General features: G+C 42.1%; 5 protein-coding genes across 8 annotated transcripts in view; 3 read left to right on the top strand and 2 right to left on the bottom strand.

The window, feature by feature from the left end:
* Positions 1-1,415, top strand: part of SLC19A2 (solute carrier family 19 member 2) — a gene marked incomplete at both ends in the record, with an annotated part of 12,148 nt that extends 10,733 nt beyond the window's left edge. The window contains 3 exons of the mRNA XM_080613495.1: positions 1-49; positions 926-1,067; positions 1,290-1,415. The exon at positions 1-49 is cut by the window's left edge and continues 144 nt beyond it. Coding sequence (XP_080469621.1) covers positions 1-49; positions 926-1,067; positions 1,290-1,415 — 317 coding nt within the window. The remainder of the gene's footprint in view (positions 50-925; positions 1,068-1,289) is intronic.
* Positions 1,416-14,315: 12,900 nt separating this feature from the next.
* CCDC181 (coiled-coil domain containing 181) lies at positions 14,316-20,029 on the top strand (the record flags this gene model as incomplete). Its single annotated transcript, XM_080613847.1, has 5 exons — positions 14,316-14,471; positions 14,990-15,967; positions 18,356-18,502; positions 19,140-19,294; positions 19,867-20,029. The coding sequence occupies 5 exons, from the start codon at positions 14,316-14,318 to the stop codon at positions 20,027-20,029; spliced, it is 1,599 nt and encodes a 532-aa protein (XP_080469973.1).
* A 1,407-nt stretch (positions 20,030-21,436) lies between these two features.
* BLZF1 (basic leucine zipper nuclear factor 1) lies at positions 21,437-33,434 on the bottom strand. The gene is made up of 7 exons (XM_080612597.1): positions 33,302-33,434; positions 29,073-29,121; positions 27,506-27,945; positions 26,650-26,849; positions 24,448-24,576; positions 23,648-23,867; positions 21,437-22,785 (listed from the first exon to the last, which is right to left on the bottom strand). The coding sequence occupies exons 2-7, from the start codon at positions 29,089-29,091 to the stop codon at positions 22,600-22,602; spliced, it is 1,194 nt and encodes a 397-aa protein (XP_080468723.1). The 5' UTR covers positions 29,092-29,121; positions 33,302-33,434; the 3' UTR covers positions 21,437-22,599.
* Positions 33,435-33,546: 112 nt separating this feature from the next.
* NME7 (NME/NM23 family member 7) lies at positions 33,547-128,121 on the top strand. 4 transcript variants are annotated; one of them, XR_013956389.1, is made up of 13 exons: positions 33,547-33,663; positions 52,120-52,227; positions 55,742-55,908; positions 60,882-60,992; positions 64,738-64,788; positions 67,183-67,390; positions 70,616-70,721; positions 86,377-86,441; positions 87,282-87,350; positions 91,630-91,731; positions 94,801-94,961; positions 95,103-95,299; positions 110,481-110,584. XR_013956389.1 is itself a non-coding variant. In XM_080612596.1 (13 exons), exons 3-13 carry the CDS (start codon positions 52,225-52,227, stop codon positions 124,129-124,131), a joined length of 1,092 nt encoding a protein of 363 aa, XP_080468722.1. In that variant the 5' UTR covers positions 33,551-33,663; positions 33,775-33,926; positions 52,120-52,224; the 3' UTR covers positions 124,132-125,194. The 4 variants fall into 4 exon arrangements, 3 of the variants coding, with proteins under 3 accessions (XP_080468721.1, XP_080468720.1, XP_080468722.1); XM_080612596.1 differs by lacking the exons at positions 94,801-94,961; positions 95,103-95,299 and adding exons at positions 33,775-33,926; positions 124,030-125,194 and having other exon boundaries at positions 33,551-33,663; positions 110,481-110,588; XM_080612595.1 differs by lacking the exons at positions 94,801-94,961; positions 95,103-95,299 and adding an exon at positions 127,136-128,121 and having other exon boundaries at positions 110,481-110,588.
* A 135-nt stretch (positions 128,122-128,256) lies between these two features.
* Positions 128,257-141,933, bottom strand: ATP1B1 (ATPase Na+/K+ transporting subunit beta 1). Its single transcript, XM_080612598.1, has 6 exons — positions 141,618-141,933; positions 138,906-139,034; positions 131,929-132,084; positions 130,989-131,173; positions 129,269-129,349; positions 128,257-128,631 (listed from the first exon to the last, which is right to left on the bottom strand). The coding sequence occupies exons 1-6, from the start codon at positions 141,715-141,717 to the stop codon at positions 128,365-128,367; spliced, it is 918 nt and encodes a 305-aa protein (XP_080468724.1). The 5' UTR covers positions 141,718-141,933; the 3' UTR covers positions 128,257-128,364.
* Between the last annotated feature and the right edge of the window lie 1,055 nt (positions 141,934-142,988).

The following is a 142,988-nucleotide window of genomic DNA, read 5'->3' as shown; positions in this document are numbered from 1 at the left end:
CCTATGTTGTCTTCAGAATTATCTACATGCTGCTAATCACGACAGCAACGTGAGTATCTTTTTAATGCAAATTGCTCTCAAGGTTACAGCTGGTTTGAAAGCTGGCATATTTTCTGTGTAATTAGAGTCTCACCTACCAGGAATTTGGAAAGGGAAATCTGTTGTGATTCAGGTCAGTCTGCCCACGCTTTAAAGTCTTAAGATACTAAAGTGACTACTGCTAAATATGAGATGGTACTGCTTGACATGGAAATGTTTTTCATAAACTTGGCTGGAGTGAAATCTTAACAGATGAGAAGAGAACAATGCTTTGCCTGTGCTGAAGTGTCAACTTTCTCTAACTGTTGAGAAGGCAAACTTCAATGTCACTCTGGGGAGGAAAACACAGTTGTTGACCTACACATGCATAATTGTCACAAGACAGCTCAAGCACAATATGAGGGTTGATGCTGAAACTGGTAACTGCAAAAGGAGTGCTGGTTATAAGGATGTGGGAGGCTATGGACTATACTGCTGTAGGCTAGTGCTTTGAGACTGCCACCAGCTCTCTGGGATCAGAGCACGTTTTTCTTCTCTGCGAGCCAAAACCCTTTAGGAACAAAAGGGCTGCTTCAGTAAGACTGAAACCCACAGAGCTCCCTAAGGGGTATTCTGGTTTTGGGATTAGTTTTGGGGTTTTGGGGTGGTTTTTTAAGCTTTTTTTTCATGTGTCTGTGGGTCTCCTCTAGCTTCTGTGCTAGTGTGTTATGATCCTACTTAGAAAAGTACACTGTCAGTGCAAGGTAATTTAGCTGTGGAAAATACCGGACCAGTTTGTGTGACATTTCAGGTTGCATAGTCCTCTTGTCCAGAGATGTGCCTCCCATTCTTGTATTTCCTTGCTTTTTCCCTGTCCTTATGTTTCCAGTCATCCCTTTCTTTCCAGATTCCAGATCGCTACGAATCTCAGTGTGGAGCGGTATGCCCTGGTATTTGGAGTCAACACTTTCATTGCCTTAGCACTTCAGACTCTGCTCACTTTGATTGTTGTAGATGCCAGTGGGCTTGGGCTGGACATCTTCACCCAGGTATGATGGACTCTTTTAGCTTTACTGGTGGGAGGGAGGGAGGTAAACTAAACTGCAGAGCTTCTTGGCTACCTTTTTTTGGGTCAGGGGTTTGACAGAGAAATAATTACAGATTCCTGGTATTTTAGAAGAGAAAGGGAGCTCATGTATTAACCTTCTTACAAATTTGATAACTGCTTGGTTTAACTGCTTCTTTTTTATTTTCTTTCCTCTTCTCTGCAGTTCATGATTTATGCCTCTTACTTTGCGGCCATCTCACTGGTGTTCTTGGGCAGTGGCATATACAGTATTATAAGAGCTTACAGAAGACAAGAGCAGATGCAGAGCAGATCTCCTGAAAGCCAGTAGAGCACCAGGTGAAGACTCTTGGTGGCTACATATGAAGATACAGATCTGTTTTTTAATCTTTGTGTTTTCTTCCAAGGCAGTCATCTGAATGGTATGTGATCTATATTTACACTATATTAGTAGCACATTTTAGAAGGTAGATGTATCAGCTCTTACATAAGTAAGAACAAATATCTTCTTTCTAAAATGCCTTTTGTTCTTCTGTTGCATCTATGGGATGTGCAGCAAAGAACAGTAAGTTTTCTCAAAGAGTGAAAGCCTTGGGAGGTTTTAATCTAAGGCTGTGCATCTGGAGGCTGCCATTGAAAAAGCAGCTTCATGATTGTCTAGTCAACTGCTGCTCTCTGTCACTGAGGTGCTGCTGTAGGGTAGAAATGGGGGCACACTAACAGACCTCTCTGTGGAGAGCCCCAGCCCTGGGGCAAGAGCCAGCGTTGAGCCTGTACTCTGCAGTGTGGCTCTTGCTGTGGCTGCCCCATGATGCTGGGTGCTCTGTTTTGAGGACTAGTACACTTACGTTTTCGCACATGCACATTCTTCCTTGAGTTGCTTGTATTGTTCCTGTCTGTCACCCCAGCTGCCAGAGCTGATCATGGTGCTTCCCCAAAAACTTAACAGTCCCAGGATAATATGTGACATTGGTGAATTGGCTATCAGGAGCGCTGCTTGTGTCATGAAGGCCTCTGCCCCAGGGACTGTAAAGCTGGAAGGGAAGCTTAAAGGAAGTTTAAGTAGGCAAAAAGCTAATCCAAGGCTCCCTTGACATTTTTGCCTCTGGCCTTTAGAACCACAGATTCTTGTGATTACAGGAGTCACTGCCTCACCACCCTGGAGGCTGAGCTGTTCCAATGGGATGTGGCACTGAGAAGGAAGGTGACTTGCTGGGGTTTAAGCTATTCTTTATGACACTGGAGAGTTGTAACTCTGGTGACTAAATAGACACCTTCAGTTATGATAGTTACCTGGATGACTGCCTGAGGCTTTGAAAAATGCTGATTTCTGGGGTTTATCCCTTATTTTAAAATGCCTTTGTGCTTCTTGTATGTCACTGTCCACTAGTTCTACCTCTTTTTTTCCACCTAAGCAGGACTATGAATGTTTGGAGTGGGCAGTTCCTTTATTTTGTCTAGTCTAAGCAATTTGGAACTTGCCTCATACTTGGTTTTTAAAACTAATTTATTTTTTCCAAATTGCTTTAGCCCTGGGAATGAGTTGCACAGAGTTGTCCTGGGCTTGGGCACCTGAATACTCAGGCACCATGACCAGCACAGCAACAGATATCTCTAGTATACTGTGGAAATGGCCTGCGGAATGTCCCTGTTGCTGTTCAGGACATAGCAAGTTTAAGTGTAAAGGATAACTGGCAAAGGAGAAGATGCAATGCAGTGTGCTTCTCTCCATGCCTTCTCTCTGTGTGCTGCTTAGAGCTTTTTCCAGTCAGAGCCCAAAGAAGCAGCTTTGGTTCATCGGTTGCTTTAAATGCCATGGAGACTTCACAGCATTGGGATTGGGAAGGTGTTTCACCCCTGGCTGGGACAGGTACAGCCTTTCTTCACATTTCTGTGAGCCTCAGCCTTTATCATGCAAGGTGCATGATTAATAAGTTTAGAATGTGCTGCTTGGGGTCTGGGGAGCCCTTTCAGGCCTGCTGCTTAGGGGAACCCTCTCCCCAGAGCTTCCCCATGTTTGCAGCCTGCCTCCTAAAGTGACCCTCTAAAGAGGGGTTTGGCTGTACTGGCATTTACACATGTAAGCATAACTGCCTTATCCTGAAATTGAAACTTGAAGCCACCCATGTATATATTCCTTTCTTTACTATTTTTTGTTTTTAAAATAAAATTTGAAATTCTAGCTGATGAGCTGTCCTGGGAAGGGCAGTATGTGCATATCCTGTCCTTTGAGTTCCTTGGCCTGATGGCAGTTGCAGCAAGGCACAAGGAATGGGTATACAGCACTCGTGTCAAGTGACCAAAAGAAGCAGCTCAATTTTAATCAAGTTTTTCATACAGAGAACAAAACTCTTTAAAGGCAAGTCAAAATTTAACTAATGAATTACAGCAATAACAGTGATTTTTCTACCAAAGTAATGAAACTGGCAACTTCAATAGAGAGGCATGTTGTGCTGCGTATGTCTTCAGGCCTATTAATGTATGGAAGCCACACCTGGATGTTGTTCAGGTTTCTGTGCTGTTGCTGTGGTGATGAGGTGACTATAGAGCCTGATTGGAGCTTTACACAGTTACTGATGCCTACAAAATACTGTAAACATGTTGACATTGTTGGTTTCTAATTGTATAGCTATTTTTATTAAATAAAATTATCCTGACATACCCTGTGTAGCCAGTGTTTGTTTCGTGTTTTGACACCTTGCTGATCCACAGTGCTGCTGCTGCAGGTTGGTCTGAGCACTGTTGTTACAAAGAGTTAAAAATAATACAGGCCAAAACATGCAAAGAAAAGCAAGTTTTCAAGAAGCTGATCATTGCAGGCTGGTTTGTGTAGGTTTCATAGAATCATAGAATAGTTAGGGTTGGAAAGGACCTTAAGATCATCTAGTTCCAACCCCCCGCCATGGGCAGGGACACCCCACACTAAACCATGTCACTGAAGGCCTCATCCAGCCTGGCCTTGAACACCGCCAAGGATGGAGCATTCACAACCTCCCTGGGCAACCCATTCCAGTGCCTCACCACCCTCTCAGTAAAGAATTTCTTCCTTATATCCAATCTAAACTTCCCCTGTTTAAGTTTGAACCCGTTACCCCTTGTCCTATCACTACAGTCCCTAATGAAGAGTCCCTCCCCAGCATCCCTGTAGGCCCCCTTCAGATACTGGAAGGCTGCTATGAGGTCTCCACGCAGCCTTCTCTTCTCCAGGTTGAACAGCCCCAACTTTCTCAGCCTGTCTTCATACAGGAGGTGCTCCAGTCCCCTGATCATCCTCGTGGCCCTCCTCTGGACTTGTTCCAACAGTTCCATGTCCTTTTTATGTTGAGGACACCAGAACTGCACACAATACTCCAAGTGAGGTCTCACGAGAGCAGAGTAGAGGGGCAGGATCACCTCCTTCGACCTGCTGGTCCCGCTCCTCTTGATGCAGCCCAGGATACGGTTGGCTTTCTGGGCTGTGAGCGCACACTGCAGCCGGCTCATGTTCATTTTCTCATTGACCAACACCCCCAAGTCCTTCTCTGCAGGGCTGCTCTGAATCTCTTCTCTGCCCAACCTGTAGCTGTTCCTGGGATTGCTCTGACCCAGGTGTAGGACCTTGCACTTGGCATGGTTAAACTTCATGAGGTTGGCATCAGCCCACCTCACAAGCGTGTCGAGGTCCCTCTGGATGGCATTCCTTCCCTCCGGCGTATCAACCGAACCACACAGCTTGGTGTCATCAGCAAACTTGCTGAGAGCGCACTCAATCCCACTGCCCATGTCACCGACAAAGATGTTGAACAAGACCTTGCAGAAGTCTGTGCAAGTGTCCTGCATTAAGGATCCTTAATTGCTGAGCAGTTCAGAATACTCCATAGTTCTAGTGCAGACTGGTCCGATGAGGGTGAAGATAGCTCACTGATGCAGAGTGACTGTAAGCGAAAGCAGGTGTAGGTTTGCTGTGCAGGAGGACCTTTCTATTTATGTTGACCCAATTACAAAATTGTGGCTTTAAGGAAGAAATGCTGTAAACTCTTGATGCTGGCACACCTGCACTGCCTTGGAAAGCACTCCCTGTCTTGTGCTTCTAGAAGAGATGGCATGTACAGGCTGGGTTGGATGGCAAAGCGGTCTCTGAATTTCTGCTGCCAGTTTGATGTAATTCAGTGTGGGCAGTAGTACAACAAACCCTCTGCACAACACCAAAAACAAAAAAAAAGGGTAGTCTGGGGAGGAAGAGGCACCTTTCTTACATGTGTTTCCTTGAGTGCCTTACTGCTGAGGCAGGAGGGATAGGACTGTCAGCATGTCAGGCTTGCTCTGAATTTCATTCATCTGCCTTCCCTGGGCAAATGCCGGAGTTGACAACTGCACAGTTGACAACTGTGCAGAGGTGAGCTTCTTTGAGAGTGTGGAGAATTAAACTCTCTGCTTGCATACAACAGGAAGGTAACCAGTACTTCATACAGGTATAACATTACCCTTCAAGATGGATTCATGTCTCGTGCTGGTGAAAGATGCTGTGACAAGAATTCTAAGTCTGCTCTTGCCTGAGAACACAGCAGGTCCACGTGAACTAGCAATCTTCCTTGCTCCTCCCATTGCATCCTGCCGCACCGCGTGTACAGCTGAAAGATCTGAAGAGGGACACCTAGCTGCTGTCAAGAGGCTTGATGGAGATGAGGTAAACACTACCCACAGATCTGGGGTGCCTGCATGGGATGCTGTGGCTGTTTCTTTGTTGCAGTTGATGCTGGGGGCTGCTGGAGGTGAGTGTTACCACTGAATCTTGAGTGTCCTGCACCAGGCTTGCTATGAGGCTGTTAAGATGCAATATAGTTCTTGGGCTTTAGAATCATTGTTGGGGCGGAGGCCAGGTGCTGGGTTTGTTCTGTCCAAAAGGTGAGGGTGAGTAAGAGTTGACAGGGGCTGCTGTTTCAGGAGCAGCACTCACTGCTGTCCCTCTGGAATAGCACTGGTTGTGACAGCCCACCAAGGCATGGCAGGGTTACACTGAACCGTGCTGTGGCTGCATGTGTGTGTGAAACAGCCAGCAGTGCTCTTGGGGAAAGGGAAGGGCTCTGCAGAAGTGATTACGTTATCTTCTCTATTGGTGTGATCGTAGCCAACTAACTGGGAAGGAAAAGAGGGACTTTGGTTATGGCAGGGGCAGGAGTCTGGGAGCTCTGGACCCTATTCTCAGTGACTCTTCAGAGTCAACTGTTTCTTATACAACACACAAAAGGTGTTAGGGTGCTTGTTTAACATTGCTCTCGAGGTGTTATGCAGCCTTTCTCTGTCAAACGTACTTGCTGTGCATGAATCGGTGTCCCTTGAACTCAGTGTCTAATGCATTAGTGACACGGAAAAGAGCAAGCAACATGCTGGGACCTGTCCTTGGAGCCCTGTGTTGCTTGGCTTGTCCTTGGAGACCTGCATTGCCTAGCTGTTGTTTCCACTGCATTTTTTCATTACCATGTTCTGTAGCTTGCTCACAGATGGGAACATCTGAAAATCTAAATTTAATGACATATGGGTTAATGAATGCATGCATGAATTTAGACTGACCTTAAAATATCATTAAATTATTATTATCAAGCATCACAGCTTGATCTTCCAACAGTGGGATCTAATCCTGACTTGTAATCAATTGAATAAAGCATCTCTTGTGAATGAAAGGGGTAGCACTGTCTTGTAAGATGAAGGATAGTCTTACAATAAAAGCAGAACAAAAAGCTTTGGTATTGTGCCCAGTTCTCTTTATTTTAGTCTGCTGTGAACTTACCAAAGCCACCCATCTGTGAAAAGTGGAATATCAGAAGTCCAGCATATTGTCTTCTAGAGTGGGATAACTGCATGACCCTGGGTAAGGTCAGTGGTTGAAGTTTTTCCAGGTACAGCAGGAACCATTGCCAAGCAGGTTCCTCAGTGTTATCTCAGGTAGGTATCAGAAGCCCTTCCTGATATCTATTCTATTCCTTTCAGCCCACTGAAAACAATGTTAAAAACAATTTCTATTTCTCACTGTATGGTGTAGGATTAGCAGAAACCACGGGGTCATGGAGTCCAATCTCCCTCTGTGTCATGTGGCTTATGGTGACAGATGTCTTCAGAGACGTCCTGAACCCTGCCCTTGAAGGGGTTTAGATTTTCTACCCTGCGTGACATTGAATGAAAGGGTAACTCTACCCGCACTACTCTGAAAGTTATCAAAGCCCTGGCTAAATTTATTCATGCCTGTTTTCTGCCCAGATTTTCTTTCATTAGCATTAACCCTTCAGTGCAGGGGCTGTGTTGCCCTCTGAGCTGTGTGGCCTTGTGGTGCACTTGCAGACTGTCATCCCTCACTTTGCTGGGGCGGTGTATTCAAACTGGGGGCTGCAGCTGTATGAGGGTCCGGGTGACGGGTGCCATGTTAGTGTTGCCAGCGAGGACAGCCACCTCCCTCCACCCCGGGGGGTAACCCATGGTGGGCCTGTGGTGTGAGGAGGGTCACTGCCCAAAACACAATGCTAGACAGCACTGCGCAACACTGCACGAGCCTTGGTCACCCCATACGGCTGCCGGCAGCGGGGCCACTTCCCCTTGCGAGGAGCTGCCCTCACTGGGCTGAGGGGCCCCTTGCACACTGGGAGGTTTATACCTTGGTCTTGTGCTGGCGCTGCGGGTGGGGATTTGGGTGAGCTGAGAGTTGGAAATGGATTATTTTTTTCTAACAGGCAAGGGTACCTGCTTCCCCTTGAACTACACCCAGGGGGGTCGAACCAGTGGCTCTCTGGTAACTGGTGGCAACACCAACAACCACGTTTATTGGGAGCCTCTCAGAAGAGATCAGTGTGTTTAATCAGCTGTTCAAATACCACTATCATTTCTATGGGGCCGGGCAGCACAGTCCTGCCCCTGCACAGCCCTGACCAGCTGCAACAATGGCAGCTGGGGGCTGGTGCTACCACAGCCAGTGTTTTGCAGAAGGTCCTTGGCCACATGGCAAGCCCTGTGTGGGCTCCAGAGCGAGTAACACAGCTGGTTGTGGGGCCTGTAACCACAGGGGCACAGCACCACAACCTGTGGGGTGTTTGCTCCTCCATAGTGGTGGCTACGATGTGCCACCTTTCCCCACAGCTCTGCTGAGGGGCCTGAGCCATCCAATGGCTTTTGGTGGATTTTTTCCAGAAGGTAATTCATTTGGGGTGCTTTTCCTGGTGTGGGATTTTTTTGTTTGTGTTTTTTTATTATTATTTTTTTTTTAATTTTTTCTTTCTTCTTTTCACATTCAGCGCTCTAGGAGCAATGCTGGATGAATGCAGAGTGGTGTCTCTGTACTTGCGGTACTATCTTTATTAACAAAAGCTCAAAGTTTGACACTGATAGCTTTTGGTTTGATCAGATCGCTGCTCACCAGCCGGAGCATGAATAATACAACACAGAAACTGCCGGCACCCGGGCTGTTCCCAAGTGCTCGGCCACGGAAATGGCAGGGGGGACACACGCATACACATACGCATACAGATACGCGCATATATACATACGCACATATATACATACACACACACACAAAGCGGGGCGCGGCGCGGGGGCACGTCTCCACGGCAACGGGGCGGCGGTGCCGCCTCGCGACCGTGCTCTTGCTCGGCGCCGGCACCTCGCCTCCGGCGGCAGGGCAAAGGTCCGGGCGGGGTTTGGTCCTCGGGGGCCACCATCGGCGGTGGCCGTTGCTGCGGGAAGGTGAGCTGGGCTGGGCTGCTGCCATAGCAACGCCGCCGGGCGCAACGACGGGGCGGGCCGGGCCTTCAGCGGGCGGTGGAGGTGGCTCGTGCCCCGGGCCGGGGTGGGGACAGCGGCGGGACACGGCCAAGCCGCAGTGTCGGGGGAGCAGGTAATGCGGGGGAAGCGAATGGCGGCTGCACCTGCCGGCTGGGCCCGGGGCGGCCCCGCCGTGGGAGGCGCGCACAGCCGGCTGTCATGCGTTACAGCCCGGCGGGGGGTGCTTCGTCTGCTTGCTGGTGTCGGTGGCCGTCACGGTGAGGCACTGCCGAAGGCTGTCGGTCGCACCAGAAGGCACCCACACTGATACGCGGAGCCGGGTGCTTCTGGGCCTTCCCCACCTAAACAGAGTTGGGTTTGGGTTTATGAGTCTGTATAAACGTGTATTTTGGTACAAAGGGGCAAAATAACAAGACACCATCACTGTGGCCTCCTTGTAACTGTGCCTAGCCTGTGGCTGAATATACCCATGTAGAGGTGTTACTGAGCTTTGCAGAACAGTCACACACCCAGTTAGAATTGAAACAGTGAAAATGAAGACTTGAGATTTTCTGCGTACTTTTGGTCCCTATTAAAGCTGAAGTGCTTTAATCCTTACTTCATTAGAATCTAAACAGAACAGGACCTGATTCAGGATTTTCTGAAACAAGGTCATTAACTTGAAATTATCTCTTCAGCTGTGACTACTTTATGTTGCAATAAAAGAGGCTGATTTTTATGCTGTTCCCCTTTATTATGCATATCATAAATATATTGAACAGTTTTCAGTATTTGTGTTGTCACTGGATGAACATGATTTATTAATGGCACAATTCAGCTTTGTAGCTTTTGTGCCTGCCGACCATCATGATGAAATTAAAGAGAAGTGGTTCTTTTGTGCTGAGTATGTACTAGAGCAAGGTAATCTCCATTAAGACCCCAGGTACATGTCCACCCAAGCCAAGGTGAAGGAAGGGGCATTTCCCAGCAAAAATCATGACCTGTTTGAACAAAATTTAAACTCGGAGAAATGTAGTGTGATTAATAGAATGATGGTCGTGGCAAGTAGTGACTGAAAAGAAAGGAATTAGGAGCAAGATTTTCCAGATTCTCTTGGACAAAATGTGGATCAAAAAGAGAAGAGTTTTATAAAGTTTCTATATGAAGTTTGCAACAGAAATGCCTAGCTTAATTGCCATTTTTTTCCCTTTTAAACAAATCTTGGCTAAAGTTTGAGGTCCAAAAGAGCAGCACTTGCCAAGCATGAAAGTTTTAAGAAGCAGAGCTGGTGTTCCTGGGAATAAATGAGAATTTAGGAGATGCTCATCAGAACTTAAAAGCTTGAAGGAATTTAAGCAACATCATCTGGATGGCTGGATTTTTACAAAAAGTATTACAAAATCTGAGGGAGGTTGGGAAGTCCAGGTCTTGTCTGGAAGGGCAGGGTGTTAACACATGTAGAGCTGTCTTGCTGTTTCAATCCAGGATCAGAGCTAACTCAAACATCTTGTATTGTGTTGCAATATGTTAATGCATATAACATGATCTTTTAGTAAGTTGTACGTGACACAGATTTGTCCTACTAGAGACACTTAGAAGTGACACCTTCCAGCCTGCAGCAGAGAGTACAGAGAGAATAGGAAATTTTGAATAATCAAAGTTTCCTTCTTTTGTGTTGTTTTTGTAAACATTAATAAACAAATTAGGAAAGGAATGATGAGTGGCTAAAGCTGTAAAAAGGGCAGAATCATCTCTCTCAGCTGATGTGTGTCTCCACATCAGCTTGTAACCCTTTTGTGCATTAGATGGAGACATATGCTTTCTGTTGAGTGAACCCCTGAGCCCAGGGGTTTCAGGCAGTCAGCCTGAAGTCCTGAATACCAGCATTGAAGCAGTCCTTCAGGAGCTGTTGGTACCTATGTGCTATGCAGTCCAAAGATTGTTTAAAAGATTCAATCCTTATAGTGGGTTGTCTCCAGTTTTGTCATGGTTGTGACTATATCCAGCCTGATTAACTGGCTAGTGAGAATTTTCCATTGTTGTCTTCGTCATAAAGGCTCTTTAGAAAAGACAGGCCTGGCAGGCGGGGAGGGGCAGTTGCTATTTATGTTAGGGATAGGCTGGAGAGTATGGAATTCTGTCTGGGGATGGGTGAGCAGTCGACAGAGAGTGTGTGGGTCAAGGTTAAAGGGAGAACAGCGATGGGGGACATTACTGTGGGGATTTGTTACAGACCGCCTGATCAAGAGGAATCTGTGGATGAAGTGCTCTATAGGCAGATAGGAACAGCCTCACGCTCGCAGGCCCTTGTTCTCATGGGGGACTTCAACTACCCTGACATCTGTTGGAGGGACGGTACAGCCCGGCACAAGCAATCCAGGAGGTTCCTCGATTGTGTGGAAGACAACTTCCTTCTGCAAGTAATAGAGGAGCTGAGAAGGAGAGGTGCCATGCTTGACCTCGTGCTCACCAACGGGGAAGGGCTGGTTGGAAATGTGACGCTCCAGGGCAGCCTTGGTTGCAGCGACCACGAGATGGTCGAATTCGAGATCCTCAGGACAGTGAGAAGAGCGTGCAGCAAGCTCACTGCCCTGGACTTCAAGAGAGCAGACTTTGGCCTCTTCAGGAACCTGCTTAGTAAGGTTCCATGGGATACAGCCCTAGAGGGCAGGGGGGCCCAAGACTCTTGGTTGTTATTCAAGGATCACCTGCTCCAAGCTCAGGAGTGTTGCCTCCCAACCAGAAGGAAGTGCAGCAGGAGGGCCAGGAGACCTCCTTGGATGGATAAGGAGCTGCTCAGGAAAATTCAAAGGAAAAAAGAGTCTTATAGAAGGTGGAAGCAAGGACAGGTGGCCTGGGAAGAATACTGTGAAGCTAGGGACCAGGTTAGGAAAGCTAAGGCCCAGTTAGAATTGAACATGGCTAGGGATGTTAAGGATAACAGGAAGGGATTCTATAGGTATGTAGCGAATAAAAGACAGAGTAGGGACAACGTAGGCCCCCTCTGGAAGATATCGGGAGAACTGGCTACCCAGGATTTGGAGAAGGCTGAGGTTCTTAATGACTTCTTTGCCTCAGTCTTCACTGGCAAAGTCTCTGACCGCACCACCCAAGTCTTGGAAGGCGGATGCAGGGACTGTAAGAATGAAGACCCTAGGCCCACTGTAGGAGAGGATCTGGTTCTAGACCATCTTAAAAGCCTAAACGTACACAAGTCCATGGGACCTGACAAAATCCATCCGTGGGTCCTGAAGGAGCTGGCAGATGACGTTGCTAAGCCACTGGCCATCAGATTTGAAAAATCATGGCAGTCAGGTGAAGTTCCCGACGACTGGAAAAAGGGAAATATAACCCCCATTTTCAAGAAGGGGAAAATGGATGACCCAGTGAACTACAGACCAGTCAGTCTCACCTCTGTGCCTGGCAAAATCTTGGAGCAGATTCTCCTGGAAGGCATGCTAAGGCACATGAAAAACAACAAGGTGCTTGGTGACAGCCAGCATGGCTTCACTAAGGGGAAATCCTGCCTGACCAATTTGGTGGCCTTCTATGATGGGGCCATGGAACTGATGGACAGGGGCAGTTGACAGTTGACATCATCTACCTGGACTTGTGCAAAGCGTTCGACACTGTCCCACAGGAGATCCTTGTCTCTAAATTGGAGAGACATCAACTTGATAGGTGGACCACTTGGTGGATAAAGAACTGGCTGGATGGCCGCATGCAAAGAGTTGTGGTCAATGGCTCGATGTCCGGTTGGAGACCAGTAATGAGTGGTGTCCCTCAGGGATTGGTGTTGGGACCAGTCTTGTTCAACATCTCTGTCGGTGACATGGACAGTGGGATTGAGTGCACCCTCAGCAAGTTTGCCGATGGCACCAAGCTGTGTGGTTCGGTTGACACTCTGGAGGGAAGGAATGCCATCCAGAGGGACCTTGACACGCTTGTGAGGTGGGCTGATGCCAACCTCATGAAGTTTAACCATGCCAAGTGCAAGGTCCTACACCTGGATAGGAGCAATCCCAGGCACAGCTACAGGTTGGGCAGAGAAGAAGTTCAGAGCAGCCCTGCAGAGAAGGACTTGGGGGTGCTGGTCGATGAAAAAATGAACATGAGCCGGCTGCAGTGTGCGCTCGCAGCCCAGGAAGCCAACCATATCCTGGGCTGCATCAAAAGGAGCGTGACCAGCAGGTCGAAGGAGGTGATCCTGCTCCTCTACTCTGCCCTTGTGAGACCTCACTTGGAGTATTGTGTGCAGTTCTGGTGTCCTCAACATAAAAAGGACATGGAACTGTTGGAACAAGTCCAGAGGAGGGTCACGAGGATGATCAGGGGGCTGGAGCACCTCTCATATGAAGATAGGCTGAGAAAGTTGGGGCTGTTCAGCCTGGAGAAGAGAAGGCAGTATCTGAAGGGGGCCTACAAGGATGCTGGGGAGGGACTATTCATCAGGGACTGTAGTGACAGGACAAGGGGTAACGGGTTCAAACTTAAACAGGGGAAGTTTAGATTGGATATAAGGAAGAAATTCTTTACTGAGAGGGTGGTGAGGCACTGGAATGGGCTGCCCAAGGAGGTTGTGAATGTTCCATCCTTGGTGGTGTTCAAGGCCAGGTTGGATGAGGCCTTGGGTGGCATGGTTTAGTGTGAGGTGTCCCTGCCCATGGCAGGCGGGTTGGAACTAGATGGTCTTAAGGTCCTTTCCAACACTAACTATTCTATGATTCTATTCTATAAATTCAAACCAGAACTGAATCCTTTTCCCAGTATTCTCAATTGGTGTCTGTGTAACTTTTCTTTACTCCTAATACTAGTGGAGCTGATAGGTTTGAAAGATAGTTGCTTGTAAGTGTTCAGCCACTCTAGTAGAAGTTTCTGGCAAGAGTGCAATCAATGAATGTCTTCTCATTTTAATATGTCATTATGAGAAGCTTTTTGGTAATTTGATCTACGGTAAGGCATAGCATGGATCTTCTAGAAATTGTGCATCTCACATTTTTGCAATGTGACTTTAAACAAGTTGAGGCTTCTTTAAAGGAAAATGGGCCAGGCAGATATAAAACAACAATGTAAAACATACCTGGGAGCAATGAAAGCTCTTAGTGCTCTTAACTACGTTTGTACTTTTTATGTTTTACCAGACATAAAAGAGCAGTCTCTTTGTCCAAGCACGAGACTGACAGTTAAGAGATCATGAGTTCTAGTTTTACCTCTCAGAGACTTACTGCAAGACATCGAGTCAAGTCACCTTGGTTTGCTTTGGCTCAAATCTTCCCCTAGTAGTTGGAGCTGGAAAGGCCAAAACCAGTCATGTTTATAAACCATTAGCGATCCATAGTCCTGAGGTTCTGTGGCATGGTCTAGCATGGTTCTATTGATACTACTCGCAAGTTTGATGTGAGTGCTGTAAGAGATATTGATGTCCTATATTTGTGTGTCACCAGAGTTTTAAAACAACTCTTTCCCACTCTCCTTTTTCTAGTGTTACTCTTAACACATCACCAGAATGAGTGAAAATGAAGACCAAGGAGATCCAACAAATATGGGTGATTTAACAGGAGGCGTAGAATATGAGGATGATTTTGAAAAAGACCTTGAATGGCTAATTAATGAAGAAGAAGAAGATGATGATGAAGAAGAAGAAAACCTTGATGAAAGAGAGGTATTTGTTAAATTAAATGCTAAATTATATGCTAGTTATTTAGAATACAAAGTTGAGTAATATTTGAAATCGTAAGCACAAAATTGAATACGTTTTGAAATGTGTAGGTACATTCACTGGATTTTGACAGAGAAAGTTATTTGGATTATAGTGAAAACCAGTTCAGTGAACTGGTTAGTTTGGTTATAATCGCTTTAAACCGGAAAATTCAGTATTCCTTGAAACGAACACGCTTATTTCAAAAGTACTTTTGGATTCCTTTTCGTGTTTGTGCAACACACATTCTGTTTTTGTGGTGTCACTGATTACTGTGCAAGCCATGCTTAGTTAAATTTTGTGCATGGAGAAACTGCAAGAGGGTTGTTAATGCCAAAAAAGCTATTAGTTATGACATGCAGTATTTGACAGCCTGTTTTAGGGTTAGGGTCATTAGCAGTGCTCTTCTCTCTCACTATTTCTTTTCTCTTTCTCTGGTACTGTTCTTTGTTGGGAGAATAGTTGTTTGATTTTTGTTTTAGAATCCTGAAACAAATGAAGAGGATACTGAAGCACAAATTGTTAAAGGTGCGGATAGCTTTGAGGAAGACAATGAGGAAATGGAAGAAAATCCAGATCAGCTTTCAGAGGCAGATGTAAATGTGAAAGTGAGACCCTCCAATGAAGAAAGTTTGGAATCCAGATCTGATGTTAAACAGGGGGATTGTGTATCTGATACTGATAGTGAAAGCTCTATCCAGGAATCCAAGCTGGAAAACCAGCAGGAACTGGATGAGGAAGAGGATGAAGAACTAAAGCGTTACATCTTGGAAAAGATTGAACAAGCCAACAAATTGCTGGAGAATCAGGCTCCTGTGGATCAGAACAGAGAACGGAAATTAAAATTTAAGGATAAGTTGGTAGATCTTGAAGTTCCTGCTCTAGAAGATGTTGAAATTTGTAAAACTGACTTTGCAAAAGGAGATGATGTTTCAAATAGGCTGTCTCAGTTGTGTATTTCTAATGAAATGGGACAGGAAAGCACATCACTTTCACCACATTCTGACAAGAACAACGAAAAGAAGGATGGTAAAATCCTAGTGGAAAAAGGTGGGAAGTTTGAACTCTTAAGTTTACGTGATATTGAAAGCCAGGGCATTTTGCCCCCAATAAGTGTTTCTTTTACTGATATTGAAACTCAACACATGTCTCCAAAGTCTTCACCTTCTAGTCCTCCTGGTGCTGCTTCTCAAATGAAGAAAGTACCTCCAGAAGGACCAGGAGCATATGCTCTTTCTCCTGGTGGAGATGACTCTGTGTTTTTCCCAAAGCCTCCATCTAACCTGAAGCATCGTCCAAATTCTGCCATCAGTGCTGCAAGAGGTCTGGGAAAACAGAAGACTCCACAGAGGGTGCAGTCTGCCAACATGCCTATGAGAAGCTCCACTTACTGTCTTTCTCCCAGACAAAAAGAATTGCGGAAACAGTTAGAACAAAGGAAGGAAAAACTGAAGAAAGAGGTAAAGATACAGAGGCAATAAATAGATCACAGTGACTATCCTGTTCCCGTGCTTCACAGAAACCACATATTCAGGGCATTTACTCCATTTTTCCATTGTAGAAGAGGCAACAAGAATAATATTAACAAGATTATTACTGTTATTATTGTTGCTGTTATTATTCTCTGGAGTTTGTAAGGAATGTATCAAAAGTCTTTTCCATAGATGAAAATAAAAACCCCACAGAGTGGCATAGGATCATGTCTTGCTCACAAGAGAAATTAAGTATTTGTTTACTACATCCTTCATAAGTAGGCCTTCTGCTATATTGTACTTACTGTTTTTGCTTATTGACTCTCTTTCTACCTAGGTTCCATTTCAGGCCCACTGTTTACTGTGACATATCCCATGGTATCACATCTCCACAGATTACACTGCAGTGCAGGAAGTTAACATTAACCAAAGTAATGGAGGTGCACATTTGGGTGCTCATGAAGTATGTAATAGGCAATTATCATTTGGGGGAGCATTCAGTCACAAAATGAGATCTTCACAAGAGAATGACCATGAGAACTACAAACAAAGAGCAGTGTGTTTAACATGTATGGAAGATAGAGCTGACTTCAAAAGTGGTATGCCTTATGCCTGCATAAGATGCATGCAGGCGAAGTCGCATTGACTAATAATATAACTGGATACTTTTCTTCCTGTAAAAGTTTTGCATAGGTGAGAGTTGTAGTAAGTTTTCTCAATGAGTTTGTTGCAAATTAGGTTTTTTCCCCTTTCTCTGTTAATTAATACTACTTTTCCTTCTTATTTGGTTTTATCTGGGCACTACAGAGAGGACAAAAAGAAGAAAATATTGCCAGTACTGAGGTTATTCTTCTTGTATCTATAAAGGGCAGTAATTAAAAAAAAATAATTTAGAAAATCAAATCAGTATCTTATGTATTGCTGGGAAAAAAACTCCACCTTTTTAGATCTTTCTCAGCTCCTTATTCAGAAAAACATATTTAATAGAGTCAGCCTTTGACAGCTGTAACAGGAACCTCAGAAATCTTTACCAAGTATTTTAAAATCTTAGATGTTTTTCTTCACTTTGCATTATGATGATACTATTACTAAATAGTAGCTTGCTACGTATGTTGCTCTGTAAAAGAGCATGAAGCAGCTACCGTTTTTCTGTGCCATGATGTTCTAAGTAATCTGGCTCAGTAGCTTCAAAGGTTGCTTTCTGTCATCTGTGGAAATTGGCCTAGCCTGGTTTATTTGAGGCTGAGGCTTAGCTCAGTAACAAGGGGTATGAAATGGCAAGAGTTACTGATGAGTTTGCTTTGTACCACAAGACTGGATCTCTTGACACCATACTTTGCGTATTTAAAGTAAAAGGTAGTGTCGTAGAGGTAGGGAAGGTTATTTCCCTAATAGTGTGTGCTAAATCTCTTCCTCTGCTGGCTGACTTATGAAAAGGTAAGAATATATTACCTTATTTCTTCATTTTTGAATGGAGTTCTTCCATTCAGTGATGGATTTCACTGGCATGAAACATTTCTTGACATTAATGAAATCCATCTGCTACATTTTGGTGGAGTTTCTTTCATTTCAGTAAATTTCAGATTACAAGTTTGAAGGCTAGTGTGAAAGTAGATGGGAGGAATATCATCTATTTGCAAGAAGAACAGGTTTCTATGAGTGTTGACATGAGTGAGGATTGTAGGTTTTTTGTCAGAGTTACAATCTGGTAAAACGTCCTAACCAGCTTTCTGAAGTGCAGTCTGAAAACCTTTCTCCTCTTTGTAGATACTCATAATTGGCTAAAATGTGATTAATAATAATAATTAAAAAAAACTTTTATCAGTTTTGTAAAAATCAGTTCATTTTGTAAACTTGAAAAAAGTGTCAAGCTATTAATACTCTGTAAGTAAATATATTACAATGTCATGTCCAGAAAAAGCCCCATATTTGTAAGGTAGTAGTCTGTAGTCCATAGGTAGTTAAATATCCTTTAGGGTTTAGTGTACCCACCTGTCAAGACTGGGAGCCGCATTCATTTTCAAAATGCATCAGTTGAAATTGATTTTAAGCCAATCAGAGCTGTTGGACAGGCTTAATTTTAAAAGTCTTCACCCATTGCTATTGAGAGATGTCTGTGAGTTGGGATATATCATGGAAATGGAGGTAATCACAAAAAGGGTTAGACAGTATCTGAATGTAACATGAATCACAGAAGTGGTCAAACTCTTTTCTTCCTAGAAGTAGTATCCATTATGATGCAATCTTTGATTATTCCAGCTTCATCAGTACTTTGTGTCTCTCGTATAATTCAGATGGCTTATTTATTGTCTGTGAAGGCCTTTGAAGATTGATTCTCTTAAAAACTAAGTTTATTCACTCTTCATTCCATTTAAGGAAGAAGAAAAGAAAAGGGAACAAGAAGAACAGAAGAGAAGAGATAACGAGATGGTTTTTAAAGCTTGGTTACAGAAGAAGAAAGAACAAGTGCAAGAAGAAAAGCGGATTCGTCGTGCAAAGGAGCTAGAAGACTTGAACAGCAGAGTAAGATCTCCCTAAAATAGAACTGGGAGCTGTAGTGTTCTTGTTAAATAGGAAAACCAGATTCTAAGCCTTAGAATCTGTTCTTAGCTAAGCATATGCAAATATACAGTCATACGAAATGTTTTTATTACATTGACTTTGGTGAAGAGCTAGATTGACTTGGATGTTTAGGATTGTTCTGCTTGGCAGAGTGGCTTGCATCATAGAAGCTGCATATATGAATTCCATAGCTATAAAATCACAGGAGACGGATGCTCCTTTTTATTGGAAGAATGACTTGATTGAACCTTACAGTGAACAACCAGCCAGAAAACCCTTTGAAGTGCATTCCTTACCTTGTTGGCAAGCAGTTAATGCATGACCTGACCAAAACCTGAAGATGCTGTGTTCTAAAGTTCCTCTGCCTTGCAGCAATGGGCTTGAAAAGCTAAATTCAGTATTTTTTTAAAACATACAGCTTTGAATGCTTGCTCATGTGTATGTTCCATGCCAGATTAGGATATGATTTAGTCTGGTTCTAAAGTATGTTTTGTGGATGGGAGATACCAGCGAAGTTCAAAAAATTGTTATAATGTGATTATAAGTCATTTAATGATAAGCCTTGTGTGTCTATGTCTTTTTCTTTTTTTTAAAATAGGAGAAGGACAGGAATCCAGAAGAAGCCTTCAAGTTATGGCTTAAAAAAAAGCACCAAGAGCACATGAAAGAAAAACAGTTAGAAATGTTGAGGCGCCAAGCTGAGGGAATTGCCTTTTTTCCAAGAACAGAGGAATGCAACAGAGCCTTTAAAGAGTGAGTAGGGTCATTCCTAGGGAATTGTAAGTTTTGTAGTCTTATCAACTTAAAAGCATAGTTATTTTATTGTACATCTTTATTGCTGAAGTCCTCATTGTTTTGGTTTGGGGCTTTTTTTATGGATATGCCCTCATAAACTTAAACCCCAGCAAAAATACATCAATTTCTTGATGTTGTTTGTTCAGTGTTGTGAAATTACTTGTCAGAGCCTGAGTTGAAATAGTGAATTACTTCTGCTGAAAAAGGGAGATACTTCTCCCCTGCCTGTCAGGCTCAGGTTGATTCAGCTCATTAAACAAGCAAAAAGATAATCCAGTAGAGCGTTTTTTTGCTCCCTCGAGTCTGTGAGTTGAATTAGCTCAACAACAGGGGGGAGGCAAAGGTGGGTGCAGAAGCTGGAGAATGGGATGGAGAAATAGTACTTTTAGACTGGCTTAGCCATGACACCTGCGTTTATCCTCCAGGGCAAGGTGACTCTAGTTAAGTGGGGGCAAGTCTCCTTCGAATGGATGACATAAAACTTTGAATTGCAACTGTCAGTATTTCTAGACCTCTTTCTCTCTCCCCAGATGGCTAAAAAGAAAGAGAGAAGAAAAACGAGCAGAAGAACTAGCTGCTAAAGAGAGAGTGAGGCAGCTTAGACTAGAAGCCAGAAGAGCAAAACAGCTGCAGAACATCCACTGTATTAATTCAGAGCCAAAATCCTTTCGCTTCACAAATCATTACAGTTGAAAGTTTGATGTAAGCACAGAGTTCTTGGTGGCAATTTTTTAATTTTTATGGCTCGAGTTTTTGCTCTTTACAGCTACTTTTTGTGGTGTGTTTAAAGCTTCAAACAAGTTTAAAAATTACCTTCACTAACAACAATTTTACTACCTATTTATTTGTAATTTTGTTGAAAAAGCCTGCTTTTATATATAACTCACTCAGGGATTTTATTGGTTTGACCAAGTCTTAACAAGTACAAGATCTACATACGAGGGTGGTAAATACACATTCCTGTCATTAAAAGGCACTTTATACTCAATTCCACCATGAATTCCTGGATGCAGGCTATTATGTAAAATGTTGACTTTTTGCTGGATTAATATTGCTGTTTGCTGCTGCTTGTGATGAAGACTGTACAAGGTGTTATGTTGTTGGAAAATGCTGATTCTTGTACCACTTTCTCTTGAGCTGTTGACCAGTTAATTCTGGATAGCCCGGAGGACTATTTTATTTTAGTTTAGGGAAAGTGGCCATTGAAGGCTAACATGTGTGACTGTGCAACAGTCTTTGAAACTTATTTCTGAGTCATAGTTAGTAATCTTCTATCCCATTAAATTAAGTGGTTGTGTGAATTATGACCTTTACCAGTATCAATGTAGCTGGATTATTTGTATACGTGTCCATGTTTGCTAGATTAATTATAATAAATTATACCACCTTACCCAGCTCAATTGTGAACTCTTCTCAGAGTGCTGAGGTCAATCATGAAATCATGAAGTTAGTGGAAGATGAGGAGCAACTGTCCAACACATTTCATGATCTGTCATTGTTCTTCCACTTTTGCACATTTAAAGTTTTTTCTGGAAGTTCTGTAACAAGAAGTAGTGTAGTAGATGGCAAAGCAAATTTGCCATGAGTATTTTTCTCTTACCATTCTGGAGATAGTTGCAGGCATATTGAGAAAGTACTGACGTTTGACCAGATGGCACTGTGGTGCAGCTTTTGCTAGCACAGGTAAAGGACATGGTTGTGAAATGAAAATTTGACGTGCTGCTGTGAAAGGCAAGTAACAGGTGCCTTCCTCCTTCCTGTACCTCCCCCTTGCTTTACCTTCCCCTGACACCAAGGACAAGAAGTGCTTCTTGTGTCTGGCAAATGTAGAGGTGAAGTCTGCAAAGGTTCACGGTATCTCTCTAATTGTAAGAAGCTACAAAAGAAGTGTTTGTTGGTTCACTACCTCAGACCAGTAGAATTAAGGGTTTTACAGTTCAACATCATGTAGTTCTTTTTATGCTGCAGAGAAAACAAGGTCAGAAATACAGCTATATTAAATCCAAGATTGCAACTTGAAAGCAAAGAAAGTTTATTGTAGTTGTCTTCATGCAAATCAAAGCATGGCCAGCAACAGCAAGAACTTAACTTACAGATTCTGGTAACAGTTTGAGATTCAAAGAAAAACTGGGTGAAAGCTACCATTTCAGAAGCCCTTTCCCTAAACTAGATGGCTACATGAGATAGATTTGGGAATGAAACTAAGAAATTAAAATGCGTACTTCCATCCTCCTACCTTTCCTCTTTACATCTGCAGCTTAAAGAGGCTTCTTTAGGTTTAGCAGATCATCTGCTGAAACTTCTCTTCAAACCTACATCAAGATTATAAAACCATATATGTAAAAAAAATACATTTTTTTTACCAGTGCCTGTGCAAACTTCGTGCTTATCTTCAACTCCCCAGAAAGCCCATGAAGACATTGGGCAAGAACTGAGTTCTAATACTAGGTCAGGTTTCAACACTGTGTACTAAAGGAGGTATATCAGTCTGTCTTTGCTGAGCATCAGCTATGCAACAGCTTCATTCTAGAAGCTGAGACACATGGAAAACCATTATTTTAGCCTTATGGAAACACACGAATAACCTCACCCCAAACAGGTTTCCAGAATCCATTCAAAACCAGTTACTGTTTATATATTAACAGCTAGAGTTCATTCAAGTTCTTTCCCTTCTTGCCAGGGCTGCAACACTGCATATGCTCTTACTTTCAGAACTTAGAGCTATGAAGATTCATTGCACATATTCCTTTTGATTTCTGAAAAGGCTGAACATAGACTTGGTGACAGTTCATCACCTTGGCTAAGATTTTTAAGAAAAAAAAAAAAAAAAAAAGGGCATGGAGCTGACAATTTTCCATTGCACCTTCCCCCCCTCCCCTTAGCATAATGTCAGCACTTCATTTACTTTGGTACAGTTAGGCTTTTGTCTCCCTCTAAACAGAAATTCATTGAGATTTGCTAGTAACACTGTAAACCTTAAATGCTCAAGGGCATCTCTATGCTCTACAAATGGGACCAGCGTAACATTTTTGGTCTTGCCTTTGTAGAAGAAAATAAGTAGCTTTCCAGACTGAAAAGTAGTGGCAGTATCCCAGAGGCTAAGGAAACACTGTCAGTACCTAGCTTCAAGTAGTAAGAACCTGCATCATTTCCAATGTTAAACCCACCCATTATGGAAAGAAATAGGAAAAAGGGAAGTCTGCTGAACATCAACTAGTGTAATTCTTCAGAAGAGTGCATGTGCAGTTGCATTGGCTATGTTTTTAAAGGACTATCAGCTCTCCTTGACAGTGATTGCAACAATTGAAAGTTACATCTTCATATCTTGTGTATGGGTGAAACCTTCCAATATTCTTCTTTGTAGAAAGGAAGGAGGATGGAGAAGTCTCAGAAAAAGAAACTTCTGTTGATGTTTCTGCACGTGCAGCTGGATCCAGTACCCGTAGCACCTAAGGATGGAAAAATTGAGACTGACAATCTATCTGTTAAGTTTAATGGGTTTTATCCTTCTCTACCAGCTAGGAAAGATTTCTGCCCAAAAGCAATTTTTCAATTTTTTCCAAGTGGAAAACTGAATATCCATCTTTCCAGACCCTCAATATCAAGACATTAGGTAGTGTTTATAAATCAGTAATGTTCATCAGAAATCCAAGCTATGATTTTAAAGAGAATAAAAAAAAAAAACCAAATCTGATTTGTTTTAGCAGAGTTGAGCAAAGCCAGGCAAGAGCAACACAGATCATTAGGCACTGTGAGCCTCCTGCTGCTCAACCATTACTCAATTGCTTCCAGGCTAAACTCTTAGTCGTTTTCTATTTAAACATCAAGCTTCCTGAACTGGAACCTTATCTTGAAAGATAATTACATAGCTTCTTTCTGTGTTCCCACCCACTCTCAACAGAACTGATCTGTAGGGCAACAAACTATTGCTGAAGTGTTATGACTTATTCCTACCTGAATTTCTTCTCCCACCCAGTTTTTAAACTCAGGTAAGTATTTTTGATTGGCTTCCTCCTGACACACTGACTCTAATTCTGACCCAATCATTTTTAGTGCTAGGAAGAGAGAAGGAAACAGTATGTATCATTATATTATTTATGTTGTTCTGCTTATTGTTCCAGGTTTGGTTGGTTGGTTTTGGGGTGTGTCTTTATTTTTTTGGGGCAGGGGGAAACATCTCTATTCAGTACGTTTCCCCTGCATATAGTTTTTAAAAAAGATAAGATACTAAGTATTTAACACAAGGCAAGATGTTTCTTTCTGGAAAGAAGACTCTGTGTTGACAGACTGAGATGTATGAAGAGTTCTTACCATTTCAGCCATTTTCTCAGCAGGGGTACTGCAGAACTCCACAGATGTTGAAGTCTTTTTTGGACTGTTAGTGCCAACATTTCCAAGAAGATGCGAGCTTACAGCTTTGGCTAGCTTACAATTCACAGCTGCTAGCTCTGTTGTAGTGTAAGGTTGGGCACTCGGATAGTATGTCTGTTGTCTCCCCCACTGAAGAGAAACCGTCAGTTCCTCCAGCAACCTGTGCAGAAAAGAAGACAGCACTATTAGTGGGTTTTGTACTCTGTATTACCAGCAACTTCACTGGAATCATCCCTTTCCAAGACTTACTGCACAAGCTAAATGTTAAGTGAAACATGGAAAAAATAAAAAAAAAAAAGTATTTAAAAACCAGGCTATTCTCCAAGGCAAGGCCTCACCATCACAGTATTTTAATACAGGTAAAACTTTACAACCATCAGAATAAGCACAAAAGAAGTCCACATGGGTAGAAGAGTCTGTATGTTTTAGAAGGAGACAGAGAAGACTTGAAGGCAAGATATTTAAGTGATTAACTACAGAAATGCTGAGGATATAAGGGATGTCAGCTCTAGAGTATGTTACCCCTAAGACCTCCCATCTCCAGGCAACAAAGAAAAAATTAATGCTACTTTGGCTCTTTCAGCTGTGATGCTGAAAAGTGACATTACTCTCTATCAGCATAATTAATTTTTGTTGACTATCACTGGAACAGGGGAAAACTATTTGATTCTTCTCTGGTCTATACGGAACAGACAGAAATGAAGTTTGCACAGAGGCAGTCTGGATTAGAAAAATCATACTTCTGTGTATCAATCATCTCTTGACGGAACTGATCGCGTTCATTCAGCAAGTCCTGGATTGCACTTTGTGCATCCCTGGTTTGACGCTGAAGAATTGCTCTGGTATTGGTTAGCTCATCAGCCATAACCCTGCAAAACAAATCTCCAATCAGTAGTGTAAGTGAGCAGTTTGAAATTCACCTTTATTCTACTGCAGACTGCAATTTGTCAGCTCAAGTTAAGGATTAAGCTGCTGTTCTCACTCTCCCATACAGAGCCCATATCAACCTAATCGCAAAGGACACATATTAAGAATAACTTACGTTCAACCACAGTCAACACAAGTGCAAGATTATATTTTGATTTGCTGAGTTTAAACACTTGTATGTCACTTAATACAAACCTAGCAACAGACATTTCAAAATACCTCAGATAACAGAACATTTACATGTAAAAATGTAAATACATTCTGTTTTACTAACACAGTCTCACAAGTATGCTGTAATCTCATCTTTCCATACTCCTCTTTCCATAATCCTCTCTGAAGATGATACCTATGGCTAAAGACTGCATTCAATCACCTCTTTGCCTTTCTCAGGGGCAATAACTAAACATTACATGTGCCAGATACAAGCATTTGAGAGCTACAAATGAGACAACTGTTGACCCATTTTGCTATGCCATGAAGCTCAGCACTGACCCCTCAAACAGTATTTCAAATGCCTACGTATACTGCAAATGCAAAAAACAATCACATTTAAACCACAGCCAGTTAGAAATCTGAGATCTCAACAAACCGTAATGTTACGATGTTGAAGGGTGTTACTCCAAGCACATCACCAGGGAATTTACATTCCTGATCTCAGAACTCCTATTAATGCTAAAGAAACAACTTAAATTAGGATAGTAACTCTTGCCTAGCCAGGACAATCACAAGTCCTTACCATTCACTCAATATGCTGAAACTTCTTAAGACCAGCAAATTAAAGGGAAGAGACTGTATTGTATTATCATTTCCTTCAAGCAGTAAGGTCTTTTGTAATATGCATTAAGCATCACGATTAAAATTTAGTCAGTTATAGATGAGTACAGTAGATTAAAAATCCTAGAACACTATTTACAGATCTGGTAAGACAACTATACCAGGCAAGTTGAAAGTCTAATCCTTTATCAAATGAAATTTTTACATTCAGACTAGCTTTTATGGTTAGAGAAGCAACAGCAGGGTTCTTAGCAGTATCACAACCAGTGTTTAACAAAGAGATGCCCTACCCTGGGTTCAGCTGTAACAGTTACTTTTCTCCTCCTTAGTAGCTGGTGCAGTGCTGACTTTTCAGCTTTAGTCTGAGAACAAAGCTGGTAACACACTGATGGTTTTAGTTGTTGCTAAGCAATGCTTACCCCAATAAAAGACTTTTCAGTCTCATGCTCTGCCAGTGAGGAGGGCCGCAAGAAGCAGAGACAGGACACCTGACTCAAAATAGCCAAAGGGGTATTCTATACCACAGCACATCATGCCCAGTATATAAACTGAGGGGGGGCTGTCAGGAAGAGACTGATCGCTGCTCAGGTCAGGCTGGGTACCAGTTGGCGGGTGCTGAGCAATTGTATTGTGCATCACTTGTGTTTACCATTTTGGTTTTTTTTTTCCCCTTTCCCTTCTTAGTTTTATATCCCCTCCCCTTGTTATTTACCTCATCATTATTATTAGTAGTATTATACCGTATTTATCTCAACCCATGGGGTTTACATTCTTTTGATTCTCTTCACCATACCACCCGATAGGGAAATGGGGGGTGAGAGCGAGTGGCTGCATGAGAGCAAGTTACCAGCTGGGTCTAAACCACAACAGGGGTGGGGATGAGAATCAAGCTAACTACCTTTAAGACAAGTCAAGACAGGTGTCCTAGAAAAAAATTTTAAACCCTAAACTACATATAGTCTATCAGAATTAAGAACTTCTCTTGATACGTAAAGAAGAACTGTAGTTTATAGGAGGTATAGGATCCCCTGTACCACCTTTGTAAATCTGAGAAGTTCTGTTTTTCAAGGAGCTTACTTTCTTTATACCTTTTCAGTAAACTCAAGTTGCATAGTAGGTGTTAGTATAGCTGCCGTGGCTGTCATCTACGTATGTAAGCACATTACCAGGCATTGCAATGGGCATACACAATAATAAGACTGAAGGAGAATACATTAGAACAGCTCTGTAAGAAGGAATACCTGCTTGCTAGGAATTTGCTTCTCCACACATCACATTGGATAGACATGCGTTCTAATTGTTCAGACAACTGAGACATATTCCGGCCCAGGACTTCATTTTCTAGGATTAGCTGATTTTTCTCACGAGCCATCCGTTCAAAGTGGTACTGCAGGTCATCCCCAACAGAAGCAACAAGTAATTTCTTCAGCTCCCGATTCACCTAGAATTAGACCAGACTGCCTTGTAATTATCAATATATAATGAAACACCTCCTGCCTCCAGAATGCAAAGCAAGTTACTGCAAATTGCTTTTCCCTTTCCTGAATAGAATGTATCCAATGCAGGGTATATTAAGGCTCAGAATGCACTCTAGTGAACATAAATATCTGAGACTAATGCATGTTTAGCACACTCTTATTTAAATACTAACAGTGGCCAGAGAGGAAGAATGAAAGCCTGCTACAAGAAACAAAAAGTTTCAGTAGTAGTCCAGTCCTGAATCAATCAGATAACAAAGGATTAGACAAGACATCAACAAATGGATATTGTTTAGAAAATTATAGTCACTCCTCCTACGGCATCACATTTTTCATTTAGCAGTTGAATTCAGAAGCAAAATCTTTCCCTGTGGAAGATCCATTTCCCTGCAGCCCTCTAACGCATTTCTCACAGCTTCAAAACTCTTTCATTGGTTGTCAGAGAAGCAGCACTGGATTACTTAGATGTACTTCTACTCTGTATCTTAGCTTGCAGTTCAAGGGGGAGACTATTTGTCTGAAGTCTAGTGTCATACCAGCTCTTTGGTCACATTCACAAACTGTTTATATAAACCAAAGCAGCTCAGCTGTGTAAGAGGAAACACCTTTCATTTCTTACCTCTGTCTGTATACGCAGCTGATTAGAGAGCCCTTCTTTATCCTGTAACAGCCGCTTTTCTGAATTCTTTAGCTTTTCAATTGCATTTTTCAGCTCTTGCTGCTCTTTCTTGGGATCTGCAGCTCCATCTGACTGATGGAACGTGTCTCCTTTATGTCCCTCTGATTTAGCCACCTTAGCATTTTTAGTTGGAACAACATGGGTGATAGCTGCTTTGGGGACTAATATACGAATAGCTTCAATCTCCACTGATTTATCAACAGGCACTTTCCCCAGCTGCAGAACTCCAGGACTCAGAGAAGAGATTATCTTCTTATGTGGACTGTGGTGGCTGTGGTGGTTCATAGTGCTGGCTCCAGTGATTACTTCCACCGATCCAGCTGCCTGTTCAGTTTCCATGCCATCTCCAGGTCCTCGGATGGGTGACGAGGCATCATAAACTGAAATTTAGAAATATCAGAGGCAAAGTTTACCACCTTTCACTTTCTTAGTCTCACTGAAACTGTTCACTTAACTTCTGTACTTCAAAGTTAGAGACTTTAATTGCACACTGTGTGTAAAAGATTCCTTTGCAGCAGCAATTATGAAGCACAAATCAGAAAGATCCTAACTCAAGTGTGTATTGCTCATTAATACCAACAGGACGACATAAACATAGATCTGAATTGTGCCAATTGTAATTTCTTGCTGCCATACAAGATGAAATGCAAACATGAAAGAGAGATAGTATGGAGGAAATTTTTGACAATATCACTCATAGGCTGAAAGCAAAATCAGTTTTTCAGAAGTGACAGAATCAGAGCAGTCTCCTTCTAAAAGTAAGAAATGAAAAGCAGCCGTTAGCTACAGAGCTACTAACACCTTAATAAATCTAGCAGATTGTTAAGGTATCATGTGTTTTAGTTGTCCAATTGAAGATTTAAGAAAAGCCAACAAACCAGTTCTGCTTCATTTCTAATCAACAGACCCCAGTATTTCCAGCAATGCTGCTTTCTGTTCTGAATTCCCCAATATGCACGATAGCATTTACTGCAATTCATTTTATTTAAGTTCACTAAATTTTCAGCTGACTAAAGTATTGCTGCACAATTCCCTCACAGTGGGAGAAAGCAAGAAAGTTTTGGAGCACACTCTTAGCTACACATGCTGCTTTTTTCCTCATACTGCAGGCAGTAATGTGAGCCTGCGTCTTCTATCCGAATATAATGAATTTCGAAAATCCAGTAGTAACACATTATACTGCCCAACTTTCAACTTGGCTGAATCAGTACCAACAAGTTCTGAATACTAGAGGACTGACAGAGAAGTGTACTTACAGATAACAGACCAGTGATAAACTTGTTTTTCAATACAAAGCTGGATTAGAAAACTACATTAAATTCACTGTTACATCCAGGCAACACTGATTTTCACTGCAATAACATAATCACATAACTACTTCCTAATAGCTACATAAAAGACTAAGTTTAAATGAATGGAGCCTGGCATACAGTCTAACTCTGGTCTTAAGAATTCACGTTAAAGTACTTCTAATCCAGTCTGCTCAGATATCATGCAAACCACCTACCTTTTTCTAGAGATGCCATTTTCTCTTTAGTAGTCAGCTCTTCTTAAGTCTGAGGAGGAAATGAGGAGTGGGGGGAAAAAAAGAAAATCTTCAGCAAGGTAACACTGACAGTTAATCCTGGATTACTTTATTTTCTTGTACAACCTCTGAACTCCAGTTCAGTTGCATAGTTAAAAAGATCACACCAAAACAAAGGAAAAAAACCCAAACCAAACCCACAAAAAACAAAGTTATAAAACCCACACAAAGTCTCAAAGGACTGTGAGACTTCTGGCACTTGTTTCATTGTGGGTTTTTTTTTCACTAAGAGCTGGACTTCAACTCCTATCATCTTGTGCTTCTCATCCAGTTCCAGCTTCCATTCCTCAAATTTCTCTTTCTGAGCTCCATCATCTTACCCTTTAAAGCTCTGTCACACTCCCAGAGCATAACTGCATGACTACACAGAAAACCAAAGATCATCACAGAACCATGAGAAAGGGAAATCCTACGCTGTACTTAAAGCAGACCAAGAGGTGAGGAAGAAATGATGGCAGCTGCACAATTGCTTTAGTCCCGCTTGCTAATACAACTTTTTTGGTAGAGCCAGTTCCCAGCCAGAGCAGAAGTCAGTGCCCTGAGTGGCTGCACATGCTTAATTTAATCTAACAGTAAAACTTTACCCACAGTTTGGCGCAAACTGCCATCCTGGCCATTTTCTCCCTTATCCACCATTGCCTCCTTCATCCACATGCCCATCCACTCTCAATTCTCCAGGTCACTCATCTTCCTTTCTCAGGGTCCCTCACTAACTACATTAGTTTGAGATCAATATTTCCCCCTTTTTTTTCCTTCTTCTTTCAGTTCTCCTGTTACTCAAGGGAGCTCTCCCAAAGCCCTTGCTTTCTTTTGTTATTGCACTAACTGAAAACGCTTAACTAGAACTTTTTTTGACTTCCACTGCTACAGCTCTGCCCTGCAAAGATAATGATAGTGGTGTACACTCCTTCCAGCTCTCTGGATTCATGATCTGTTTTGTGGATGACAGGTTTATCTTTGTGATGACCAAAGACAAAAGAAACACCTTAAGCTTTTTCAAACGATAGATATGGGAACATCTTCACTGTGAGGGTGCTGAGGCACTGGCACAGGTTGCCCAGAGAAGCTGTGGTTGCCCCGTCCCTGGCAGTGTTCAAGGCCAGGATGGACGGGGCTTTGAGCAACCTGGTCTAGCGGAAGGTGTCCCTGCCCGTGGCAGGGAGTTGGAACTATATGAACTATAAGGTTCCTTCCAACCCAACTGTCCTGGGTTCAGCAGTAGCAGCAGTCAGTTTTTCTCCTTCTTAGTAGCTTTTGCAGCACTGTGTTTTTGACTTTCGGCCTGGGAATGGAGCTGATAACACCGATGTTTAGACTGACCAAGGACTTTGTGAGTCTCACGCTCTGCCAGGGAGGAGGAGAAGCCGGGAGGAAGCAGAGACAGGGCACCTGACCCAAACTAGCCAAAGAGGTATTCCATACCACAGCACGTCATGCCCAGGAGGTAGAACGGAGAGTTCCCGGAAGGGCTGGATCATGGCAGGGTGGGGGTGAGGTACCGGTTGGTGAGCGGTTGTATTCTCTTGCTTGTTATTTCCTTTATCATTATTACTATTAGTGGTAGCAGTAGTGATTTGTGTTATACCTTAGTTATTAAACTGTTCTTATCTCAACCCGTAGGAGCTGCATTCTTTTGATTCTCCTCCCCGTCCCTCCAGAAGCAGAGGGAAGAAAGGTGGGGGGGGAAGTGGACTTCGTGGTTCTGATTTACGGCCTGGGCTTAAACCAGGACAGTTCTTTTTGGCGCCCAACGTGGGGCTCGAAGGGTTGAGATAACGACAGAACTGACCGAGGCACAATGCTGATTTATTGGCTCTCAAAGTTGTTTCTCTTGATCTCACAGTTTCAGTATGCTGTAGCTTACTCAGAGCTGGTACTTGCTGTGTTAGTGTTTATCAAGTGTGGGCCTTGGGCTAAGGTTCTTGTTTCACTGTACTTTATGGTAATGGCTTGTAATACGGGCGGGCTCCATCAGCAGGGCGGGATGGACGTGGCCATGGACTTGTACCTGCCCGTCCCGCTGCTCTTCACCGTCCTGGCCCTCGTCCTTGCCTCCGTGTTCGTGAGGCTGTGGGGAGCTGAGGGGGAGCGGCCCCGGGAGCCGGCGGTGGCCGAAACGGCCCGGGAGAGCGGCCCCGGGGACCAAGCGGCGGCGGGAGCGGGGCCGGAGGCCGGGAAGGAGGCGGCTGCCGAGCAGCGGGAGGAGGCGGCGGAGCCGAGCCCCACAGCCGAGCCCAGCCCCGCGGTGGCCGAGAGCATCCCCCAGCAGCCGTCCGCCGAGCCCTGTGAGCCTGAGCCCCAGGAGGATGCAGGAGACCCCGCAGCACTTTCCAGCAAGGCAGAGGAGGAAGATCTGGACTCAGAAAAACAGAAGCTGGTGGTGAGAGAGCCAGCAAGCATAGCAGCATCATTTGAGAGTTCTGAAGGTTTTGAATGGCCTTTGGGTACCCTTGGGACCTGCCTGCTGATTGTGATGGGGATCACCATGTTGGCACATACACAGAGTGTGTTCTACCCACGACCATTTTGTCTGATCCCGAGAGTTAAGCAGAGTCAGGTTTGGGTCTTGTCTGGGTTTAGACAATACAGGGGGACCGAGAGGTTTTCCCCAAGGCTGGACAGCCATGAGTGTCACGGTGTGTGGGACAGTATGGGCGAGTATCTAATCCACTGGGCCCCTCCAGTGCTTTGGAAGCGTCGGAGATGGAAGGCAGCTGTGTGGAGTCCCCAACAAGTTGCAGAGACTGCTGCAGGGGAGGGTGAATTATTTTAAGCCTGATGGGCTCATCCATCAGGGCGGAGATGCAACATAGAGATGGACTCATGATCGAGGGGTGGACTTTGCAATGGGCCTCTCCTGCTCTGAAAGACTGTTACAACAGATGGAGCCCACCATCATGGACCGAATGGACTCAGCAGCTTTATAGGGATTAGTCCATGCACTAAGATAAGAGCGCACTGAGATGAAAGTGATGGTATATTGAAAATGTGGGATCAGAGCATGACGTGAATGGTATGGAATAAGGGGTGGATACTGTCCTGGGTTCAGCAGCAGCAGTCAGTTTTTCTCCTTCTTAGTAGCTTTTGCAGCACTGTGTTTTTGACTTTCGGCCTGGGAATGGAGCTGATAACACCGATGTTTAGACTGACCAAGGACTTTGTGAGTCTCACGCTCTGTCAGGGAGGAGGAGAAGCCGGGAGGAAGCAGAGACAGGGCACCTGACCCAAACTAGCCAAAGAGGTATTCCATACCACAGCACGTCATGCCCAGGAGGTAGAACGGAGAGTTCCCGGAAGGGCTGGATCATGGCAGGGTGGGGGTGAGGTACCGGTTGGTGAGCGGTTGTATTCTCTTGCTTGTTATTTCCTTTATCATTATTACTATTAGTGGTAGCAGTAGTGATTTGTGTTATACCTTAGTTATTAAACTGTTCTTATCTCAACCCGTAGGAGCTGCATTCTTTTGATTCTCCTCCCCGTCCCTCCAGAAGCAGAGGGAAGAAAGGTGGGGGGGGAAGTGGACTGCGTGGTTCTGATTTACGGCCTGGGCTTAAACCAGGACACCAACCCATTCTGTGATTCCATGATTTTGTTATCTGTTGCTTCTACAGCTGGCATTACGTTTTTGCTCATTTAATACCACTCATCACTACTGTTTGTTCATTTTTGATTGAGGATCTCTACTCATTTGAAGAGAACAAGCAGGATGAAAGCCCAGAAAAGCGCAAGAATACTCAATAAGGACTGATTATACGCATTTAGTCCTGTCTACTTCATCTGAGACCACCTGCTGACTATCCTGCTCCTTTAATGTTCATGCTATAATACTGTTCTTACTGTCCTTCTGCATGTACAAGCCTCAGCGTAAGCTTCCACAAAAATCCCCTTTTATTACATTCCTATAAGCAAAGCTCCTTCACCGAGTGAATCGTTAACTGCCGCACTTCTCAACTAACATCCTGCCCTACAGAACCGCCACAACAGGCAACGCAAGGAAATCCCGCATTAACACGACTGAGCCATGACACACCACGACCTCAGAAAAACACCATGACCCAGCCCCGGCTGCCACGGGCGAGGAGTGCCTCCCTCACCCTAGCTTCAACCGAAACCCGCAGCCTGCCGGTAACCGACAGCTGGACGTTACCCACCGCTCTTTAAAAGACGCTTCTCTGTCCACGACGGGACTGGCCAACACGCACCCAGGACTCCTCGGGCCCAGCCCCGGCCGCTTTCGAGCTCCGGCCCTGCTGCCACCAGGCCGGACGCAACCCCAGCCGCCCCAGCACCCCGGGCCCCGAGGACAGCACTGCCACGGACACCCATCAGCTACCGCCACCTCCTGCGACTTCCGCTTCCTGCGGCGAGCCGAGCGCTCCCAGGTGACGTAGGCCCCCTCTGCCAATCGCTGGGCCGCGAACGGCGGCGGGGCTTCGGTTGCCAAGGGTCCGTCACGTAGCGCTCGCCGCAGCAGGGTGAAGCGGCTCTTCCTGCAGCTGCCGCCATCGCCATGGTGAGCACCGCCGCGGGGCTGGGTCGGGATGGGACGAGCGGGACCAGGGCCGCGGAGGGTGAGGGTCAGTGGCAGCAGCTCCGCGCCGTCATGCCGGCCTCTTTCTTCTAGGCGGCTGCAGAGGCGGGCTGCGGGATGAAGCTCAGCCCCGGGCCAGGTGGTGCGGAGTGCAGCTGAGAATAACGGCCGCGGCGCGGGCCCAGGGCTCCTCTCAGGGCTCTCCTCAGGGGCTGATCTCGTCGGTGTGAGCGGGGTGGCTTAAGGTATGCCCTGGCCCGTTCTCTCGCTCCTTTCTGAGGGCTCTTGTGAGGCGCAGTCAGTAGGTAGTGCTAGTCTGCCGTTAGGTCTCGTTGGGACCCAACCAGGAAGATGTTTGCATGTTCGAGCCCCCCCTCAATTAGGGACCGGCTAGTTCGGGAAACTGGACTGCATCAACATGAGGTCGAGGGAGGTGATCCTGCTCCTTTGCTCTTATGAGACCCCACCTGCAGTACTGCGTCCAGCTCTGGAGCTCCCAACACAAGAGGGATGTGGACTCTGTTGGAGTGAGTCCAGAGGAGGCCACGGAGATGATCCAGGAGCTGGAGCACCTCTCCTGTGACGACAGGCTGAAAGAGTTCAGCCTGGAGAAGAGAAGGCTCTGGGGAGATCTTAGTAGCTTCCAGTGCCTAAAGGGGGCCTATGAGAAATCTGGAGAGGGACTTTTTACAAGAGCATGTAGTGACAGGACAAGGGAGAATGGCTTTAACCTACCAGAGGGGAGTTTTGGGTTAGATATAAGGGAGAAATTCTTCACTGTGAGGGTGCTGAGGCACTGGCACAGGTTGCCCAGAGAAGCTGTGGCTGCCCCATCCCTGGCAGTGTTCAAGGCCAGGTTGGATGGGCCTTTGAGCAACCTGGTCTAGCGGAAGGTGTCCCTGCCCATGGCAGGGGGTTGAGACTAGGCTATCTTTAAGGTTCCTTCCAACCCAAACCATTCTATGGTTCTATGACCCAGTGGGAAGGCAGCTGGTGAATTTTAAGAATAGAATACATTCTAGGTGCAGCAGTCTTTGTCCTTGCCTGGATCTTCTTTTTGGTAATGCAGGAATGTTGAGGCAGGGGCTCTAATGAAAAACCAGTTTGCACTGATAACTGATTGAGTCCCCTTTGCTGAAGGTGATACGCAAAAATCAGTGTTGCAAAGCTGATTAAAACCCAGCAATTTTGAATTGAATTTTGTACTTGAACACATATGCAAGATACATATGAAAGCCTGGCTGATGCACCTGCTAAGTGTGTTCAGCTTTAAATACCTGCCTCAATAGCTCAGGTTTGCTCCGTCTCCTCCAGCCTGTGTAGCAGCTTTGTTTCCACTTTGCTTTCAGAACACAAACTCAGGATCAGCATCTGCCACTAAAGTAGGAATGCCAGTGTTTGTTTTCAAATATAAGGGTTGCAAGTCTGGTTTAATCCAGGCAAAATTGTAATTTTCAGTTCCATGTTGAATTTATTCATGTCATCGGAAGTCCTGCTTTGTGACTTTGCACAGATGTCACTTAAGTGGAATGTTTGCTTTGTTGTAGTTGATTATCACTATGAATGTGATATATTTCTAACCTCCCTTTATTTCTGAGGTGGCACCAAGTTAACTGATAAAAGCAATGTTAAACCTTAGAAAATGTTTAATGATGAAGTTGTTGAATTTGTTTTGAAAAGATTTCAGTGACAGGAACTGCATGATCTGTTGTCATAATTCCATTGCATGATGATTTTTCTAGTTTACCCTGGTCTTTCAAGTGTTACAGCCCTGCTTCTTGCTTTTATGCTTACAAAGCCACCCATTTTCCCACTTATGTGTGCTTCCTACTGTCAGTTTCCTAAAATACAGTAAGAATAATTTGGTAGCTGAAAGACAATGGGAAAATAGGTGTTTTGGGAATGCATGCTGCCCAGTTAGGTATGGACACATGGACACAGCATCCTGGGAAAGGGGTAAGTTATGTGACTGTTAGACACTATGACTTTACATGCCTGATCCATCTCAAACATCTTCAAAACATCTTTTCTCAGGATCAGTGAATCAAACAATTGACTCAATTGACTCATCAAAAGACTCCTTCTGGTGGATTCAAATATTGATCTACAAGCTGGATTTTAGCCTCATGAACCTAATTATGTTCTGGAAGTAATGAACCGTTCATACTGTATTGCTTCCAGACAGTAGTATAAGTTGCATAATTTTAAATGTATATTTCTACTCAGAAAGAAACCTGTTATAAGTCATATCATAGCCACAGAAAGAAAAATGCAATAACTTTTTAGTGGAATCAGTTTGGAGTGTATTTGTGTTAGACCCTGTACTTCAGTCATAGGGAAACAGTACAGTGGAAACAGTTGTGTATCTTGTAAAACTGGGCACATAACTGTGGTGGAAGCTAAGATAAGGGGAGAAATGGCCTGAAATATCCTGCAGTTATATGTCTTTCTGTGACTGCAGTTTGGCTTAAAGGTCTGCTAATCATTGAAAACAGTTTTCATTGTCATCAGATCCCAGACAGTATTTCAAATCAGTTCCAAGGCATTCTGGTGTCTTGATTGCTGCTGTGGATGATGAGCAGTAAATTCCCAAAGGGAAACTTGCTTATCTCCATCTGAGATGTGCTGTCTCTCTTGACTGCTGGAATTCATTATTCTTTAATGATGCCTTTCATATAATCAAATGCAGGAATATATTGAAGTTAATGTTAGTGTCTTTTTATTAATGACTCTGGTGCACTCTGACACTTCAAAATGTTACAGATACAGAAATAGAGCATTTGCCAGAAAATAATGGCCTCTGTACGCAAGCAATGTGTCACACAGATACAGAGCATTATTGCATTTGGAGAGGCTGTACACAGGTGTAGTTGGATTATTTCCTTTCTCTCCACTCTTTAAAACAACTATTCTTACCCCTGCACACTTGCCAACTGTAGCATACATTACAAAGACTCTTTGAACAACAGCATAGACAAACATTTCTGCCTTGACCATAAAGAAATCGAGGCACATAAAAGCCGGGTGACTTGTCTAATATGATGCCATCTGACTTTGATTTTGTGGATGTAGAAGCGAATGGTCAGTGGAATTTTAGTGTCCAACTACCTTAGTTCTTTTTGCAAAGTTGAGAAAATAGATATGAAGTCTCCTGGGGTAGGTTGCCAGAGCTTGCAGTCTTGTAATTTGACTGCAGTCTTGTAATTTTGACCAGTCTGGAATATATCTGGAGATTAGCAGTTCAGCTCACTCCAACAGAAGATTTTACAAATTGTATGTTACGTGTTTGTTGTTATTACCATCAGTTCATTGGTAAAACCCCAGTCTTAGAGAACATAAACATGGAAATTCTCAATTTAGACAGGGAATAAAAATTAATAATTTCTTAAACCACTTTGATTCATCAGTGGAAAGACTTATTTCATGATTTCGAAAATGGAAGTCAGAAAATAGGAAGTGAATCAGCTGTTTCTAGAACTTGACAAAAGTTGAGTCCTGGGTTATCCAGCATATCATGGTGCAATCAGATTTTCAGCTGAAGACTTTATAAAAACAATGCAGCTCATGGGGCAGCTGTGCAACATACCTTGGTTTACAGGAGTTTAATTTGGGAACCAGTAATATCACCATACTGGATTAACTTGTAAAATGGGGTAACTTTGGTGAAGAGCTGTCATTCAGAGCTGAACATATAAAGAGACAAAACTCCTTCCTGTTAATAGACTTTCCTAAAAAGTGCATGTTTATAAGATAACTTTTAACAATTTCCGAATTATATACTTTCTGTTGCAAAATAGTTGCCATTAAAAAAACCAAAACAACAAAACACTACTACCACCACCAACCAATCAAAAAAACAAACCATTTTTAGTTCTTCCAGGAAAAGATGCAAAATCTCCTCCAAAGACAATTTCCTGATGCTTAAGATTTGCTTCTTTGGTCTTAAAACAAGACTCAATTTCGCTGTGGTGCCAGCTGGTGATTAAATTGACTTTTTTCAGCTGCATCATGGCCTGACCCTTTCAGGTGTAAGATTGCATGACAAAACCAGCTGCAAAGACCGTTTTCCTTCCTTAATGGCTAACTGTCATTTGCAACATTCATCACAGGGAAAGACAAAGTATGGTATGCAACATGAGGAAAAAATAAGCAAAATGCTATCAGGTAGCCTTTAAATGCTTATTGTATGGTGAGTCTTTGTATGAGCATCAAAAGTATGATGTGGTTTCTTCTTGAGCTAGTGTTTCCAAATACTGTTAATTTACTTCTTGAGCAGATAGGCTGTGTATATTGCAGAAAATGTAGCCAATAAAATTGCAGTCTTTGCACTCTGTCAGCCAAATGAAGCTGGGTATGATGCTGCCATCTTTATGACATTATGCGCTATATAAAATACCACCCTATAAGTTTAAAGTTGACAGGTTCAGAATCCATGAGATAAATTACCTCCTACTCTAGCCAAATCTTGGCTTTGGCTTGCAGAAATTGCCACCTCTAAAAGTAATTTTAGATCCATTGATGGCTCTTCTGATGGAGTGGCTCAAAGAGTTTACATTATAATAGTCAAAATTATCTAGGATTGCCTAATGATAAATTCTGTACTCATCTCCATTTATCACCCAGATAAAACCAGGTCTCTCTGGATCCTTTGGATTGTAGGTGCAGTTCTTAAAAACTTTGACACGTCTGTTCTCATTGTATTTTGGGTTTCTTTTTTACATTGTCAGAAGCTGAAGAAACTCAGGAATTACTCAGTGAACTGTCGCTGGGAATAAAGGAAAGTTACAAACTTTCAAATGGAAATTAAAAATAATAGAATTTGGTGACATAGCTGGTGGTTATTCAGGGAATTGTTACAGGCAGATTTGATAGGGATAAAATTTATACTTAAGAACGTCCTGCCAGAGGTCTTAAATTTTGAAAGCACATCTAGATCATTGTTAATGTATGCACACAACAGATCTCTGTAGGCTCTGGGGAAGCTTGAAAGGATGGTAATTACCTTTGGTCAAGAAGCTGCCAAGCTATAATAAGAATCATAGATTGATTATTCAGGTTGGAAGGGACCTCCAACCTGCTCAAAACAGGTCTAACCGGACAAGGCTTCTCCAGGCTGTGTACAGGCATGTTCTGAACATCTCTGAAGATGGAGGTTGCGTCCACCTCTGGGCAGCCTGTGCCAGCGTTTGACCACTCTTGAGCTAAAGTTTCTTCCTAACGTGTAACTGGAATGTCCCATGTTTCAACTTGTGTCCTTTTTGCTATTGCTGTGCACCTTTGGGAAGGGTCTAGACCTGTCTTTGGTGTCCTACAGTTGGGTAGTTGTAGAAAATAGCAAAGTCAGCCTCAGCATTCTCTGAGCTGAGCAGGCTCTGTTTCCAGCCTCATATCGCATCTTGTATTCTTTAGACCCTGGTGGCCAGTGGCTAAACACAAAAACCTGAATGTTTTATCTTTTCTGTTCAATAGCGTTCAAACAGAATAGTGTGCCTCTGAAAAGCATTTTTGACTGTTCAATTGAGCATTTTAGTGCCAGTTTCTAAAACATTGTGGTAATCTAGTATATCCAGCTAGTATACCCTGCCAATCATTAACTGGCTGGTGAGAAACTGTGATAGTAGGGAACACCTGTTTTTGTGAGTCTGAAGAGGGCTGTTTCCATGAATTGTTGCTACTGGAAATAATCACCAAAAGTACTGTTTCCTGGAAGTAAGCACTGTGCTTGGCCTAATCCTCGCAAAATATGTTGTGTTTACTTGTCTCCTTAGACAGATGGAAACAAGAGGCACTGGTGCATAAGCAACACACCAAGGTCACTCAGTTGTGTTTTGTGGGTGGAACATGGTAGTTCTCTACCAGCCAACAAAATGGAAAGAAAGAGGAAAAGCAGTGTAAGGTTTGATAAAGGGAATAAAATCTGTATAGCTGGGCTCTGGGACACGCTGCTGCAGCTTAGTAATAAGAATGACAGCTTAGCAATTTTTTGCATGTGTAACAAGAATATCATAGAAACAGAATGGTTTTGGTTGGAGGGGACCTTAAAGGTGACCTAGTTCCAGCTCCCTTGCCACTGGAAGGTGTCCTTCCACTAGACAAGGTTGCTCAAAGCATCAATCCAGCCTGGTCTTGAGCACTGTCAGGGATGGGGCAGCCACAGCTTCTCTGGGCAACCTGTGCCAGTGCTTCACCACCCTCACAGGGAAGAATTTCTTCCTTATATTTAATCTAAATCTCCCCACTTTCAGTTTAAAGCCATTCCCCTTGACTTTACATGCCCTTGTAAAAATTTCCAGCTTTCTTTTAGCCCCCCCTTTAAGTACTGGAACACTGTGATAAGGTCTCCCTGGAGACCTTGTATCAGGATATTCCCTAATCAGATAAGCACATACGAAAGGTAGAAATTCTTTGTTTTTCACACTAATGCCTAATAAAGAAGTATGTTCTCAGTATCATAGAAACTCTGTGAGGTGGCCCTTGCAAGTTGTCTTGGAGTGCTTAGCTCTGATACTCATTTAAAACATGTGGTGTTGACATTTTTGGAGGCCAGATATTGAAGAAGGCCACGTGCTTGTGTGTTAGCAGTTTTCCTGTGTGAAAGGACTTTATCACAAAGACTGTGGCGATCTGTCTTATATAATTTAGTAGTTTCTAAATCCTTTTATAAGGTTATTAATTTTGAGGCATGATGCACTAGGAAGAGACAGCAAACAGATGGCTTTTTGCAGATCATTTTGTGTGTTGATTCTTGAGGTTTAAATAAGGTGCTCAACCTGTGTTTGAGCACCAGAGGGTGCTCCTGTATTTGCAAAGAAGTGGCTCTCTCCAGAGATGGGTTCCAGAGAGCCTGTTTTACCCTCTGTATTTGCATGGAATTCTTCAGTAATTTTAACGACCTTAATTATGTTTTTAAAAATCACAGCTTTTATCACGGAAACTTCTGTTCACATGTAGCTTGTCATTAGCCTGACTTCAGAATGAAGGATATATGACCACGACATCTGTACTAGCTGAAATCTGGATTTAGTCCAACTACTTTAGAATTAATATTTGATGCAATCTGAGAAAAAACAGTATTTTAGTGTCAACATCTAGTTAAACAGCAGTGCAGACAAAATGCTTGTGTTAAATGCCCACGGCAGTGAATAAGAAATGTGTCAGGATATTGTCTACTTCACAGGATTGTAAATTGTTACTTGACTGTTATAAGCTCTGACTGATCAAGGTAGATGCAGGATATGTGGTCTTTAGAGCATTCACACAACCTCCTGAGTGCTCATGCATGTGGTATCAGCTGGCTGAAGGACCCTTCCTCCCTTAGCTGTGGTTCCAAGGCAACCAGCTGATTCTTGTAAAAAATGCTTTTCAAAAGATTATTATGAACTGAGATAATCTGAAGATGCTGTAGGCATTATGCTAATTTGAAATGCTGCTGATAGCTTTGGTTCAGGATTTGTAGGTGTTCCCTTTCAAACCTCTGCTTCCAACTGCTCATAACTTTCTGAAATTTTAACTATTCGGCTTGAAATTTTCCAGACAGTTTCTACTGGAGGTTGAAAGTATAATGGAAGACTTGAATAAGAAGGGGAGGGGAGGGGAAGGAAGAAAAATTGAAAACATTTCAGAATCCTAATAAGAAAAAAAGTAAGTTCAGTGTTCCTCTGAAGAACTTTAGTTGCAAAAAGACTGGAAATTGAAAGCTGAATGTTTGCCAGAGGAATGGTCTCTATGAAAGATGACTACCTTTGAGTATTGCCATCAGTTTTAATTTGGGGCCAAGTTTTGAGCCTTTCAAAAATGTTTTTTCCTGTAAATACAGGATAGATTGGATCTTGTAATGGGATGTGCACAGGTAGCTCAATGTATTTGGATCACATACAGACACTAACCTCATAGTTCAAAGTCAGAGACGCAGCATTCAGCAGCTGACCATGGTAATGTTAGTTTCTCCTACTACTGACTGGTGAAAAGTACCTAAACTTTGTGCTCAGATGTAATTAGGTGAGATGACATGTTATAAATGCTGTTATAAGTCAGGGAGCAGCTCTGCTTTTTGCTGATATCATTGTCAGACTCTTCTTGAGTTAGTGGAGGCAGATGAGCATGCTGAGCACTACTGACTGTACTTAGAGGAATTGCATGTGATCATGTAATTACGAGTACAATAATATAATTTATGATCTGCAGCTTTATAACCATGCATTAAATGGGGACACATTCCCCTGAAGACAAGGTGTACCTGGCCTTCTAAAGCTAAACCTGTCTTCACAGAGCAGTCAACAGCAGTATAGCATCCTTTGTGAGCTTTAGAGAAATTATATTCCATAATTAGAAGAATAACATGAATCCTGTAACTAAATACTTAACTATAACGTATAATTGCAGAGGATTAGAGTTAATGGTTGAAGATTTGAATTCTTGATTCTCTTTTATGAGAGACTGGGGAAAAAAGAATAGGTTACACTAATCATGCCTACACACTTTGTAGGAAGCTTACAGAATTTACATAATCTAGTAGTAAAAGAACAGTTCTTGTTTAGTGAATTGTCAGAACAGCAAGATAATTTCACAGATGAGAGGTGGGATTGCAGATTCCTAAATCTAGTAAGAAAATTTGAGGCCTTCAGCCTTCTAGAGCTGTGTTCATCACAACCCTTGAGCATATATGCGGATGATTACTGAACTGAGATCCCAGTCGAAGAGCAAGATTCACTTGGTTAGTGCTACAGAGGCAGAAGTATCCCCATGTTAGTTGGCAACAGATGGTCCAGCCAGCAATAGCCATAACAGTCCAAAAGGCACCTGAGAAGCCCGGGTACCAGGAATATTTGGAGTCAGATAACTGTGAATGTAAAGGATGTAGCACCTGTTTGCAGGAAGGTGAATGTAAATGCGGTTAAGTGTTTGATTGACTCATTTAATAGATTTCCAAAGATTATTAAGAATTTTAATAATTTTAAGCAATGTTTAATTAATTTGAAAAAAGTCACCTTGAATTTGTGTGAAATTTTCAATAGGTACAATTTGTTCTCTACTGGGGGAGGATAAAAAGAGATAAGCTTACAAAATTCATGAGTGCACTTCTGAATGTGAGGTTTAGATTGAGAATCATCAGCAGTCAAGACACTGCCATGGAAATTGCAGTTGCCAGATGTTTCTCCATTTGAAAAGTGATCTTCTGATTTTACTTTTTGACCAAAGAAAAGCCTGTCGAGAAAGCAGTGGCAGGTCCAACAGCAGTGAGGGGGCTACAGAATTGGAGTTCTAAAAATTATACCAGCTCATGTGTCAGAAACATGAATAGAAGAGGAGGAGGAAAATGAGTTTTAAGAGACAGAGCTAATTGAGTGCTCTATCTACACAGTATTGTAGATTTAAGTTTTGCCTGGAAAATAGCCTGTATTACAGGAACTGTGAAGGTAGAAGATGGGTTGAATAACACAATTTAATAAGTGTGCACTGCTGAGGATTCATGTGGGTATTTAAGGTACATTACAATGTTGAAAAAAAAGAGCACTTTTCTGCCACTCAATGTCATTTGTGAAATACCACCAGTATGTCTGAAGTTTCTTATTTCTGCCTTGCAGAATTGTCACTAACATTTAGTGGCTGCACTTTTTTTGCCTTTCTATTTTCTTTCACAAATGCCTTTTTTTTTAAAAAAAAACCCCGAATTATTTATGATGGAGAATTACTTGTAGTGTGTAAATAGATGTTTTTCATGCATCTGCTTTCAGCCTGTTTGCCACAGAAAACCAAAGTTTGTGATCACAGTCTGTTGGTGTGTATCTGACCACTAATTTTTTCCCCTGGGAAGTTTGAAATTTAATGGTAGATTCAGTCAGATTTAGCAGACGGATAATGATGTTCCTCCAGGTTTTACAAGACTGGGGAGAGGTGGGGAAAACCCCCGAAAGAATCTTTACAGGAAAAACTTCAGTGTGAACTCAGCCCTACTTAGGCTTCAGAGAGTCCAGGTGGGTATGAGCCCTTATTAAATGCCTGAACTGAAGAGAGGCTGAATTCAAAACAGCCAAGAAACATAAGCATGGAGAACCAGGCCTCATTATTTGTCGTGTTTGCAGAAGTACTTGTCATTCAGTAATGACAAGTAGTCCTGAGGAAAGCTGAAAGTAGTGGTTTGGGAGTTTATTTGCTTAAGATTGTTGCCTGTTGTAGTTAAACATACTGTCCTTGTTCAGCCTGACTCAAGAGCATGCAGTATCTGGAAACTATGAAGATACAGACGTCTGATGAAGAAGCAAGTGGTTTGCCTTGTGATGAAGAGACAGCATACATTTAGCTAACCATTCCTTTGCCCTCTGAAATGCATCTCTCTGTAGCAGTCCAGGCATAGACTGTATAAAAAGAAGTTAAGTTGCCTGATTTGTATAAGCTAGAATTGCTTTACAGCTTTTATAATACAAGTATCCCTTTTATTTACTAATGCCCAGAGTGGCAAGCCCTCCCAGAATAAGGATTTTGTTATAGCTGGAGAAAAGGATGCACAAAAGATGAAGTTGACTTGCCTGAGATTGCACAGAAGTCCATGAAAAGATTCACATTGAATCATAGCGTGGTTTGGGTTGGAAGGGACCTTAAAGATCACCCAGTTCCAAACCCCTGCCATGGGCAGGGACACATTCCACTAGACCAGTTGCTCAAAGCCCCATCCAACCTGGTCTTGAACACTGCCAGGAATGGAGCAGCCACAGCTTCTCTGGGCAACCTCTTCCAGTGCCTTACCAACCTCACAGTAAAATTTTTTTTTCTTTGTATCTAACCTAAATCTCCACTGTTTTAAGTTCATGCTTAAGATATGTCCCATTTGATGTCTTGACTTTTTATGTAACTTTTTTTAGAGATTCCAATGTTTCAAATGTTTTTTATTTTATTTTTTTCAGCTTTATAGATTTATTTGCAGGGGCCTGTCAGATTTAAGATGTCCTTACATGAAAGAGGAGCACTCCTAACCCACTGGCTGAGACCATCTTTGAGGCTAATTGAAGTTCCATTTTTTTGTGTGAAGTTCTGAATTCATAAGCACTCAGTGCTACTTGGAAAGCTGGGCATCCTGCGAGGCCTGCAGTTCTCTGGATAGATGCATCTGAAAGCATTCAGCTGAAACTAAAGCAAAGCTAGGGGGATGTTAGAATGGGAGAACAGGACAGCTAATAAGCGAACCATTTAGAGCAATCAAAATGCAAAGTGTTTCTGGGGCTCTTAAGAAAGCGGGTGGTATTGTGACAGTGCTTTTATCTTTGGCATGCTGGGGGAGTATAAGACTGTGCCTTTGAGGAAGGTGGAGATAGATCTGGTTGAAATTCATGACCTGCTCCTCCGACAAGGAGTTTATCAGTGACTTTCTTTTCCTTTGTGCTGGAGTCCTATGCAGAACCAGAAAGCAGAGTGAAATCTGCAGTGATGAGTGGTCTGGAAGATGAGCAATTGGTGACTTAATGAATTTTGAGGGACTGTTTCAAATAATTCATAGCAGGACTGTCATGGTTTAAGCCCAGGCTGTAAATTAGAACCACGCAGTCTACTTCCCCCCCCACCTTTCTTCCTCCCGCTCCTGGAGGGACGGGGAGGAGAATCAAAAGAATGCAGCTCCCACGGGTTGAGATAAGAACAGTTTAATAACTAAGGTATAACACAAATCACTACTGCTACCAACAATAACAATGATAAAGGAAATAACAAGGGAAGAGAATACAACTGCTCACCGACCGGTACCTCACCCCCACCCCGCAGCGATCCAGCCCTTCCAGGGACTCTCAGTTCTACATCCTGGGCATGATGTGCTGTGGTATGGAATACCTCTTTGGCTAGTTTGGGTCAGGTGTCCTGTCTGTGCTTCCTGCCAGCTTCTCCTCCTCCCTGGCAGAGCATGAGACTCACAAAGTCCTTGGTCAGGCTAAACATTCTGACCAGCAACTGAAAACGTTGGCTTTATCAGTATTATTCCCAGGCCGAAAGTCAAAACCACAGCTCTGCACTAGCTACTAAGAAGGAGAAAAACTGACTGCTGCTGCTGAACCCAGGACAAGGACTTAAATGCCTTCTGTTAGAGGTTTATGTACATCTACAACAGTAACTTCTGGACCCAATTCTGAGAATAATATTCTTGATAAAGGCTGGTCAGGTCCCCACTTCAGCCTGCGGTCTGAAGAGCATGAGGCCAACATGTGGCTAAGGAATGCCAAAATGTACAGCAATAGTAAATTTTTTGTAAAACCTACAAAGAGGAAAGACAAGGAGAAAGATGCCTGTTAACTGGCCTTTTCAACAAATGCTATTTTTTTTTTTTTTTGCCAAAGAGAGTGGCTGGCAAACTCATATACAATTGTGATTTTTTTTTTTTTTCCTTTTTTTTCCCTAAAAGCGTAAAGTAAGCAAATGTTCATGCATAAGCAGACTACCTGATGTTGGGGTCAGTCAGCTTCTTGATATCTTCACCAGAAAGGTTTTAAAATAATTTATATCCTTGTCTTTTGATACCATCCTAATTTTTATAAAAATATTCTTGCTCTTCCAAAGTATTTTTGAGAGTGCCACCAGTCTGCTTTGGGGGGGCAGGTTGTAAAAGAAATGTTTTTCTTAAAACTATTGCCAGAATTTTAGAAAGTTTCAAGGGAGTTTTTCCAGAAAGTTTGGGGGTTTTTGTGTAATAGGAGAAACACCCGTTCAATGTTCCTGTCTGCTGCTCCATCCTGTTCCTAGTTATTTTCATAGAAACAGCTTAATTCTTAGATCAGTGCTTGACTGCAGGTTTTCCCTGTGATAGCAGTTTTACAAAATACAGAGTACAGATATCAAGATGGATCCTTTTGGCTATGATTCAGCTTTTACTGAGGTTCCTGCAGTCTTTTTATTGCTTTGTTGGGGATTTATTCAGCTCACTTGATTCTTTTTCTCTCTGGTCTGATTTCAATGTCATTGAGTCGCTGAAAAGATCAAAGGAGCAGCAGACAGGAAGCAGCCTGCTTACAATGTAGCAATACTCTTCATGACTTCCAAACTTCCAAATATGTGGGCAACAGGCCATGAGCCTGTGTTGATGTGTCTTGCATGTTGAAGTTCCTGATAACATGTATAAGCCTTATAGAGACCAGATTGCTAATAGCATGTGAAGATCCATTTTCTAGATACCTCGGGGGTTTTATAATTTTAAGAAGTATTTTGATGCTGTTTTATGTGAAGTTGTCTTGAGTATTAAGTTAAAGGGATTATAATAAGCTGCAGGCTGATAACTAGTTTAAGCACAGATATTTGTTCCAGTCAATTACAGATCACAGAGATTACAGCTCAAAAGCATAAAGTGACAAACTCTCAGAAAAATACTAACTTTAAGCTTATAGATGGGACAGAATTATCTTTCTAATGGAAAAAAAAGAAACTCATGTGAAAGGCAGGATCTTAGTAAAAACATGTCGCCCGTATAATAGGAAGGGGAATCATTTCACTATTCCTTAGGCTGTGATTAAGCTGAGTGTGCACATAACCAGCAGTGGTTATGTGGTTCCTGATTCCCTGTGATCTCCATTGTAAGAGAAACTCTAGGCTGAAATTTGTAGTCACAACTAGAGGAAGAGGACAAAAGTACACACCCCAGAACAGACAAATAGTATGGCAGTCAGGAGGCATCTTGAAGCTGGAAAAACGAAATCCAGAGATATGTTCTTCATGGTTCAGATGAGAGGGATAAAATTGTTTCTCCACCTTCCCATGCAGGAGTAACTCCCTGAACTGCTGTTCTACCACAGTTGCTTCTCATGAAAACCTTTGGAAGATTTGCTTTTGTTTTACTGCAGAACAGAAGCCCTGTGGTAGTCTAAAAGGTTTACAGGACAGCTGTCCAGCTTGCTAAGCATTCTGCTACCTGGTTACGAGCTTCCTTGGCAGCTATAGAATCATAGAATAGTTAGGGTTGGAAAAGACCTTAAGATCAACAAGTTCCAACCCCCCTGCCATGGGCGGGGACACCTCCCACTAAACCATGTCACCTAAGCCTCTGTCCAAAGATGTTCTCCATGTTCCAGAGAAAACATTTCCTTCTGCAGCAGAGTTTTTTGTGAGCACAGTTCTTTCATAAGTGCTTGGGTTTAGCTGAGAATGACTGCTTCCCCCATCACTTTGAGAACTCAGTATCAGATTTATTTTGGTTTTTTTAATTCAGCTGTACTTCAGTAGATGTTTCTCATGTGCACAAAGCCATCCTACTGCATATTCACACATACCAATATAAACAAAAAAGCGTAAGCTAGCAAAACCTACACATGCATCCAAATGTTTTTCTGTACAGTTTGTTAAAAGAGGAAGGAAGAAAAAGATTATTCTTTCTGTATTCACAGGGGTGAACTCTTGACATCACTGATTTCAGTGGCTTTAGATTTTACCATGGAAAGGGGCTGTAAAAGTTGAGCTCAAGACAGCTACTCTAAAACTATCAGTATGTAACTATAAAGCGCACAGTCACTGCTGGGATTTTTAATGCTGGTAGTTTTTCCACTGATGTGAAAAGTTATGAAAAATTGTGTCTCCCCCATTAGGTATTGCTCGGTTAATTGCTTAGTCGTGAGAGCGGAGGCTATGTGTGATTTTAATGAGGGTATGGTACAGAAATTAAAGGAAAATAATGTTTTAAAGCAAGAATTTTTTTACTTATAATGTATTTATAGAGTCACTTGATTTATTATTACTCAAGCTGTTCACAGTGATGTGACTTCACTGGTGACTAATGTGTTTGAGCCATTTCCTGGGGGCGTGAGATGCTAGGGCTCTCTGGTCAAGGGCTGTGAAATCTTCCCATTTCAGGATTCAGTATTGGTCTGGAGCTGTGAGGTGCATTGAACATGATACCACCATCAGTGCTCTCTAATCACTCTGCTTTGGACAATATTTTCTCTTTGAGTTTCCTTTGTTAGGAGGATGAACAAGGATGAAACTTTGCATGTCTCCCATATTACTGTCTCATCTATGAGCCTCCTTCCCACGTTGCAGTCTAGGGCACATTAGTGAAAGGTTGTGCAAGAAAGTTGTTTGCCATACCAGTTTTGTTGATAGAGCAGTAAATTGATTGAAAGTAAGTGTTCAGAAAAGATGATTTCAGGGCTGTGAAGACTTAAATTTTTATTGCAATCCTTCCAGTATGTGATGGGAAGGGGACAGGTTTTTGTGTTTGTTTTTTGCCTTCAAAAATCCTACTCCTGCTCTAAATAAGTTATTGAAAGTCTTTGTTCTTATTTAAAAAGATGTATTATGAGCTTAGGATGTACTTGTTTTTTTTAAACTCAGGATTTTAAATTGGTTGTTGACTTGAATTTTAAATTTTTGATGACTTGGAGTGGCAGTTTTACAGTGATGCCTGAAAAGGGCTCACCAGACCATGTTCACATTACTCCATGTCTTGATTGTCTTCAGGATTGTCTTATACTGTTCTAAGACTATACGCATGAATCTGCAATAGCAAAATTGCAGTCTGTGTTTCACAGTATGCTTGTCTGGAAGGGTCTTCAGTTTGCTTTTAATGTTGAATTTCTTCGCTTTGCAGTGTGTGCCTCTGAAACCATCTACCTGTTCAAAGTCTGTTCCATATTATTTTTACAGTGTTTCCTGTAAGCACTTAAGTTTTCTTCTGATAGTGTTTTTTACATTTAGAGGTATATATTGTGATAATTTTATGTCTGTAAGGCAGGAGAAATTCTAGTTGTGGCCCAGGAGAAACTTTATAGACCTTGTTTTGGTTGTTTTAGAAAACTGTTAGCTCTCCACATTTTCCAGATACAGAATAAGAACTGATTCAAATTTTCCTGCTTGCTGATAACATTACTGGGTGTTGAGGGATTAGGTCTGCAGTGTTTTTCAAGTCTAAGTTACTTTGCCTTTGCTTGCAATGCTAAAAGAAGATAATACAGAATGTTCATTTTTGCCATTCAGCTGGGTAAGAAGCACTGGCCGGCAGAGCTTGCTGAATAAAAATATTAATATCTCAGACATTCATTATGATCTTATAAAATGAATTTCAAATGAATCTTCAAACCAAGGTTGCTTTCAAAGAAAAAAAGCAGACCAGTTCCTCACCAGACATGTAGTTTCTGGTGAGAAACTGTGCCACACAATGTATTTTCTCACTGTAAACATGAAGATGCCATTGACTGATACTAGTGACTAAGTGAAAAATCTAATGGTGTTTTCTTTGCTTATTCACAGAAACACATTACTTCTCCAAGACAAGTAAGCATTTAGAGGCTTTGGAAGTTTTGCTTAAATGAAAATTAGTAGTTGCTCTGGCAACTGCTACCTAGAAAATATATTTTAAAGTGATGCTATAGTATGAAATAAGTAGCATGATGTAATGCAGTTATAGATGACTTCATGTTGTGAGGAGGCCTTGATTAAGAATGGTGCATCTTTATTTATTTCATGGATCACTCACTACTCAGCTTCTTAAACAGTACTCCAGAAATAGGGCCATTTTTCTTTTTAGACAACCTCTTTGGTAGAGAACTGGTTTTTTGTAACATCCATTCTTGACAAGATGATGGTCAAATTAATCAATCAGATGTCTTCCAGCAGTGTGTGTGTATTTAAGATCAAGGTTGAAATCAGTAATTTATTGTTGTCTGTCAGCCATTATTATTGCTTATTGTCAATATAGAAAAATTAAGGTATGAATTTTGACATAAGAAAGAGTTTGTTCTGGTTTATATATCTCCAGAAGAACAGCAGCAGCAACAATTAAGACACAAGCATGTCTAGCTTAAGTCAGGGCCAGGAACCAGGGTAAGCCCTAGGGAGGTTTTGTTCTGGATACTGCACCTAAAACATGAGTTTTAAGTATTGTCAAAGGCTGCAGTGTGTAGAGTAGAGATAACACAGAAGTTAAAGTAGCTCATGTAAATAAGGCTTTCGGTGCTGCACAGAATTCTACAGGTAGAAGTGAAAGCTGCATCTTCACAGGGCAGTGTGTTGCCCCCATTGCATAGGTCTTTCTTTGATAATAATCATATCTTTGTTTTGCAGTGTAAGGGTACCATAAAGGCTGACAAGAGGGTGGGGCACTTGCCATGATGCTATTAACTAAGCAGGCACAAGTATTCATCACATTGTAGAATTCTGAAATTGTTCTTCGTTATCTCATGCTTTCCTGGTGCTGTTTGTGTTAGAACTTCAACCTGCAGAAGCACTTAGTCATGAGTCAGTTTTAAGCTGAAGTTGCTGAAAGAAAAAATGCGCTGACAAGATCACTCTCGCTGTTTTGTTTTGTTTGTTTTGGGTTGGGTTATTTTTTTGGGGGGGTTTGTTTGTTTTGTTTTGTTTTTAATGTCTATATCTCTGTAGGCTTGTACTCACTAGGAAAATGATTATTCTTTTCCTGCTGATGTTCCAGAATAGTCATGGAAGCCTGTGGGAATTCTTTCTGTCCTGTTGCTTACTGAGCAGTCTTTGAAACAGCTGAAATGCTGCTGTTCTCTAAAATCTGAAGAACTAAAAAGACCTACATTGCTTTAACTTGAACTCCAAGTTGTATCTAAATATTTAAGATATATAAAAGAGCACAGATATGTCTAAGAAGTGGAAGCCTGTGGCAAGACTGTGCTTACCTTCAGGACTAGAATGAGATTTAGGGGAGGTGTAGAAAATAAAAATTTAGAGTTCCATCTAACAGCTGTAAAATAACTGATGTTGCAGTATTGATAGCTAACAAACATATGCCACTAAGAGGTGTTAGAACTGCAGGTCCACATGCATTGCATCGCCTTTGTGCTTACATTTCTGCAAAGGGTTATCCTCTGAAGGATGAGCTGTGTGTGTAGCTACAGTTTTAGGATTACTGAAGTCTACCTTTCTTGTCACACTCCTTAGGGGCAGAAACTGAGTTGTAAATGAGATTGGGCTATTTATGCTGTATATGAAGTAGTCAATCAAACTAATGTCCTTAACTTTAATATATTTATCTCATCATTAACAGCAGCTCAGATATAACTGCTCAGGAAGAGGAAAGTGTTTTATTGTAGGATGAATAGAAAATATCTTAAGATTCTGTATTTCATTTGTGAGCAAACACATTATTTCTATGAAATGAAAGTAGATCAAATACTTCACAAAGTGAAGAAGTCTGACAACAACGTCTACAACAGTCCACCTTTCGTGTCTGATAAAATCAGAGTAAGTTTTGAGATTGCCTGGCAAACTGCCATGCTGTTCCATCATACTTAAAAGATAGCTAAAAGTGAAAAGATGTCACCAGATGTGGTAAGCAGAAAATGATACGCGGAGTGTGCAAATGCATTTACTAGTGTTTGTTGGGGTTTTTTTTTCCCTTTTTTTTTTACTTTTCTGATAACAAATGCAAGGAAGTTTTCTGTTGGTGTGTTTTTACATATAAAACATGTATGCTTTCTGTAATAGCCTTTTTCTCCCCTTTTCTGTTCCCAGAGTCAAGATGACAGATTTGCTTTCACTGCTGAATGGTATGACCCAAATGCTTCACTCTTTCGGCGTTATGAACTTCTGTATTATCCAAAAGATGGATCGGTTGAAATGGTGAGACTAAAAGGAAAAAAAAAAAATCTATTGTCGTAATGGTAATATCCAGTTAAGCAGTTTACAAAATGGGAAGCTGCTGCCTATGCCTATTGATGGAAAATGTAAAGGAAAATGTAACATAAGGAAAAAATGGTAAAAAAATGTTATTTATCATGTGTCTTGCTCTATTTCTAAAACAAAAAGAAAAGCAAAAATACAAGTTCACAGCATGTGAAGCATGTGGAATAGCTTTCATGTTTATAATCTTTTTTTCTTAAAGCTTGCTTTGACTTGGAGAGATTCATCTTCACAAATCTTTTCTTATTCAATCTCTGCTTGGGTTTCAGAATTGAAGCTCAGCAACACTGACCTGCTGCTTGAGAAGCGTAATTTGAAGCTGATTCCGAACAGGGGCATAAGCTTCAGCAGAAATTCCAGAATTCTCTGAAGAGTAAAACATAGAAGTATTTTCGAAGTAGAGAAATTGATAAATTGCTCTTAATTCGGTTTTAATGAAAGGAAGCATGTTTCAGACAGTGGCATCTAAATTTTTCCATCAGTGGTGCTTGCACGGATCTTTCTGACTTGTGGTTCATACAACTAATCCCCACTGTTTATTGATATCATGTTAAAACAAGCATTTTGCAGCAACAGGCATATATAAAAATATACATATATTACATTTATATATATATATTTAAATGTAATATGTACTGTAAAGATAATCCTAGTAAACCAACCAATGCTTTGTGCTTCCTTTTAGGAATGAATGGTTTGGACTATCTTTTCCAATTTCTAATGAAGATCTAGGGGTCTGAGAATAGCCTAGACTTGGATATTCGCACTTAGTAATTTTATAATAAAATTTTTAATTTGCCTGTATAAATATCAAATGCAGAAATAAGAAACCTAGTGGAATCTGCCTTTTCTTACCCAAACTACTGCTCACTGAAACCATGATACCCACCTGTGTGGAGGTGATGCTCTTTGCACTTTTTACTGATAGTCTCTTTAAAGAAACTCTGTCATGATGTTGTCCCTTTTAAGTTAGTTCTTTGTATGATATCTGTATGTGCACAGTTGTCAAAATGTGAGGATTTTTAGATTTATTTCCCAGAGACAGTTCAGTTAATCTGTCAGGAGCCATAATCATCTTCCTACACAACCATGTGTAGGCTGGCAAAATTGTTGTTCATTTCACCTAGACGTCTCAAACCCAAGAGCTTTCAAGGTGTTCTTAAGCTTCTTAATGCATTCAGCATCAAATACCTGTGGCTCAGCAGACTTTTGCATTTTTCTAGTGTGCTCTTAAGGTAGTATGGTGTGTACATATGAGTAGTATGTGGTACGAGTGTATATGGACTGCATGTGATCAGGATGTGAGTTAGAAAAGCAAAAATGCATATAACACCTCTATAGAAAGAGTGTCTCAAAATCACTTTTGCCATGAATTTGTGGACAGAGATTATATTAAGAATTCTTTCTGGACATTTTATTTTTTAATTTCCGCAGAATTTATCGATTCTCTGTTACTGCCTAATTCTTCTGCATCTTTTGGTATCTTGCTGAGGAGATGACAGCCCACTCTTACCTCTAATGTATCTGAGGATAAGGGAGGTGATGGATATGAGCCAGCTTTTCCCTGCTTACGAGAAAGATGTTTCATCCCCTTCCCCACCTCCTGGACAATAGTTCTCCTTTATCACACACCTCAGCTGAGGGTGGAGCAGAGCTATTTAAGGCTTGTGTTGTGTGAAGTCCTCAGCTTTCTTTTTCTTTCTTAATCCTTCATGTCTTGGTTCCTGTGAAGAAAAATGACAGTGGGAATAATGAAGCAAGTTTCTAGCTTGCTTTGCAGCTGAAGACAATATAGGTTTTTGCACATGACAGCAAGCAGCTCTTATGATCAAACAGGATCTCATGACAAAGAGACGCCCCATTTTCTGAAGTTTCCATGATTAATAACTCTCACGGGGAATTTTTACGGCCTGGACAGGTTTTATTTCTGAAGGAGATTTCCTAAAAAGAGAGCAGAAATTTTTAGAAAGGACAGATTATTAGTAGAGAAATTTTTTTGTTTTGCATTATTTACTTCTACAAGTACATGGGCAGGAGGGAAACAGTCCAAACAGTCTTACATTACTTCTGCTGTGGTTTATCATTTGCTTTATAAAAAGGTCTTTAAAGCAAATCCGAAATTCCACTCTAAAGAACAATTTTTTAACTCAGGAAGATGCCTCCCCCCACCTTAATCTTTTGCTTGAGAAGAAAGAAGAAGCTCAAGGTGCTTTTCTAGCAACTGTTAGTGATATAACCAAGGAAATGTCCAGCTATTTAGTCAAGACAGTTAATACGCTTCTAGGCAAAGTCCAGGAAAAAACAAGTGCTGAATTCAAGTGATACTTTATTTTTGGTTTTAGCATGTTGTCATTTCATTGCCTACCACTCTTGAATAGGGGACACTTAGGAGCATGTATGAGGAGCTAAAGACGTTTCATCAGGGAAAGATTCTTCCTTATAATCCTGCTGCAGCAGAAGGAAGTATCAAAATAATTTATATTGTCTGATCTGCAAAGTTTTGGCTATTCTGAAAAAAACCTACAATTCTTTTAGCCTTCTAACAGGAAAGAAATGTATTCACATGTTTCAAAAGATGGAGGAGTATGTAATTTTACTCTTAATTTTTACTCCAAAATTTGTGGGAATGGTAGTCTTTCTTTTAATGCTATTCTAGTCTGTATACCATTACAGTGGAGCACAGTACAGGTGTGTAATTCAAGACAGAGAAGGGTAAGTCTGGCCTGAGGAGGATGAAACTCTTCCTTTCGTAAGATTCTGCTTCCTCAGGAGACAGAAGGCATCTGTAATATCCACATGCAGTGAAGAAACTGTTCAGCAGGTTGCCTTTTGTGCTTTGCCAGCCCACCCAGAAAACTACACATTAATATCTTGGTTCTTGCTTGGAATGATGACATATAGCTAAATTGACTTGACAGGCTTTTGAGCTTGCAGCTTTAGGCAATGAGAATGTCTCAACGTAATGTTGCAGTCACCCATCCGTCCCTAATTCTGAGTCTTGTGCAGTCAAATAAAGCATGGTATCATTGGAATGATGCCCGGGAGACCTGCCACAGTGCAAATCTTCATCGATCCTGGTGTGAGCCATTGGTCTGTGAAACAGCAGAGATCTGCTAGGGGGAACTCTCAGTGAGACTGGGCAGAGGTATCCACTAGGCACCTGAACCATTTATCACAGCTTGAATTAGCACAAAGAAATGATGAAATGAAAAATGCAAAGATAGCTGTCAGCCTGAGAGTATTTAAATGGAATAAATTTGTGATTGTGGTTTAGTCTTCTAAGCTTTCCTGGTGCACTTCTAAGTCCAAAGGGTCAGGAATTAAATCAATTTAGTGATCAGAGTCAATCCCACAGTACTGTGGAAATTTTTGAAGGTAGAGTGAAAATTATGTTGAGTTTGCCCACAGCTTAGATCTCTTGATATGGTAGATTTTAATGTTCTTTTCTCTGCAGTATGATGTGAAGAATCATCGCACCTTCTTGAAGCGCACCAAGTATGAGAGCCTACACCTTGAGGATTTATTTGTGGGCAACAAAATCACTGTTTTTTCCCGTCATCTAACCTTAGTGGACTATGGGGATCAATATACAGCCCGCAAACTGGGGAGCCGTAAAGAGAAGTAAGAATGCATGCTTTTTGAAATGGTGCTTTGTAGTTTGGCTTTCAAAGTAGTTTTCTTTGATGGAAATGAGGCAAGTATTCTGTACTATGGGGAGAGAAGGAGATAGCTACAAGTTTGCATGCAGTTTGAAATGATCTGGCATACTGATAGCTGGAGTGAAGCAAACTGGCCTGTGCTTGTGGGCAAACCCATGACTACCATTGTTAGCTGATAAATCTTCAAGGCCAGCTTCTCCATGGTGCCAACTGCTGCCTCCTCAAGGTCTTTTGGGAGAGAAGAGGAGGAGGAAAACAGGGGGTCCTCTGCTTTTTTACTTCCCGGGGCCAGCAGCAGTAGTATTCTCGTGATTTGGGGATTCTTTTGGGGTAGAATTTGGTAGTCCTGATTGCTGGCCTTGAAAGGGCTGGATCTTGCGGACTAGCACCTGTCCCTCTGGGATCTGTGCAGAAGCCTAGTGCCTTACCAGTCCATTCTACTCCGTGTCAGTAGTAGTAAGTGAAAAAAGTAGTAACAGAAGAGAGGCCCATTCCCATTCTCCATTGCTTTTTCCCACTACAGAGAATTTTTTCTGAGAATTTTTTCAGCATCTCCTAGACTCCATGTGAATGATTTACAAGGAATTTAAATGTGGTTTGACTGCAATGCAAGTAATAGCTGAATTTGCAAATTAATAAATTACGATAATTTGCTCTAGCTTTTTTTTTAAAAAGAGCACAGAGTATTTTCTTAGGTATCACGTTCCAGTGAGCTCTGCTCGCCTACTTTCTTGCTCCCTCCCACTAATTGGTCTTATTTTGAACACTTTCTGGAGAGTTGTACATAACCAGAAATATAGGAAGAGTTGCAAGTTTCAACACACATATTTGCTTAACCTGACAAAAAACATTGCCATGGAAATGACTGCCATAATATCTTTTCAGAAAGGGTTCTCCTGGTACTTTTTCTCCAAGCTGGGGTTGGGCATGGTGAAAGAGTCGTAAAGGAAGAGGAGAACTCCAGAGGGTGTCTTCTGTAAATGTGGCTACTCTCTCTGTTCCTCAGTGAAGCCTGTCTTATGATTTTTATATCAATGTCACTTTTTATAGTTGTGTATTTCCTGCTCTGCCTAAACTAGCATAAGCCCTGGTGCTGATGCAGTTATACCAAGAAAAGGCAGCTTGTAATAAAATGACATTTTCTTCTTCTTGTAAGGGAAGTTGGTGTATATACAGCAACACTATAGTTGTGTCAATGAAGTGGTCCTGGGAGGGAGTGGATTTTTGTACTGCTCTACAAAAGGAAGGGAGAGAATTTATGACATGTCTGCTGTTTGGAAAAAATTTTAGGAATGTCAGCTGGAAGATAACATAGATATGCAAGTGGTGTTACATATTCTGAGTAGCCCAAAGGAACATAGTGAAAGGTGTCTTAAACAGGCAAGGGATTCTCAAAATCCAGTTTCTTCACAGAAGCTTTCACTGGGTAAACAGGGTCATATTAAAAGAGTCCTTGGGCAAGAGTTGCATATGAGGTATTTGCCCTTTTGATCTGTTCCCAGCAGGTTTTACAACAATTATTAGTTAAATAGATATAATAAAATTTCTGCAATACTTGATAATTCCTAAAATAACCTGTAGTTGGAATTCTATTAATAATTTTAAGGATGTTGTACAAGGCAGAATGTTTCCCTGTCTTTTTCTTGCCTTTGTGCTGTACATGACTATCAGCAGTTTAGTCTGGGTTTGGAAATTCTTTCTTTAGTTGCTGAATTTATATGCAGGCAGGCTCAGCAAAGGCTTTGAGGGAAACTGAGGAGTATATATAAAAAATCTTGAATGGTTTGAATTAGGGACCTCTGGTTTTGTAAACAAAGTAAGCAAATGTGACTCTAGGTACATGAGGTACAAAAGAGATATGTAAAAAGAGGCTAGATTTGCACAGGCCCTTTCTAGAATTAGGCTAAGATTATTAAGACAGTTCTATCAAGTTCCAATTTCTACACCTACTTTTCTTAAGTCTTTCCAATTTTTAAATACAGCCATATTTGATCGTTTGCCTTCCATGCTTCCCTCCCTGTGTATCATAAGGAAACTGTCACAAACAGTGACTAAAACAGTTAAGTAAGCCTGTGCTTATTTACAGCATATCACATAAGGAATCACTGGCATGGGACAGGAATTTCTGTTTCTGTGGTCTTTCTTTGTGATCCTGGGTGGTTGTAAGCTGAGGTAAACATTTGTCTGACTAGTGTGTCCTGTCTAAGTGGACTGAAGTCATTAATATCACTGGTTTTGAAAATGGTGTTAGAAAACTTATGTATCAACCAAAACTATTTGAATTTTTTTGATTGGGATATGTTATTCTTAGGCTTCTTGTCATTGACATAATCAGCGTTTCTTCCCCTGCAAGACATAAGCTACTGTATATGTAACAGTCCTATTGTTAGGAATAAGTAGATCTCAAAAGCATAGCCACAGCATGTTTTATGGATTGTTCCTTTGATCTTCTGTTGTATCGGTACTCATTGCAGTACAGTCATACAGTCCCTCTGAAAATCTAAGTAAATGAGCTTAATTTTCATTCTTTGTCCTTTGTTCCTAAACATAAAATTGTTTCAAAATGTACTTTGCAGACAGCATCATATTAAACCACAAGAAACATATCCTCATTTAAACTAAAAATAGGGCACATTAATCAAAATCCAATCTCAGAAACAGTCTTTAGCATCCTGAATTATACTTTTTTTTACCTTGCATACCTCTGAGAAGCTCACACTGAAATGTTAAAGTTTATATATCAGTGTTAGAGAAAAGGTGTTACAGGAGTTGCTCGTTGCAGTTTGCCTTAATGACTTGTAGGTAAATTGCTTCATAATACAATATTTTATTACGTATTGGTAGGAATTAGTTTTACTAGAAAGCTTGGAATAAAAAAGTAAGGGACAATTTATTTCTAGCATTAGCAGTCTGTCTCAAATAGCCTGTGTAATAACGCAGATTCAGAAAAGTATTCCTCAAGGAAATGTGAATGGCAGTAGACATCTTCAGTCATTTACTCCTTACTGTTCATGGTAAACAACAGAGTTGAGACTTACTGTTCAGGGTAAACAGCAGAGTTGAGAACCTCTTATGCCAGGATGCAGGTCATGCATCATGTGAACAGGTGTCATCAGTCAAGTTCACAGCTGCTCCCCCTCGTGTGCCTTCATGCATGCGGTACAACCTATTGTATGATAAATACCACAAAGTGAAGTGGAGCTGTGAAATCCTTGGGAAAGAGAAGAAGAGGCTTTTGGCCATAGGCTGCATGAAGTATGCTGGCAAACTGTTAAATGTTGGCCAGAGGTCAGACTTCCCTGATCTGAAGATGCGGCTAAACTGACTTTCGTTTGCTCTGCGATGGACTGAAGCATAGCCTTGGTTGACTACTGTCATGCAGTTTATTCTTAGTCCATCAGTCTTTTGGTGTCGTATTTCCCAGTGGATCTGGGCCCAAGCTGGTCCGTGTATATAAGTTTCCTGGTGCTTGAGGAAATCTCTGTTTCTGAGCTCTGAAGGTCATCTATGTATCCCCCTTAGTTTCACATGAAATGTTGCATATGTTCAAATCTTCCTCATTACATTCCCTAGTCCTAACACCTCCCTTATTTTAGATTTATCTGTTCCCAAAGCATCTGTCAATCTGGGGTCACAGTTCAAGGTAAATGTTGTGGAAGTTTGTCTATTTCCTGCAACGTAAGCATAAATGGACTGGCTAGAATATATTACTGTTAACCTAAAGGCAGCTTTCCATTTCTATGCTGGTATATAAAATGAGAAATTTGCAGTTTATTTTGCCTCTCATCTAGGGAAATGCTGCGGTGAAAAATTCCATCTTGAGCAGCCTTCATTATTTGTAACAGTGTAAAAGATGGACAGAGCTCTTTAGGATTTTTGGAGACATAGAGTTTCTGAGATACAGGATCGAATTAAATCTATTGATTTGTAAGCTGAGCACATTTGAAGCTGACTCACCACAATATGAATGCAAATAGAAGATGCCATTTAACAGACCTTCTTTTTGTGCTTGTTATTTTTGATTAATAATATGTTTAATGCTGATGATGTACTTGGTGCTGTGCAAAGTGCTCTAATAAAATAGTCCTGGCCTTGGGGATGCATAGTATAAAAAGATAATTATCGAGAAGACAGGATGTACTTGGAAACAAAGATGTGGGGGAGAGTGTACAAATTTTTTGATTGGTCTCCTGTAGAATATAGCTGTCAGTCAGCATAAGAGACGTAATACCTCCTCTGCCAACCTTTTATTGTGTCTATTAACAGTGTCAGCTATTTGGCATTCAAATTATATACCATTAGGTGTTTGTAATGTACGAGGAACAATAATACCTTCTTTTCACGGAGGCCTCCAAATATTTTAAAAGTAGTAATAAAACAATCGTTTCACTTTGATTTTTTTTTCTTTTTTTTTTTTTTTTTTTTTTGAAGGAGATGCAGGTTTAAGTAGCATTTTTAAATATGGAATTTTAACAGCTTCATTTTTATGTAGATAATGATTAAAATTAGGGGAAAAGGGAACTGAGCAAGTATAGGGAGACATTAACAAAACAGTTGTGTTCTAACCCAGAGCCATGGTTGAGGAGCTGCAGGGATATACACTAGCTAAAGAAGAAGTGGTCAGATTGTATGCTCTGAGAGGGAAGGGAGAAGTCAGTAAATGAAGACTCTGGAACTCTGTGGGCTGACTTGGGTTAGAAAGCTGAGGAAATTCTAATGTGCAAAGTTCGTTCTTATCAGAATAATGTCTTGTGCAGGCATTCAAGGACAGCGTGGAAGTTGATGAGACACTGGGACTGGATGTTTGACTGTGGCTGATGTCTGTCTTTGATGTGATGTTTTTTTTGTCTGAATACAAACTCAACATGCACACCAAATGCTCTAAGGAAAGTAACGTTGGCTGTGTCGCTCTACTTTCTTTTTTTTTTCTCCCAGAACGCTGGCTTTGATTAAACCTGATGCAATGCCCAAGATTGGAGAATTAATTGATATCATTATTAATGCAGGATTTACAATAACTAAAGCCAAAATGATGGTGCTTTCAAGGTAAGGATTTTTTTAAGGTTAGCTGTATTGTATCTAAATGGGTTTTTTTTTGCAGATAAGAATATTCTTTGAAGCTATCCTCTGTTGTTCTGCACATCAAATCCATTCCAGTGGATAACAGAGGGGGGACTTACTGGTTTCATAATCATGTAGGTTTCTGAAGGCATGTAGAGAATTAAGCTAAGAGTTAAAAAGTTCTGTGCAAATGAGCCTGGTGTCATTAAATGTGTAATGTCTCTGTATGAATCCAAGGTGACTACCATAGTTCTAGCAATTCAGCAATGTTTACTGACATGTCTGTATGTTCTTACCTCATGGCTTCCTGATACTAACCATACTGCTGATTATAATTGGGTTGACTTTAAAATAGCATTGGTTTGTTTGCTCTCAGTTTATCTGTTAACTTAATTTGTGTTCTCAGACCCACACTTACTTGTTTAGTATTTTTTTTATCACTGGAAGTCTAAGGCAAAGAAAGTGATCTTCTGATGTTTCTGCAGGGGTAGACAGATTTTGCATTTTCCTAATCCCCCCTAACCTTCACTGTTCTTCCTTTATCAAATTGAGCCACAAGATTTCAAAAAAAGGCATGCTGCAGAGGAAAGAAAACATATTTAATTTACCCTAACCAACTTCCCTAAAGTTACTGCATCATTTCTTCATTGCTGGTTTGCCAAACATGTTCGTATGCAACTTGTCTGTGAAAAGAAAAGCTATCTGTTCTACATAATACCATGGTCATGTCTTCTTACAATTTGTGTGAGGTCAGGAACAATTTTCTCCTACCTCAAAACCTTTTTGGCTTTCAGAAATGCTGATAAAACAACTGTGACTTTCATCTCTTGTCTCTGCATTCATCTGCTGCAGTGCTTGATGATACTGGTCCCAGATCCTCCCTCAAATAACTGCAGTTCTTGAGGTCAATCAGATTTCTAATGCTGATTTACAATTGATAATGTCTTTCAAGCCAGCGTTTTTTGCTTGCTGTCCTGCAGTCTGAGAGATTTGATCCTGCAGTGTTGTGTTGGGTGGTTCTGTATTTCAGCATCTGTCTGAGAACTTGAAGAACTGTTGAGCCAAGTCATGTGCTTTAGAGTTGACTCATTGAAGAGACAACTTTGAGATTTGAACTTGTATTGCCTTATTGCTATATAAAAATTTCTGCTTCTCTTATATAATTGAAAGCAATTATTAAAAAGCACAAGATTGGGTTGTGCTGAATATACTTAAAAAAAAATAGTCTTGAGTATTTGTGGTTTCTCTGCTTGCTGTGTATTCTGTTTCTTGGGACTGTGTCATTTTAAAATGATAGAACTATGGCTTTGCCAAAATCTTCAACCTTTAGGTCTCTCTGCAGGCATGCTTGTTTGAACCAGTGTCATCATCTACTGCTTTCTTTAAATGGATTATTACTGACATTTGTTTTGCAATCACTGTTAAGTAGATTCATGCCTTCTGTCAAAATTGTAGCCAGGATATGAAAGTGAGGGCAGGCACCTACTTTGATAGGTCAGCTTTCTAGTCTCTTCATGTAATCATACGTTAGTTCAGTCTATTATTCCCAGATGAATGCTGTTTTCCGTTCTTTAACAGCAGAGAACTTACGAGACAGATAAAATTAAAAAGGAACTAAGTTATACAGCACAACTGCAATTTTATATTTATTGTAATAGGAATTCTTAACTGAGTAGTAGAGCTCAATTTGTTTCAGAAATGGATCCCTCAAATATTTCTTCACATTCAGAAATGATGATACATAATCTGTGTGCATACCTTTTTCATATTTGCTATCCAAAATTATTTGGTGGATTAGTTTCAGAAGCGAGTTTTCTGATGAAATAGTGAATTGTAAGCAAAAACTTCAGGCTATTTGCAGAGTATAGGTTTGAAGCTTGAGATCGCAGGAGTTTCTGTGACTAGCATAATTTTTAAATCATGTTTCTGCCTTAGTTATGAAATGAAAGGAAAGCATATTAGCTGTATGGCCAGTGAAAATCTTCTGAATTTTGAATGGCTCATACTTACACTGATCTGAAAGCAACAAACCAGGAGTTATTAATTTCCAGTGAGCAGGTGGTCATTTTGATAAAAAAAGCTGGAGAAAACGGTGACTGTTCAAATATTTGTCAAGGTTAGGAAAATTAAATTCTCCTTAAGTTTTTCTTAAGGTTATTTCTTTCCTCTGGCAATATTTGGCTTAAGTCTGGACTGCAAATGGGAGAGATATGTGAAAAGTTCCATTGCAGCTGACAGAACTGTGCCTTTGTTCATACCTGGAATCTGTTATCTGAAAAACCTTCAGGTAATTTCTTTCAGCCAAGACAGCTGCTGAAAGTCAGCAAAATCAGGGAGACAAAAAACCAAAAAATCACAAGATTGTTTCTGCAGGTGAAAACAGTTTTCCAAGTGGGAATCTTTTACTCTCCCTGCAGCATTGCTTTGATTATGAACTTTATATCCAGAGTAGGGGTGAATAGTTCTGCTTCCTTTCACCTGTCAATCGTCCTGAAGAGCTTGTCGTTCTCCACAAAGTCCAGGTTCAGAAAGTGGTACACACCAGGTTTTGGAGCTAGCCAAGAGCAAGCCTGTGCTTCTGACCTGGAATTTTGAAGCTGCGAAATAGCAGCTTTAGACTTGAAAATGTCCACAGATTTTTCAAGCGGTTACCATGCAGAAAAAGCAGTGCCGTAAACAAGGGTTAAGTATGAGAGGCAGCTGGAGAAGAAGCAGGGAAGAGAGTAGGTTGGCTAGCTGCAGGGGTGGTGGGGTGAAATGGTGTGCCCACCTGTGGATGAATCTTGGGTGTGTACCGTGGTCCCTGAAACTTGTGTAGTTGGGTAGCTGAGACCAGTTCTGCTAGCAGCATGGCTGTGGCAATGCAGGGCCACTACCCTGTCTGAAAAGGTATCTTTTTGCTTCCACTACCTGAGTAAAGGTTAAGTAACAGCTGTGGTACAGACCTATGCCTGATGGCCTTTATTTGCCTGGCAGTGTAAGGAGTCCCCTCATTACAGAAGCCCTACTGCTTTGGGAGAAAGCTCTGTGTAGTAACTGCTGTGTTCTCTGAGGGAAAATGCAAGACAAAATTGAGTTTTCAAGTGGAAAAATGTGGGAGAAAACAAGTTCTAATCTGAAGCGCATTGTGCTGCTGATGTGACTTGTAACATTAGAGGATTTTGAATAGAAACCAGGTTATGCAATATTTTATTATGCACCAGAATAATCAAACACTAGCCTTGATGAGGAAATAAGTTCCAATGAAGCAGTTAAATTCTTTATTTATGCTTTAAAATCAAACTTCATTAACCAACGTATACACTCAAACTGAGATGAAAGATGAAAATGACGTAACAGTGAATGGCTTGGCAAGGGGACTCTACCACATTTATTTATCAAACTGAGAATGTGGGGACCATCATGGACCTTGAAAGTCCATGCTATGGGCTTCAGTAATTACTTCCTTCCCAGAGCAGGAGCATAAGGAGGAGTCAGCTACAAGCTATACCTGTAGCCACACAAAATATGACAGAAAATTAAATGTAGTTTCTGTTATTGAGCATGAACATCCCAGAAGCTGTCCAGCTTGGGAAGACATTTCCCGTGGAAACATGTTGATGAATGATAGTTTGTGGTTTTCAGGGAGGTTTTTATATATATATATATATATATATATATATACGCATATATATAGGTATATGTGTGTGTGTGGGTATATATATCTCTATATGTCTTTTTATTCTTTCAGAAAAGAAGCAGCTGATTTCTACGTAGATCATCAATCAAAACCTTTTTATAAGTAGGTATATCAGTTTCAGCTTGACATGCAGTAAGCTTGTTTAATGAATGCACAAGCTTCATTTATCATATTTGGTACTGCAGGACCATGGGAAAATCAGAACTTGTCTTAGTCTAATGGAGCCCTTTGCAGAGCATGCACCCTGTTTGTCTTCCTTCAGAAGCAGATCCTTACTTCAGCTATTCTGGGTTTTAACTCTCACTCTTTACAGCCTGATAGTATCAGGGCAGTGTCTTTGTTCTCTTGGAAGTGAAAATGCTTCTACCAGAGTAAAACTTCAAAGCCAAGGGAAGGAGCACCTTCAGGATCAGGGTGGAGCTTGCAGGTAATGATAATTAGGGGGAACACTTAGCTGTGAGAATTGATTTGGTAACAAGTACCCCAAATTGTAAGTAACTGAAAGGATAGTGCATGGGGTAGTTGTTTACAGTACTGCTACCGTCGAACAAAACGTCAAACTTCCATGGTGCTAGACTGCTCCACCTAACATGAAAAACCTAGTCTTGTCATAACTGACCAGACTGATACCAGAGATTGTGTCATTTCTACTTTGCCTGGAGGTGCCAACAAACAGCTTTCCTTTCCTCCCTCTGGATTTGGCTGTCTGCCTCTTCTAGGGAAAGACTACAGCTCTGCCTTGTGTTTTTCAGCCATGCTGGAACCTGGGTTTGCACTCAGCTGGTCAAAAGACCTGGTTTCAGTACTGTCATGAGGTTTCTGAGTATTAGGATCTGCTAGCTGCTCTCCTGCAACAGCAACTGATTATTGTGGGTCCAAACTCAAGCTCTTCACGGAGACATGGCCCCAGGCTACATCTGGCCATGCTGGAGATCAGAGGAGGATTTAGAATTGCCTTTTCTTTGCTGAATAAACCTGCTTGAATATGTTGGTAAATAAGCAAGAATTTTACCTGTAGTGTTATTTCATAGATGTCTATCTATGCTAATGGTAATTACCTGAGAAACTGTAGCCTTGTCCACTGTGATGTGCTGGTCTCCCATGCTACAGTCCTGTTGGCTACGCCTTCTGTGTAGGATTTTTCTCTAAATTAGAAACAAATAGTTATAAAGCATTACAAATCAAACAAGGCAAGAATCTTCAAGGCAGTGAAATGTAAAATCTCTGACTCAATTATATTTAGCATTGTATTACTTGTCTTTAAATTCAGATTTAGTTTGCAAGTTCGCTAGTCAATGTTAGTCTAGTGAATTCTACTTGTTTGGAAAATAATGTCATATTAAAGAATTAAATTTTTAAAAATTATTTAATATTTGGGATCAGTCTGAACAGTAAGCAGTGTTGCAGATATTGTTTTTTTTCTTGGGTGTATGTATGTGTAAGCCATTTAACCATATCCTAAACAAGCAGTCTCTGATCAATAGAACCTGAGTCCCAATAGCTTACCCTGTGTAGTTTCTTTATTTTTATATAACTTCTCATAGTTTTAATATTGTTCCTCTAGCAAAAAACTAATAGGATTTCTCTTTTCTTCTTGGCTATGGATCATTGCATAAATGATCATTAGGAAGAAGATGAAGAAGCATACACATCCACAATTATAATTGTGTGAAGCTCTTTTTATGAGGAAGTAGTACAAAAAGCATTGAGCCAACTTTCTTTTTTGTTGGTTCTGTCCAGACACAGTGAAAAGGCAGGCTTGTTGTTATGCGTGTTTTGTAAAGATACAGAATTATAGTTATGGTGGGGCTTTTTCAATAGAATGTTTGGGTTTCCAGTTTTGCACGGCTGTTTTCCATGTCAGATAGTCAGGATGGAAGACTGGCTGCTCCTGACAATCTCTTCTCCTTACTCAGATTCATCCCATTAAAGTCAGTTGACTTCTGCTTATGCCAGGATGTGATAACTGCAGTTAAGACCCCTCTTCCCCACAAACTTTCCTAATCTTGTTTCTGCTTTCTCTCCCACTTTGGATTTTGGCTGAGCAAAATCTACGGGAGAGATCCCTGGGGCGGTGAGCACTTCATCCTGGCAGCAGTGCTGAAGTTGTGTGAGTGGGGAACACACAGGTCGTGTAAGAATCCTGATATCCTCCTGTGCAGAAGAGACGTGCTTAGGAATTGCTCCTGCCAAGCAAATGGTTAGCAGGGTCTCTTTCTAGTACCAGTCTTTTAAAAATTCTTTTGAAATCTAACATGCCATGCAGTAGCTTGAGTGAGTTTGTATTATCTGATTCTTTTTCTACAACCATAATAAGAAGGTAGTGTCTTCACATCACATAGTCCAATTTTTTTCTCAAAGCAGAGCCAACTTTGAAGTTAGATCAAGTTGCTCAAGGCCTTGCTGAGTTGAATTCTGAGCATCTCCGCTGGATCATATGTTTTTGTTGGTTTTAGTTTGTAGCATGGATCACCATGTACTGTTTCCATTTTACAGTGAGCTTCTCCAGTTCATAACGAGTGGTCCCATTGTTGCTATGGAAATCTTAGGAGATGATGCAGTTTGTAAATGGAAAACATTACTGGGGCCAGCAAACTCCGCAGCAGCACAGACTGATGCACCAGAGAGCATTAGAGGGAACTTTGGACATACTGGCCTAAGAAATGCAGCTCATGGCCCAGATTCAGTTGCTTCAGCTGCTCAAGTAAGTTTTTGACTGTTTGTTGACTGAGGTTTACTTTTACTTTATCTGGTAACAGCTGGGGCAGGAATTCCTCTTTGTTTTTCCCCACTTGAGTTCAGAACTAGTTTAGATATTCTTCATGGATCCTTTTTAGCATGGAAAAATAAACTGTCTCAAAAGAAAAAATCTTGTTTATCTCTTTCACAAAGGGGAACCTTGGGCACTTTGATCAGGAGAGCATGCCTGGTAATTTTTAATGTCTTCTGTACATCACAGATGTTGAGCTAATTACATAGTCTGTGTTATCTACCTATAGCCTACCAATGTTGATCACAAAAAGAAAGGGATTAAACAAAGTTGTTTGTGCCATCCTGTGTTGCGCTTATCTGTTCTCCTCCATAGTCTTCAGTAGACCTCTGCAGCTTACTTTCCTCTGCTGTTATTATTCAGAGTGAATAATTATGAAAACAGGCCACTTCATAGTGCTTTGTGTTTTGAAAGATAGTACAGTGGGCTTGGCTTTGAGGAGATCAGTTCTATTTTGCTTTGTTTTCAAGTGGATGTTTCCTTAGTGGCAAGAAAAAGCCCTGGGACTGGGTGATAGATACTATGCGCATTTCTACAGAATTGAGGTGACTATCCATGTGCCTTGTTGTGGGGTAGATATGCTGGTAAATGTTGGCAAGAATAAAGTTTGCCTCATGATTGATATTGCGCTGTGGTATCTTAGCTCTAGACCGGTGGTGAAAAGATGTCAGTTGTTGCTTCCTTGATCCCAGTCTTCTATTAAAATTGGAGAAGCTGCAGTAGCGTAACTGGAAAGAGACCTGCCGTGGAATACCTAATAAGCTGCCAGTTACTATATACTAGAAAGTATACATACAGTTTATATCCCGGTGGTGAGAGAAGAGTTGGTTAGCTTCTGTGTGCCATAGCAAAGCATGGGCTATTTTCTGCTGGTCAAGCACTCATCTTGTGTATCTGCACCGTGCTTGGGCTGCTGAATCCTCTCGGTGTGCCTCTAGTTTTGACAAGAAATCATATGCTGCACCTGAAATAACCTTTTTAGCTGGCAGACTTGATGAAGATGGTACAGAGTTAGAAGGAGTTCGGATGAAATTGATCCTTTCCGATGAAGGAAAATTATAGTCAGAAAAGTCTTTGTAGTTCTGGTTAAATAACTAGATGTCTTCATATATAAGCGTGAAAGTTTTTCCTTGTTCCTGTGTACCGTTGTGACAACTCTGCCAGCTTTTGAACTGACAATGTATCAAATTTTGATTAGAAGCATAAATGCTTTGGCTTAAGTTTGTTGTTTTTGCATTTCATCATTTTTGAAATGCTGTTTGAAGGCCCCCTTCATGTGCAGTGATTTATGACTCTGGGATTATTTTGCCAAACTTTTGCAGGTGTGTGCATCTTTGTGGTGTTACTGATACCAGCCTTCAATAAGTCAACCAAAATTGTGCCCTTTGTGCCTATTTTAATTTAGTAGGCCCAGTATTCTATGGATGTATAGCAGTTGCCATGGAAACTAGTTGGCTGCACCTTGGCAAAGCTTTGCTGAAAGAAATATAAGATACAGGGACCTAAACAAACTCTTCTGAAGGAAAATTGGTATCAGCCACACCTAATGAATGTGTTGTAAATTGAACAGTTAGAGTGGAAGCCTGCATTGTTCTTTTTGTGGCTAAATGACATGTGAAAGCGTGCCTTTGGTATACTGTAAGCTGATGAATCTCAGCAGGCCAAATTTTGGAGTTTTTTACATAAAGAGTAAAGGGAAAGGAAAAGAATTTTCTTTTTAAGGCTCCACTTGCTTATAGTTTGTAATTTCATCATCTTAGTGCTTCAGCATTGTTTAGTTATTTTCCTTTGATTATCCATTTAATGGATAAAACAAAGCTTTAAATATTGTGAATATTTTGCTGCCTTTTCCTTGGTCCTTCTTTTAAAATAAACATTAGTTAACAGAGTGGGACAAAGTCTTTGAAGCATGCAGCATTTTATCAGCAGAAGAATGTAGGAAATGAACCCTTTTGTCTCAGATGTGCCCAATTAAAATGTGGATTATTTGCTACGAGAAAAACAAAAATTTTTTTGCCTTCTATTGAAAGATGAATTCGTTTGAATTATATAATTGTTTTCAAGTAAGGATTACAGGAATTTTCAGAGTGTCATGAGCTAAAGACTGGCAGATAGCTAAGTCTATTCCATCTGATCTGAGTTAGTAAATTAAATGAGACTGTTTCAGGAAATGGCCTTTAACACTGCTACTGTTACACAGGAAAAAAAATCAAATAGATTTGGTAATAGCATTTCCAGGATATTATTATTTCCCTTAAATAGAAATCTATCAATCAACTCTTACTGAATTTGACCAATAGGTGTGAAATGGAATCTGCATTCTGAGCATTTGACTAATCTTAATTGGCAGATTGTGTAACATATGTGAATAAATGGTATGTGAAAAAGGGTGAAGCTGGCAATAAACAGTGAAAAAATATCACTGAGGAAAGAAACCTGGCTGTCAAGCTCACCCCAGTATGGTCTAAGACCCAAATGGTGTGATATCTGAATAGTAATGGTGGGGAGTAAGGAAGTCATTGGAGGCAAAGAGGTTCATCCCAAAATCAGAGCAATTGAGTTCATCAGCTCAAATTCAGTGAGATAAAAAAAAAAAAAAGGGTCACTAAGGCATGAGGCAACAATTTTAGTGTTTAAGACAAAATGAAAGAATATAAATAAATGGGATAGAGGTCAGCTTTGTATATGGAAAGAAAACATACTGAACAATGGATGGTAGTTGCATACTTGCTCTTCTAATGGAAAAGATGATGTGAAAAGAGGGGAGATAAAATATGCATATGTGGGAGTGGATTTGGAAAAGATACTGAGGAAGGAGAGAGAGAATTTAGAAAACTGGGAACACCTTTCCCAAATGATTGTGGCTGTGGCAGCAGTGCTTTGGATGTTCTGAATGGAAATGGATGGTGTTACAGGAGGGGAAAGAAAGACATTGCAAGAAAAATTCTAATCATGTTTTTAGGACTGTAGCTGTGGTGCCAGAGAGGGAAAGATATGTTTGAGAGAATATTATAGGGAAAAAGTATTTGTAGCACAAAAAATCTATAATTATGGTTTATCTTCTGTGACTGTGGATACTTCAGATGTTGTTACTTATGATAAAGGCTGATATATGCAGCTAGATCAATCTAAAATGTATTCAATTACAATTATTTTCAGGAGCTGGAGTTGTTCTTTCCCTCCAGAGGAGGTCGTGGACCAGTCAACAGTGCAAAATTCACAAACTGTACTTGTTGCATTATTAAGCCTCATGCAGTTAGTGAAGGTAAGCAATGAAGATAGAGGAGGGGAAAACAATCTGTGCTTCATTGTATCCATGATAATTCCTGCACCCTTTTTTGGGGGAATGAGACTGCAAAAGCACAGGGTATATTTCATAATACATACAAAAGCATGCGGTTATATACCTTTAGTATTTCTGCAGTTCAGTTCCATGAAGAGTGGGTCACATGCTTTCCATGTGGGTACTTGTTAATTTTAGAATAAGAAGGGTGAGGTGATTAAAAAGGGGGATAAAAGTATACATGAGATTTGATGAACCTTAATGTGACAGCTTACCATGTCCTTGCGCCTTTCTACCCAACACACTTCTCTGCTGGAGCTTAACATCCTCAAGGCAGTCTGAAAGCAAAACACCTGGCCATATTGCACGGCCTTCCACTCAGGCAGTAACACATTACATTGAAACTACTTACAAAGGGAGATTTTTACTGATACAATCTCGTTCTGCTGAAAGTAGTGAGGATGGAAAGTAGAAAAGGCTTGTTTATTCTATAAAACTGAGTCAGAGACATAAAGCATTTGTTGGCCTCCACGATGCTTTATGTGCTGGCAAATGCTCCGTGAGCTCACCATAGGAGTATTGGAAATGTTTAGTGCCTGGCTGTTACCACACAAAAACAATCACACTTTGTGTCCCGTACTCAGGTACAGCAGCATGTGTAGGAGCAGTGAGTACAGTAAAATATTTTGGCTTTGGTACTGCAATAACATTTTTGAGTGTAGAATAAATGTTGCCATGTGAGAATATTGAGATTTTTCTTAGTAAGATACAGAGCACACTGCAACATTTTAATCACTTCTCTGTGGATAGCTAACATGGAAACAGCAGAAGTGGCCATAGCAGTTTCCAGGCCTTTCACACCTCAAGTGGGATGTCTGGAGAGCTTGCTGAAAAAAACCTGCTTTCATGAGAAAGAGTCTCACACTCACTGCTGATAATATGCCTGTTATCTGTTTGAGGCCTTGCATGGTATCTGCTGCTGGTAAGTCTTCCATGCAGCAAAGAGGGAGTGATGTTGCTTTTACAGAAATATGGACAGCAGCTAGGACTATGATTTCACCTGTGTTTGCAGAGGACAAACCTTTCATTGACAGAATTGTTACGATCCTTAATTTAACTGTGAAAGTAACAAAGTGGATGGCTTGGGCTCTCCTTTCTGAAGATATAATTTCTATTGCATATCAGGGCTCAGACTCATATCTTATTGAGCTTAGGTTGTCTCTTCCCGCTTTTAATCTTCTTTATTTATGTAGTTTTCATAGTAGCCTGTTTCTTTCTTTCTTTTTTCTTGAACTTCTCAGAATTTTTCTATATCACCAGAGAGCAAACCCTGGTCCCATTTGTATGCCTCTCTGGGAGTGTGAGTGTCTGGAAGAAAGGGGGGGTGGGGGGGGTAAGAGAGAAAGAGGTGCAGGTACAGAAAACCAGAAAATATAAGTGTACACCCAACTCTGCAATGTGAGTGCACAGAGGGCTGGAAAGGCAGACCCAAGCTGCCAAACAGCAACTAAAATTTGAAAGGTGAAGTGTACCTTGTATGAGCATTCTCCATCCATACAACTTTTACCTTGTATGAGCGTTCTCCATTCATACAGCTCTTACCTTGTGAGAGCTTTTTCCATCCATACGGCTTTGATTACTACCTTCAACAGAATGAAAAAATAAGACCTGAATATTCTAAATCAGCAAAGTGTCTTATCAATTTGCTGTGGTTTAACCCCAGCTGGCAACTAGGCACCACACAGCTGCTCACTCACTCCCACACTGATGGGATGGGGGAGGGAATCAGAAGGGTAAAAGTGAGAAAACTCATGGGTTGAGATAGAGACATTTTAATAGGTAAAACAAAAGCTGCATGTATGAGCAAAGCAAAACAAGGAATTAATTCACCACTTCCTATGTCAGGTTGGTGTTGAGCCATTTCCAGAAAAGCAGAGCTGCATCGCATGTAATGGTGACTTGGGAAGACAGACACCATCACTCTGAACATCCCTGTATTCCTTCTTCTTCCCCCAGCTTTACATGCTGAGCATGATGCCATATGGTCTGGAATACCTCTGTGGTCAGTTGGGATCACCTGTCCTGGCTGTGTTCCCTCCCAACTCCTTGTGCACCACCAGCCACTTGCTGGTGCGCTGAGAGGCAGAAAAAGCCTTGGCTCTGTGTTAAGTACTGCTCAGCAGTAACTAAAACATGTCTGAATGATCAACACTATTTTCAGCACAAATCCAAAACACAGCCCAATACTAGATACTGTGAAGAAAATTAACTCTACCCCAGCCAAAACCATCACATAGTTTTAAATTAATATCAAGAATGATGGCATTCAGAGACTGGTTATGCTTTTTAAGCTCTCTTGTTCCTGTTTTCTCCAGTGTTACTTTGAATGCTTCAAAAGCCACAGGTACTGCAACTCTTAAAGAGGTTATGAGTCTGATGTCTTGTAAAACTTCCTAGAAGTCTGGCTTCTGACAGGGAGCTGGCCTTAAGACGAGTCAGTCGGTGGACCTCCCTCTTTGGTGTAGCTTCATAACACAACTGGACTGGTTCCAGTCTGCAGTTTGACAGGAGGTGAATCCTTCTTCACAAAGGTTGCAGGAACTCTCCAACATCAGCCCAATGGGCCAGGAGTGTCACAGGGGAGAGGATTTGGCTTTCTTTGCCTGTCCTCTTCTGTCTTCCTTAATCTTTCTCATATACTTCAGCCTATTTTTGTAATGACAAAAATATCACTGGGTGGCATCTCTTTTGGTATGCTTGGTCTTCTTATAAAGTGCTTTGCATCATCACAGTTGAAAGAACCATGCACAACAGGGAGCTGTGCACTAGCTTTGCAACAGTTTTTTTGAAGTCTCAATCCTGAAATTACTCCTATGATTGAATTGCCTGTTTTAAAATTGAAGGAACATAGCCTTTGCTTCCTGAAGATTGTAAAGCTTTTAAAGTTTTGAACATACTTTTTGGCAGTGGCAGGTTGTCTCTATGGAAATGCCATCATTCCTCCATCCCTGTGCAAATTATTTTGGAGTCCGGGACTAGTATGCTGAAACTGGGGGAACCAAACAATCTGCCCACAAGAGCTCCAAGCTGCCTATTTGAAACAGGAAGACAAGAAGGCAGAAGCCCTGCTATAGAGATTAGAGAGCAGAGACATGGCTGTGGAGTAGGTTGGCCTCATGGATTTTGCATCTGTAGGCAGAAAGTTTGAGAAAGGAAGGGCTGACCTGTTCGGGCTCAGTGCTCCATGACAGAGCCGGGGGAGGGGGGCTTGCTCATCTTGTCTCCCTTTTAAGGGCTGTTAGCAACCAGTGATACTCAAGACATTCTGATTTTATCAGCATTTTATTTTTTTTTTTATCTCTTTTATCTCAGTTGAAGTAGGTGCTATAGCAACTAGTGAGTTGACCTTTTGGCAAAGTTGCATGTAGGAGGCTGTGTGCATGGTCTTAAAAATAAGCAACTTGCTTACCCCCAGCAACAGTGCTCCTAGCTGTGGTTGTCCACCCTGTTTCTGGTGGGGAGACTGTGTGTGGAAACAGCATCTGCTGAGGAAAGGAAATCCTGTGTGGCCATCAGTGTGAAAAGGTGGTTTGGCAGAGGCGTGGAGAAGAATTTATGTGGGTCAAAGCAGCAGAGCCTATTATGCATTGCAGATTTGATTTGTACTCCATAAATTTTCAATATCGAGTATCTAAAAATAAACCTCTTTGCCATTTCTGATGTACTGCTGAGGCTTTGAACTTGATTATCTAATTACCATGAATATAATCTTCTCATTACACATTTACAATTACGTGAAGTTTCACTTATGTACACTTATGCAGAGCTTTAGTCTTTATTTCTGCAGAAACATTTGACCAAATTCATAATCCGAATTTTCCTTTCTGGTCTTTTTTTTTCCAGTGTTTCTTTTTCCATCAGAGTCCATTGCATAACTGATTCTTAGAAGGAAAAATCTTCTATTTTTCTGTCCTGGAAGACGTTTTTCTTTAACCATAGCTGTAAGCTAAGAGGCTTTTCAGCAAGTTTACCTTGCTGTCAAGAGGCTGGATCTAATCTCTAGTTTACATCGGTTAATTCTCACAGAGAGTCCTTTCTTGGAAACTGACTTTGATCATGGAGGGTTTATAGAGTTCCTATTCCTATTGACAAAGCAGTGGAAAATCACTGCTGGTTTTATCTCTGGCCTTGCTGATTCTCTCCTGACAGGCATACAGAAACATCTGTCACTAGGCTGCTGTAGATGTGCAGACTGAACACCTGCAGCAGGGGCTAGTGCAGAGCTCACACACTGTACGTGAGAGTACTGAAAGTGTCTGCCAGGATGCAGAGGCACCCTGGAGCCTGATAAAGGGTGTCGGGGGAGTTATGTGAGGTTTAAATTCAGCTGTCAAAGGTGCTGGTAATGCTGGAGGGGTGGTATCTCTGGCCTTCCACGAACATGTATTTATAAATGCCTCTTAAAGAAGTAAGGCAATAGCTATTTTGTCAGTCTGATGTTAGCATAATGTTTTCTGTGGAGGATCAGAGGTGGGAAAACAGCTGGGAAGGCCCTTGAAGGCTGTGTAGCCTGACACTCCAGATTAGATGTCTTTAGCTCATTCTCCAGCGGCTCCTCCCAGTTGAGATGAAGCACTTCCCTGACTGACTGAGAAGTTGGCAGCAGTGAGGTGGTTGTATTTTAACTCTGAAGAAGGTTTGCAAGAGCAGTCCAATTCCTCTTTACTGAAAGCTGGAAGAATGCAAAAGGAACTCCATGCAGAATTGTACTGACCAGGGGTGCATTAGGGAGCCACAATGTGGTTTGACCCTTCTAGAATCTGCCACACTTTTCAGTGTTTTTCAGCCTACTCCTTCTCTTCTGAGACTAGTTTTCAGTCAAGGAGTATGGTAACTAGTAAGCATAGCTCTAGGATTATACGGCTTAATTTTTTAATAATTTGAAAGTTTTAGTGTGGATCTGTGATCTGTAATCCTTGCTTCTTGTGCTTGAAGCTTCTAATAATTCAGATACAAGATCACAGTTGCAAACACTTAGACATTCTTTTTTTCCTTTTTGTAATTGCCCTCATATTATTAGATCTGGAGGTATTAGCAGTAGTGCTCAGAAGCCAAAATCGTAAATGCACCAAAATGGATGAACTTCAATTTAATGCCCTGAGGACAGTTATGACTCAACTGTTTTGTTGGCAGAAATAGCACCTTGTAGATCACGGGGCAGGATTAACTTTAATGTATTTATGTGTAACAGTTTAGTCATGTTTGCTGTAGGAATTAGAATTTGGTATTTCATGCCTGGTTTAAAGTTTCTTTGATGTGGCCTTTACGTAACTCCTTTGAAAAATGTGCAGGAAAAATTTATGAAAATAGTTATGATCAGACTATAAATGCTGAGGTCAGAAGTGTGTTATATTTCGCATTTTGTACTAAGGTTACAGCACAGAGTTCCAAAGGTGAAATCCTGTTCTCTGTTTCTGCACTCCCAAGCTGAAACATGAGTTCTCCTAGTGTCAGAGTTTTGCCAGACAAATTTGAAGATAGGACTGTGCCATGAATTTGAAAGCAAAGATGCTAGTCAGGAATTCATTGGACCTGATGCAAACAAAAATGCCTATTGGTAAGGAAGCCTCTCTGATCTTGAGGGTTCTTAGGTGTCTGGCAACACGGACAGGTTTATTCTTCTGTGTGTGTTAAGCTTGAGATTTTGTTCTAACCTTTATGGTAAATTATACCCTTGTTCCTCTTATGTAATAAAAAAAATAAGTAATTACAGTGCTGTCTATCATAGTAGTCTTCAGCTAGAATTTAAGTCTCACAGAAAATGGAGCAGGAGTGGGCTCTTTCTAAGTGGAAAAGGGATTCTGTGGAAATACGGTTTTAGACCTGCTCTGAGTAGATAATAAATGTCACAGAGCTCTCCTATCTTAACATACTGGTTACTGGACATCTTTAGAAAGTCATAAGTCTTTATATTGATTTCACAAAATGCTGCATGAGAAGTAACCATAAGAATCATATTTACTTACTTGCTTTAGAAAAAAATTGAGAGAGTAACTCCTTGCTCCAAAGACAAACGTAACTTGGACAAAAAAGATACCAGGACGGTAGCTCAGTTTCGAGCAGGTACAGAAAGAGGTTTACTTATGAAGTATCTCAAGTGAAGTCACTTTATAAGAGAGGGTGGCGAAAGAAGTATTTTAGAGAGTGGGAATCCAGGTTTGTAGTAGATTATATGTCTGGCTGCAAACAGCTGAAGAACTGTTTCTGACATGCAATATACTTGTTGCTCTTTGAACGAGAGAAGGACACTTCCACATCACTGAGAAAATGTTCAGTTCACCTCTGTATTATGCTAAGTATAGTTAAATGTGTGTGGTTAGGAAATTAAATAAGCTGGAAAGAAAAAGAGGATGGGATAGAAGAGGTGAAAATTGTCATCATTTTCACAACTAGGTATCTATCTGTGTTTTTTTATCCAGATGTATTCATTAGATAAGATTTATAAAAATTGTAAACCAGCTCTGGACATTTTCTTCCCACCCCACTGTGTTTCTAGACATAGGTTTGAGTAACTCATGATTTTTATTTTCAGGACACTTAGAGTTTTCAGAAAGCTGTTTTCTCATGCTTGACTTAAAAAAATGGGGACGCAATTTTCTCATAAGTAATATGAAATTATATCTTCTGTTTGTGATAAGTATGCATAATAGAAAGGTGAAGTGCAGATGCTCTGGACTTCTCCTCAGTGTATGCAGGACCTTTTTTGTCTATGAGGTTGAGTGCAGGGGGCATCAGTGATGGCCTTGATACACTTAACAAGTAGAAGTCTGAAATAGTCAAATAACTATTTGAAGATAGAACATGGAAATGAAATAAAGGTGGGATGAAGGCAATCCTTGTCGATACTTCAATGAAGTCCCGTGGATCTTGCAAGATCTGACCTCTGAATATTCCCGCAAGCAGTGTGGCTGTCTTAGAGCTGCAGTCATGTGAAACTTACCTAGTAAAGCACAATGCTTTCAGATACAGGTGTTTTTGGTGTTTTGTTTTTATTTTTTTTTTTTTTTAGATGGATTTACCCAGACAGAAGACATATTAATGCAAAATTAAATGCACTTCGTTTCTTGTGTTTTCCTTGAGTATATTCGTGTATAGCGTGTTGAAGTGTTTGGTGGTGTCTGGTGGAACTGGGGATTTTTGTTGATTTGCTTTCTTTTTAGAGAAGCTAGGAAAAAGTTTTAAAAGCAACCTACTTTAACACTTTATCAGCATTTTTTAGAAAAAACATTATCTTCCATGAGAACAGTAGTCCATCCACTTCCATCTGTGTTTCTCATTCTATGCTGTAGTTGTAAAATGATGGATATTCTTTGCTTGGAATGTTTGTTTTTGAAACCAAGCCTATCTTGTTTCTTGATTTAAGTTCTAGTGGCTTGGCATTGGCTTCCTGACTTAGACTGACTTCGGATTTCAGTGGCTAGTAGGGAAGTGACATTTATTTTTTCTGACGTTTGAAAAATGTATTTTACATTTCAATTACTTAAGGTATAGGGGGAGATCAACTGAACCTGGAAATCCATTAGAAGGAAGAGGAGGAAGTATACTTTAGAAAAAAAAAAAAAAGATCAAATGCACAGCCAATCCTTGCTGAAGATCCAGTGCATTCCTACTACTGGAAAGAGATTATTTCTCAGTAGGTTTCAGCAGATTTATATTAGTGGTACTCATGTTGTTGAAAATCATCTCTGTGCAGGGATGATGGTGTTAACATAAAAAAAAAAAAAAAAAAAAAGAAAAGGGTATTAGGAATGAGTGTTTATTACTGCATTTTGGCATTTCATTCTTAAAGTGTTAGAGAAAAGTTAATTCCCAGACAGATCTGGGGAATTTCATGCTAATGAAGCTTCTTTCATACCAGGAAAACTGATGAACCAAGAACCTATAACTGTATTTAAACCACTGAGTGATATGATGGACATTTACCAGCATGTCTTTTCTGAAGGAAAATACATTTTGCTGATCTCTGAACTCTCTAAGTATGCTTTCCATAAAGGAAAGTGAAACAGAGCCAGACAGTTTAATTCTTTTGAACATCAGTGCCTTTGTCAAAGGCCCTTGCAGTTAGAAAACCAAACATTTCCTTTATTGAAGTAATTCTTATGTTTAGATCTGTGCAGCATAGGCATCTGCATAGTTTTAAATGTTTTTCTGAAGACTGGACTCCAGTCCATGAGCATGTCAAATTAAAAGGGCTTTGCAAGTGAAGTCTTGGCACCCATCCTTGGGCCAGTTCTTGTCAATATTGTCAGTAATGACAGACGAGGAAGAACAGTGCAGTATTTGCAGATGGTAGCAAGTGCCTACTACAGTTTTGGAGAATGTGATTAGAACTGAGAACTTTCCTGATGAACTGCAGAAACGAAGCAAAGTGAAGAAGATAAAATTGAATATAAAAAACTGCACAGCACAACTATGGAGGAGTGGAAATAATGCGCAAATATAAAATACAGAAGAACTGGACAGGTATCTGTAGAGAAATGGTTGGGATAGTGATATCATAAGCACAATCACTGTTCACAATGTTGGGCACGCTTTGTTTAGTGGGGTTTTTATCAGTGACTAGTTCTGTTCAGTGCTGGTAAGAACCCAACTTGTGTACTATGTCCAGCGTCTGGACACTCTGTTTAAAAAATAACATAATCAGCTGAAAGCAAAAAGAATAATAGATTTAGCTGATGAAAACATGATGAAAACTTAAAAGGTTTAATTTATTTAACCTGAGATGGAGAAGACAGGGATATACAGATTTCTGTATGTAAATTTGGAAAATATATGCATATTTACTAATTTAGATGAAAGAAGGTTTCATCTAATCACTAAGGAAATCTTCAAAGTATAGTCTGTCCTGAATATCTGGGGATGTAATGGAACCTTTGTTACCAGAATTTTTTGAGAGTGTTTTAGGAAAATTTAAATAATGCAGCCATGTATAGTCTGACTTCAGTGTACCTTGGAGCAAAAGATAAGTATCTTGAAGTCTCTTCTCTTACTGCCCTTTTCAGATCAGAGCGTAAGGAGAAAGGCAAGGTATTTGGTCTGAAAAGAGCCAACACACAGATGTAGGAATATGTGATAATCTTTTGCCAAGTTGAAAATAAATGATAGAGCTTACAGTATGTTTACTATTGATCTAGGACAGTGAGTTGTCAAACCTTCCACAGGAAATGGAATATAAAATTAGTAAAGGCTGGAGCAGGTGATAGGGGATCTCATGAGGGTTTTAACCTCCAGAGTTAAGTTAATTGACAGTGCAATAGTACATTAAAAATCTTGTTTATAATTATGGGCTAATGCACACTAATTATGGGCTAATGCACGCTATTATGCAAAGGCATAATTTTAACCACATCCTCTCTGTAACTGTAACCATTCATGAAAAGCCCCATGCTTAGTATTCAGTAGGGATAACAAAAAAAAAAAAGAAATAAATATTAATAAGCATATGAATGGTTTGAATTATAATACTGAATGCCATCATTTAATCCAGTGGTACAGCCTCAGCTAAAGTTTCACATTTAGTTTTGTTGACACTCAAGAAATAAGCAAAAATAAATGAAAATTTTATAGCCATAGAAACACTTCCTTAGTGATTGACCATAATCTTCTCAAGTGGGGAAAAAAATATTCAGAGTGGATGTGCTGAAGGAATACAAAATAATGAACATCTCAAAAGAAAGACATTAAAATAAAAACCAACTTGATATTTCTTCTTAAGATTGTCTTTCTTCGTTCTTATATAAAGAGAAAAACCTGAGGTTTTGATTTGGGTTTGGTTTTTTTTGGTTTTTCTTTTTTGGTAAATATGCAACCATCAGTTTGAGTTCAGCATAACTGTTGCAGAGGTATTAATCTTTCCTTCTTAGTCTTTCTTTCTTCACGTCCCCTTCTTAGATAGCACATACTGCACAACCGAATTGCTGTATATTTTCTGTAGCCTGGCTCTGATCTTTGACTTGAATTTCTGCATGAGTTTTTGTATATGAATTTTAAGTGACTGTCCCCATCTGTTCCCATGCAAGAATTCCACAAATATCCTTTTTTTCCTACAGATTTTTATCATTCTGTGTCTTAATGCCCCATTTGACATTCACAAGTGTGGTCTTGCTTTGTTCAGAAAGTTGCATCTAGGATTAAGCTTTTGAACTTTTCACCCCTTTTGAATCTTTCTGTTGGTTCCCATTCTGAGTCACGTCAAATGCTCATATGCTTTGGTTTCAAGGTCTCCTAAGATTTACTGTCTGTATGCATAATTTTTCTTGTGCTAGCAAAATGCGAACTTGTGTTCTCCAGGAAAGCAGAGGTGGTATCTTTTGTCTTCGCCCTTTTAGTGTTTTCAAATTAGTATTGTTAGTAAAGATTTTCATCAGTGCTGCGGTATAGAGCACTCCATAAACAGGGTTCTCCATAAATATCTGTAAATATGCCCTTTAAATTTCTTGAGGTTCTTTAATACAATGCCTAGAGAGAAATGAGGAATGATGGAAAATCTTGGATTCTATCACTGTGAACAATATTTCCTCATAATTTCTTCACATGTTCGTCTTTACCTTCTGTCTTTATCCACTTGGTTTTATTTCTTCCTCATGGGTAGCTTTTAAGCTCCCCTTCTCCTCTCTGTTGGCCCAGTGTGTGTCACTAAGGAGGCCCTCTGTGACTCACTTGCTGCTCCAGAGTACAAATACAAAAATGACTGGATGCATTTTTCATAGAGTAGGCAGTGAGGCTGAGAGATCAATAGCTGCAGATTATAACTATGGCCATACTTTTGGCCAGTGTGGAAGTGGTGTTTATGTTGCATAGTAAGAACGCCTAGAATTGTTTCATTACTAAGTAGAAAAAGCAAAAGAGAAGAGATAGAGAAACCCTGTTCTTCAGGGAATAGGTTGACCAACTGATAGGAAGAAGTGCACTATTAGAGAACAACATCTGTCAGCTTCTTACTGCACATTGTTTTGCAATGTTTTCTGAAGCAAAGATTAGTGAGAACTTCAGCAGAAATATATTGGAGGAGGGCCCCGCTCTCAATCCCACTCTTTGCTCTTCTGGAATTCAAAAAGGATTTTGCTTGGAGTCATACCTGATCATGATTCTCTGGAGTTTTGGGAAGGGACCTTAACACTTGGAAGTAAGGAGTCAGATAATTTCATTATCTGCAAAATTTAATTTTAAAATGTCAAAAATAGACATGAAATGAAGTTGCTTATAGTTAGTGCTACTTTATGCATCTGTTGCTGGTTACTTCTAGAAATATGTTACTGAGTTAGGTGGTTCATTGATCTGATCAGTCACGGCAATCTGTATATTCCTGTCAAAAACCCTGGTGGTTGTTCCAGAGGAATTAATTTTATTTATTGGAAAGGTATTAAAAAAATGATATATAAAGGTTAACATGAGGGAGCTAGTTCTTGACTTTGAAGGCAGTTTTGTGTCTTGCCTAATACGCTTTTAACAGTGGAATGGTTAAATTGGGAAATAGGCCAAGAACAAAGGGAATAGAATGTAACATCCTTAGTTGTAGGGCTGGTGGGTTGTAGTGCGCTGGGACTAGCAGGTCCTGGCAACACAGCTGTTACATCCATTAATTAAAGTGCTGTTAGGTTCAAAGTGACTTTCATGAGCTGTTTGATGTCCTTCCAATCCATAGTTCTGCAAACAGTTGTAACATTATCAGTGTGATGTCTTCCCTGCTACTTTCTGCTTCTTAGTGAAGGACAATTTTCAAATACTGTGTGTTGTAAAGCAACAAATTGTAGATGTTCACTGTAACTGAGGAGGTCTTGGTGCCTTATCATTTTAGCTGATAAAAATGTGTCGGAAAATTACCTGTCCTGCATTAGGTGCGTAGTAACATAATAATGGTGCCTAGGAGCCATAAAGCTTGTGCCCGTGCTCTCTTTCTCTCTCTCTCACTTTCATATTTGTTAGGATTAGTATCAAATTCCCCCAGTTGTATTTAGTAATGCTTGTGATTCTTTTGTGCTTTGTGACTGAAAATTCATCATAACTGGAGTTAATCTCTAGCTTTGGTTTGGATTCTTACAGTAATCACATTTTAAGCATGCGGTGGCCCTGTTTGAAGGGTCCTTAAAAAGTTGGTGGTTTACCGCAGATCGGGATTTTAAAGTGGCAAACAAATTGTTTAAAGCTGTTGAAATAGCAGTCTATCTAATTTGTTCTTCTTTTCCTCAGCCTTATCTGCCTACAGAGGAGAGGGCACGTCCTAATTCAGTCATGCAACTGGCTGAAAGCTTGAAGCAGATCCCAAGCCGAGACTTGAGCTTCTATTGTTCTGTTGCTTGGGGATTGCCTCTGTGCCTTCTGTTTCTATTTTGGTTCAGGTAGAATTTGAAAGGAAAGTGTCCTTAGGAGAAGTGATATGTGTATTGCCTAAACTGGGACAAGGGAGGCCAAGTCACTGGCTTTGTAGATCTGTGCTGCCACTGGCAACTTGCTTACCCTCTTGTGCCTCATTTTCCACATTTGGAAAGTTGGCTTAATGTCTTGCTTTGCAAACATAAATGAAATGACATGCCTTTTCCTCACAGTACTTGGAAGCTTTTTGGCAAGGCATCTGTCTGTGTACAATGGTGACTATAATTCCTTTGCTTAAGCCTTCTGGGTGTTGCAGTTGTGGGCAATCTCCCTGGAGCAACAAGGTATTGTGTTGCTCTGATGAATGAGAGTGAATTCAAGAATACAATGTTGAGGAAAATCTTGATAGGTTTATTACAACTAATTATTAAAGGAACCTTGCATTAAAGACCTTTATGCAAGATTTTATTCATACTACTTCATTTTCTGTCATTAAAGGAGCCTATCTTCTCTCTGCAGAGAAGAAAAATCTTAATGACTTCAGTAGAGAAATGGTGCGGAAAGCTGAATATTTGAGTCCCCCTTCATTTCTCTCGAGCACTGATTTTGCTAATGGCTGGTAAAACTGCTGAGGACAGGAGTTCTGTAAAAAGCAGATCCATAGGATCTAGGGCCCAATACCTGATTTGTTTTAGTTAGATGTTTGCTGGCTGTGAAAGCTATGAGTGGCCCATTCTTACCTGTTCAAGTGTAAAATGGAGCTCTGTTGGTCAGAGCAGCTTTTTCATACCTTTCTCATAGCCTTGTCCCTGCAAGCAGCAATTGCCATTTGTCTGCCAGTGCCCTTTCTTCATCTTTGGTTTCTGGTGAAGCAGTGGCTGTTGACTGGATTATTTGCTCTGAAGATCAAGAATAAGGAAATGTTTATGCTCTGTCACAGAGATTTATTCATTTTTTTATTTCCTGAATGATCCCTAGCCAGTCACTTAATCTTCTTATAAACTGGCCATTCATCTCTGAAGTCAAGACTCAAAAACTGAGACACACTCACTGTGTCTGTGAGCAGATCTGTGTGGAAGCATCTGAGCTGCTCAGCATTTCCAGCAGTGAGGACAAAAAGAAACTAGAGGTCTGATTTCTCTTTCTGATGTGGTCTTGTATTTCCTGGGCAAACTTGTCCAAGTCCCTTTGTTTTGTTGCTGCCAGTATTTTTTTTCACCTTGAAAAAATGTGGAATTTTGTTCACCAGTTTCACAGGAGTGTTACAAGGAAACTTTTATCAGGGCTAGTGGGCCATGTTGTAAAAGCATAGTGGGACAGGAACTGCACCTGCCATGCAGCAAGAGCTGCATGGCCACAGTATGTATCAAAATATCTGTTTTTCCTTTAGTAGTTTGAAGATTTTGGAAGATGTATGCACTGGTTTATATGGGGAAGGTTTTTCTACATAAATCTTACTGTGAAAATACAGTGGGGGATACTTCAGGGATGGCTTTTTCATTTTCATTAGTAAATACAATTTCTGAAAGCCCTCCAGCTATCTGTCTCATTTACTCAGAGCTTCCACTGATCTTTTAATGTCATGGAAACTCACCAATCCTGTGACACCCTGGGCTGTCATCAAGAGGAGCATGACCAGCAGGTCGAAGGAGGTGATCCTGCCCCTCTACTCTGCTCTTGTGAGACCTCACTTGGAGTATTGTGTGCAGTTCTGGTGTCCTCAACATAAAAAGGACATGGAACTGTTGGAACAAGTCCAGAGGAGAGCCACAAAGATGATCAGGGGACTGGAGCACCTCCCGTATGAAGAGAGGCTGAGAAAGTTGGGGCTGTTCAGCCTGGAGAAGAGAAGGCTGCGTGGAGACCTCAGAGCAGCCTTCCAGTATCTGAAGGGGGCCTACAAGGATGCTGGGGAGGGACTCTTCGTCAGGGACTGTAGTGATAGGACAAGGGGTAACGGGTTCAAACTTAAACAGGGGAAGTTTAGATTGGATCTAAGGAAGAAATTCTTTACTGAGAGGGTGGTGAGGCACTGGAATGGGTTGCCCAGGGAGGTTGTGAATGCTCCATCCTTGGCGGTGTTCAAGGCCAGGTTGGATGAGGCCTTGGGTGACATGGTTTAGTGTGAGGTGTCCCTGCCCATGGCAGAGGGGTTGGAACTAGATGATCTTAAGGTCGTTTCCAACCCTAACTATTCTATGATTCTATGACAGGTGTTAGCATACTGTACAATTCAAGGTCTTGAGCATGCCAGAACCTAAATGCTAGTTTTGGTTATATTCTCATCTACTAAATTTATGCAGTGCCAAAAAATCCTGCAGTTTAAAGACTAGTTAATAAAAGGATTTAATGACCAGGAGTCAAATCATGCTGTTGTCATTCATTATAGAATATTCTTCAGTACCCTATAAATTCTGTCATTCTATAAACCTGTCAATTTCTGTTCTGAATAAATGTCGAGGAATTTGTAGTTTCTTACAAATTGTACTAGAGGACAGGCATTTACATTCTATAAATATGGTGATTCTATGAAATTCACTCACACAGTGTACTATGCTTGGCTGACAATCGTCAAAATGGACTAACCTTGTAAGCACAGGCAAATCTAAAATACACATTCAGTGGAAAATCAATGGTTCGTGTTCTCAGAAGTTTAGTGGGGTTTTTCTTACAGTGTCATTCAGTCTTTGATGCATTCTGGAGAGAGTAGAGCAAGCAGTGCAATCAGTAATAGCATATTTGTGAGCTATAACCTTAGAAACAGTAGCTTATTTTGCACTAAAGTGTTTTCTCCATAGAACACATGAACTTTTGTGCTGGTTTATTGACAATATTTATTATCATCCTACATTGTTTCTAGATTAAAGTAAGACCCCCACTCTGGTGAACACTGTATTAAAAAAAAAAAAAAAAAAAAAGGGCAAAATAGGCAGCCTGTGCCCTGAATTGATTGCTGTGTAAGCATCAGTATTGCCAGTGGAACTTCATTAAAAATAGAAATCTTGATCTTGCAGTAACTGGGTGTTTTGCAATTGGGCTGAGAAAAGTCCAATTTAGGTAGAGATTCTATTCAGCTACATGGAATTTAGTTGTTGAACCATCAACATGTTCACTATATAGGATATAGAGTATATGAACTTAGCTCTGCTCTCTGTTTCCTCTCACATCATGACATGCTTTTGAAAGTGATACATTGGCATAAATGCCTTCTAGTTGTAAATTACGCTTTTTAAAATGGGATACTGTCTTATCTATGTTTCTTCAGGGCTAGCTGGAAAGATTATAAAAGCCATCATCAGTGAAGGATTTCAGATCTCAGCTCTGCAGATGGTGGGTTTCTTTTTGTGTATGTTTTTCTGATAAACAGTTGGAGAAGTGCTGTATGTTCTTCACAGCAACATATAGGTGTCTTCCTGCAATATAAAATTTGTGCAGACTGTTTAGCAATGTCTTGGGATCAGCATTGTCCTTGCGATGTTAGTGTTTTATTATTGAATTGATCAGCTGCTCTGTTTCCTGTTGCTGGGTGACCTTGAGGCAAGACGCTTTACCCCTGTGTATCTTAGTTTTCCTATAATTAGAAGCGGAATAATTATTTTTCCTATTCAGAAGCAATTTGAGATATCTTTACAAAATTTTACAAAATTAATCTAAGATTAAATAAAAGATTGTTAATGTTCTGCCTTAATTTTTCTTAATATATATTGATTGTGGTTTTGGGGAAGTTTTTAAAAGACACTTAAAGGATTTTTGACACCCTAATCACACTCAACAGTTAAAGGAAGTTGGCACAGAGATTGTTCCAAAGAGTAGTCCTGTACTTTGATTTTTGTGGAAGTCTTGAGATCTGAACCTCTGACCCACATCCCCACCACAAATGAAGAATAGACCCTTTCCTTTACTGTGCAATGAATGGATCCTCTTGCATGTCTTAGTGGCATCAGTCAACACTTCTTTGTCTACTTATATTTAAGGTGGAAGAAGATACTGTCTGCTATGTTGTCTGTGGTGTCATTGGCTATGTTGTTGACAAACTTCATATTGTAGCTGTAAAACCATTCCTTTTGCATATTAAAAGTATATTCTGAATGTTTGCTGGCTAAGAAGGGGTATGTGTCTATTTTTTTGTTATTGTTTAAGGCAGACTGGCTAACATTTTTGTTTTCTTAGTTCAACATGGAACGTGCAAATGTGGAAGAATTTTATGAGGTTTACAAAGGTGTCGTCTCTGAATACATGGTAAGCATAAGATTGAGAAGAATCTGTTTAAAATAAGATTAAATGAGGAAATGGTCGTTTTTTGGGATAGTGAGAGGATATATTTTATGAACCTGGTATTGACTGGTTCTAATTTGTTCTCAAATAAACTAACTTGTCTTGAAAATTGTGCTATCTATGTTGTATGAAAGGAGAATCTTCTGTGAAAATTCTTCAGCCAAGGAATTTGTAAAATGCAACAGAATGAAGTCCTTCCACCCCGGATAAGTTATTTTATTGTGGTACAGCTGTGAGAGTGTGTCACTTCTATACCTTCATTTGACTTGATATTGCAGTTGTGGCTTGGACCAGAATATAGATTTATTATTTTGTTTACAATGGGGCTACTATATTTGAATGCTTTCCTGATGGCATTTTTTAGCTATTAAGTTTATTGGTCTGAATTCTGTAGATCTTCCGAAAATTTGAGAAGTTTAAGATATGCTGTAATACAAGTGGATGTTTAAGACTATATATTATTATGCCTTGTTGTACTGTCACATAGAACTTCCTGACTGCGGGCAGAGCAAAACAAATACAAGAAGACAAGCTTGTGTTTCTATATAACTGTCTGTCAGGGAATTTTGATTCATTTTACAAATAGTAATGAGTTTACCTTTACTGCTGTCATGTACTATGCAAATTATCCTTAATTTTTAAATGGTTAAGTTTTTAAAAGTTTTCTACACAGTTACTAATATTGCTTTAGTTGCTAATATTACTCTGATCATGACATTTTTGTTCCCCCTCCCCTCCCTCTTTATGAATGTTTAGTCTAACTTCAACAGGGTCTGTGGAATTGTCTTTAAATTGTTAGTTCACTCTCAGGTTGGAGAATACTCTTAAAGTCTCCTCTGATAATCACTGGTTTTGGCAAGGACCAAAGGAAGATTGGACAAGACAGACTTGTGGGTATGTGGCAGAATTCAAATATGGTGATACCTGACCAGTATTTCAGGGCCTGAGGAATCCTGGTACTGCAAAAGTCTCTGCTTTGAACCAAATCGGAAATGCTCTATCATCTTCTACAACTCTTGTACAGTCTCTGACCCCCTAATAAGTTGCAAATTTTTGTTATATAATTTGAGTTATTCAGAAGGCAAGGTCACATTTAAACAGGGTAAGTCAATAAAGAAGATACGTTGTAGATGGAATTTGAAGAAAAGTGAGAATCTAGGGCTCTGTCCTGCAAGCCATATGTGCTGGATGCACTCAGTTGAAATGAAATTAATATCTCCATGCATTCAGGATATCTGTGAAACAGGAAAACGTGGGAAAGCTAATGATGATGGCAACAGAATCCAGAGAAGGCACATATGGAAACAGAGATAGATACTGTCAGTGCAGGCCAAATAGGAAGAAATATGTTGCGAAATAGGATATTGAATAAAGAATATGACCTCTTATATCTGTGACTCAGAACCATCTGTTTTGATCTGAATTTTATTTATCATTTGAAAATAACTCAGCACAGAAGGTACTTGGCATCCAGAAATTCTTTTCAAAAACTATCCTCTCTTCTGGTGAAGTCAGTCAGATAAAGGCTTGGTGTTTTATATAAAGCATTTCTCTGTGAAAAGAGAAAGCTCAACAACTGCCCAAAATGTTAGCTTTGTTGGTATCTTCTGCATGAAATTTTGCATACTATTGATTAGGTTTTATGCTGGTTTGCATTCTATTTCCCACTGTAGCCAGAATAGAAAATGGAGAAAAAAGGAGGGACATTCTTTTGGGTCAGCTCAGGATCCACATTGTTAATCAAAAGTGTTCGAGCTTGATCCAGCTCCAGGAATCGTTTTGATTGACCACAAACCATGTTACTTGGTGGATAAACTATTTGCTAAAGAAAACTTGATTCAGCTGTAACTGGGAGTCTTACCGAAGAAACAGTGTCTGCTGTTTAAATTCAACTCTGGACTCAGTGAGACTGCATAAGGTAGTTCAAGCTTGCCTCACATAGTACCGCTTGTCTCTGAGCCGTAGTTGATGGCAGCTGCTCTTGACTCATCAGCTTTCTGTTATAATGAAGGAGTCAGGAGTAACTTGGCTCATGTTGTTTGCAGTTGCAGGTGGGATGTCAATGCTGACACAGAAACAATAGAAAAGGGAGAAACAAGTTAAAAAAACAACCCACATTTTGCAGGGAGGAATTCAGTTGATTCAATTAAAGTTAAAAGCATGTTTTTTCTCTGCTTTCCTGTTAATATTTAGATGACAGAAATAATGAAGCTGTACAGAGTAGTGACTTTGTGGCAATTTACTGTTTCTTAATAGAATGAAATATATTGCCCACTGACCTGTTATTAAAAAGAATCTGCTGGTGATAAGACAGTTTTTGTCTTAAAATATTTATTCCTATTACAGAGCATGGAACTAGTCTAGAGTTCCATGCCTTCTCAGGAATGCTTTTACCTACATTTCATAGGATCAGGTTAATGATAAAGGCACTTGGCTGAAATGCTGTCCTCCTGACTTTAAGTGGGGAGACTAAGCCTATGCTTTCAGCATGGAATCCATTATGAAGATAGCAGCTCTTTGGAGCAGTGATAATCAGCTTGGACTCTTTGTGTGTCTAGTTTCCATCGCAATTCATAAATGGCAGAGGACTTAATCCTTCTTTTCCTACTGCTTTTTTACCCACTTGTATGCTCTTGTTCTTTGCTATTACTCATCCTTGACTTGCCCATGGCTGGTGGGTGTGATTGCAGTACCTTGCTTATCCTTTCCTGTCCTCCTTTATTTCATAGAATCATAGAATAGTTAGGGTTGGAAACAACCTTAAGATCATCCAGTTCCAACCCCCCTGCCATGGGCAGGGACACCCCACACTAAACCATGTCACCCAAGGCCTCATCCAACCTGGCCTTGAACACCGCCAAGGATGGAGCATTCACAACCTCCCTGGGCAACCCATTCCAGTGCCTCACCACCCTCTCAGTAAAGAATTTCTTCCTTATATCCAATCTAAACTTCCCCTGTTTAAGTTTGAACCCGTTACCCCTTGTCCTATCACTACAGTCCCTAATGAATAGTCCCTCCCCAGCATCCTTGTAGGCCCCCTTCAGATACTGGAAGGCTGCTCTGAGGTCTCCACGCAGCCTTCTCTTCTCCAGGCTGAACAGCCGCAACTTTCTCAGCCTCTCTTCATACGGGAGGTGCTCCAGTCCCCTGATCATCCTCGTGGCCCTCCTCTGGACTTGTTCCAACAGTTCCATGTCCTTTTTATGTTGAGGACAACAATTTCCTGAGAATGTTTTTTTCCTTTTCTCTTTCCTCCTTGGTTTTGATTCTATTAATTGTCCTAATTTGTTTAAAACTTGCCTGGCCAGATTCCTAGACAAGAGTACAATTATAAGGGCATGATTTAAAAAAGGAAGTCAGACTAGAACATCAAAATAGATTCTTTCTGCTTGTGAAACCTATACCTCTTATTAACAGACTCCAAATTGCACTAATGCCCAGAATTAATTTAAGCTTATGAAAACTAAGACCCATCTTCATCATCCTCTCAGAACTCATTATGTCTCTTTACTCTCCTGGAGGTTACAGGGAAGCAGATGATTCTGGTATAACTGAGATTTTGGTAACAGTACACCTCAAGAATGTTGCCAGATTAAGTACCCTTTCCCTAACAGCTTGTGCCACACACAGAGCTTCTGTTGGCTTTGTGTGTTTCAGCTTCTGTAGTAATGCGTGAGGAAAAGACGGTGAAAACCAAAAGCCCCAAAGACATTTTAATGACTAAAAAGCCATCAAAAGGATGCATATTTGGAAACAAATTTAGGCTGTGTATTGTGCTTCCTGTAGGGAACACTGCAAAGTACATTGCTGCCTGTGGAACTGACTGAACACAGTGTGATTTTTCAGACTTGTACCCAGTAAAGTGTATTCTATTGATTTAGTCTCATTTGACAAGTTATGGGATACTGCTGTGAAATCCAGGTCCAGACCAATAAGGATATACCCACAAAAGAATTTGAAGTATTGTGGATGCTATTCAGTATCCTGTTGAAGGTGAATATCTAGTTTACCTCAATTTCCACCTCCTAAACCATGTAGCAAAATGGAAAACATTTCTTCTGTTGTATTTGTTGTATTCTGTATTCATGATGTATTTGTTTAATGTCTTTGCTTTCCCTAATGCACCAGTATTTCTTTCTTGTTCCTCTCCTGTAAGCTTGGGTCTAATTCTGGGGAGGAATACAACCCTTGCTAATGCCCAAGGAAGCTCAGATTTGTTTCTGTCTTTTTTCTTTTTCAGGAGATGGTTACAGAATTGTGTTCAGGCCCTTGCATAGCAATGGAGATTATACAACCTGAGCCTCCAAAAGTCTTCAGAGACTTTTGTGGTCCTTCTGACCCTGTAAGTACTTGCTTGAGTGGTGAAGAGTGCTTAAAAAGTCGATGTGCTGTGGATGTGAATTAAAATATCAAGGTGTGGTATGGTTGCCACATACCTGATGAATTCATCGGAAACATGAGCATTACCTTGGTATGGAGGTCAAATGCTAGTCTTAGTGGACCAATTTGCAAATTCTCTGGCAACTTTTCTGATGTTACTAAAAGAGATGATCAAATACTGTGATGATATTTATGTGAAAAGAAAGCGATCTAGGCAAAAATCTCTGTTGAAGATACATAAATATTCTAGCACAACCCTTGAGAGCCCTGAAGCAAATAGTTACTGCTTGTGCATGCAAGTGTAAATCAAATGTTAGTGCATCGCAGTCTGTGGCATTCTCCCAGGATGAAACTGTAGAAAGAGAATTGGTTCTTCAGAAGAAGAATGGTTTTTCAGAAGGAAGCGAACAAAAAGAGTGTAAAAGTTCTTTTACCTGTTTGCTATCGTAATGCTTCTAGCTTTTATTTTTCATTTTGTGAGGTGACTAATTGGATGTGTGTGACACTGCTTGCGATTTGGAGACAAGCAATAAATGCTGTCTCTAAAAATTTGCAGGTTTTTGTTAAACAGAGAAGACTATTATACCACACAGTATCCATGAGGTAAAATATCAAGATGGAGACAATGAGGTCAGGGTTTGTATGTTTTCTTGATTATGAGTTGAAGTTTTAATTGCAGACTGAGTGAGTTTACCAGTTTCCATGGAAAGAATTCACCCAGATTAATATTTCAAGGGAGAACAAGTTGTTCAGGATATATTTTTCTTCAGATCCAGAGTTTCCATTAAAGAAAGCTCAAGCTAAAGGCATTATCCAAACTTTTTTCCCCCCATCTGTTCGTTAACATTCAAATGTTTCTCTGCTGGGTTAGCATCTTGTAAGCAGAGCATAACCCGTTTATCGGACTTAGTTTTAACTGCAGGATATTAGTAGTAATGTACCCAGTGTGGTGGTTTGTTTTGTTCCAAATTCCATGTTTAATGTTTCTGACCTGTAAAGCTTTCAAAGGCGCAGTTTTTTTATTCAGGTCTATTATACCCTTTTCATGTTTCTACTTGTTTGATGCCTGATAGGTTAAAATCAAAATATGCTTGTAAATATCACAGCTGCTTTCGGTTATTAAAGACAAGTGTACCTATGCAAGGGGAATTTCCCTGGTTTACTGTACTACATCACATGAAAAGGTCTGTCATAGCCATAAAACATGTGTGACCGAAGGAACTGTTGATGAGCTGAAGAGCTGAGGGATGTATAAAATGATGACTTCTTTGGGTAGCACAAGAAAGGAGCAAAGGAGATAACTAAATTCCTGCCTCCCAGATCTCTTGCTCTCATTCTAAGTGACCTAGCTATGCCGTTTGTCTTTCCAATTTAAATGTTAACTGTGATTTGTGAAGTGAAAATGAGTACCTGTCTGCTTCTAGTGGAAGCAGGTGGCTGTAAGTTCTGGACACTGACTTTATAGCAGCTACACTAATGGTACATTTGAAAGGCAGCTTTGTTATGTAGTTCTGTCTACTGTTTTCTATTGAAATAGAAGAATTGTAGATTAATTGATTCTGTGGGCGCATAGAGCATATGTGCAACTGCTCTGAAGGGTGATCTTTGAAATTTTTCTGTCTCTTTGGATAGCGTTTGTTAGGTTGTCCTTGAGGAAGAAGGGACTAGTGTATCTGTAGTCTTTTGTCATTCCCAACCAGAATCATCAGAGAAGCTCACAACTGAACTTTGTTGTTAGAATATCTGTCTCAAATAGGAGTAGCAGGAACCATAGCAGCAGTTTCATTATCTAGCAAGGCTATATGCAGACTATGAAGATATGATGGACTTGATATTCTGGTGATAAAAATAAATGTTGTGCAAATAGTGCGTTATCACTGAGAGATCTGGATTTCGTTTATGTATGCTAGATCCTGATCTGTGTGCAACCTATTTATAAACGTAGGTGAAAACCAAGTTCCCTACAAAACATACCTGATCCGGTCACTATGGCTCCTATTAAAGAGTACCCTGTTTGGCAAGTAGTGCCACTGAAATCACTGTGATTACTCTCAAAGCAAGGTACTGTTTGAAGTGAGCAAAGGTGTTAGAATTCAACTTATATAATGAATCTCTCCCAATCACATGTGCTGTTAATTACATCTTAGATACATAGTAAATGGAATAATTACTTTGTGGCAAGTCAGATATCTAAATGGGGTATGAATGTTAACAGCCATTTCAGTCTGTTGTTGATTTTACAGTTGGGGTACACTTCAGTAAAAGGCATCCAGAAAGAGGTGATTCAGATTTTCCCAAATCAGAGCAAGATGTCATTTGAAAATAGGTTTGGGTTTGTCCAAGTCCCTGATGTTTAAGGATGAATAATTGGAGTTGTTCTATTTTGAGGATTATACTTTAATAACCTAGCAATTTATACCAAGTAGACAATGCTAAAAATGAAATGGAACTTTGTGCTTAGTAGATAATAATTTGTTAGCACTGCAGGTCAGTAAAGCTCTCTGCCAAAAATATCTTTCATTATAAATCAGCATATAAATACTTCATTAAAATTTCTCATGTGGTTGTAGGGAAGACTACTACCAAAAACCTGTTTTGAGCCTTTTTGTAGCAGCATATGAATGGCCTGTCAAATCTGGAAAGTTGGCAGTGGGATAAAGATACTTGTCTGTAAGGAGCTGCGCTGGACATGCTCACCCTCACAATTACTGAGACCTGGTTGAAGGGCTCAGTGTCACAGATCACAGGCTTGTGTAACATTTGTCCCTGGTGGGTAGTATATACACTAGGAGAAATGCTTTTCTGCAGGTCTTGCTGCTGCATGCATTCTTGTTGTATGCTGGCACTTTTCTAGTGAGTGGCCAGCCGGCTTACTGCAGTCTTGGTGAACTGTCAGAATCTTTAACTGTGCTTGGCTTAAGCTTCTGGAGTGCAAATGGATTTTTTTGTGTCACCAGTAGTCTCAGCTGAGGCCTTTCTGTAATCTTTCAGATCACCAGTGATGCTTGTTTTTCTTGTCTTCCGATTGCAGCCTCTAGCTTAGCTGTTCCTCACAGCCATGTCCCAGACTACTTGTGTGACTTGCTCTTGACATCCCTCTGTACCTCGTTCTCTCTGTCCTGGAATGCCTCTGTGGCTAATGTGTAGGACTTAGAAATGGAAGGCTTTCTCCACATCTGCTATAATAAACAGGTATTTACTTTTTACTTATTGTTGCGCTTGGCTGAGGAGCCACTGGTGCGAGGCTACCATCTGCAGGCTTATGACTGAGCGCCTCTAAGTCAGAATCCCGCCTAGACTTTTTACCCTACTGATGTTGTGTCGTTGCAATAGTAATCCTGCTCATGCGCTGGAAGCTGCAGACCCAACCCTGCATGCAGGCGGTTCAGGACATTGGTGGCTCAAGATTGACCCAGGAGATGACAGTCTTGTTCGGAAACATCCTGGATGACCAAGCAGCCTTTGGCAACCATCCTAGGAGAAGGAAAACTCTAACTTCAAACCGGGGCTGATGGAGCTCGTCTAGCCTTGTAAGGTCTTCCATCTAAGAGAAGGACACTCTAACCAAACCTATGACCTGAGGACTTCGCTGTCACTTGTCCTAGCTATCTAGGCCCTGGCAGATAAACCTCAGGTATAAAGGGTGGGGCCAGTTCCACGCACGCTGTGCCTCACCTAAAAAAAAAAAATCCACTGTGCAGGCTGGACGGGTTTACTCACACTTGCAAAGCCCTGTAGCGACAGGCGAGGGTCGAAACAGCAGGTGATAAGGTGCACTGGAAACTGCAGTTCCATCCCTGCATGCAGGCGGTTCAGGACATTGGTCACTCAAGATTGACTCAGGAGATGACAGTCTTGTTCGGAAACATCCTGAATGAGCAAGCAGCCTTTTTTTCCAACCAGATTTACCTATCCCGCATTGTCCTTTTAGTCATAATCATGCTTGTAGTAAGCGTGAGTAAAGCCCTTACCAAATCTTCGTTCGCAAAGCCAAGCCATCAATCAATCAATTGTTGCAGCACCCCTATAAAAGGCCAGCGGCCATTTTGATGCCCATTTTGAAAATAATGTTCTTTACAAAGAAAATTATACATTACACATTATACAAATTATACATTATACAAAGAAAATAATTCTTTACAACATTAATTGCTGTCTAGAAAAGATGGCTGAAGTCCACACAAGACTGCAGCTTTCAAGGAGTGGAAGCACCCACAGCCTTTGCTATGTACTTAAAACTAGGAGGTTTGAAACACTGAGATTTTATGAGCAGCTGAGCACTTTTATTTAGATATTTAAATTTCAAATAGGAATGGGATTTCTGAAATGGCTTTGAGTTCCACTGATTTTCCATGGTGTCTGAATCATTTAAGCCCTTTTTCAGGATAGACTTATCAAATCTTATTATGCAGATTGTTAAATTACATTTTTTGTGCTGGGTGCTATTTCACTCTGTTTCTACTGTTGCAGTTCTGACATCGAGAAAGAAAAAAATTACACCTATGGCAAAGAGGTAGCTCTAGAAAGTTAGAAAGAGGAGTTAAAAAGGTAATTAAATCAGATTACTACAGAACGCTAATCTTTTGAACTTTTGATAGACGCTATCACTTAGAAATAAGAGCTGCCAACTGGAGCCAAAGTTCAACAGAAGACAAGCTATGTTTCTTCTTCATTGTAAAGAAATTGAAGTGATTGGGGAGAGGTAGGGGTAAAAGCAGCAGAGTGTGCTGTATCAAGAAAGCTGTTTTGTTTAAGAGCAGTAAGAAAAAAACCCAACAACCTATTCTGTATTGATTTGATGTTATTTCACATGGATCAGGAAGCAAAGGTTGTAATTGAAGACCTCGGAACAAGGGGATGATGGCCATAGAATCCTGTCACTGCTTGAGCTTGCTGGCTGTGATGTTTCATTTGGTTGGTGTTTGCGTATTTTTGTCTGCTGGAGCACTTGTAGGCCTTTTGATATTACTGAGGTCTAAAGCTACAGATTCGTTTTCATATCTTCTTCATGCAGCTTCTATGTTGAAATAAGTGCTGGTAACATTTTGTCATGGGATTATTGAGGTGGTTACTTAATATTTGTAAGACACTTGTAAAATGGTGTAGAGATTAGATACATTGCTTTTATTAATTTTTTTTAAGTATTTTTACCTTTCTTTGGAACTTCTTCATACACAAAGAAAAAGTTGGTTAGAACATGTGATTCCAGGAGTCTACATCAGGTACCTGTTCCTGGCTGATTGCATAACTTATAGTGACCATACACTAAATATGACTCAAGTACCTTTTGCTGTGAGATATTATCAAAGCAATGGGACATGCCGCAATATTTCTGCATCCAGTAGGCTGAAAAGTGATTTTCATATACTTGCTTTATATCCTAACCTGCATTCTTTTTACACTGGGGATTAGCAGTCTTAAGGTAACAATGTATTAACAGTCTCTTGTGCTTTTTCATCAATGCCAAAGTGCTAAAAGGGAGATTAGTTGGTTTAAAACAAAATGGTGAACTGGAAGAGCTGGAGTCTGCTTTAGCTCCATTCCTGACCTCACTGTGTGACCTTGGACAAAAAGTTCAATACATTTCTGCCTCAGTTATCTCATCAGTTAAATAGGGAAACAGTATAAGCCAGAGAGCTTTGTTGCTGTAAGATTTTTGTTTGTATGGACCTCTTGTGAATCTTTAGCACTGAAAAATATCTACATATGAGACGAAAAATGTTCCTGTTCATTCCTAGAACTACATTAGCAGCACAACATTTTCATATTACATCACATAAAAAGTGGTTCAGAGGAAGATACAAAGAAATATAGACATTATTTTTGAGCTCCCAAGTATCCGTTTTCTGGTGATACCTTCATAGCTGTTTCAATATGGATTCTTCCTTAGCTTTGCTAAGAGTGTTGACGGTGAAGTACATAATGTGTTTCAAGAGAAATAAGATTTATTAATCTAATTTTTTGATTAAGAAGATTTTCATATAACTGATTAGTTGCTTAGATAGCCTGAGTCATGTAATGATAATAAAAACTTTCATTCAGTGCCAGAGCATTATCAGCTAGAGTAGCAAACGTATCGATCAATACCAGTTACAATATCCTGCTGTCTAAGCCTGCAGTGGGAGACATGATTGAATTGCTGAAATGTTATTTGGGGTCAGTCATCTGACTCTGTCCTTTCAGTTTTTAATTTCCACATCAGCCTCTGCAGGTCTAATAAAAATGTGTTCTAGACAGTGCTAAGGCCTCTTAGTTGAGGGATATGGTAATTTTTGACTGAATAGGTGTCAGTGGAGGGAGATTATTCCCTCTAGTGCAGCCCCCTTTTGCAGACCTGATATTGCTGGTTCATAAAGCCCAGTTACAGTGTGTTGTCAGAGACAAGCCTGTGTTTATGAGTATGCCAGACACCACACCTGTGGCAGTGAGTTGCTTTTCCCAGTATGAAATGGATGAAGTCTGCACTGGCTGCACCAGAAAAAAGACTGATATATAAGTGTCATATTTATTCTTCCTGCCAAAGCTATGCCTTGCTCCAGGGGCACCTGAAAGTCAAGAATCCAGTAATAAATTTTTACAGGCATGAGCTCAGTATTCATCGTAAGTTCTCATGATGTGTTTCTTTTGCTTCTGAATGGGGATTGCAGTGGTCTGCCAGCCCCTCATACCCTCCCTCTGCTGCCCCTTTTGCTTTAATCGTGTGTGTATGTGCTTTTGTTGTGGCATGCATGCATGATGTGGTTATAATTTTGAGGTGACCTGCTTTGAGCTCTTGTTCTTGCATACTATCTTCTCAAAGCTACCCTTTAGAGGTGATAGGAAGTCCTTTGATAGGAAGAGTGACTTCAGCCTCACTGAATGATGTCTTTGTGCAGAGACTAGAACAGAAATCAGAGTAGTGGTGGAGGAGCCTTTTGCTTGCAAGTGTTTTGCTTTAAACTTGGCTTGTTATTGCTGGAAGGTTGCTGTCATATGATGGCAGTTCAGTGTCATGTGGAGCTGGAGTTTGTAGGTTTGCTTTGGTTCTTGATAGGTAGCTGCATGTGTGTTGAAAATTGCTGTTACTGGTAATGACTGACAGTCTCCATCAGGAGACTAAATGCTGACAAAGCCTTCAAGACCAAACTCTGCTTTAAATCCAATGTGTTTGAGGCATGTTGGCAAGGTTACAGTTTGAAAAAAATCCATTTGTATCTGCCATTCCTTGTCTGAGGCTCCAGAGCTACCTGGCTTGAACATGCCAACAGTGCTACTTTTTCTCCTAGATAAATCCTTGATGAGATGTCATTTGGCAAAGTAGATAATAAAAGATATTGCATTATCTGCTATCAATCGCACAGAGGCATGACACTGGAGGAGTCTGCTGCTTTCAACCTCTGCAGAGAAAGGGCTGGGGACCTCTGGAAGAGGACTGAAACTGGAGCACACATGATTCTTGTTTGCTGTTGCTTAGTGTTTTTTTTAACTCAGCTGGCTACCAAAGCCCTTCTAGTCTACGTAGGAGTTTTTTGTAGTTTCTTCTGCTCCCTGTCACTATGACATTTTAGTATCCCCTGCTGACCTGGCACCTTCTTAACTGCAATTTCTGGACCTTTTCAGAAAGTTATCAGCTTTTTGTCAAAGATTTTGTATGCTCTCCTGGAAAGTATCATCAACTTCTGAAGCCTCAGGATTCCCATCTGCATTCCTGTCTTTCCCTAATGTTGGGCTGTGTGTGACTTTGAACTGGTTCTTTCTGGGCTCCTTGTGCCTGGTTCCAGGCTGGAATAACTTTCCCTGTTTTAGCAAGAGGAGAATCATAGAATCATAAAGTAGCTTGGATTGGAAAGGACCTTCAAAGGTCATCTAGTCCAACCCCCCTACAATGAGCAGGGACATCTTTAACTAGATCAGGTTGCCCGGAACCACATCCAGCCTGGCCTTGAATGTCTCTAGGGGTGGTGCACCCACCACCTCTCTGGGCAGCCTGTGCCAGTATTTCAGCACCCTCACTGTAAAGAATTTATTTCCTCATGTCCAGCCTGAATCTCCCCTCTTTTAGTTTAAAACCATTACCCTTGTCCTATTGCAGCAGGCCCTGTTAAAAAGTCTTACCCCATCTTTCTTATAGATCCCTTTTAAGTGGCCCTGAATGACCACAATAAAATCTCCCCAGAGTCTTCTATTCTTCAGGCTGAACAGCCCCAGCCCTCTGAGCCCTGAACATGTGTGGAGGGAGAGACTGAAAGAAAGCAGGGATGTGCTACAGGGCATTAACAGCACTGGTTGCTGATTTTCCTGGACTTGCTGTGCTGGCACGGAGACCTCCTTGCTACTCCCTAGAATGGGTAACATGCCAAGGTATCCTGGAGCTGGGTTTTTAGGCCTTTCCTTGCAAAGCATCACATGGCTAGCCTTTTTTGTAAGGGTTTAAGCCGTACTTAGAATATTTACTTTTTAAGAAAACTTGATTTCTTGGTCAAGCACTTTGCACCATTTAGTTCTGCAGACAGATGAAGACATTAGCCTAATCTGAAATCACAGAGTCTAATTGTGTCTGTAAGTAGGTGTGAAAGAAGCTTGGAAGACTGGCTTAGGGATCATAAAGGCTCCCTTCGCACTCAGACTGAGTGCATCCCAAAGTAGTAGGTGGGTGTTATTAAAAAGTGGTATTTTAAGCATCTGTGATGGACACAAGATTCTTATAGATGCTGTGAGTTACATGAATTTGTCTATTCAGCCTTGAGGGGGGGTGGTTTTTCGGACTGTGTGGGGTTTTGGTTGTAACTGTCTATTTGCAGGTCTTGCTTTGCAAAATGAATGCTTCCATATCCTGTTTATATTGTGTCTTCCTTGTTACGTTCTCCAAGTTTTGAATAGCTGCTCTGTTTTAGAGAGTGGTGTTATGGATTTAGTATCTCATACAGATGGATCATACTTTCGTACATTCAATGTGTTTCAAAATACCATATCTTTATTGTAACTCTGTTTACATATCTTAAATAGATTAAGGAGAAAAGTTTTGTTTCTCACTACTATAGAAAAAGGTATGTTTCTAACATTACCAGCTGATTGTGTGATACCAGCCTGGTATGGACAAACTCACAATGTAATTTTACATTGGTAGGCTGATCAAAGGTAATCCGCAGGGTTCTGTCTAATGCTTGTTTCTCCCACCTACACTGGATTAAAATGCAATTTACCCTGCCTGTGGGAGTGTTTTAATACTTATTAAAAGTTTTCTTCCCCCTTGTGAAAACACAGCCTTTGTCAGTAAAACACAGGCCTGGTCCTAGGCTGTAGTCTCCTCCTGCGGTCAGTGGAGGTCTGCCATCCTTGGTGATTCCCTTTCTTTAGATTTTTTTTTTTTTTTTTTTTTTTTGTCTCCTTCCTCCTTTGGACTGTTCTGTTTCTGCTGTAGCTGCTGTGGTTTCTGAGATTTAATTAATTGATACAGTCCGTAAAGGCACAAGGGAGGAGCCTTTTTGAGAGCATAGGTAAGAGCCTTTTCAAGAACATGATGCTTCTGGGTTAATTTCAGTTTACATGATTGTTTTCTTGGCTTCCCCTATGTTCTGTTTGGTTACAGCATTCAGCAAATCACTCATTTACATTGGACAGCAATGTTTTTGAATCTAGAAAAATTAATCCCTGAAAGGAAGCATTGAGGCAAAAACCAAATTCTCTTATAGCCTCAGTCCTTCCTTGGAAAAAGGGAGTGGTGTTTCCAGAAGATATAGGAAGTGCTGAGGTCACTGTCTGGGAAAGAAAATGATACTGTTACTGCGCTAAACTGTTGTCTCCTTCTCCAGTTACCTGGCATCCTGGTCACAGTGATCTTGTGTGTTTGAGCCTTGTCCTTTACTTGAATTCTTCTTGACTTCTTTTGGAACATAGTAGTTTTGTAGTACTGTTACATATACTTCAAGTTATGAAATATTATGAATAAATAATAAGAAAATAATAAACCAAGGTAAAATTTGGTAGAACAGGCTGCAAGGGCTTTTTCTAGAGCACTGTAGAGGGCAGTTAGCAAGAGTCAGCACACAAAGGTGCTTGTTGAAAATGTGCAATAGAGGAAATCATAAGCATGTAGAAAAAGGACAGTAGAGCACTTTTCCATATAACCATGATGATTTTGTGATCTTGAGTATCTTGAAGTTGGCTGCAGCTGTCCCAAAAAGTTTTATGTCTTTCAGTCAACAGCTTATGAATAATCAATTCCTGGATGTGCATGACTTTGTTTTTCTTATCCTAGAGGACTGCTTATTCAGGCTCTGCTTGGTTAATAACATGGTGGCAGAGCTAATAATAACCGAACAGAAAAGGAGCTGCAGCTCAAAGTGTTTATTACGTACTCTTGATGATAAATTGGTACACAAAAGAGATTGATCTGAGTGGATCTGATCACTGCTGGAAAGAGATCTATCAGTTTCTTGAGTGGGTTTCCCGTAAAAGGGATCAGTTGGCTTTCTAGGTGGTATAGCTGATATCCTTACACTCTACATTGCAACAGGGGGTGTGTGGACTGAAATTACCTAGGTGCTTTGAATGTCATTGTAGTAATACAAGAAATACATGCTGTGGTCAGAGCATATCTGCAGTTATTTTCTGCTTGAGCTACGTATTAAAGGCTTCAAAGTGAGTGAAAACAGATACTGTGGCCTAAGCCTTCCGTTCTGTAATAGAAAGAAGTCAGTAGTGTAGTTTTGCATTTCTGTTGATGATGGCTGGTACTATTATTATTGTTGTTCTTATTTTAAATCCTCCTCTCTGCAATTGCGGAAACCCATGAGAACAGCTGCAGTAATAGTTTTCATTTTGTACCACTGGTCTCATTGTCTGTGGACACTATTAACTAGACAAGCGCATTTTAAAAACTGGATATAAAATGGTAAATTCAAATGCTGAAAACCTGCTGAATAACTTGGGGTGCTGCTTGCTGGTCCGTTTGGTTTAGGCGACATTCTCTGTTCTACTGCAGGGCCACCTGAGCAGAATTTTTAGCAGCTTCTTTCGCTTACAGTATGATAGACTGCATCCAATGTGCACATGGGACTCTTCCTAAGAAGTTTTCCCTTTGTCTGCATCCCTTGACTTCCCAGATCAAAGGACTAGAACAAAGTTGTGGTGGAAGATGGGTGAGCAGCAGTTGTTCTTCAGGTTCCCATGGCAGCTCTCAAGTTCCCATGGGTCACCCTGGCATGGCCCGAATTTTGCAGACTGTGGCTTATCATCAGGAATTAAAGCAGCATTAAATCAGGGAGAGAGAACAGTGAAGGAACTGGTCTCAAGTTCAAGACATCTGAGCTAATAGTTAGATGTTGCACTTGTGATTGTTGTGACCTGTGTTTCTTTGTGCCCCTGGGAAAGTACTGTCTCCCTGCCTTGGTTTCTCACTCAAAAAAAATGGGGTCCATTCTGTTCCTATTTTCTGTTCTTTATGTCTCTTCATTTAAGTTTTGCAGACCAGGAACCATCTATTAGTATGTATAGGATCACAGACTAGTACAGCTGGTCCTGAACACAGCAAGGGCTTTTAACAAACAGTTGTAACACAAATTATGAGCGATTCCTTCCATCACAGCAGGGCTGCTCACAACTGTGTGGGAAGAGATGGCAGCACTGCTGCCTTCAAGGACAGGCTTGCTGTTAGACTGGGGAGGCTTGAGGGCACAAATTATGCTCTCCCATGCTGAGCCCCAAGTGAGAAGGATTTCTGGGGTTTGCAGCAGACCTGTGAGTTTTGTTTTTCAGTCCATCTGTGTCGTCTGTTGAAGTGGATAGTCCAAAGTTGATTCAACTAGGAGTGTCTCTAGAATTTTAAAGCAGTTTTTTGTGCTTTGCAAAGTGCATCACTCAGGTTTCTTGACTGCTTAAGCAAATGTAAAATTTCATCTCAAAAATTTCAGAGGAAGAGATAATTTCGAATTATTCTTGTTCTTACCAGGAAAAACTCAGCCAAGGTATTCGCGGACTAAAAATAATGCCTTGCAACTTCGTAGTGACTTTCACTGAAGGCTCTCCAGATATTTTGCTAACATTAATTAATGAAATCCCAAAATACCCCTTGCAGGCTAGTATTTTTTTATCCTTGTTTTACAGGTGAATTAGTAGATGGATGAAATTCTAGATGCCTTGAAGGTGCTGGAAAAGCATCGATAGGACCAGTATTTCACCTTTAAAGCTTAAAGTAAAGCAGCTAATAATAAAGTTTAGTTACACTGTGCTTTCTGATGTCTTACGGAATTAGTTGCTTTTCAGTTGTTAAATGCTTCCCTTTTCCAACTTGTCAAGTAATGTAAATATCCCTTATTGCACCCAGATAATACAACAAGGTAGCTAGCTATTTTATCTTCATTCCTATTTTGCAACCAACTCACATTTGGTATGTAAGTTATCCTCAAGGCTTCACCATCCAGTCTAGTTTACACTTCACTCAGAAGTGTGGCTGCTTGCTCTTATCTAAATTCAGCCCATTGGCAACAGCAGATAGGCACACAAATACGACAGTAAATAAGTTTCAGAGCAGGGCAGTTATCATTAGAATTGCGTAAGCATAAACCAGAAGCACCAAGACCAGTGAAAATGCTATCTCAGGCTGGCAAATGTGCCACGTTTGCTGCCCACAGCAGAGAATCCGCAGAGAGTTGGAGCAGCACCTTTGGGCTGCCAGAGAGGAGGAGTGGTAGGGAAAGTGTGGGAGTAAGCAGAGAGAACCGAAGTGCCTCAGGGGCAGAGCGTGAGAAGGAGACAGTGTAACAACTTCTACAGACCTGTGAGCTTCGGAAAGCTGCCAACACTGGAGCATAGAAGATAATTTTAGGTCCCTTACCAAAACTTCCAAGAGCCACAGGCCTTCAGAGCAGTAGTTCAGAAGTAGGCTGGCTTTAAAATAAACAGAAAAGAAGATGGATTATTTTTTTCTTCTTTTTTTTTTTTTTTTTTCTTTTTCAACTCAGACCAGAGTAGGCTTTGTAACAATATAAACTGTGGTTTGCTTCCTTGCTGCTACTGTTGCAGAACTTTTTGATTAGAAAGAGGTGATCCTGGGCTGCACTGTTCAGAGCCTTACAATTAAAAGTTCGGCTGCTGTTGCCTGGATCAGGTTAAGTTAATTTGCTGAACAAACCTTTACAGCCACACTGTTTCAAGTACATAACTATGTGCTCACAGACTTGACTCAGATAAAGATATGAGAAACTTGTCAGGACAGCCATTAAATGATTGGAGGCATAAATATTTCGCCATCAGTCAGGAGACAACCTGAATGTCTAGATCAAATGGACAGTGCTAAAGAGACAGAAGATTAAGCTAATGCAATCTTTCTAGATCCTTGAGAACCTGTGTATCAGTTTGTTTTGTGATAAAGATTAAAAGATGAGGGGTGTTTAGTGTGTGTATATGTTTGGAGGAGGTGGTTTTAGTTTGATTATTTTTTTGTGATATGTGGGAAGTACGAAAGACTTTCTGATAGCACTGACTCCCTTGGAAGTGTGCGTAAGGCTGTTGATACTGACTCCATATTTGTACAGGATGTTAGTGCAGCTCACGTGGAACACAAAGAAAAGAGAAAATGTGTCACTGTCAACAACGGACTTCTGTTCTGCATTGGTTTGCAAAAGGAAACCTATTGCATTCTCTTTAACATTGACCAAGAATTTACAGTGGTAACAGCAGCACCTTATGTAGATTTTTCTCTGTGTAATATAGACAGAAGGCTTAACACCGCATTTAAGGATGATTAAATGGACCTTGAATACATGCAGGAGTAGAAAATTGTGCTATGCAGCAGCTGATGCTGAGTGCAGAGTGGCTTATGGCATGAAACTGGGGAACATAACCAAGTCAGAGCTGAAGTAACTAGTAGGGAAGGGCACACATCAGAATTGGTTGGCTAAAGTTTGGAAGGAGTATGAACTGCAAAGAAAACATGTCAGTTAAGGTGAGGCAAGTCAGCCCTTGTGGTATCATGCACAAGATCATCTGTGACCACAGATTTCATTTTGACAGTTAAGCCTTTGTCTTTGGATAGGAACCTCTTGTGAAGGATATATCAGGCTGGTCAACTGAGGTTGTTCCCACAGTAACAGTAATGTGAAGGTGTTTTTTAGCTTGAATTAGCATTATGGGAGATACTTATCTAGTATGGTATTCTACATGGCAGAGGATGTGTTGCTTTTATCATTTTACCTCTTACTGATGGCTTATGTAGGAATGAGTATTTTGTACATCTCCCTGCTGCAACCAGCAGTGTGTGATATGAGTGGTGCTAAAATCCCCTGAAAGTAAAAGCCAACTGAAGAGCTGTGATGATGGGAACAGAAGAGAGAGGCACTCATCCTACCTACCTTACATAGCTGTTGTATTGCAGGAGTCTTTTTTTTTTTTTTTTTTAGCTGAAAGGGCTTATCAGCTTCCACGTGCTACAGAGGAAGCTCAGGTGCCTCCCTTGGACTTGGTTGAGGCAGTCAGCTTTCTGATGGCTAACGTTCAGATAGACAGAGATTCCACAGTGAGTGGTGGAATTTACATTATTTTGTTTGTTCACAGCTAATGTGTGTTCTGTTCTCTTGACAAGGGTGTAGCTGGTCTTTAAAAGGAGAAAGGCACTTGCTTGTTTGGCTGAGGCTGGCTACTGCTTTCTGGATCAGTTGGCACCCTCAAGAGAAAAGAGGAATCATCTTTTTCATGACAGCTGTGGAGCATGGAGAAATGCAGAACAAAAAGATTCATAAGTGCAGGGTGGGGAAAGCAGAGGTGGGGAGACCAAGTCAACATAGAGCCCTCAGAAAGAGTGATGAATGAAGAATATTAATATGAGCAAGGAGTAGATACACAGGGCTTGCACAGAGAAGGAAAACAAGGTGTTTTACTGGAGGCTTTGGGAGGGCTGTGCAGTTTGTTGCAGCCCGTGAATGATGCTGGCCTGAAAGTAAATGTGAAAAGAGTGAACCTGCCTTGGGAGCACACCATGGGTGGCAGACAGTTTGATCACAAACTCTCTTATTTTTATTCTAATTCACTCAAGAGGACCAGTAACGAATTTTCAAGGTTCTCTTGTTCTAGTTCATGTTCAAATAGAATAGAATTTTAGGCTGTAAAAGTTCCTTTGTGTAATTTTGGTGCATTCAGAGTTTGTGCTGTTTCCCAGTGATGAGGAAGGGAATGGTTGCTGTGCAGTCAGTGGTTGCTTCTTCGGCTTTTCCTTAAATGCTATTTAAACAACAAAGCATGCAGAAATGTTTAAAGGCAGTGAGGCCTTTTGGCCTTTTTAGATACCTAATCAAATATTCATGGCAGATACTTTTTCTTGACATTTTCTTTAAATCTGAAATTTTGGCTGGAATACATGTTACTGTATAACTTCCCATCCAGCTGAGGAAAAGACAGACATTTGAAGGAAAAGCAGTTAATGAGCTTTGCTTATGAGTATGTTTATGATATTTCAGTCTCTTTTTGACATATTACTGGCACTGGTGACATTTGTTTCCCTTCACTCATATAGAAATAGGAAGATTTTAGAATGTGCTAAGTACTTCATATAGGCAGTGTTGCACTGGGCACAGTTATAGAGTGATAGATAAATGAAATATATCTGTAACTTGTGTAGGGCAAGGATCTTCAAAGGGCTAGGTGAAGATCAAAGCCCAGCCTGTAGGGTGTGATCAAACAGCCTGCTGAAAAAGACCAAAGTGGATATGAAGCCTTTTGGTACAGCAACACTGGTTTATTTTGCTGCAGGCAGTGTATTCTTTGTGAGGTGCAAGTTTGTGGCACCTCCATTTATACCTGCACATGAAGTTCTAGTGCACACATTACCCTCCTCTCATGCATATGATAGAGCTGTAGCTGCTCTTAACTCCTGCATCATTCCACTCTCAGCTCCTTTCAAAAAAGTTTTTGAAAACTGATGCACAAAGCACATACTCCAGAAAATAAACTTAGTGGAAAGCTTAGGAAAAAGAGGTTTTGCATCTCCCTGTTGTTGCAGATGAAACCCTGTACATACACAAGGACAGTTGTGTCTGATCTGTACAACTCTTTGTACCTCCATCATTTATAGAGGCCTTGTTCCCCGAGGGTTCCTCATTAGGGTGGTAAGAAAGCAATGGAATAGTAAAACTTTGGAATTGGCAATTATTGTCCTTTGTTTGGCTGTCTAAGTATAAGCAGAGACTGCTTTACCTCTTGTCCCGTTTGTAAACTGAGGACAAGAAAGACTTCTTTAGATTCTTAATAAGCAGGTGCTAACAGTGTGAAGTGCTGGAGAACCTACCTTTGTGTACTTCTGATCTAATGCAATCCTAGGCAGAACAGAATGAGTCCCTTTTTGTGCAAGGTGGCTGATGAGTTTCAGGAGGGCAAGAGAATGTGTAGCAACCCGTGCTGAAAAATTGAAGGAACTGCAACAGTAGGAGTTTTTGCCAAAGTTAGTGGGAGAGCATGAGTCTGAGAGAAAAACCATGAGGTCTTCTGTTAAGAAGTCGTGAAGCAGAAATGAGAGCTTAGGAAAAATTACAGATCAAGAGGCCGTAGCTGCATTTGGGAAAGTTTCATAAGAAGCAGAATTTTTGGCCTTGTTGAAGGATGGAACAGTTTGAACAAAAGAGTGTGATGGATGGGAAATAAACAGAGTATGAAATACCAAGGTTTAGCTCTTTAGATCTGAGCTGTTTCTTGCTGAAGTGTTCCCAAAGATTTCATAGTCACAATAATTTTTTCTAATATGCCCAAACTTTCTTTAAAGTAATTGGAAGCCGAGTGCTATCACTGGCTTCCTGACAGCTAGTTGTTACAGGAATCAAGAGCTGTTTCAAGGAAGGCTTGATTAAAGTGTCACATAGCGATAGTTAACTGGCATGTGACTTCTGTTTCTCCAGCAGACTTTCTTATCACAAGCCTTTATGAGGACCATGTAGAGGAGGGGTTTTTTCTCCTTGGAGATTTTTTTTTTTAAAGTCAAACTCTTGAACTGTACCTGTTTGATATTGAGTGTATCTTATTCAAATATCCTTGACATCCATATCCAAAGATCCTTTATAACCTGTGACATACGCACAGTAACAATGGGGAACTGAAACTTCTGCTCACAGCATGTTTTGTTTAGACATACTTCAATCATTAAAGCAGTTTAATTGTCTTCCTGGTGGGTCACCACAGGTAACAGATCTAGGTTACTAGGTAACAAATCACCATAACTGTTAATTGTTATTACAGGAAAATATCTAGGACTTGCTGGGCTAAAAGAAGATCTTGCCTTGAAAATCCAATTGTCTTAGTTTAGTTATAAGACATGACAAGTGGGTGAATCTGAAAAGTGTGCAAAGGGTGTTGTCAGATAATGCTTTTGGGATTGGCTTGAAACATTCACTGCCATCCCAGAAGAGAGTGGGGCATCATGCAAGTGATTCTCACCTGTACCTGTGCAAAGCTTTCCAGCTGAGCCAAGAGCCAATGCTGAAGTCACTTTGAACCCATCTGACACTGAAAGTTAAGAAATGCTTGGATGATCCAGTCTGGTAACTCAGCTGTGAGGACAGTAACCTCCAGCTGTGACACCAAAACAAACACCTGGGAGTGGCACAGTGAAACCCAGCTGGCCAAAGTGATTATACCCTAATGTACCCAGTGCCTCTTCAGAAAGGGGCTGATGTAGGTTCTGTTGGCAAGGAAAAATGCTTCTTTTTTTTCAATTCAGTAGCCGTAGCATGAGCTTGTCGTGAGCCTGACCCCTCAGAGGCAGCAGTGCTCAGGAGGCACTCATTGAACAATGTCCTAATGGTTTTAAGGAGGGAAAATTGGGTTAATGCCATCACCACTGAATTTTAAAAGGAAGCACACTGTGCATGAGGTAGGCTTGGAGAAATGCTCCAGGGTGTTGGGAAGAGAGGCCCACAAGGTATAGCACAGTTGGCACAGGAAAGGGGTTAAAAGATAACAATACATGATAATAGTGTGGAGAAGTACAGCAGAACTGCATTTCGCCTTGAAAGAAAGAGCATGGTGGATAGGAGAGCCAATGAAGGCAGTCCTCTGTGGCATAAAATAGGAGATATACCATCACAAAGAGGTAGGGGAAGAATGTTATGAGTGGTATCTGCTGTAGTAAGAGAAACACAGAGAGGTCAAGGACATATTTGTTGATGAAGGCATTGTTGATGAAGAAGAGTATTGAAATGTCAACTTCAAGGAACAGAGAAAGAGGTAGAGAGAGTCTGGACTCATCCTCAGGAGGGAACAGATGTTGGCACTAGTCACAGTCTCAGAAAATCACTGCAGAGGAGAAGACCAAGAGTCTATTCAGCAGCTGGGCTTCACAAATGTCAGGTTCTGAAACGAATAGTTCAGTGCTGGGGAGCTGGTGTACTTGTGTCTGCTCCCCAAGGGCAGACATTCTGTTCTTGAGAGCTGCAAAGGTGTTAACATGAGCTAATTGTATTAATACAAGTAACAGGAAGGTGTATCTGTAATATGAATGGTCCTGCATGTCCCGCGGTGGCTTGATTAGCCAGTTTCAAGCAGTTAGTTTCCACAGTCTTGGTCATGTTTTTTCAACAGTTGTGTATGTGTGTAATGCAAGCTGGAATTTCTCTCTTTGTTTTCTTTTATAGCGTACTACACATATTTTAGTAGCACAGTAATGTTTTACTTTATAAGACTCCATTGCATTCACAATATAAAGGAACAGTGTGGTTCAAAACGGTCTTCCGGTTTCGTTGTGTTCAATAGGAAATAGCTCGTCATCTTCGACCTGGAACTCTGCGTGCTCTCTTTGGGAAGAACAAGGTTCAGAATGCTGTTCACTGCACAGACCTACCTGAAGATGGACTTTTGGAGGTAAGACCTGCTAGACAAACATGTGTTTTCATGTCATTGAAAGTTTTAAAGTGAAAAGCTATAGTTGACACTTTTTTAAGCTGTGGACGTGTTTTATATGTGGAGTAGCTGTATTGGAGACCAGCCAAGAAACAAAAGCGAAGAGTTTATTAAGGGCATTTAACTCAATTAATTATGATACTGTAAAAAAATCACTCATGCAGTTTCCTTGAGTGAATATAGTACAAAGAAGTATTTAATGAAATGAAAGTCAAGAGTCTTCTCTTGGCCAAATGTGTCCTTGAGACTGGGTATCAGCAGCTAACAGAGCTTAAGCGAGGATAACTTCTTAGCCCTTTCTTGGATAACCACCATGATCTGGATTGTCTCTACAGTGAGCTTGTGTGGGGCTTGGAATATTACAGGCACAGGAATTCAAATTCTCCAGATAGGGTCCAGGTTTATTTGTAGACGTTCATAATTATGCACATCTGTTGATATTTCCCGTGGTTTATATTAACTTACTAATTATTATCTGATTTTGGTTTTGTTTGCTTTCTTTAAAGTCCAATAAAATGGGAAAATGTTAAATTAAGGGAGTTTATAAAGACAGAAATACTCACTGTGAAAACCAGAACAAGCTCACTCAATTCCGTGCCTCAAGACTAAGGTCTGTACAAGAGTGTTGATGCGGTGTGTAAATATATCTTGGATGGATCTCTGCATCAATGCAGATGTTTTTCCAGCACATGCATAGCTTCTGTTTTACCGTCTTCATGTATTTGTGAGTGCTTCGTTGTCAGACTGATGATAGCAGAATGATGGAGCAGCAAGAATTCTCCCAGTTGGATACTTTTACACTGCCAAAATGGTGTTTTCTTTGAGGGGAGAGGAAGAGCTAACTGCATCGCCATCTCCCTTCATGAAATAAAATCCGATCTGTGGGTTAAAGTGCTGTTTCCCAGGAAATTGCATCTGGTTTAAGGAATAGATTACTGAAATCCAACACTGAGAATGGCAGCCAGTATCAACAAAGTTGCAGCTTTTTAAACTACTTTCAAGCTGCCATTAGAAGATAGATGATAACTTCTAGTTTATGCCCAAAGGGACTAGATTCAAATAAGCAAACAAGTATTTGCCACCACATGCCTAAGCTCCCTCTGTCATGGCTTTTCAGTGGCAGCAGAAAAAAAAGGCAAAGCCTACAGCGGAAAAATAAAAGCATTTTAGTACTTTAGCAGAATTCTTTCTTGCACGTGTCCACAATCTGTCTCTTATGCTGATGCAAAGCAGGTATAAGTCCACATTGCTAGGGTTTTAAACTGATTTTGTTGTTCAAATTGAGTTCACAGCTACTATAATTGAGGTGGGTGGAACAAAGCAGTTGAATTGCTTCTCCAAAGTAAAAATTGAGACTGGAGTTTTTTTTTAAGGTCTCCACTACAGGTGTGTGCCCTTTAAATCCCACAGCTGAATAATAAGCTAAGCTCTTGATCTAGTATTACTTCGGCTACACATTTTGGAGTTCCCATTGCAGACTGGTCATTTTAGCAGTCATTTGTTGATTGTATTTTTTTGACGTGGGTGGTGTTGTGTGTGTAAAATACTTTTTTTCCCCTGGCATAAGTGTACACAGAATGTGGCCCTTCATCTGTAGTTTCTTTTATAACATTCCAGAAGTTGTAAAGGACATCGACTAACATTCTTTAATGAGTAAATAAAGAAGTGAATGTTTCATTCTGATTGTTTGGCAGATAAGCATTATAATGTAAACTATAGAAACCTTTCTACTGCTAGCACTTTAATTCTTGGAGTATCTTTAGATCTGTGTTCTGTAAGAAATGTAGTTGCCTGAAAACTTAGGTAAGCAAAATGAAAAACCTCTGGATTTGCCTTAGTGCAGGGGCCTGTCACAACTGATGGAAAAGAAATGATACATTATACACAAAGATCACTCTTGGGAAGGACTTTTTCCTTGTTAAGCTTTTCTGTAAGAGAACTCAAACCTGGTCAAAGAGGTCTCATTTGCTGGCAAGCAGTTACCAGACCTTCCCCCTCCCTCAGCCCCAGTAACTGTAACAGCACTGTATGTGCTGGGCTAGAGCAGAGTGACTGTGTGACATCCAAGATAACCATAGAAGGAAACTAAGGCAGACATTTTTAAGAAGTATACTGTTCAGTAAGTGGTAGTGAATGTTTTCATTCTTCAATGGATAACAGTATTTTAATATACTGACTTCAAAAGAGCAATTATTCTCAGCCTTGGAGGAATTCAAGTGAATTCAGAGATAGGTAGGGCACTTGTCATTGAGGAGAATGACCTTGCTTGTGGTAGCACAGTGGAACTTGCTTTTTTCCATATGGAGTTAGGGTGTGTACATTATGTCCATGTTCTGGTAGGAGATGTTGCTGAGATGGTAATGCTGCAGTTGCTATAAAAGCTTTACAGTATCATTGTAGGACAACTGATTAGTAGAGGAGGAGTCTGGAGTAAATTTCAGAGAGAAATCTGACTTAGTAGATTTATACTATAAAGGTGAAGGATCCTTTTTAAAGCCCCAAAGAAAATTGATTCATCCATAGCAGTCTTTTTGCTGTCTTCAGGTGGCACTGTTTTTTGTACAGTGTTAATACTCTGCTATGGTTACTACCCAGTATAGCTCCAAAAACCAGCCTATATGTAAATTCTTGCACTCATGTTTTGCTGATGAAAGACAGGTCTGGCAATCTGAATTCAGGCACAAGAGCTAGGAACTCCAGGGTTTCATTTCTAACTCTCATGCTGATTTTGTCTGAGCTTGGTTAAGCCACTTTGCAAATTTTGGCATTAAAGTGTTTGGCTCTGAAATTCTGTATGAATATGTTCTGATTTATATTTATCTTCTCCAAAATAAAATATTAAATGCAACAAATTTTAGAAAGCAAACTGCAGAATCATTCTTACAAATTATTACAAGATTTCTAACACTTCCCCCCCACCACCTACTTCCCACTACATATACTTTGGTGGAGTTTTTTGAGGGGTGGGTTGGTTGGTTTTGGCATTTTGTGGGATTTTTTTGTTTTGGTTTGTTTTTTGCATGCTTGGTTGGTTTTGGGTTGTTTGCTGGTCATGGTGGTGGTAGTGGTGTTGGGTTGGGTTTTTTTTCCAGAATAGAACATAGCTCAATTACTCTTCTGAAACCCAGTAAGCTTTCTTGGAGAGAGGATGCTGTGAGTAAGCTTTCTGAAACTCTTGGTAAACCAGAGAGGTGAGCTTCAGGGAACTGTTACAGCCCAAAAGCAGGCAGAGCCACTGTGATACACCGTGAATAAAGTTTTTACTGGCTTTGATTCAAAGCTTCTGTACAACCTTGACCATGTTTGATAGCTGAACCATCCTTTTCCAGAGATGGAAATCCAAGCCATTTCCAGTGCAGCCTCTCTGTACAGGTCTTAAGTGCTGCAGAGTAGAAGTTCCAGTATTTCTGACCTTGAATTGAGCCCAGTGGGTTCCTACAAAGAAAGCCTTAGCTGTGTCTGTTGGCTGGCATGTGGAGCACTTATGTTGTTAATGCTAAAGCAGCTTCTTAGAGGTCTCTGCCACAGTCCTGACTCTGTTGTGGCCGCATGTTCTGTGAGCACATCTGCAGGCAGGGTCAGCACTGCCCAAAGAACCTTGGAGGCAAGATGGAGGAACTGCTGCTGTTGCCATTTTGTGGAAAAAAGCAGAATAGGTTGGTCTGTGTGTTAATTGGCTTTGTGACTTTTGAACTTCCAGAATGAAACAGAGATGGGAAGATATCTGATTGATCTATCCTATCATGGGCCTTAATGCACAGTATTATTGGAAGCACAACAAAGGTGTGCTCCTTTGTAGATGAGAACACACCAGTGCTTTCCTGAGGGCTCAGTTAGGTATCCTTAGTAGCAGATACTGCTTATTGTAAGATTTCTCCACCCTTCTCTGCAGTGTTAATGACCCATAGTTAATGATCAAACTGAAATTTGAAAAGCATTTGTAATGGCGACTGCTGTCTGATTGCCTGCACATGGAGACTTCTTAGAGGAGATGAGACAGGTAATCGAGGGCTAGATCAAATGCTTGCTGAAGTTAATAACCAAACCCTAGGTGACTTTGGTGGTTCATACTCAGTTGGCAGTCACTAGGAAGCGCAAGGTAGTGACCTTTCTCCCCAAAATCATGACCAAGGAGTACTCGGGGAAAGGACAGAGAACAATGCTGTCTCAGGGACAGCAAGGACTAATTAACTAAATAAGGATCACCTTGTGCACTTAGCTTTAGAACACTATGTTTAATTAATGTTGTACAGCAGTTTTTCAATATTTGTTTGTTAGACCTCTTTTCCATGCACCTGGAAAAAGGAAAGTTCACTTCTAGGCTTAAAGAACCCTCAAACAAACAAGCAAACAAACCCCAAAAGCAAACACCGGCATTTGCTCCCACTAGTTTGACCTTTAACTCCTGTCCGTGTTCTACAAACTACTTAAATTTTATGCAGTGATTAGAGCACACCATAATTAATAACTCGCTTTGGCTCAATGGAGGAAGGGAGATGCAGTTGAGTGTAAACTGCAATGGGAAAATCAGTGTATTTTCAGTTGTAAAGCTTTAACTGCTGCTTTTATTCCTACTTTTGTGATACAAGAGGAGGGTGAATATTGCCCTGAAGCCTCTTGGGTGAGCTCTTTGACTTACTGGGTCAGGCATTTATTTATTAACTTCATATACTTGCATGTCTTCAATTCAGTACAAAATGTATTTTCACAAGTGACATGAATGGCTCAGGACAGTCCATTTTCTCAGCCTTGTCATCAGTTTCTCATTTTAATGAGGAGAGGAAAGAAAGGAGGAAGTAAAGAAGGGGGTCTGATAGTGATGGACTGTTTATGAGATGATGATGTTTCATGAGGGAAAGCTAAGCCAGCAGTTTCTTATTTTTTCTGATCAACTGACGTTGTGTAGGACATTCATTCAGAGCACGGGTTTACATTTGTTTCCCACATCCAAAGCAGGTACTGCTGTATCTCTCATCAGGGTGTTTTTTTTGTATTTTATATAAAGCAGCTAACTCTTTGGAGCAAACAGTTACGCTACTCACCTGCATTTACATTCCTTCTGAGTCAGGTAGAGCAAAGACTGGAACCTGCATGTTTTCTATATGCCAAGTGAGTGCTCTATTTAGTAGACTAGAGATGCTTTTGCATTTGTGTCCTTCATGTACACGTAGTGAAAGATGATTCTGTTTCTCAGCTCGCTGTCTTTGACCTGAGAAACATTTCTGATAAATATCTTGTTGAAATAGAAGCTTGCAAACCATTGTATCTTATGAATCATCATTCTTTAGACAAAACAAGCTTTCTTGAAATTAGTCATTTCTGGAGTAGTTTTAATGGAAGTACTTGATGCAAGGCGCTGTGGCTACCAGACTTCGCGGTTTATGTGCAAATTAAAAATTTACCTTCACCGCTTATTCACATCACTGAAAGTACAGTGAGTAAAATTTTCCACAGGAGGTGGTGCTGTACACACACCTCAGTTCCCTGGGTCTCAAGTGGCTGAGTACTTTTCAGATTATGCAGGAATTCACATAATTTGCAACCATTAAAAAGCTGGTAGCCTAGCCCTGCAGTTATAACAAAACCAGTATAACTGAGGTTTGGCATGCTCTGCCTGTAAATTGTGGCTCACACTGGACAGTTCAAGGTGTACTTTTTTTGCTAGCAATTCTGTAAGGGCATTTGTACTGTGGTAAAACATGCTGCCGGGGTGACAGACTGCACGCATCTGGGATAGCCTGACAAGCTGTTGAGGTGCAGCCTGCTGTGTCTGAGGCACCCATGCTAGCTTTATGATCCTGTGTCTTGGTGTTTGGACAACCGGTCTCATGGGGTTTCTTTGCATAATTAAAAAATGCTTAATAACCATACATGTATATGTGTGTGTTTTTACATACTGAGGGAGAAGATGCTGCCCTCAGCAAGATATGCATGAAAAAGATTTGCTGTGAGATGGGTAAAATTTGAGCTCTGGGTGAAATAACCTTCTCCCTCGTGCCAAGGAAGATGCAGTTATTAGGTGACTAATTCTTCTAGTTGACAGTAATGTGGCCGGGGGAGGGTTGGAATTAGATGATCTTAAAGTCCTTTCCAACCCTAACTATTCTATGAAATGCTGCAGGACTGTCCTTACACATGCTTTTGCATGTCTGGTAGGCTATGTGTGAAACTGCAGAGAGGGGTGGGCTCTTAAAGCCAGTTTTCACAGGACTGCAGGATGTGCCAGCTGCCTTCCCAGCCTTGCGTCCCCATGGGTGCTCTTTCCACTGACTCCTCAGGGTGCAGTGTGTGTGCCGGCTGTGCCTGCATGGCTGCTCGGTGCCGTCAGGCTCTGCCTTGGGCATTGGGACTGTGTGGAGGGAGATGTGTCAGTTTTCAGTGTCACGGGCAGCTTTCCAGCCAGGCAGCAGCAAGGTCCTCCTCGAGTATCATTTGCTGGCCTTCTCCCTTGTCTCAGACCTATTTGTAGCATCCATAGACATGAAAATAACCTATTGAAGGGAGATGACTTTGCTGTTATCAAAGAGTGGGTTTTCTCTTCTGAGAGAGCTGTCATGATGGGTGTTTTATTCCCTATCACTCCTTTGAATTTCAGCTGTTCACTGGTGTCTAAGAGTAAGGCTGGGGACTGGCAGACTGTGCAATGTGCTACTGAAAGCTCTTCTTCCCCTTGCTCAGCCTTGCACTAGTGGTGAGACTGGCTTACTGCTTCTAAGGCATTTAAACAAACAAGTAACATCATCTACCTGTACAGATCAGCTGTGGCAGTCTGACAGAGGGAGATTCGCACCAGTTCTGACACTGAAAGTTCAGCTGGCTGGATCCAGCCTCGGGGAGATGGGAGGTGCTGTTGTACGATAAGCTGTGACAGAATGGGCCAGTTCAGAGGATGTTTTTGTCTGGGAAGTGGTGGACAAGGAAAACCAGCATCCTTTTCCTCAAACTTGTTATTAATTAAATGCTCTGATGAGTGTTAAGGGCTGTGCTGGTCCCGAGCTTTTGGTGCAGCATTTCTTCCACCTGCTAGAAGCCAGCTGTCCTTGGTCTGGCATTCCAAGTAGTGCCAGGAGAAGCATGCCTTATGCCTCCTTTCACTTCCCTTTGCCTTTATTTGGGAAGGCTGGGGAGAGGGTGATGGTTTAGCAAGCTGTTCAGAGTGGACAGGGGAGCACTCGCCTTACAGCAAGGGCACACAACAAATACTTCCCATAACCGTTTCCGTAAGGAGAGAGTCCTGTTACAGAAGCTCCCTGCTGGCTGCCAATTTGCATTTTTCTGTTTGTTGCTTCCTTGTCTGCCCGCATTGTCTTGACATCCATGCTTTCTTACCAGAAGTGAGCTGAGTCTCGGATTGAGGTTGTACTGTAGCAGTTTAGGGTGGAAGGCATCAGAAGGATGCAGCTCTGTTAATCTTTTTGGTGCATCAACGTATAGTCCAAGCAATTTAATAGAGCGTGTCAATGAGTAACTCTGAGAAGCGTCAATGTGCTTAGTGTGGAATTTGTGTATGTCACACTCAGAACAAAGGTCTCCTGCATTGCTTGTTACCGATTAACTTGTCTGGTATTATGCAACCTGCCTCTACCAGCTGAGAACTAACTCTCCTCATTCACAGGACAGTGCAGCTTGTAAAACATTACACAGCAGAAGTGCATAGCATGGCAATGAACCTTTCACTGAGGGCATTCCAGCTGTACAGCATTTCCCCTCAGGAGTCTTTAAAATATTAATAAAGAAGCCATTGTTTCACTCAGTCATACAGCAATTTTGCCATAAACTCTTTTATTAAGGGCCCATACTGAGCTGCATAATCCTGGGTAAGATGCTTTTAATCATCTCCAGTGAAAAGAAATAAAAAATTGGAGGGTTTGGATGAGGTTGGTTTTTGGCGGGGTTTTTCTGCAAGTTTTCATCAAAGCAGGAGCTATCTTTAGCTGTCAGTTGGAAATTTCAGTTCCTTCTGGTACAAAATGATTTCTAGAGAGATCTGTCAGATAATGGTTATTATGGTTCAAGTGCTTCTCCATTTTAACTTTCTGAGACTTTTTATCCAACAGCTGTGGAAACAGGTTGAAAAGAATCTGGAGTGTAAGAAAATTTCATCCTATTTGGTTGTGGTTTTGCGTATCAGAGGATGTTAGCCAGCACTGTCTCACAATGTTTCCTGATGCTGTATATATACTTGTACAGAGAATTAAGTAATCTGTTTGTCTAGGCCTATCTGAAGAGAAATTAAGATAGCAGTACTAGAGGGATGGATTTTGAACAAAAAAGGTGGTGATTTCTCTTTTTAAAAAAAAAAAAAAGTCATGGTGTTATTAGGTGACTCGCAGCCTGATTTTGAACACAGGTTGTATAATTATTATACTTGTGGGCCAGACAGGCAAACTAAACTAGAAACTTGTTTAAACAGAGTTGTGAAATAGGTCAGCTCTTGCGCTTCCACTTCTGGGTAAGATCTGAGGTCTAATTGCCCCTTGTTCTGCCAAGTCTGAGGTTTACAAGTGCCAGAGAGAAGTTAACAAGTGTGAACCAAGTAGCTCCCAAAGCTCTTGTAGTTTCACCTGATCCTGAAGGTAACCTATGTGGTAAACAGGGCTTGGCTTTTGGCATGTGTTTGTGTTGCGCTGAACAAGGTAATTTTGTGGAGGGGAGGTCAAGGCACAAAGAAGGCGTGACACTTCTTGATAACTCATCTGAGGCCCGGTTTGAGTTGTTGAGGCTACTGCCTTCTTTCTTTCCCTCAGCATGATCTCATTTTGAACCAAAAAGCCCAGACCCTCTTTCCATTACCCCTCTTCTTCCAGCTTAAGAATAGCAACAGCTCTAGCTGCAACTCAGCTGCATGGTGGGTAGACTACAGCAAAGAAGAGAAAAAAATCCCAAGAGAATAGCTTATACAGCAGAAGCAGTAAGGGAACACTTTGGCTACACAGTCATGTAGAAGCTCAGAATCTCCTTTTGTTTCTTGAGCAAGGGGTCCCACACCTTTACTGAGGATAAGAGAAGCACTGTTGTTGGGTAGCACACATTGCTGTGGCATGCACATGTATTTTTATGTGGATTCCTATTATTGACCTCAGTCAGTTACACCTCCCACCTCTCTCTCAGAGATGGAATACGCAAATTATTAGCTATGTCAGTACTTCTTGTGTCATCAGTGCAACCTCCTTGACTGACTACTGTAAACCAGCAGTAATTAAGAGGAGAATTTAAGTCTGCTATCTGCATACATGTGTTGAAATGTATGTGGAACATGGAAGGGAAAAAACAAAGTCAAACGTGTTACTATGGATAGAAGACTGTGAACAAGATTTCCTTTCACTCATAGGACATCAACACCATGGGATATCTGAAGAGTTTTGCAAGCTCTAGAAGCCTCTTATTTCATAAGTAGTAATTATTCCAAGTGTAGTGTCATACCGGTATTGCTTTTGCATTGTGGTAATACTGAGGGCTTAGACACTGGCTGTGATGATCTTGTGCAAATGCAGAGCAAGATAGCAGTGGTCACCTGAAGGGGTGTTGGCTGTAGTCTAGGACTCCTTGAAGTCAAGCATCTTCTGGTTTCAGGAAGAGCTGGATTCTCCCTCTTTGTCTTTAACCGTAAGTGCATTGGCATATAGGCAGGAATGATATGTCTACAAGTATATCTGAGATATGCTGAGACATATAAGCAAGTCTGAGCGAAAGGCAATTCCCTCAAGTGGCCAGAGTTGCTAAGAGGGCAAGTTTCCTTCCACGCTGGCATCAATGATAGTTACTGCTGTGCTGCTGGGGAGAGACTATATGCTGGGACTATCCAGCCACAAACCAGGGACTGTGGGCTTTCTCTGGTAGCTGCCTTACTCAGTCCAGGTATAGAAGAGAAACTTGGTCACTCAGGTGTCAAGAGTCTAGTCCTGCCATGACAATACATAGTTTAGTACACAGCAGGAGTGTGGAAATTGCAGAGGGCTGCTCAAACTTGAACTCTTGGCCCCTTAACACTGACCCGTTCCAGGGGGGGATGGAGCTTTCTAGGTTGAGTGATGTTGCTTAGAAGGAAGCTTGAGCACTGTGCTGGAGGAGTTTATGCTGTTGGTTTGGTGAGATATTTCCTGACAGTACAGGGAGCCACAGTCTACACAGGAGCTTGTGATGGTGTCTGCAAGGCCACTAGTGGTGGACCAGGTGATGCTTTTGCTTAGTTGGGTTTTTTTTCAGGATACTTTGTTACTGTCTTACCTGTCACAACTTCTACCCTGCTGCCAGGTACAGCCTGTTGAGTATCCTGGCCAAATAGTACCCTGCTGAACATCTGTGTTGCTCAGGAAGAGCTTTAGATGCTGGCTGCCTTCTACTTCCTTTATTTGCTTGTTGCTTCCATGGTTGCTTGACTCTGTGATGTGGGTGGAAACACATTCTTGTTCTCTTTCTACAACCACTTATAGCCAACCTCTATTGGCCATAATCTGGTAGCTTGTGAGGACCATGACTGTCGGTGCTCTCTGAACAGGCTGGAGAGCCTTAGCTCAGCATTGGTGAGGAGCCTCCATGCTGCCTGTGGCGCGTATGAACACATTCAGACCAGGCTTTTCTTCAGCAGGGGCCCTTTTCAGTGTTTTTATCCAGTGTTCAGGACATGCTTGCAGCTTACATCGACATTCATAGTGTCTTGTCTGTACCTATCATCTGACTGGTTCAGGGGCATCCTACAAGAGCTCCACAGGAGCTCCTGATTTAGAGACAGACAAGTGTCCCTCAACGTGAGCATGATGTGCAGAGGCAGTGATCCTACTGACTCAGAGGGATCATTGGGAAAGCAGTACTCCACTGTCATGTTGTCGTTTTTCGTGTGTGATAGGAGCCAGGACCTTTCATTTTATTTCATTCCAGTAGCTCTGCCAGGGCAGCGATCTCTTCTGAAGATGACCAAAGGCATTGCTAAAGGAGGAGTAGAGCTTCTGGTTGGGAGCATCCTGGGCTAATGTGTTCAGCCCCAGCTACTGAGCAATTGGCTTATGCCATGGAATTGGGAGATTCAGTGAACATATCCCTTCTTTTTAAATCTCCAGGTATCTGTACTTCATAAATCAGTAGTCTGAGTCAGCACAGTAGTTATGTGTGATGTAAAAACAACACTTTGTTATTTTCAGTAAGTTTTCAAGTTCACTTAATTTTCTTGTGGTGTCACAAAGTAAATAGCACAAAACTAACTTTCTTGGTGTTTTGGTTGTGTTGAAACAAATTACTGTCTTGTCCTCTCATTTATATCCTGTTTGGAATTGAGATTTCTCTAATCTTTTTATGGTACAATTTTCAAGGAGCTTCCCTTGTCCTCTTTCACTGTATTTTCAGAGTTGATCTTAACCATATGCAGTGTTTGAGGTGACTGTGTTAACAGCACATGGCATAAAAGCAGACCGTGTTAGCCCATCGTGTTTCTTTAATAAAACTTTCCACTGCAAAGTTTTATATTTTGGTGCGTAATGGGAGTTTGTCCTAGTTGTACTTAAGAAATTACCTTGGACACTTGAAGTGCACATGTACACATTGTTCTGCCTTGGGCAGCCTGACCGGCTTCATTTCTTGCAGTGCATGACGCTTGAGGGAGAGGCAGGGGTGACTGACTTCCCTTTTTTGTTTTCTGAACAAACTTCCCAAGACTAAACCCTCCTCAGGTTAATGTGGGAAAATAATTCTTTTCAGAATAAAACAGTGAGTAAGTAGGCCCTCTTCTTTGACAACCATTTTTCATGTCTGCGGACTGCTTGTGGCTGGAAGGATGGTATGAATCCATGGGTTTCAGTGTGTTAACCCAATGATTTAGTCATGATGTAGTTGGATGTGAACTGTAGCTGAAATACATTTTAGGTTTTAGCAAGTGCACTTGCTAACAGAGTTGACAGGTTCGTGATGATGTACAAACCAAGATTAATGGGCAAGGAGAGATTTTTGGTTCCTACTAGAGACCTCAAACTGAGATAACATGTAAAAAAATATAAGGCTTAAGTGTTCAGGGAGAGCACAGTGATGCTGAAACTGGAGGTCAGCAAAGACTCTCTGGATCATGTGCCTGGATACTTGTGCTGAACCAAGGAGCTACAGTTTTGTGGTGGTTTTGGGGAGAGTGTACTGGTGAGGACTTGTCCAGCTGCTTGAAAGGCACTGAGATGACTGTCAGGCTCTAAATTAATACAGGGATGAAAAAGCCTTCTAACTCCCACCTGCCAATTTTGGTTCAGCAGAGATGAGGAAGGACTGAAATTGCTGTCATCATTCTGGTGGCGGATGAGAACTGAATCTGTGATCTCAGCATTTCCTACCAGTATGTCTTCCCATCAGCCCCCTTGCTTCTGCTGTGAATGATTGTAACAGGACCTCTTGTTGAAAACTGACAGCCCAGGGGAACAGGGAAAGTAGACCATGAATGTTGAGGTCCCCTTTCAGTGATGGAGTTTTCTTTGAGGCAAGCCATAGTGGTGCCTGTAGGACCATTCAGGCTGATACCATTCAGTGCATACCTGGGTCTGTTCTTCTGTAGACAAAAGTTCTGACTCCAGAGCTGCTCAGCTGACACCTCTCTTCAGCACTGCTTCTCTGGGCAGGAGGAGAATTAAATTGTCTGTAACTCTTATACTTGGAATCTTCACTTTGTGCCTGCACTGGGTCCTGCGTTATTACCAAGATCTTTTTGCTCTCCTATGGAAGACTGGCTCCTCACTTGATTTGCTTCCTATTTGGCTGGCCTCTCCATGCTGTTAGGGCCCACATTGTTCAGATGACAATAGTTTGTGCTCAGCCAGGCCATTAAACTGGATTTTGCTATTGCCTGCTGTATTAACCACTGAAACTTAGTGGTAATGCATGGAAGCACATAGAGGGGGCAGCCAGTTCAGTAATGCGAGTTTTGCAGAGAACTTGTGTCACTGAAGTGAAACTTCACAGAGCTAAAGCAGCTCTCAGCTTCTCCTATGAAGCAGTTCTGGCCAGAGCCAGGAGGTCATAGTTATTCACCCGTTATTACTTCCTGAACATTATTGTTGTTTGTCCCTGACCAGGAGCTAGAGCAGGCATAGCTGCATGCTATAAAGCAGGTAGATGTAAGATACTGATGTTTCATCCTGTTTCATCCCTGGGAAGGAGTGAGCACACTTGAATGTTGGCATCATTTGAAGGACATTTGGGTGGTACCTGTGAAATGTGTTTGGTTCATTTCAGATAAGTTCCTGTGTGGGTTTGTCCTCTGCCACTTTTGGGTCCTGTAAAGAGACCAGAGGTGTGCTTGGCTCAGAGAAGCTGACCTTGCCGTGGGGCTTGTTGCGATGTTTTGTACAGGCACAGCTTACTTTTTGGTGGTTTATACTGTACTCGGACCCTGGGAAAGTGAGTAACTGGACTTCCTCTTCCTACAATACAGAGGGTTTTGGAATACCTAACTCCCATCTGGATGCTTGGTTGGTGCAAGTACCTCCAGGTCCTGGATCCCCTTGGAAAAGGACATGGTGCTTTTAGAATGTGATTCTTCAAGGTGTCTCCAGCTGGGGCTTCATAAAATAGTGGCACTCCAAAACTGTTGGTAGTGCTGAAATGCTTGCAAAGTATCGTAAGTATTGTCATGTGAGCAGAGTAACAGGTGGCCCTTATTTTTTATGTTTCTTGTCCAGCAATGCCGTACTTCCAAGGGCGAGGTTGTTAGAGAGATCTTTCTTGTGTACCACGTACATGCCAGCTCTTAACTGGTTTTACTGGGAGCTGGCTGTCAGCTGACCCACATAAAGATAATTATACATAGAGGGAACATACCGGCACCTAGTTTTGCATGTTATACAATACATAGCATGTTTGTTCTGATGTCCAAGGCTTGCCAGTACTGTCGGCGTGGACCTTCAACAATCCAATAAAAGCTAATTGAGGAGAAAGGGGTTTCCCATAGGTTGTGAGCAGGCTGAGGTTGTTCAGCCTGGCCTGGGAAAATCAGTTGCATAAAATCAGGGGCTTTTAAGGACTGAAACAGTGTAATGCCTTTTGCTGCTAACAGCCAGGAAGTGGGAGTGGGGTGATGACAGCGTTCACCTGCATCAGTGTGTGCTGCAGGGGTGGACCATTACCGAACCCCAGGGAGGTCTCGTTGCTTTGGCCAAGGTAGCCCAGAGGAAGCAGTGGGAATAGCCGCAGCTCCATTGAACGTACCCCATGGCAGGGACGTGGGGCCTGTGGTGGCAGCAGTTGTATGGGCGCCCCAGGCTGAGGCTGGACCCAGAGTTAGGACCCGCAAAGAACAGCCTGTGCTGTGCTTGGCCTTTTTCTCTGCTCGCGGCGCAGGCCCCCACACATGCTGAGGGTCGTGCCTGCCCCGTGCTGGCTGCCCTCCGCCAGGCTGGGAACAAGGCTGTGAACAGAAGACTGCAAGTGCCAGTGCTCAGAGCTGTAAAACAGGTGGCTTGTTAGTGCAAGCATTCATGCGGACACAGCCTTAAAGGGCCTGGGCCTTAAATGTGTCTGTGCGTGGCTATCTCTGCGCTTTTTGTTAGTATTTTTGTGTGTCTCTAACCTTGAAATGCAGGTGTCCTGTATCAACAAGAAGGGAGATAAAAGTCACTTTCATGGCTACAGTTATATTTAACTACATCTGGCAGAAAGAACAACATGTTCACACTGGCAGTTTATGACATAAGGTCCTGTCAGGAGTAAGGAGAGCGGTGCCTGCTTGAGGAGAGCAGGTTTACCATGGGCAGTACAGCACAGATTTAAAACAGTAAAAAAAAAAATTGAAAGCTGTGCAACTTTTATATTGGGTTGATGAGATGTCACAGCTTGACCATTTCCCCTGCTTGCCCCCCAGCCGTGAAGCAGAGCAAGGCTGCAGTAGCAACATTCGGTGGTTTGGTTGGTTGCTGGGGTTTTTTTAGCTCTCCTGGAGCCTTTTAATGTAGTCTCTCTTCTTGGTCTGACACAGCTGCATTTCTAGTGGGGAGAGGGGATGTGTGAGGCTATAGGGGTTGTGTTGGCTTCTTTTGGGGGGGGATGGTGGGGTGCAGCCCTTTTTTTACAGTGTGGTCATGAGGCCTGTGAACAGTGGGGTCTTGGCAGTTGATGGCTGCAGGGTGCAGGGCCGTGGTAGCTATTGCCATTACTGCTGAGTTAATTAGTGGTCAGTGCAGGCCACCCAGCTTTCACTGCTTTGGTGCTAGAGAGTGATGGGGGCAGGTGAAGGTTTGGTTTTGCTTTGTGTCAGATACAGTTACCAAGAGTACAGTATGAGGGCTCCTTTAGACATGGCTCCATGGAGCCAGCATGGGCACCATTAAGTTTTCTACAGTGGTTGTCCCAACCCCTGCACTAAGCTGTTATCTTTATTACTAGTTCATGCTTGGACTTTGTGCTCATATAGTAAATTGAGATAAAGTACGTAACTGTGACCTGGGCCTTTTATAAGTGAAGCAGCTTGGGGGCGGGTTTTGGTGGTATTGGGGTTTTTTGGTTTTGTTTTTAAACTGTCGCAGGCCCTGCACCCTGCAGGGGCAGTGGATCCTATTGAACCTTGAGTCATGCCCCCTGCCTCCCCCCAGGATAGTGGCAGTAGAGCACCCAGCAACTGCTGGCAGCCGAACTGGCTCAGTGTTACTGCAGCTCTCGTGCAGGCAGAGCTTCCTTCAAGGAGTATTTTAGCACTTTAATCACAGCATCTTTGTTAATTCCTTCCCTGACTGCAAACATACAGCAGCAAATGGTACAGTAGAAAGGGAAATTTCTGCTCCTAGGGAACCGTGTCAAACAGCCAAATTGTGTACACTAGCTGCCACAGCATACTGTGATTGAGCTTTTCCTTCTAGCAGATGGGAAAAAGTTTAGCAGCTGCTTTTCCAGTATCATGCGTTCCGATGAGGCAGGCTTTATCAAGCAGCTTGCTCTAGAATAGCAATGTTAAGTCACCTTACCACAGAGCAGTTCCCCCTCGTAACCCATGTCACACAGCCTAAAGCGATCTTGACTCCTGCAGGAAGGCAGCTGCCACATCCTGTCAGGGCTGAGCAGCCCTGTCAGGCAGGGCCTGGTCTCAGCACCATGCTGCTGGCCCACAGCAGAAGCACAGAGCAAGTCACTGCCATGAAACTCCATTTCTTCTGCTTGTGACACCAGCGTGCAGCCTCCCCTCTGGACCTGTGGCATGTGCTGCTGGGGGATGCTTTCACCCACACTAAGGATAAACCACTTTAGCTGCAGCTACTACTGCATGTATGGCCTGAGCTTCCAGCCATGGAGGACTTGCAGTAACAGTGGATACACTGAAGACTTTCTGGGTTCATGACTGGTGTGACCAGAGGCAGGTGGGCCTCAGGGGCCTCTCATGCAGCTCGGGGGGATGCAATTAACACCAAAGCACACTGCACTAGAGCTGAGTGTAACAAACACCACTGCTCACAGGCAGGAGCAGCACTGTAGGGCAACCCCAGTGCATGGTTTAGGCACCGTCAGCCGAGGTGTCCTGGGAATGATCAAGGCCTGTTTTCTGTTTGTAATAGGTGCAGTACTTCTTCAAGCTTCTGGACAACTGACAGCCCCTGTCCCAACCCACTCAAAAGACATGCAGACAGAATGGTGTGTTCATTTATTTATTTGTCCAATGTTTCAACCTGACTGAAATACAAGATCAACAAGAGCACTGTACTCCTGGCTATTATTACATGTTAGAACATAGAGTTTTGCACTTTAGACGACATTTAACACCATTCTATGGGGTACTGCATTGCTTTTATAAAGTTTAAAATAAAGATTTATTTTCAAACATGTGACTTTGGTTTATTTCATACATTACACTTTCTTGCAGAAAAAATAAAATTGTACAACTGCATAAATATAAAATTCTTCCACCATGAAAATGGTTAAAACATTCAATAAAGACATTAGCACCACAGTGTGTGATGCCTCCAGCAGGAAAAGAAAAAAAAGGAGAAAAAGAAAATATACAAAGCAAAGAGTTATGCCTATCACTGAGGAGAGCGATAGCCTGACCTGGTCTCTCACACGACGTACTGGAGCATGAGGGAAGAGGTGGAGAGACAGCACTCACTACCGAGCACAGTACAGTATCCAACTGTCTCTTTAGTGTCACTGCAGTCAGTTTCCCCTGCCACCCCTCCAAATAAAATACCCTACCACCACAGAAGAGTCAGAAGCCTTATGGAGTGCTGTTAAACAGAGTCTTACAGGTGGGCCTTTCTTGGAAAAGGAACAAAATGATGAGAAGTATCATGCCAGTTCTAGTCCCACTGAGTATTTACACCTTGGACAGCAAAAGTCTTTGCTCACGAGAAATAGAAAACAGATACAATACATGGCTTGAAAAATGACCAGAGTATGCACCTATAGTACTGTACACTAAATAAAATACACAAGGCAGCAATACTTAGGGGCCAGAAACACTGCTTACTACAAGTCAGTTATGGAATCATAATTTACAGTAAAAATGGGCATGTCCCAAGGCTCAATTTTGTCTTCTTTTGTCATTTACAGTAGAATAAATATTTGTCGCTATTGCTACACTTTGTTTACATTCTAACCTAGTAAATGCAGAAAGCTAGTGTAAAGCATATAGATTACGTGTAGGTCCCATACGTATGACAGTTTGTTCAAGACTAGTAGGTTTTCTTTTTTGTTCTTTTTTTTGTTCTTTTTTTTTTCTTTTTTTTTTTTAACCTTTTTAAATGGCTAGGAGGAAGGGGGGAGGGGGAGGACAGAGTTGTGCTTACAATCAGCTGCTTTTTATGTCAAATTTAATATCAAAACGTCCCTGGAAGCGGTCTTTGTCACTGTACTGGATGTTCTGCCCGTAGGCCTTGCATTCCACACGCACCTCCATGTCGTAGGTCAGGTTGGTGAACTGCACTGCCACCAGCGGCTGCAGGTACCGCGGCTGCAGGAGCTTCCCGTAGTAGGGGTAGTACTGCAGGCCAAAGCCAGCGTAGCCACCCATCCCATAGTACTCCACCGTGCCTATTTTGTCTGCATCCTCCTCTCGCTAAAGGCGGGAAAAGGAAGAAAAAACATTGATATTCACCCAAACTCTACCTTTTGCAGCCCTTTTTCCTCACAGCATTGGTGGTTCTTCACTGAGACCGTGACCCCTCTTTGGCCATCGCTGACCCTCCCCTCAACAGCACAAGGGCAGTCCAGTGACAGGGAGGACACGTAGGCACTGTCTAACCAGTAGCTGCACATGAAACACCTTCCAGCACACATCAGCCAAGAAAATGACTTCTCTTTATTTGAAACCTCAACCCCTTTACGCATTCAGAAACCACCACATCTTCCTGTCACACCAGTGCACTAGCTCTGGCTAAAAACAGTTTGCTGCTTCACCAGTGCTGAGTAAAATAGTCCTTCTTTCAGCCATCTGTGCTTGGAAGCAGAAATGTCTACTTTTGAGGACACCTTCCGCTACCTGGCCTTGCTTCTACCCCTCCCTGTGAGGGCAGCACTGTGCTATGTGACATCATCAGTGGGGTTTTGAGAAGTTCCTGTCCCAAAGGGGGAGATATCCTAAGTAAGAACCACCCCCACTGGCTGCAGGAAGGCAGAGGGACCAGCTACACTCAGACAAAGACTCAGCCTTCCCCTGCAGCTTCCCAACTCTGTTCTAGTGTATTTCAACTTACCTTGGCAGTGCAGTGGACAGGGATGAGATACGGGTGGTGTTTTGCCATAACATCTGAAGGGAGGCTCTCATTTGCCGGAGCCTAGAAGAAACCCAAAGCAAAGAGATGTTATACAGCAGACAGCAGCTCTTGGTGGTGACAGAAGAGCAGCAGTAACACAGCTAGAAGCAGGGGAACCTAACGCAAGCAGAGCTGTTGTCTGTTCTTTATAGCCTTACTGCTGTGGGTACCAAGGCAACCACATCGGGGTAGCTTTAATTTTGTGGTGTCACCCGTGCAAAGCCAGGCAGTGGCAGGAAGAATTTGCCAGCTGCCTGCCCGGTGTGTGAGCCAGGACTGGAAAGCCACAGGACAGAACAAAGAGCAGTCACACCCTGACGTTGCTGAACTTCGACACCACCGCAGGGAAGGACAGAGGGTCTGAGCGCATCGGGGAAAGGTGGAAGCACCAATTCCAGCATTTGTCACTGGTCTCTAAACACATGCAGCAGCTTTGCCTCACAACCTTGCAAGGCTCAATACTGCTTTACATGCACCTTGCTCAAAACAAGAGCCACAGGGTCTCTGCTGGAGCGCAGAACGAGGAAAACAAATACTGACTGCCTTGGATACACTTGTCACTGCTCAAGGAAACATGTAAAATCGTTCCTTGACTAGGCCCTTCTGTTCAGTGCAGCCTGAGCTCTTCAGAGCTCTGTGGCAAAGAAAAGGGGAACACACGAAGCCCTTCTCCTCCCCAGTCATCAAACATGCACATCTTATGTCATCCCACAGCCACCACATACCAATTCCTGCTAAAATGTGCCCAGTGTTTCCACCCTGGATCAGATGAGCCACAATTCACCTCATTTCTTTTAGCAGACAGGTTCCTTTCAAAGAAAAATGTTCCTAACAATTCATCAGTTAGACAGCATCAGTTCTTGTCCTCAGCTGCACTGATGGATGGTGGTGAAGGCCCTTAGCACACTGTTTGCACTGTTTTCCATCCAGAAGATGGAGTGGCAGGTTTTGCACACCATCTTATTCAACAGAAAAAACCTAGAAGTAAAAGCAGCTCCTGTCCAGATGGACACCCTTCAGCATCACTGCAACCATGCCTTCAGGTGCAGCATGGAGTGAGTGGGTGACAGACATCCTACAGCATCTGGGAAACTGTGTTAAATAACTAAAGATGTCCTCACCTTCCTTGCAGTCAGAGCTGTGTCTGACACAGATGTCATTTACACTTTATAGCCTATGTTTGAGGCTGATAGTTAATATTAGCACTACTTCATTTCATTAACTGACTTTAGCAGCTCCACACTGCCTGAGGAAAGAACGGAGCAGACTGGAGTGTACTGACAGAGTGTACCGATCTTACTACAGATAGAGTTGGTCTGGGATGATCCCACGGAAACACACAGGAACTTTAAAATGGGTTTCTCATTTGAAGAAAATCCCCCATTACACAATTCAGTTGGCAGGCTCCGAAGTTACCAGGCAAAGAAGCAGGAGTGTGCAATCATTGCTACCTGCTACCAACTTGTGGGGTGCAGTTTTCATTGCTTTTTAGTGAAGAGTATTTTTAAAGCCAGTTGCTCAATTTGTCTCACAGCTTCTCCTCTGCAGAAGGGGTTTAATACTGATCTCTCTCCCGAGACACAAAAGCAGGAACAGCAAATCTGCAGCCAATTCCTCCTCCTCCTCAGTAGCTGCTGCTAGAAAGGGAAGAGATACTTGCCTTAGGTTTGAAGCCAATAATTCTGTTGAGCTTGATGAGGATGCATGGTTTGCCATAACCGTACCCAAAGGTGGGATCATTTATTCCAGAACAGTTTTCCAGCCATTCACGTTTGAATCTGCAGACCTTCTTCTGGCCCTGGGCATCATTATATAGTCCTCTCTCTTTGTAATCGGCAGGAATGTCTGTCACGGGGGGAGGATGAAAAGACAACCATGTGCAACATGATCTTCTGCGTGTCAGGAACAGCAACACTTATGCTTCACTGTGTAGTTTGGATTTCCTCCTCCTCCAAACAGATGACACCCCAGCCCTGCGCCCAGCCCTCCCCACCATGCATGGGCTGGTCCCAGACCAGCAAGTCTGCAGTGCTTTTGGTTTTTACTGAGGATTCTTCCAGATGACAAGTGGGTTGCCCTCAGATTTTACATGCACGTATTACGAAGTGATAGTCCCATTTGCAGTATTACATATAATCTATTAAAACTCAATACCTCCCAGATGTTTTGCTGCATTGCATCAAGAGGACCAACACTATCTTTAGTCATCAGTAAAACCCCCAGGGCTTTCAGAGAGGATAAGGTCAGTGCCACGTGCTTCTGACAGTCAGCTGGAACTTTCTCCAAGTGAAATCTGGGGATTCCCAACAACAACCTCCACAATAAGCTTCTAGATACATCCCTGGCCAAGTCTGCTCTGACCAAACTGATTTCATGAGCACCCATATGACTGAAACCAGAGCCTGACAGATTACCAATATGCTGCTATATAAATATTTATATGAAGGCAAAGAAATTATAATATTTATATAAATAACATGAATAATAAAAGGAGCAGCCTAAGACAGAGATCAATACCACTGCTCACCCTCAGCTTCTGATGGACCTGACGCAGCAGCACTGGTCACAGCCCTCAGCTGCAGGACGCAATCTAGACTTACCCCCACACTCCTCAAATATAATGTTTTCAGTCTGTTGATCAGCCTTGTAGTCATTTAAGAACTTCTCAATGTTCCTCACATACAGCTCAAAGCTTTTGGGATCAGAGGCAGTGAAGGAGATTTCTGTCTTTTGTACCTGGGGGACTTGAGTCAGTCCTAAGAAAAGCAAAATCAAGAAGAAAACATTAAGTACACCTTAGAGCTGCACAGCCTCCGGGCAATGCGGCACATACCAAGAATGGGAATCGGTTTAGTATCTATTTTTCAAACCTCAGAACTTGCACAAAACAGCTTAAGCTCCCTAGAGGGGAGGCTCTGATGGGCTCTTGCCTCCTCTTTCCAACAACAGCCCAGAGTATTTGTCATGATGTTTGCATCGCTAAGCAGACAAATATTGAAAGGAAAAGCTACAAGCCAAGGCTTTCCCCATGAAAAACAGTCACCCACAAGTCCCCTGCCCACTTCTGCCTCCTCCTCAAGGGCAGAAGAGAAACCGTCTGTGTGTGAGACTAACGGCATGAAATAAAAGTCCCGCAGCTGCCTACTCTTATGCAGGTATCCCCAGTAGGCTGCCTTGGAAGTCTGCAAAACATGCTGTGTGTTGAGATACATCAGAGCTGTCCACTTGTGAACCCTTGCAATAAAAGATGAGAGAGGTTTCCCAAGTCAGGTATAGTCACACTCTGCTGGTTGTAATCCACATCACCCTTGTGTAGCCTCCTTTGTAGGATGCAGGGCAGGAGACGTCACTCAGTAAATTCATCAGCCTGATCACATTCTCTGGTCTTTTCACTCCATAAGCAGGTATTTCTGATTGCAGAAAGAGCCTTCTGAGCTCTCTAATCAGAAGCTCATCACCACGTAGGTGAGTAGGAAATACCACCTTACGGAAGAGATTTTAAAGACCTTCCTAGGTTCTGAGCTGTGCAACTAGCCCCGCTTTGGAATTTATGAGGATGAATAGAAAAAGAACACATGGAGAAGGGACTAGGTACAAGTAATGCCTACAGATGATGCGAAGTACTAAGCCCTTTGCTCTTCATTATGGGAGTTGGAAATAGTTGCTCCTCACGATGTCCAGGTCATATTTTAATTGAATGCATCAGTGCATGACTAACACTTCAGACTTAGGTAATGGGAACTGCAGTTCATGCTGCTTTTGTGGCGGCCACTGTAATTATTGAGGCTGTAACTCCTGTTCAGTCTGTCATCCTCATTTTAATAAGAACAAGAAAAAGGAGTAGGGAAGCAGTATTTGCTCTGACAGCTTTCAGAGCAGGCCTGTTGCAAACAAGTTCCCCTGGTGTAAAACTCAGGCAGCTTAGCTGGCTGGCCCGAAGCCACAAGAGCTTGTGACTCTAGCAATTTTTCCAAAGCCACTTAAGTGCTTCTGCTTAGTCCCTCCTCAAGCCAGCTCACCACTCCCCCCCCACTACCCACCGGGTTGGAATTTGTAACCTAGGACAAAGATTAGCTTTGTTCCCCTCAATGCAGCTCCTGGTCGCCAAAGATTGCGAGACCATCCAGCGAGGAGCTCAGGGGTTTCAAGTTTTATTCCAGGAAGCAGCTTTAACTGCTCAAGACTCCCTATAGGACAAACTGACCAGGCTGAGTGTTACTAGCTTAGAAGCAACTTACTACTCCACTAGCAGAATTATGTCCTACCCTCCAAAGGCAGAGTTTTTCAGTTCCTTTTTGAACAGTCACCTGATTTCTTGCTTCACAAATGGTTATCAATAAATATATCTAAAATAAGCTGTGTTCCATTTTAGTAAGGGACTTCAAACTCATCCTGCCAAACCCTCCTCAAGTTACCACTCAGCTAAGAAGCAGCAGGCTCAGAGTCGCCTGAAGCGGCTATCTGGAATTGCAGCAAAGGCAGGCCTTGGTTCCCCTCCTGGGTCTGCCTTTCCCTGAGTTCAAGTTACAGATGGGTCATTCAAGTGTACGCATACAAGAATCAGGCAGGCTTGTCCAGGCTTGTTAAGCTTTGCTCAGGACCTCTATGATGAAGGAACTCTCCACCTGATTTTTGTCTTATCCAAGATAATGCATAAAAGTACCCATGCAGAGGTGGAAAAAGAAAGGTCAGCAACAGCCACCCTGTGGTGTATAAAAGCCACCTTGCAGAATATCCCCATTCTCTGGTTAGGACAGCCTGGCCCCTGATATGTACAGCCCAAAGCCAACTCTCCACCCATGAGATGAGCAACTTGGCTAGGAGAACTGACTCCCATCCCAAAGCTTCCCTGTCTTGCAGACCGAAGCCCAGGCAGTACCCGGTGCAAGTGGCACCTCCGTGCAGCCGTTCCAGTGGCCAGCACAAGAGAACAGCCATTCCTGCCAGGCAGCCTTGGCCTGCAGCCATAGGTTGCTTTCAGCCTAACTGTGGGCATTTGCAGGTACTTGGCTGAGCCAGACTGCACCAGGCTTTGGTACAGCAGGCACTTTCTTTGTTCAGGAACAGAGCATAGTGGAGATCAATCTTCCCACTTATGAAACAAGGAAGTAATTTTTGTGAAGATGAAAGACTTGCTATGAAAAATACTTTTATCCTGATTAAAAATGTATTACTGGCTTCCACGACAACCTCCATTCTCACATACCTGCAACTGACCATGCTCGAAGCCCTCAGCACAAATCTATCATTTCCTTCTTTGTTTTCCGTCCAGTATCTGAAGTAAAAGCTCAAGTGCTGTTATCAGAGCAGCACTATCACTGCATCCTTCTTAAGCAATCCTATTTAAAAAGAAGCGTGTTGATTTGGTACAACAGGAGGAGGTGACCCATGCAGAACTCCTCTGAACCTCTCATCCCCATTAGGAAGCTGAAACTAGCGCTCCAGTGCTACCTACCATGGGTTGCTAGCCACCGAAGGGAGTGTGTGGCTCCAGTAAGTTACAGACATGAATAAAGCCTCTTCGGGGCTTCTTCTACATGAAGAAGCCATTCATAAGGAAATCATATGGGAAAAAAAGAAATAAGGTCTCAAGCACTTTCATAGCCAAGAGTCAAACAACCCAATCCTCTCCCCATCTTCAGACTATAACCTGTTTGCCACAGTTCTGCATCTCACGCTGTTACCACAGAGATGCACCATGGCATCATGTGTGGTGATGCTGTTCCTCACGTGTGGAAGAATCAAGTAACTGATTGCTAAAATGATGATTAACTGCTTTAGAAATTTTCTGCAACTGGCTCTGAAGAGTCATTGCTGGGAGCTACAACTCCTGTCTGCACTTGACTGACACTGTCCACATAAATGTTGATGATGATGAGTGATGCATTGACTCGGTAACAGACACCACCTTCTGTTGGCTTTCCAACTCTGTAAGTGTACAAAGGTACACGTCTTTATTTTTTGCCTTTTGGTAAAGTCATCAATTGTTTTGGAAGTGGAATTGTGGCTGGAAAAACGTCACTGCAGATTAAAACTGCATTTATTCAAGTTCATTTAAAACCAAGTTTTCCAGATTGTCTTTATCATTCTAAGCTTCAGGAAAAATGGTGTCCTGAAGGTGAAGAGGAAGAAACTAGAAATGGGAAGTCAAGCTCGATATTAGGAATGGTTGTGTAAGTCCATAGAAACCGCTCTTGCTTCATCATGCAATGCGTATTTCCAAGTACAGTGTAATCTTATTTCAGAGCGAGTCTGAACACTCCTGGGACAACACAGATAAACGGAGTGATCACTACCCTGCTCCTATTTACACCCCCCACATGAGGATAGACTGTAAAAGTCTCCATACTAAGCAATGTCCTTACAAGCTTTCAGTCACCCTACACCTCATCCTCAAAACAGGCCCTTGCTGCCACCTCCCTGCTGCTCTCCAAGCTAAACAAGCCAAGCAGGGAATATGCAGCAGAGCAGCCTTTGCCATGACACACACTCACTGCCCAGGCACATCGCAGCCAGGCAGCACTTGAAGCTGGGACACCTGAAATCCCCCAGCCTGAACAGGGATTCTTCCTTCCAGCTGACATTCCAGAATAGCCTTAGGCAGCAGAAGGCACTCTGGCCCCTCATCAGCCCTCGGGATGGGATGCTGTGTTTCACAGGATGCACACCACAAGATGGCAGGATACACAGCCCAATTTATATTGGGGTGGGAAAGGGGAGGAGGAGAATGGAGGAGTATTTTCCAAACACTCAATGCGCTGTGTTTAAGTGGCCATATCCTCATCCTTCCCTATTAGCAGGGTAACTCCTCTGTGCTTAAAGCAGAGTCCGAGCTTGCAGCACACGTGGAGCTGGGGCTGTCGCAATGGCAAGGCTGAACAAGGTGAGCTGCACTGTCTCTTCCCCCACCCCAAGACAAAACAGGAGGGAAAAAAAAAATACTATCACGGAAAGGTACAAACCTCAGTGCGGCCTGAAGCCCTGCATCACATTCCTGTTGTGTTCAATGCAGAAACCAATTAGCATATTAATGACACTTGGCCATAAAAATAGCACTTTCTAGCTTTCAACGTTATATCCATGTCAATAACTCAATAAAATACCCTGTAGGTTCTGTTGCTGTTATGAAATCCACTGTGTTTCAGAACAAGAATGATATTATAGCAGACCCTTCAGCATTTTCCCCTGCAAATCCTGAAGACGAGCATAGCTCCCCATTTCCCAGCCATTTTGGGCTGACAACAGTGACTTGCCCAAGAAGGACAGAGCACTGTAATAAGAATAAAATCAGGTTTTCTAGCTTCCTAGAAAACCCAGGGCTCTATCAAGCTGCCGATGTACGTGGTTTGCAAGTCTTCCCATAAGATTCAGGAATAAGAACTGCACACCACCATATTGTATGTAATTCATGGTCTGCAGGGGTCCCAGACCACAAAAACAGTTTGATGCTCACCAAGAGCAGGGGTGAACATGCCCGCATGTGTTTGCTGTCAGAACAGCAGCTGTGCTAGTAGCACAGGGAAGAGCCCTACACAGCAGGGGAGTATGGGATTGCTGACTTCCCAAGCACAGCAGTGCAGCAGCTCACTACAGCATCCACCTCTTGGAAACCTTACACCGAATCATGTTCTAATGGCTGCTGCGCTACAGGACGAGAAATGCACTTGATGTAAAGAGCCAACCTCCACCACACCTCACCAGCTGCTTGTCCACATCTGCAGAAAGCACTGTCACATGATACCCTGCAAAGGACTCTGTGCTACTAACTGGTAACTGTTTCCTTGAAGTTGTGTGTGTGTGCTTCATTAGGGCTTGGTTCAAACCCTTGTTTATTGGCTGCCTACTGTCATATATTCAAGGAGGTGGATTTCATTCCCCTTGATTTCAGAACATGTCTTGAAAGCCCTGATGACCTTTTCATTCTTCCTCCATTTTGACTTCCACAGTACACACTACAAGAACATTGAGATTCAGTTCCTTTTTTGGTTAAAAATAAAAGGGTAAGCCCCAGAAAACCTGGTGCAGTCTGCAATTGAGAGGAGAATAAAAACCTTCTGCAGGCTGAAATCTTACACAGAAATTCTACTACACTTGCTTTGAAATTGGAATCCCAAACTGCTATTAAACAGGAAGCAAACTATTTACCTAGAATGGGTAATTATGCGACATCAGGCTAAACAGGAGGTCTGTCTGGATGTGACCCAAGATCCACGGGCTTCTTACTCATTTCACATCTGGTGAGACCACTGTGCTCCAGCCAGGGAAAAACACATTATTCAAACAATAACTACTTCCCCATTAGCCATGTTGGCTTTCCAGATGCAGCTAATGGCTTTGGGCAGTACCAACAACAGTTTAGTCTTTCCTGCAAATGTCAGAGCCCATTGCAGAGACAGCAGCAGCCACCTCCAGTGCTTAAGAATGCTGGTAGATTAGGAAGTGCCACACACTGACATAGCAGTTCCATTTTCTATTCTGTCTCTGGAAAGTGCTAGTGGAAAAGCAATTATCTGGAAAAGATTATTCTTTGCTGAGAGATAACACCATTTGGTGATGGTAACATTCCCTGTGCTGTTAAAACAGGCAATAACTGCAGCATAGCACTGCAGACAGTGGGGCTGGTAAAACACTGTGCAACACCAGAGCCAACCTCTGTAGCTACGAGCCATCAGCCTCACAATTGTCACTTAAATACCACCGTTATTAAAAGCTTTTGAACTGTTTTACAGAGCAACTGGAGACAGATCGTTACCATCCCTGGTGCCAAGCAGCCTCAAGGTCATCCGCAATGTGGGAAAGCAGCAGTTGTGCAGCTCCCCCACCGCGCTCTGAGCTGCCGCGGGCTGCGTTGGCAATCAGATGGCGCAGCAGAGGGGGGAACCTGCTGCAAGGGCTGGGTACTCCGTTTGCCCCTGCCCAAGGCAGGCTGGCCACAGATGGCACCCAAGTGATCATTTCAATCCTGAACAGAGATTTACTTTGTCTAGTTAAGGGTAGATAGTGTATCAGCAGCTATAAGACCCACCTTTAGCCTCCCACGGCACATTAAATTGAAATGCCCATTAGCAAATGCCACCACCTCCTCAAGATCATAGTGTAGGTCAGTGTTGGCTAATACAATTCATCAAGCTCACCCAGAATCGGTAGTGTCCCCTTTCTCCTTGTGCACCCCAGTTTCACAGACAAAGCTATCATTTTACCTTATTCCTTCACTTACCCATGGGAACACAGTGGCTATGAAGAAAAACTGAATCCAGCTTTTTCATACAGCTCATTCCCAAGTGAAGCCTCTTAAGCCTCACTCCATTGCTTCAGTTTAGGGGAACGGAAGAACAACCCAGGTATGAGCTCCTCTCAAACAGGAGACATATTTTATGTGATGCAACCTTTAATTCTAGCAGGACTGCCTTCAAGCCCCAGTACTGTTAACACAGAAGGCTGAGAACATACCCACCCCCTACAAATATGTGTTGCAGCAACGATATGCTTATTTCATCCTCCTTCTTGAGGTGAGTAACCAATCCACCTCCCCAGAACAGCTTGCACCGAGTCAAACATGGGCCTCCTATTTAGTTACCTGGAGGTGCCACTCGATCCTGGTATTTGGGCTCAAATTCACTGACAGTGAGTAACATCACTTGGATGGTCCCAATGAATATACCTGCCAGGCAACCATAGAAGATGACATAGAAGAGGAGGATCTTAACTGCAAGAGAAAAACAGAAAGAGGAATCAAAACAAGCCCTCAAGGCAGTCACATTCCAGGACAAAATTTCCAACCTTTGCCACTTACAAGGAAGAGCCCAGTGCACCAAATTCAGATGTGAGCCCTACTGCAGCGGCATGTATTTAACAGCAAGATTATACCCTGATGCAAAGTAATCATCCCAGTTGCTCGGGGGGGGCTGGAAGCATAAGCCCCTAAAAAAACTTGAAATGGATGAACTGGGATTTGGGATTGTAAAACATGAGATTAAACCATGCTCTTCCACATTTTAAAGGACCCCTTGGCTGATCCTGCACTACCATCACATGCTTTCACAGGCAGCAGACTTGCAGTGAAGAAAATGCCCAGCAGCAAGAAGCTGTACTAAGGGTGTGCTCTGAAGGACACAGATTCCACAAAGCTCTGGGCCTCAGATCTGTTTCCAGGAAAGTACAGTAAATGTCTCATGCAGGTTTACAAGCAATTGTAAAGTCTGATCTCTCCTCACTTCCATTAAAGACAGTGGGATCAGAATTCAGGCCGAAATTAGTTCCAATGCTCCATCAAATGTAGGAAAGTACTCAGCCATGTCACAGTACTGCACATTTAGCAGCCTTGTGTCTGCAAAGGCACTCCAGCAGTGCTCATATCAATTAAAAAGTGAATTACATAATAATGAAAGGTTGAATTTAGTTTCAGTCTAAAGGGAGATGTCTAGAATAATCTTGGGGGGTGGGGGGGGTGTGTGTGTGTGGAGCGGAGAAGAGCCTGAAGACACAGCATGGCTCACACTAGGTATCAGTTACCAGTTTACAAGGATTATCTCAACTGATTAACTGCACAGTAACATGCTGTACTAGGCATCACCAGGCTGTCTACCGAAGGGTAAGCCAGCCCATGCCAAGCACCTACATGCTAATCAGGCTGCGGGAGCAAGCAGAGCCCAAGAAGAACTTGAAAGAGAGCCCACTTGATCTCACTGTCCTCATCTAATCACAAACAAAAATAAGGTGGCTTATTTGAAGGACTTCTAGTGATAAGCCACAAAGGACAGGGACGAAGCAGTAGATGGAAGTACTCCTCTTTGCTCCCTAGCCCCATCATGAAAAAACTCCATAATTGGAGAAGCCTCCCGATGAAAGCAGGCGGTTCTGGTTTTCTTTTTAAGTCTATGAAAGACAGAGGCGAGCAGGAAAAGGGATAGTCAGTGACAGAGAGGCTGAGGGATGCTGTCAGAAAGGAGCTCCATCCTCTCGTCTGTCTTCCTCATGTGTACAGGAGGTAGCCAGGGCTGGAGGGCAGAGATGGGTGCCGTAATGTGGTGTTCCAGGAGTTAAAAGCACTCTTTGGTATCCAGGCAGCGTAAAGCAAATGGCCGTGACGTCAGGGACGTGTGGAAATTTTTTCCAGAGCACGGTCATAGGAGGTGCTGTTGTAACAAACCAAACACTAATGCCGTTGTCTGCAGCGTAACGCCTTTGAGTTTTGTAACATCAAAAGGCAAACGCTGGGAGATAGTTTATTTAATCAGGTTCCCAGCCAGGATGCTCTTAACACCAAAGACACCTTAAAGGTCAAAACCACTCCAAGGTCTCAGAAAATACACAGCAGGTCTGGCAATCCAACAGCCCAGGGTCGAACTAGACAGCTTCCTGCAACAGGTAGGCTTATAACAAAGGAATCAGCCTGTAGATGGAAATCAGTCCTAGGTGGATAGGTACGGGCACTCTGGCAGGACCTGGTTCAGCCTCTGTGTTTGAAGCACTGCGCAGCTGCCTGGTGCCTCAGGAGCAGAAGTACCTATCCATGCGCACCCACAACCCAATTCTGCTCACGTAAAAATACAGCAGAAGCCTGCTCTAGTCCACCCACTAGAGCTCCGGATGTGGCACCTCCAGCCGATCTGTTACAACAGTAGCCGAATTCAACATCTCAAGGGTGGCTCAACACGCTAGCTGTGCCTGGCAGCAACTAGAAGTCTGGATATTTGCGTAGAGAAAAGGTTAAAAGCCTCTTGATCTAAGTGCTATTTTTACAGCGCCTAATAAATACATCATGAACATTTAATCACAAATGCACGTATGGCCATTTCCTTCTTGCAGAGACATTAAAAGCCAATTGTTCTATTTGGAAGAGGTAAAATTAGCTCAGCTTCCTTTCTCCAGAGAAAATGGAAAAAAAGAAAAGCCACCCTGAAGCCTAAGGCAGGTTTTCCCCACGGCGATGCTCCAGGTCCGGGCCAGCCGCCGGGTAAGGAGACCCAAGGACGAGGCGCCCTCGCCAAGGTCGGGCCGCCCCAGGCTCCATCCCGGGGCCGAGAACCTACCGTGCCTCACCCCAGCCCCACCTCCAGCCGCACCTAAGTGGGCAGCGTCCCCTGGCCCCCACAGGACACCAGGAGAGAACGGACAAGGACGGACCAGCCGCCTCACCCCGCGGGTACGCGCCGGCCCCGGCCCCCTCCCCGGGGGGCCGCAACACGCCGCAGCCGCCAAAGGCGGGGCGCCGCGGGCCGTGCTGCAGCGCTCGCCGCATCGCCGCCGCTCCCCGGCCCGGCCCCGCCGTCCCCCGCCCGGCACTCACACCAGCTGCCCCCGGTGCGGCCCAGCAGCTCCTTCTTCTCCGAGTTCCAGATGAATTTCTTCCAGTTGCCGTCGCCGTCCTTGGCCTTCCCGCGGGCCATGGCGAGCGGGCGGGCGGGCGAGCGGCGGGGAGAAGTCTAGCCCTCGGCGGGAGGCGCGGGCAGGCCCCGACCGGACACCCTGCCCCGCGGCACCAGGGAGGTTTGTGCGCGCCCGCCCGCGCAGCGGGGCAGCCGGCGGCGCTGACCCGGCGGTGTCGTGGGGAAGCGACCGGAGGCGCGAGCGGGAACAGCGAAAGGCACAGACGGAAACGCACACGGTACAGAAAAACCGCACTCCCCCACCGCCGCGCCCCTTCATATACACCGCCGCCTCCGCCCCGCCGCCGCCTCCGCCAATGGGCGCCACCAGAGGGCCTCAGGGGCGGAGCCGAGCGGCCGGCCGGGGCCCGGCGGGGGGCGCGCCGGCCGCGGGAGCGGCGGGGCTGCGGCACCGGGCAGCCGGTGGCCAGGGTGTGCGCGTGTCGGTCCCTCCGCGCCGCCGGGCTCCGTGCCGCTGCCGCCAGGACGGGACACGGCGGGAGCGCGCGTGCAGGCGCGGGTGTGCGGCCCCGCTGCCCGTCCGCAACCGCATGCACGTCCGCGTGCGCATGTGCGCGCGTGCAAGGTGGTTCCGCACGCGCCAGCACACCTGTGCGCCCGGGCGCGCGCGCGGCGCCGCGAGGCCCCGCCCGGCACTGTCAGACACCCCCCGGCTCCCGTTCCCGTTCCCTGCGGGACCGGCTCCTGCAGAGGCCGCGCCGCCCCGTTAGCAGCCCCGCAACCGAGCACAATCGCCCGGGAGCGGAGCATTGCGTTCTCCCCTCCGCCTCCTGCTGCTGCTGCCGCTGACCCGCACCGGCCCCGCCACGCTCCGTGTGGCTCGCGTGTAACGCGGCTGCGGCATACTTAGTGCAAACAGCGCTCCCTTCCCAGCTCCGCGCCCCGCCGCGTTAGCGCCGGCAGCACCTACAGGGAGAGATGGGCGGGCGGGCAGGGGCTCCCCTCGGCGCGGCCGCCCCCGTGGTGGCAGGAACTGCCCGCCCTCATGCCTACCCCGGGGAGCTGCAGCAGCGATGGGGCGGGGGGCGGCACACACAGGAGGCTGCAGCCGCCCTTGCAGGGTGACCTTCAGGGAGGTGCACAAGCTCTGCCTCCCCCCGGGCCGTGATACCCGTCTGCCGGCAGCGCAGCCCCAGCGGCGCACAACAGCCAGCCGGGCCCGGCGGGGCTTGCGGTTTCTCCGCGGGGACACCTCTGCTGGGAGGCCGGAGCCTCGCTGCAGCGCAGCCGAAGTCCTCGCGGGGAGAGGAACAGACCCGGGGGCATACCCA

This window comes from Psittacula echo (assembly GCF_963264785.1).
Source record: "Psittacula echo genome assembly, chromosome: 3".
NCBI classification, from domain to species: Eukaryota; Metazoa; Chordata; class Aves; order Psittaciformes; family Psittacidae; genus Psittacula; species Psittacula echo.
The sequence above is the reverse complement of the archived record's forward strand: the minus strand, read 5'-3'. Positions and strand labels throughout refer to the sequence as shown.

Coding starts and splice junctions, on each gene's coding strand:
- BLZF1 (XM_080612597.1), bottom strand. Junction 26,850..27,505: donor AGCTGCGTATACAGACAGAG/GTAAGAAATGAA, acceptor GTCTAATTCTAG/GTGAATCGGGAGCTGAAGAA. Junction 24,577..26,649: donor AGCAAATTCCTAGCAAGCAG/GTATTCCTTCTT, acceptor TTTGTTTTGCAG/GGTTATGGCTGATGAGCTAA.
- NME7 (XM_080612594.1), top strand. Junction 64,789..67,182: donor CAATCAAAACCTTTTTATAA/GTAGGTATATCA, acceptor TCCATTTTACAG/TGAGCTTCTCCAGTTCATAA. Junction 67,391..70,615: donor CAGTTGCTTCAGCTGCTCAA/GTAAGTTTTTGA, acceptor AATTATTTTCAG/GAGCTGGAGTTGTTCTTTCC.
- ATP1B1 (XM_080612598.1), bottom strand. CDS start 141,717: ATGGCCCGCGGGAAGGCCAAGGACGGCGACGGCAACTGGAAGAAATTC. Junction 129,350..130,988: donor TTATTGGCTTCAAACCTAAG/GCAAGTATCTCT, acceptor GGTTTCTTCTAG/GCTCCGGCAAATGAGAGCCT. Junction 128,632..129,268: donor CTGTCCACTGCACTGCCAAG/GTAAGTTGAAAT, acceptor TCCCGCCTTTAG/CGAGAGGAGGATGCAGACAA.